Genomic DNA, 144,179 nt, shown 5'->3' with positions numbered 1-144,179 from the left:
AGCCTAAGGGACATCTTCACATTTTCTCTGCTGTTACAAGAGACAGTTTAAGAGCAAAACAACGTGACAGCTTCTTTACAGAATCTCTGTTGCCTACCTGCTTGACATAGATGAGTCTTACTTCCTTATCTTTGTCAGGCACATTTAGAGATGAAGCTATTGAAAGGGAGCTCAGTTCAGCTTTTTATTTTTTATTTTTTCCCCACAGAACACAACACATGGATGTTCCTGGTAAATAAACCAAAACCCAAAGTTTCATGGCAAAGAGCTGTTGATTAAAGAAGCTTGAAGAGAGAGATATAAAGCAAGCAGCACAAAAGCTAGAATGGTCTGTAAATCTCTGCCAGGCACAACCTTAATTTTATTGAAACAACAATTAAGACAAGTTATTTAATGTAACCAATAGTAATAAACTCAAATTTAAATTCGTGACACTAATTTATGTTCCTTTCAAATTTAGTAATTACTCTTTTCCCACCCTACACATTTTCCTTTCCCCCCTTTTATTCTTTCACTGAATTTATTTATTTTTTTAATATTTTATTTATTTATTTGACAGAGAGATCACAAGTAGGCAGAGAGGCAAGCAGAGAGAGAGGAAGAGAAGCAGGCTCCCTGCTGAGCAGAGAGCCCTAAGTGGGGCTTGATCCCAGGACCCTGGGATCATGACCTGAGCTGAAGGCAGAGGCTTTAACCCACTGAGCCACCCAGGCGCCCCAACACTGAATTTATTTTTTAGATTTTTTTTTTTTTTTAAGTAATCTCTATACCCATCATGGGGCTTGAACTCCCAACCCTGAGATCAAGAGTTGCATGCTCTACCAACTACACCGGCCAGGTGATCCTCCCTGAATTTATATTACAAAGTAAACATAGTTAATGTGAATTTGATACTTGTGTTGTCTGTATAAACAGCAATCAATTTATAAGAAAATATTAGTTAATTATCCTCCTCTCTCTCTGCCTGCCTCTCTGCCTACTTGTGACCTCTCTGTCAAATAAATAAATAAAATCTTAAAAAAAAAAAAAAAAGGGGGGCGCCTGGGTGGCTCAGTGGATTAAGCCGCTGCCTTCGGCTCAGGTCATGATCTCAGGGTCCTGGGATCGAGCCCCGCATCGGGCTCTCTGCTCTGCAGGGAGCCTGCTTCCTCCTCTCTCTCTGCCTGCCTCTCTGCCTACTTGTGACCTCTCTCTCTGTCAAATAAATAAATAAAATCTTTAAAAAAAAAAAAAAAGAAAATATTAGTTAATTAATATGAAACACTTTTCCAGTTTATGTTTTCTTTTTTTTTTTTTACTTTAAACTCAATTAATTAACAAATAATGTATTATTTGTTTCAGGAGTACATGCCTGTGAATCATCAGTCTTATATAGTGCCCAGTGTTCATGACAACACATGCCATCCCCAATACCCATCACCCAATTACCCCATCCTCCAACCTTCCTCCCGTCCAGCAACCCTCAGTTTGTTTCCTAAAATTAAGGGTCTCTTATGGTTTGTCTCCCCCTCTAGTTTCGTCTTGTTTCATTTTTTCCAGATTGTGTTTCTTAGAAATAGACTCTGTGAGAGAAGTTAGCCTGTGATTCCATTAGGGAATGAGCACTCTTAAGACCAGTATCTGAGGGGCACCTGGGTGGCTCAGTGGATTAAGCCGCTGCCTTCGGCTCAGGTCATGATGTCAGGGTCCTGGGATCGAGCCCCGCATCGGGCTCTCTGCTCTGCAGGGAGCCTGCTTCCCCCTCTCTCTCTGCCTGCCTCTCTGCCTACTTGTGATCTCTCTCTCTGTCAAATAAATAAATAAATAAAATCTTTAAAAAAAAAAAAAAAAAGACCAGTATCTGAGGAAGAGGGGTGGAAGGCAGGATTAGGAAGTGGATTTGGGAGGCGGGCCCAACAAAGGACTCCCTAGCCTTACAAGGTTGTCCTATAGATGGAGAACTCTTCAGAATTGTCCTGAGTTGAGGAGAGGGAACCAGGCGTTTATAGCCTCACATTTGTTAGTCACTGGAAGCAAACTAGCCCTGAAGAGACAGGTGATCTTAGGTAAGAAATTTTCCTGAAACCCAGGCAACCACCAAAGAGAGCTGACGCCTGAGGGCTGACTCCTCGTAGCTGCTCCAGGCAGTTGCAGGGATCAGGTCTTCATTCCTGAAAGGGGACCTAGGTATTGTGTGACAACATCCAGCGCAGAAACTAGTTAAATGTAACTGCCTGTTTGGTTTTCAAACTCTAGGAAAAGTCACATCACTGAATCTCCTAAGTAACAACACATTTCACCAGTCAAATGCAGTCAGTTGTCCTTTTTCAACCATATGCTGAGACCACGGCAGAAGCAAAGATCCTGAGAAGAGACTCCATCAGGCAGCAGGAAACATACTTAAAACTATGTGTAGTACAAGAGCATTCTGCGAAGAGCCAAAGCACAGGCAAGGCAAAGTGCTTCTGAGAACACAAGGGGAAAGATGGATTCTGACTAGAATTCTGACTACAGTTCCAGGAGAGGGAACTAAGTAATCAAAGCACAAGGGGAATATGAGGGCACAGAAAGGGGATGGATTATAGTTGGGCACTTCTGGCTCTATCATCAAAGAACATGGAGCGATTGAGTTCAGTTAGCATGTGGTGGACTGAAGTGGAAAAGAGGTTATAAGATAGGACATAGGCCTGATCATGGAAGCTGTAGATATCTATAACTGGGTAACAGGCATGAATCTCAGTCCACAGACTCACATCTGAAAGATACGTTACAACCAGTTACTCCTTATGAATAAGTTTGATTATTTCTTTGAGTCCTATCCTGCTGGGTTGATAAGAAATGAATCTCAGGGGCACCTGGGTGGCTCAGTGAGTTAAGGCTTCTGCCTTCGGCTCAGGTCATGATCCCAGGGTCCTGGGTCCTGGGATCGAGCCCCGAGTCGGGCTCTCTGCTCAGCAGGGAGCCTGTTTCCTCCCCTCTCCCTCTGCCTGTCTCTCTGCCTACTTGTGATCGCTGTCTGTCAAATGAATAAATAAAATCTTAAAAAAAAAAAAAAAAAGAAAGAAAGAAATGAATCTCAGGGATGCCTGGGTGGCTCAGTTGGTTAAGCGACTGCCTTCGGCTTGGGTCATGATCCCAACATCCTGGAATCAAGTCCCACATCCGGCTCCTTGCTCAACAGGGAGCCTGCTTCTCCCTCTGCCTGCCATTCTCCCTGCCTATGCTCTCTCTCTCTCTCTCTGACAAATAAATAAAAATAAAATCTTAAAAAAAAATGAATCTCATTCACTCTTTATGTTTCCCCTCAGGATATGCCAGAAAGGGAGTTCTAACACAGTCAAAGAAGCAGAGGTGGGATAGGGTCCTCTGGTCATGTCCATCTCTGCAGGCGCTGGTGGAGCTGGCCCTTGCTTCTGTCCATATAACTCAATCCAGTCCAGTGATTCTGCAGTCACATCACACTCAAGACCTAGGACTTTGCAGATGTTTTTATTTTGGTCCACATAGTGGCATTCAGACATGTGAGTGAATTGCAACATGTAACATCAGGAGATTTATCCTACAACATACAGATTTATTTGTTTTTTAAAATGGAGAGATATGGTAACTCTAGGTCTACATTCTCTTCTGACATCTCTAGGCCAGAACTAAGTATTGAGTTTGCAATACCTGCCCTACACGTCCCATGCAGTTATTCCTCTTGGAGGGCTTGCTGCTTTTTCTGAGTACTATCTAGGTGCACCATGAGGCTCTCTACTGCTCAAAAATACCAGAGTTCTTAGGGCACCTGGGTGGCTCAGTAGGTTAGGTGTCTGCCTTCTGCTTGGGTCATGATCTCAGAGTCCTGGGATTGGGCCCCCTCGGGCTCCTTGCTCAGTAGAAAGCTTGCTTCTCCCTCTACCACTGCTTCCCCAGCTTGTGCTGTCTCTCTGTCTCTGTCTCTCTCAAATAAAGAAATAAAATCTTTTAAAATAAAAAAGTTTTAAAAAATGCTAGAGTTCTTCTATGGGATTGATTAAGCTTTTGGAGATAAAGACAGGAAGTCAGAAAAGCTTGTGTTTTTTGCACAGTTGCAGAGGCACAGAGCCAGCTACCTGCTTGAAGGAGGGAAGACCAAGTGGAAAACAAGGGTAGAAATTTGAAACTAATATTCAAATTATCATCAGCTGCATATATTAAAGAGTTTGGATATTTTTCTTTTGGGGATAAAGGTTTCTGTTCATGATCGGCACTCCTGCAACTTTTTTTGGATGATAAAAATGTTTAAAACTGTTAAGATGACCCCGATTTTGTTGGCAGCATCAAATCCCCACAGTTTAGTATATGCCTCCTGGGCTCCTTCAGGCCTGACATCAGCCACATCATGTCATGCAGCTTTTTCAGAGTGCTTGATCTGAGGATTGATGGCCTTGATATCTATAGTAAAAACCAATGTGCTGGGGCGCATGGGTGGCTCAGTGGGTTAAAGCCTCTGCTTTCCGCGCAGGTCATGATCCTAGGGTCCTGGGATCGAGCCCCGCTTCGGGCTCTCTGCCCAGCAGGGAGCTTGCTTCCCTTCCTCTCTCTCTGCCTGCCTCTCTGTCTACTTGTAATCTCTGTCTGTCAAATAAATAAATAAAATCTTAAAAAAAAAAAAAAAACCAATGTGCTGTTCTCCATCTTCTTTACAGTCAAGGAGAACTTGATGATGGCATTGTGATCTAATTTATTCTTGGATCCTTCGATTTCCTTTGGAAACACAGTGCGTAATACCATAGGAGGCAGGTAACTACTGGGCCTTTTGGGAGCTGTAGTTGCCTTTCAGCATGGCCTTCTTAATCTTCAAAGCCTTTGCTCTTGCTCTGATATCATAAGGGACATGGTTCTCCTTTGCCTATGATGTCATCTCTGTATAAAGGTCAATACTCATTTTAATTTCCATTTATGATAACTGACAATCCTTGCTATGGTTATAAGATATGCTCAGGGAGGGGCCCCCTGGGTGGTGCAGTCAGTTAAGCATCCAACACTTGGTTTTAGCTCAGGTCATAATCTCAGGGTCTTAAGATCAAGCCCAGTCCTCAGGCTCCGAGCTCAGCAAGGAATCTGCTAAAGTTCCTCTCTCCCCTCTCTTTCTGCCCCTCCCCACACTCACTCATTCTTTCTCTGTCAAATAAATAAGCAAATCTTTAAAAGAGAAAGAAACAAACAAATGCCTAGTGAGAAAGAGACAAACCATGTGGAGAAGGGTGACAGAAAATAGCAGAATTTTACTGTGTTTACCACTATCTACAGTTGAGTCTCCAAGTTAAAAAACTCTACCAACCTAGAGAATCAGCATCTCATTGTCCACAAAATCAACAAGAAGCTTAAACCAGCATCCCAAAGGTATTAATTTATGATGAAAAATCTAACTGCAAAATGGAGAAGCCATTACTATTGTCCTGTCAGAGCATTCTGTCTCTTGAAAAAATAAACACATGGGTAAAACCAGAAGGTAACTGGCTAATGTGGAATTAGGACAGGGGAAATTAGATGGTTTTAATATCTATTGTCATTAAAATGACTGATATAGGGGCGCCTGGGTGGCTCAGCGGGTTAAAGCCTCTGCCTTCGGCTCAGGTCATGATCCCAGGGTCCTGGGATCGAGCCCCGCATCGGGCTCTCTGCTTGGCTGGGAGCCTGCTTACTCCTCTCTCTCTCTCTGCCTGCCTCTCTGCCTACTTGTAATCTCTATCTGTCAAAAAAATAAATCTTTAAAAAAAAAAAATGACTGATATACCTATCTATGTGAAAAAGATACCCTATGAAAGACAGACATACCTGGATATGAAAGATAGGTCCACCTGTCGACACTATGGGGATCCTCTCCGTGGCTAGCTAGTGCACCCTCTTTGCTGCTAAGATAGGGAGACATGGCATCAACTTTGGTCTGTGGGAAAGCAAAATAATGGCTCCCCAAAGATATCCACATCCCATCCCCTGGAACCTGTAATTACGTTATATTATTTGGAAAGGGGGAATTAAGGAAAACAGATTTTGGTTGTTAATGAACTGAACTTAAAATACAGAGATTATCCTGGATTATCTCAGTGGCCTCATGTTGTCATAATATACCACATTTTGTGGGGCGCCTGGGTGGCACAGTCGTTGAGCATCTGCCTTCGGGTAGGGTCATGGTCCAGGGGTCCTGTGAGCGAGTCCAGCATCAGGCTCCCTGCTCAGTGGGAAGCCTGCTTCTCCCTCTCCCACTCCCCCTGCTTGTGTTCCCTTTCTCTCTGTGTCTCTTTCTCTGTCAACTAAATAAATAAAATCTTTTAAAAAATATATACCAGGGGTGCCTGGGTGGCTCAGTGGGTTAAGCCTCTGCCTTCGGCTTGGGTCATGATCTCAGGGTCCTGGGATCGAGCCCCACATTGGGCTCTCTGCTCAGCAGGGAGCCTGCTCCCCCCCCCCCCCCGGCTGACTCTCTGATCTCTCTCTCTGTCAAATAAACAAATAAAATCTTAAAAAATATATATATATACCACATTTTGTTTACCCACTCACTCACCTGATGATGGACACTTGGCTATAACCACCTTTGGCTATTGTGAATAATGCTGCCATGAACATGTGTGTAAAAATATCTTTCAAATTCCTGTTTTCAATTCTTAGGGGTATATAACCAGAAGCAGAATCACATGGTAATTCGATCTTCAATTTTTTGATGAACTACCATGTTGTTTTCCACAGTGGCTATACTTTACATTCTCACCAATGGTGCACAAAAATTCCAATTTCTCCACATCCTCACTAACACTTTTTTTCTGCTTTTCAGATAGTAGCCATCCTAATGGGCATGAAGTAATATCTCAATGTGGTTTTGGTTTCCATTTTCCTAACGGTTAGTCATGTTAAATATCTTTTCATGGGCTTATTGGCCATTTGTAGATCTTTGGAGAAATGTCTGTTCAAGTCCTTTACCCATTTTTAGATTGTTTTTATTGTTATTGTTGTTGTCATTGGTTATTGTTGAACTATAGAAGTTTATATATATATATATATATATATATATATATATATATTCTGGATATTAGTCCCTTACAGGATCTATGATTTGCAAATATTTTATTCCATCCCATAGGTTCCTGGGTTTTGTTTGTTTGATTGATTGTTTAAATTCAGCTTGATAGACATATTTATATCATCTGCCTGGTCCCTTTGGGCATTTTGGTTTCTGATCCCTAGCTGATACTCTCTTAGATGTAGCATTTAACATGCGTCCCTGAAGTTAACACAAGCCTCCTTGGTTAGATTTTAGATATTTTCCACATCTTCAGTTAGTATTTGAAGACAATTTCTTTTGTTGTATCATTTGTACAAGTGGTTGAACTCATCTGTTAAATTCTGAATCTACCTAATTTCATTTTTCATTAATTTTAATTTGGGAAGTACCTTGCTGTGATCCCTCTGCATGTGTGATTTAGCTTCACTGATCTTATCCTGTCAGTTCTTTTTACAGGTGGACCTTGAACAACATGGGTTTGAACTGCACCAGTCCACTTACACAGGGATTTTTTTCCCATAAATACAGTACAGTACTGTAAATAAATTTTCTTTTCTTTGTGATTTTCGAGTAACATTTTCTTTTCTCTAGCTTACTTTATTGTAAAATACAGTATATAATGCATATGACATATAACTGACTATTATCAGTAAGGCTTCTGGACAATAGGTTATTAATTGTTAAGTTTTGGGGAAGTCAAAGTTATACCTGGACTTCTTTTTTTTAAGATTTTTATTTATTTATTTTGAGAGAGAGAGAGACAGAGTGAGAGAGAGCATGATAGGGGAGGTCAGAGGGAGAAGCAGACTCCCCATGGAGCTGGGAGCCCGATGTGGGACTCAATCCCAGGACTCTGGGACCATGACCTGAGCTGAAGGCAGTTGCTTAACCAACTGAGCCAGCCAAGCACCCTATACCTGGACTTTTTAAAAAGATTTTATTTATTTACTTGACAGACAGAGATCACAAGTAGGTAGAGAGGCAGAGAGAGAGAGGGAAGCAGGTTCCCTGATGAGCAGAGAGCCTGGTGGGGGCACGATTCCAAGACCCTGAGATCATGACCTGAGCCGAAGGCAGAGTCTTTAACCCACTGAGCCACCCAGTTGCCCCTATACCTGGGTTTGTAACTGCACAGGGTGGAGAGAAGGGTATTGGTGTCTTTAACCTCTGCACTGTTCATGGTCAACTATTTTGCTCTGGTTTTTAACCACAGTACTTTCATTTTAATCTGTCTTTAAAAGAAAAAGAGAGAGAATTTTGAAATCTGCAATTTCAGTAATACCTGAAAACTGCTTAGTTAAATTTATTACTTTTCCACACTTTATAATTTATTTATTTATTCACTAAGATTTTTTTTTTTAAAGATTTTATTTATTTATTTGACAGAGGCATCACAAGTAGGCAGAGAGGCAGGCAGAGAGAGAGGAGGAAGCAGGCTCCCCGCGGAGCAGAGAGCCCGACGCAGGGCTCGATCCCAGGACCCTGAGATCATGACCTGAGCGGAAGGCAGCGGCTTAATCCACTGAGCCACCCAGGCGCCCCTATTCACTAAGATTTTATTTATTTATTTGTCAGAGAAAGAAAGAGAGAAAGCACAAGCAGGGGGAGCGGCAGGCAGAGGGAGAAGCAGGCTCCCCGCTTAGCAAGGAGCCCTATGTGGGGCTCCATCCCAGGACCCTGGGATCATGATCTGACCTGAAGACACACACTTAACTGACTGAGCCACCCAGGCATCTCTGCTTTTCCATATTTTTTTTTTAAGATTTTATTTATTTATTTGACAGAGAGAGATCACAAGTAGACAGAGAGGCAGGCAGAGAGAGAGAGAGGGAAGCAGGCTCGCTGCCGAGCAGAGAGCCCGATGTGGGACTCGATCCCAGGACCCTGAGATCATGACCTGAGCCAAAGGCAGCGGCTTAACCCACTGAGCCACCCACGCACCCTGCTTTTCCATATTTTAAAATTATAAGCAGTTACTTCTGGAAGCAAACTTAACTACTAGTGGGAAACCGAGGCCATGAATTGTGAGATGTTCATGATGTTATCATTTCTTCCTCTGAAGACATGTTTCTATGATACCTGTTTGTGGAAGGCACATTTACAGCTCATACAGCACCTAGACAAAAAGATACAGATTTTAAGAACTGGGTTGGAGGGGGGAGGGACGGCAGAAAAAACAATTAACATTAAGGAGGGCACAGGGTGTAATGAGCACTGGATTTTATGTAAGACTGACAAATCACTAACCTCTACCTCTGAAACTAATAATACACTCTAGTTAATTAGTTGAATTTAAATGAAAAAAGAAAAACGTAAACCAAGCAATAAAATTAAAAGAACATTGTTTTTGGATCTCATGAGAGATGATAGAGTGGTTCTTTTAATTGTCATAACTAAAGCAAACAAACCTCTTCAGTTGCCGAATTCAGTTTATAGAACTAAATTCTGTATCTAGGACCTCAAGCAGACCTATTTTTTTCCTTTAGAAAAGACCCTAAGGTGGGCACCTGGGTGGCTCAGTGGGTTAAGCCTTTGCCTTTGGCTCAGGTCATGATCTCAGGGTCCTGGGATTGAGCCCCGCATCAGGCTCTCTGCTCTGTGGGGAGCCTGCTTCCCCCTCTCTCTCTGTCTGACTCTCTGCCCACTTGTGATCTCTTTCTCTGTCAAATAAATAAATAAAATCTTTAAAACAAAGGTCTTGCAGACCCTAAAGATCAGGTCTCCAGTAAATACATGTTTTTTTCATTTACTTATTTATTATCTTTCATATCAGACCTCAGTTGTAGAAAATTTAGTTCATCATACCTCCCAATTCATTGCCTAATATTGAGACCAGATACGTAATGTTGATTACTGGTTTATTTAAGTTTCTTTTAACAGCTATCACTAAAAAACAAAACAAAACAACGAAAAAAACAACAGCAAAAACGTCTCCATTCCTAAACCCATTTTCCTTTCCCCCACTCTAATGTGTTTGGTACATGTTATAAAACATGCTAATGTTCTTATAAAATATGTAGTTTTGCACTGCATGTCTCTGAGTTTTAGTTTACATAAATGATATGTTATGTATTCTGCTCTATTCCTTTCTTTCCTCCTCAAGCATTGATTTTTATGATCCACCCATACTGCTGTGTGTGTGTGTTTGTGTCTTATGTGTGTATAAAACTGCTTATACCTGCATAGCATTCTGTATCCACCACATTTTATGTACCCATCCCTAATGTGCGTCTGGCTCAAAATTATCGAAAACACTGCAATGAAGATTATTGTATAACTAACTCTCCTTTAGATCCTGCAGGAATTTCTCTGATATACAGGCTTTGAGAGAAGTGAGTCTGAGACACACACTAATTCATTTTCACTGAATTCTGCCAGATTGCTTTCCAGAATACCTGTATCAGTTTATACTACTTCCCCATATTCTTGCCAAACTGATGTCTATCACCCATTCTAAATTTTGCCCATCTGATGGGTGTAAAATTGTGTATCATTTTTGCTTTAATGTTTTATTTATCTACTTACTGGTGAGGTTGAGTACCGCTTCATTATTTGTTAGCCCTCTGGTCTTCCCTTACTTCAAATTTCCTATTCATATCTTTTATTTAGTTTTCCATTTAGCTTTCAGTTTTATTCCTAGTGATTTGCAGGAGGCCTTTGTATATTCTAGCTTAAATGTCCTGTAAATTTGAATCATTGCTAATATCTTCTCCTAGTCACTCATCTGTCTCCTAAGTTTGTTCTTTACTGAACAAGAGTCCTTAAATATCATGCTGTCACAATAACCATTTTTCATCTCATGTTTGTATTTTTGGGTCTTGCCAAGCTTTCCATCTGGTTCATGAAGATAGTGTGTATTTTCTATTACCTTAGTAAACTGTAAAATTCATTTTGAATCCCCTTTGCATATGGTAACAGTGTAGTATCCAACTTGATTTTTCCCTATATACTGAGCCAGTTTTCTAATGCTATCTAAGAAATAATCCTTTCTGCGTTGCTTTGTGGTGCTGTCTTTATCGAATCTCAAGTTTCCACATATTTCTAAGTTCTCTATTCTGTTCCTTTGGTCTGTTTGTCTTCCTACATGAGCTCTATACTATTGTAACTATTATGACTTTGGATGAACATGACTGATTTTACATTTGTGTAGTACTGGTCAATTTTTTTTTAAATTTTAAAGCTGTTTATCTATTTATTTTGACAGAAAGAGTGAGAAAGCACAAGTAGGGGAAGTGGAGAAGAGAGAGGTCAAAGCAGGCTCCCCACTGAACAGGGAGTCTGACGTCGGGCTCAATCCCAGGATGCTGGGATCGTGACCTGAGCCAAGAGAGACACTTAACTGACTGAGCGATGCAGGCGCCCCCGTACTTGGTCAATTTTTAAACACATTTTCAATGAAGTTATTATACTATTATGTTTTCTTTTCCCTTGTAGAAACTGGTACAGTTTGTCTTACTGAAAGAGGCACATAGTGATAAGTGTGACTCCCTTAATAGTGACAGGAAGTAATAATATCTTGTATTCAATCACATTTGTTTCCCCCAAGAATGGAAAAATTAATTACACCGTGAGTGTCAGAGCATCTTTAGGTCCATGACTGATTAGCTAGAATGCTTATTTAAACCCTTTTCACATGGATTTTTCACATTTGGGGTTTCTCTTACCCATTCTTGAGGTCCCATATTCTTTGTAGATATGGGTGAGCTTTATCAGTCCCCTAGTAATTGCATGGAGTTAGTTGATTATCTTACTAGCCTCAGTGGGAGGTGGAAGAGGACTTGTTTCTACACTCCCACTGACTTGATTTATTTTGGATATAATTCTTAGTGTGCCCAGTTCCCTACAAACTGAATTCCTCTAGGTTTTGAGTTGACAGACTGAAACTGCCATGTTTACTGTAGATTCTTGTCCTCCAAACGTTAATCTCTTCCCTAGGATGTATGACTTCTCTACTATTTTGTTTTATTCCAGGTAGCTTCCTGCTAAATCTCCCTCACTCTTCCTGCCTTGTGCAAAGAAGATGTAAAAAATGAAATTTACAACAAACATGTCTTTATAAGGAGAATGGAACATGGTAAATAAAGTTTTTTTTGTTTTGTTTTGTTTTGTTTTTTTTTGTCCTGCTGAACATTTGGATGGGTTTGGATATGCAAAAGTGGGTCTGGACATTAGCATGGAAGTAGACACTATCAAGAACCACTGTGCTCTACATAAAGAACAGGAATTTGCATTAGGGGCTAGAGTCCAGGAAGGAGAGGGTGATAATGACCTAAGAGACTCAGGAGAGAACAAGCAGAGAAACAAGCCAGCTAGCATATTGCTGAGCTCCTATATGGGTGGGAACTGAGTAGAACAACTCCCGGGGAAAGGTCTTTTAAGAAATGCCTAATTTTGGGGGTGCCTGGCTGGCTCTGTTGGTGGACTGTGCGACTCTTGATCTCATTGTTGTGAGCTCAAGCTTACATTGGGCATAGAACTTACTTAAAATAAATAATTAATTAGTTAATTAAGTAATTAAAAAATAAAATCGAGCCTCGTGGAAGCATTAGTTCAGTCATTAAAAAAAAAGAAATGCCCAGTTTTCAAGTAGAATACAGTTACATTGTTGAACTATAAATATTCACAGCCCAGTTGTCTCCCCAAATTTTCACTGAATTCTGAGAAAAACAAAAATGTTTCATGTTAACAAATATACTCATCTGTGTGTATTGAGCAGAAGGAGGGGAGTGATGGTGTTATGAGTGCTCATCAATTGAGAAAGGGAATAGAAATGACAAACTGATTCACATGTGCGGAATGGGACAACCTGGGTAAGAAATAGTGAGATATTCCATTAACTGACCATGTTCAGTGGAAGCAGGAACTCAGAGCAGCGAGAAGTCATAACTGTAACAAAGAGAAGGAGGAGGAAGCAAAAGAGAAGAGAAAGAATTTTAGGAGAAAGTAGCACCTGACTGATGAGAGTATGGTTGTTGTCATTATTATTTTGTATAATCCCTTTGTGTTTGAGTCCTGATTTGAGGGGATTCATTTCTTAGGTAGCGCATTAAGAGATGTGAACCCAGAAATGTCCTGTGGGATAGTGTCATAGTCCCAAGTAGCACCTGGCTGATAGAGATGGTTGTTCTCATTACTGATGATTTTGTATCTTGCCATGGGTTGTCTAATAAACCTCTTGTATCCTTCTTGTGGGGAAAAAAAAATAAGCTAGAATGCTTATTTAAACCCTTTTCACATGGATTTTTCACATTTGGGGTTTCTCTTACCCATTCTTGAGGTCCCATATTCTTTGTAGATATGGGTGAGCTTTATCAGTCCCCTAGTAATTGCATGGAGTTAGTTGATTATCTTACTAGCCTCAGTGGGAGGTGGAAGAGGACTTGTTTCTACACTCCCACTGACTTGATTTATTTTGGATATAATTCTTAGTGTGCCCAGTTCCCTACAAACTGAATTCCTCTAGGTTTTGAGTTGACAGACTGAAACTGCCATGTTTACTGTAGATTCTTGTCCTCCAAACGTTAATCTCTTCCCTAGGATGTATGACTTCTCTACTATTTTGTTTTATTCCAGGTAGCTTCCTGCTAAATCTCCCTCACTCTTCCTGCCTTGTGCAAAGAAGATGTAAAAAATGAAATTTACAACAAACATGTCTTTATAAGGAGAATGGAACATGGTAAATAAAGTTTTTTTTGTTTTGTTTTGTTTTGTTTTTTTTTGTCCTGCTGAACATTTGGATGGGTTTGGATATGCAAAAGTGGGTCTGGACATTAGCATGGAAGTAGACACTATCAAGAACCACTGTGCTCTACATAAAGAACAGGAATTTGCATTAGGGGCTAGAGTCCAGGAAGGAGAGGGTGATAATGACCTAAGAGACTCAGGAGAGAACAAGCAGAGAAACAAGCCAGCTAGCATATTGCTGAGCTCCTATATGGGTGGGAACTGAGTAGAACAACTCCCGGGGAAAGGTCTTTTAAGAAATGCCTAATTTTGGGGGTGCCTGGCTGGCTCTGTTGGTGGACTGTGCGACTCTTGATCTCATTGTTGTGAGCTCAAGCTTACATTGGGCATAGAACTTACTTAAAATAAATAATTAATTAGTTAATTAAGTAATTAAAAAATAAAATCGAGCCTCGTGGAAGCATTAGTTCAGTCATTAAAAAAAAAGAAATGCCCAGTTTTCAAGTAGAATACAGTTACATTGTTGAACTATAAATATTCACAGCCCAGTTGTCTCCCCAAATTTTCACTGAATTCTGAGAAAAACAAAAATGTTTCATGTTAACAAATATACTCATCTGTGTGTATTGAGCAGAAGGAGGGGAGTGATGGTGTTATGAGTGCTCATCAATTGAGAAAGGGAATAGAAATGACAAACTGATTCACATGTGCGGAATGGGACAACCTGGGTAAGAAATAGTGAGATATTCCATTAACTGACCATGTTCAGTGGAAGCAGGAACTCAGAGCAGCGAGAAGTCATAACTGTAACAAAGAGAAGGAGGAGGAAGCAAAAGAGAAGAGAAAGAATTTTAGGAGAAAGTAGCACCTGACTGATGAGAGTATGGTTGTTGTCATTATTATTTTGTATAATCCCTTTGTGTTTGAGTCCTGATTTGAGGGGATTCATTTCTTAGGTAGCGCATTAAGAGATGTGAACCCAGAAATGTCCTGTGGGATAGTGTCATAGTCCCAAGTAGCACCTGGCTGATAGAGATGGTTGTTCTCATTACTGATGATTTTGTATCTTGCCATGGGTTGTCTAATAAACCTCTTGTATCCTTCTTGTGGGGAAAAAAAAATAAGCTAGAATGCTTATTTAAACCCTTTTCACATGGATTTTTCACATTTGGGGTTTCTCTTACCCATTCTTGAGGTCCCATATTCTTTGTAGATATGGGTGAGCTTTATCAGTCCCCTAGTAATTGCATGGAGTTAGCTGATTATCTTACTAGCCTCACTGGGAGGTGGAAGAGGACTTGTTTCTACATGGGTAGCACTTATAAAGTGTGCCAGGATTTGTTCTAAATGATTAGCTTTCGACAGGTAATGATGACCATGAGAACATAACACCCAACACCTGCCTCTCTTTCCCAGTGAGGCACAAAAATCTTAGAGAGGGCTTTAGACTTCTCACAGCAAGTAGTGAGCATTCAGGACAATCCTGTCTGGATCTCATGACACAGGAGACTTCAGGTAGCATCTGGAGAGCTTTTAAGCATTAGTTCTTATTCCTGAAAATACTCCAAAGGAAGCTTAAGACCTGGTGCAATGGTATATCACAACCCCCTTCTGGCTTTGAGCCCTGTTAGGGCCCCCAAACTAACTATTAAAACAAACTTTTTTGGAATTTCCAGTGTACCCTAATGATCACGAATATTTTTAAAGGAAAAATATTTTTGAAAAATAGAAAAAGCTTGCCAGCCAACCTCTTCCTTTCATGGATCTGGATCTTTCATCATCTCTTGTTCCTGACGTTGACACAGGCCAGCAACTTTCTGCTTTTCCTTAATCTCACTCTAGAGTACCTGAGCTGGTTCCTAGCCTCCTCTATTAACTTCTCTTCCTAGTCTAGTCAAGTTGGAGCTCAGCAAGCCCCCAACTAGTCTAATCTCTCTGGGAATTTCTACAAGGGATAAGAAACACTTTTATAATCACCCCTGAAGGTCTCGGCTGGTTCGCTCTGTAGTAGTTAAGGCAGCTCTTGGCTGCCCTCTTCTGGATCAGGTCCCTAAGCCAGTCACTGGTGTTGACCAGCAACCCTCTAAGCCCCAGCTTCCCATTTGAACTGGGATAGGTGGGGTAACCACAGGTGTGGCATCTGCAACTCTCTTCTGATTCCACAGAATCTTAGCAATGTTATTTTATCTACATATATATTTTTTCATTTAAGAATGAACAACAAGGAAGATTTTGTGGGGAAAAAATGCGAAGGCCTCTTATAGTAAAACATTAAGTAAATTCAATAAAAATAGAGACTATTATCTGGCACTATCTATTAAACCATCTCTTCCCAAAATGTCGCATATAGGTCGAACATCATAGCCATTTATAAATATCTCAAAATTTAAACAAAAATCATCTCTGACACTATTCTGGGACAGCTTGGTTTTAAAGAGTAAATTGAAATATGCAGAGTAAAAGAATAATGCTTAATGTTCCTAAAGTTCCCACTTTGCAGTTTGCCCCATGAATGATCTAAGAACATTCCCTTGGCACACACATGCATACACAAACACATTCATTTTCTTTGAAATATTATTAGGAATTAAATTGATTAGGACCTTCAAACTTTTAATTCTATGTTCTAGCTACGAACACAGTTCAACCCTAAATTAGGAGCCCTCTTCCAATTATATGGAAATGATTATGAGGCTGGAAAACAAGGGGGCAAAACAAAAAAGAAAAGAATTATCATACAATGCTGGTGGGTGTGTAAGTACTTAGGCAGACTGTGGCAATTTTTACTCAAGTAAAATATGATCTACCATTTCCACTCTTAAGTATTTACTCAAAAGAAATGAAAACAAATGTCCACATAAAAACTTGTATAAGAGTGTTCACAGCAGCTTAATTTATAATAGCTCCACCCTAGAAACAACTCAGATGTCCATTAGCATGTGAATGAATAAACATATTCCTTTTTTTTAATATTTTATTTATTTATTTGACAGAGATCACAAGTAGGCATAGAGGCAGTCAGAGAGAGGAGAAAGCAAGCTCCCTGCGGAGCAGAGAGCCTGATGTGGGGTTCGATCCCGGGACCCTGGGATCATGACCTGAGCCGAAGGCAGAGGCTTTAACCCACTGAGCCACCCATGTGCCCCTAAACATACTCTGATGCATTCGTATAATAGAATACCAGCAACACAAAAAGAAAAAAAAAAAAAAGAACAGCTGCAACCAGCATGGATAACACTCAGATATATATACTGTGCAGAGTAGACATAGAAGAATACACACGGTTTGAGTCCATATTTATGATGTTCCAGAAAAGACAACTAGGTGAAACTATTCTAGGGTAGCAGAAATCAGAATAGTGGCAAACCCTGGTGGGAGGTTGATGGTTACCAGGAATGGACACAAGAGAACTTTCTGTAGTGAAGAAATATTCCACATCATGCCTAGGTAGTAGTTACATGGGTGTAGACATAGGTGAAAAAGTCATTGAGCTATACATTCAAGATTTGGGCATTCCTAAATGTCAACTGTATCTCAGTTTAAACTAAACAGCATAGACAAAGAAAAAGAAATCAGAACATCAAACACTGACAGGGTTAGGAAAGAGAGATGCCAGTTAGAGAATGTCTACAGCAACTCATAATGCTATTAAATATCCCATCCAATTTAAAAATAGAATAATTTTAAAAATTTAATTTAACTGCACATGACATCCCAAATATTGCAGTAGTTTTCCAGGCTCTGCCTTTTCTCAGAGAAAAGGCATCTTCATCTTTTTAAATTATCCCTTACCTGTGATTTTGCTCTCTCTAGAGCAGCTGCGCTTGAGAAAATCCTATCTTATTTTTACACATTTAGTAATGACTTCTCTTTTAGGATTCCAGTATCAGTCTGCCTCTTTACACTCTACAAGATACTGTTTATAAGAAAAAGTGAAAAAAAAAAAAAAATGAGCAGCACAAAGAGATGAAGCTTAGGCTGAAAGGCCACAGAATAGATTTGAAGCTGTCCTGTAGGCAAACCTCATGCATCCCATTCTGTAACATATGCGAATTTTGTATTACTCTGTAAATTATAAACATTATAAATGAGCTCTAGGTTATGGGGATGCAAGTACCATGTTTTTGTCAGCCCTTATCTGTACTTTTAATAGCTCTCAAAGTTAAAAAAAGATAAAAACAGATGTTTGGGGGTGCCTGGGTGGCTCAGTCGGTAAGCGTCTGCCTTCGCCTCAGGTCATGATCCCAGGGTCCTAGGATCAAACCCTGCATCAGGCTCTCTGCTCGGCGGGAAGCCTGCTTCTCCCTCTCCGACTCCCTCTGCTGTGTTCCCTCTCTCGCTGTGTCTCTCTCTGTCAAATAAATAAATAAAATCTTAAAAAAAAAAAAAAACCAACAACAACAGATGTTTGTTGTTCAACATCTGGAAAATACAAAATAGCAAAACAATCACCCATAATTTAATAGCCTGGAAGTAATTACTCTGAAAATGTCAGTACCCATTTCTTAGCAAAGGGAAAAATGAACCAATCTTCCAGAGATTTTATAAAGGTTAAGGAGGTAGCATCGGAAACTAGAGGGAGCATTGCTCTTGAGAACAAGTGTTCTCAGGTCCTTCAAAATAAGCTGAGGGGCATAAAAGGATACTTGACACAAAGGCAGAAAGGTAACATTTTAAGACAATCAACATTACAACACAATGGTAATAATTTATGCAACACTTTTAATGTTATGCAAGCATGTTTCAGAACTTTGCTGTTCTAATTGGCACAACCATTCACTTATAAAATATCCACTCTCATAAAACAACTTTACTTTTCCTTTGGGTCTGCAGGTAGCAGAATGCTTTTGGTAAATTTATTTCTTCACCCAACTTATAAGTCATAAAGTTATCTCTACAGGAATTCCTGCTGGTTTGTTTATTCCCACTGACATAGGTGGACTTCTTGAGTGGTTAAAATTACACTTCTAGCTCTTTCTACATAGAGTCAATGGCATGGAGATTTCACCTGAAGGAAGGATTCTCAAATGGGGGTTTGAGGCTCTGGAGGTTATGCCCCTGAGGCAGGAACCCCACAAAGTCTCAGTCAGTGATCCCTTCCAGACCTGCCTAGTGTTTGCTCACAGCAACTGTCCTAATACAGGAAAGAGTCAGTTTGTGGTTTTCTGACTTTAAAGCATGACACCATTTTCCCTTTCCCCAGACTGCATCCCCTAGAGGCTAGACTCAGCTGGATTGGGGTTCATTTGCTCAGTAGTAAAAACTCTTTTCATTCAGCACTCCATCTCTGGTCTCTGTTATTCTTCCTCCTTAATGAGGTGCTAGGACACAGGCTGATACAGAAAGTTTTTTTGGCAAGTGAGAGAAGCAACTGAGTTTTTCAGGAGAGTGATGGATTGGTTAGAAGATCTGAAGAAAGGAGTAAGGAACCAGGGCTTAGCGAATTGGGAAAAGCTGGTCCCAGGAAAGCATACAGATCCATGAGAACTGAAATTAGATGTTTGTGAACTTGCAATAAATAGGGCCAATCAGGGGCGCCTGGGTGGCTCAGTGGGTTAAAGCCTCTGCCTTCGGCTCAGGTCATGGTCCCAGGGTCCTGGGATTGAGCCCCACATCGGGCTCTCTGTTCCACGGGGAGCCTGCTTCCTCCTCTCTCTCTGCCTGCCTCTCTGCCTAGTTGTGATTTCTCTCTGTCAAGTAAATAAAATATTAAAAAAAAAAATAGGGCCAATCAGCATGGTTCTATAGGAGAGTCCTCGAGTATAGAGAGATAATCCTCTGAAAACAAAACCCATATAAAGGAATGCACTCTTTTACAGTGATGAGTACGCAGTGACTTGGGGAGTATTAGAGCTTCCAAAATTCAAATTCAATCAAGATTTCTCTTTAGTTTGTGCCCACCCAGGATCTCTCTCTCTCTCTCTCACACATATCCCTTTATTAAGTAATCAGATTTAGCAATTTTCTCAATTCCTTAGCACTTCTAAAAGAAAAATACTGTAAAGAGATTTCCATCTAGTCCACGAATTTCCCTTCAGTGCCGGAAAGAAAGGAAGGTGGCATAGAACCAAGAAGGCCTCGGGGAAAGGTGGGGATGATGACCTTCATGGACCTGCTCAGTTCCTGAACACTGAATGGCAGGCTCGTGCCCTGAGGGTGACCTAGGAATCTGGTAGCATGTTTTTGTTTGTTAAAAAGATAGCACTTAGTAAACCTAAATTTTATCAATCTAACCTCTTTTTTTAAGGCTTTTATTTCTTTAAGAGAAAGAGCGTGAGGGGGGAAGCACAGAGGGCGAGGCAGAAGCAGGTTCCCCGCTGAGCTGGGAACCTGATGTGGGTGGGGCTCCATTCCAGGACCCTGAGACCCTGACCTGAGCCAAACGCAGACACTTAACTGACTGAGCCACCCAAGGGCCTCAGTCTAATTTCCTTTATAAAAGACTGAAACTAGGGGCGCCTGGATGACTCAGTGGGTTGAAGCCTCTGCCTTTGGCTCCGGTCATGATCCCAGAGTCCTGGGATCAAGCCCCGTTTTGGGCTCTTTTCTCAGCGGGGAGCCTGCTTCCACCTTTCTCTCTCTCTGCCTGCCTCTCTGCCTACTTGTGATCTCTGTCTGTCAAATAAATTTAAAAAAAAAATCTAAAAAAAAAAAAAAGACTGAAACTAGCCATTTCCTATGCAACTATAATGCACATTGAATAGAACTAACAAGTAAACTGAAGAAAACTGTACTTCCTTTCATGGAAAATCTTTACCAGGAAACATTCAGAACTTTAAGAAATAATACTACTAACAACACGTCAGCTAAAATTACTTAAGTCAATATAATACACTTGGTTTACACTGCATCTGTAGTTTTTGCAGTCAATGCTTCCACATGTGGGACTGTTAACAGATAAGCTTGGGGCATAGTAAAAATTTTAAGAGTTATCTGACCTAAAATTGATTCGAATTGGGCAGCATACCATTGAGCAGAGAGAACGGCTCCAAGGAGCTGTAGAAAATGAAGACTTGTACAGGCAAAAGGGAGTAGGAACAAGAAGTTATACTAGACAATAAAGGGGGTTGGTTATTGCAGGTTACTTGCCCTTAGGGGTTGGCAGGGGTGCATTACCTAACTAGTGCTCATTGGGCAACTCCTGAGTGACTGGTTTAAGATTCCATTTCTGGGAGAATCAAATGTAATCAAGTTAAGTCTCTGGTGAGGTGGGACTTAGGGTACCATTTGGGGCCTGTTTGTTGGTTTTTTTTGTTGTTGTTGCTGGTCTTTTTGTTTTCCTCTACAAACAGATGAGTACAACTTATGGGTATCCCATTATGCATTTCAGTGAAACTGGAACTAAGCATTTACACATTGAACTGCGTTTTATTCTAACTTACTTCCAGTTTATTACAGTAAAGGGGGCAACACAAAATATTTCTGATTAACAAAAGGAGAAGGATGTAGGTATGTGGAGCTGAGACCCAGTGGCCTAGTGTAAGAGCTTCCTGTTTTGGAATCAACAGACCCCTTTCAGAATATAATAGACACCAGGAAACCTCCCACCCATGCATAAGCATAAACATTTGCATAAGCACCCTGTGCTTCAGCACCCTTGCACCCTGTGCAAATAAATAGTCTCCCTTAGGGGAATATTTGGAAGGTGAAGTAGTAGAGAAGGGTTTGTAAATAGTTTAATAAATAAACTAGACTTGGTAGGGTGCAAACAGAAAACAGGAATAAAGTTTATTCCTGCTCAGGTTTCTGCATTTAAACCCTCTTTCCAGGGGTGCCTGGGTGGCTCAGTGGGTTAAAGCCTCTGCCTTTGGCTCAGGTCATGATCCCAGGGTCCTGGGATCGAGCCCCACGTCCGGCTCTCTACTCCGCAGGGAGCCTGCTTCCTCCTCTCTCTCTGCCTGCCTCTCTGCCTAGTTGTGATTTCTCTCTGTCAAATAAATAAAATATTAAAAAATAATAATAATAAATAAATAAACCCTCTTTCCAGAATGGTTCTTGTAGGGTGCGAACAGAAAACACCTTTATTCCTGCTCAGTGTTCTGCATTTAAACCCTCTCTCTAGAACAATTCTTGTTTTTCTCAGGACAAAATCTCGGCCATATTCCATACTATTTTCACCATCACTTTCAGATCATCTATATTCCAGGCTCTTACCAATTCATGTTTTTTTCTTCACTCAAATTTTAATCGTTTCAGATTTTAAACCTTCGGTGGGGGGAGGGGTGTGATCAGTGTTTCTCCTATTTCCCTGCCCTGAATTTCATTGCCTCCTCTTATTTCACTGAGACAGCGGATGGGGAGAGGAAACAAGGATGGGGGGCAGACACCTCTCACACAGTTGTAATCTGCTACTAGTGCCCTCTAGATGGACATATTCCAAATAATGATTCTCTTCCACAGAGTACTGGTCCAGACACTTAGAAAACCCTTCCTACTTTGAGAATTTCTAACTGTGTTTGTGGACTCCTACTGGCTCCTCTAACTGGCCACATGTGAGCCTTCCTTAGCTCCTGGTTTTGACAAAGAGTCTCTCCTTGACCAAACTCTGGCCAGGCTCCTCTGAGCCCCTGAGCCTGGAGAAAGTAGGCTTCAACCTTGGTCTATAAAGACTTGAACAAACATTGACAGTTGCTAACATTCCAAAGCTCCATTCTTAGGATAATAAAAGCTTCCCCCCTCCAACCCCTCACTCCCCTACCCCCCCAGCCCCGCCTCCCTGCTTAAAGCGCCTGCCTAAGAAAACTCAATGCTGCCAGAATTTACTATTTGTTCTAGCCAACACTTGAAGACAGAGACCCTGTGGAAAAGTACAACTCTAACTTTGATAAGGGCCAGTTAAGGAACTCAGATGTGTTTCACACAGACAAGCTACTCAGATGTGATTCACACAGTCAAGCTTTTTGTCAGTTTTCATTTCCCTGATTCTGTGGAGCCCCTGCTCTCCCTTGTCCCTATTCCTTTATCCTTCCTTTAAAATGCCACATTTAAAATTCCTTTTAAATGTTAACTGATGTTGAAGTCAGTTCACAGTGGGCTCTTTTCCTTACTGGGATAGTATATTACTGGTTAAAATTTGTCCTTACCATCTTAATCAGTGTCTGACTTTGTCTGTCTTTGATAGTTTCCAGTGACCCACATCTCTGCTGGAGTCACCACATCCTTCAAGGGGTCTCATTGGGTAAGACCAGCCTCCTTGGGCGCCTGGGTGGCTCAGTGGGTTAAGCCGCTGCCTTCGGCTCAGGTCATGATCCCAGGGTGCTGGGATCGAGTCCCGCATCGGGCTCTCTGCTCAGCAGGGAGCCTGCTTCCCTCTCTCTCTCTCTCTGTCTGCCTCTCTGCCTACTTGTGATCTCTCTCTCTGTCAAATAAATAAATAAAATCTTTAAAAAAAAAAAAAAAAAAAAGACCAGCCTCCTTCACTGAGTCCATACTGGCTCATGGGTAACTCATGCATCCTCTACCCCACCAAACTTTGGATGCGGCTCTTTCCCAACAATCCCCTTGCTTAGCTCTGTTGTCATAAAAGCCGGTCATCACAGTCTTGAGAATCAGGCCTGAGTTAGGTGTCCTGCGTCTTCCAGTCTTCCCTCCTCATGGGCTTAAGGATATACAAGCACCCTTCTCCCTTTGCCCATTGCCCAGGGTGTTTGGGGATCTTAGAGACATCACTATGATAATTAAAGTGGGTGTTTGAGATCCCTTTCCTTTCCTTCCTAGAATCAAATTTTGACTCTTATAAACATAGATAGACTCTATAGGAATCTTCCTCTTTGTTGCATCCTCAGCATTTACCTGGTGCCTAGGTCAGAGGAGACTTTGTATCTATTTGGTTAATGGATGAACGACCATGTCATTGGAAAGCACACTCATGTAAGTTAAAGGAAAGAACAACAAAGAAAATACTGAGTAAGGTTATTTTCCAGTTTTAGTTTTCTTTCTTAGCCAATTTTACTTTCTCGTTGAATTTCTACTTTTCTTTCACTCTTTGAGTCACCAGTATTTTTCCCCACAAAGTGATTGCCTTTCTTCACTGCCTATCCATTTTGCACTTCTAGAAGTTTGGGTGAATTCATCCTTTGCAGTAGAAAAATTTAAAAAGGTTCGCTGTAAGGAGACTTCCCAGAGTCTTTCTCAGATTCCCTTTTCATTCTGCTAAAGTGAAGAGAGCATCTGCCCTGGATGATAGAGGAAAATTGGATAGGATAACTTGTTTCCTTTTCAATTTGTTTTCCACAAAAGGAATCCTGCTTTCAAGAGAAACTTATTTATAGACAGAATAAGTGGATTTGATTCTTCTTTGGGCTAGTCATAGTGTTGATACAAAAGGAGAGAAAAACACCAGAATTGTTATACTTACCTCATTCGTTGTTTCAAATGGCCAGTTCCTTCACCAGAAATGGAAAGTCTTTCACAAATGACTTGAATATCATGGCTGAAAGAAAACATTGCATAGTATCAGTCACCTTACAGGACAATGATGTTAAATTCACAAGTACTCCTTAGACTGAAACGGACAGAAACCCAACACAAACTAGGAAAGCAATAAAGGGAATTCATTTGCTTACATTACTGTGAAGTCCAGAGACCATCACTGCTTCAGGGAGGACTAGATTCAAGGATTAAAAGGATGTTGTTAAGGCTGGGATTATGTTTGTCTCTGAAAACTACCTGGCTTCCTGATATCCTCTGCAGAAAACTCTCAGAGGTTTTTGTTTTTTCATTTTTTTATTAATTATTTTTATTAACATATAATGTATTATTTGCCCCAGGGGTACAGGTCTGTGAACCATCATGCTTATACACTTCACGGCACTCACCATAGCACATACACTCCCCAATGTCCATAACCCAACCACTCTATCCCTACCTGCCCCAAGCAACCCTCAGTTTGTTCTGTGATATTGAGTCTCTTATGGATTATCTCCATCCTGATCCCATCTTGTTTCATTTTTTTCCTTCCCTACCCCCCAAACACCCCACTATGCCTCTCAAATTTCTAATATCAGGGGAATCATATGATAATTATCTTTCTCTGATTGACTTATTTCACTCAGCATAATACCCTCTAGTTCCATCCACCACATCATTGCAAATGGCAAGATTTCATTTTTTTTTTGATGGCATAGTATTCCACTGTATATATATACCCCACTCTTCTTTATCTATTCAGCTGTTGATGGGCATCCAGGTTCTTTCCATAGTTTGCTATTGTTGATATTGCTGCTATGAACATTTGAGTGCGTGTGCCCCTTTGGATCACTACATTTGTATCTTTAGAGTAAATACCAATAATGCAATTGCTAGGTCATAGTGTAGCTCAATTTGCAACTTTTTGAGGAACCTCCAAACATAGTTTTCCAGAGTGGCTGCACAACCTTGCATTCCCACCAACAGTGTAGGAGGGTTCCCCTTTCTCTGCATCTTTGCCAACACCTATCGTTTCCTGACTTGTTAATTTTAGCCATTCTGACTGATGTGAGGTGGTATCTCACTGTGGTTTTTTTTTTTTTTTTTTAAGATTTTATTTATTTATTTGACAGAGAGAGATCACAAGTAGGCAGAGAGGCAGGCAGAGAGAGAGGAGGAAGCAGGCTCCCCACGGAGCAGAGAGCCCGATGTGGGGCTCGATCCCAGGACCCTGAGATCATGACCTGAGCCGAAGGCAGCGGCTTAATCCACTGAGCCACCCAGGCGCCCCTCACTGTGGTTTTTGATTTGTATTTTCCTGATGCCGAATTATGTGGAACACTTTTTCATGGGTCTGTTGGCCATTTGGAGGTCTTCTTTGCAGAAATGTCCATTCATGTCTTCTGCCTATTTCTTGACTGGACTATTTGTTCTTTGGGTGTTGAGTTTGCTGAGCCCTTTATAGATTTTGGGTATTAGCCCTTTATCTGATATGTCATTTGCAAATATCTTCTCCCATTCGGTCAGTTGTCTTTTGGTTTTGTTGACTGTTTCCTTTGTTGTGCAAAAACTTTTGATCTTGATGACTTCCCAATAGTTCATTTTTGCCCTTGCTTCCCTTGCCTTTGGCGATGTTTCTAGGAAGAAGTTGCTGTGGCTGAGGTCAAAAAGGTTGCTGCCTCTGTTCTCCTCAAGGATTTGGGTGGATTCCTGTCTCACATTGAGGTCTTTCATCCATTTTGAGTTTATTTTTGTGTGTGGTCTAAGAAAATGGTCCAGTTTCACTCTTCTGCATGTGGCTGTCCAATTTTCCCAACACCATTTATTGAAGAGGCTGTCTTTTTTCCACTGGACATTCTTTCTTGCTTTGTCGAAGATTAGTTGACCATAGAGTTGAGGGTCGATTTCTGGGCTCTCTGTTCTGTTCCATTGATCTATGTGTCTGTTTTTGTGCGAGTACCATGCTGTCTTGATGATGACAGCTTTGTAATAGAGCTTGAAGTCCGGAATTGTGATGCCACCAACTTTGGCTTTCTTTTTCAATATTCCTTTGGCTATTCGACGTCTTTTCTGGTTCCATATAAATTTTAGGATTATTTGTTCCACTTCTTTGAAAAAAATTGATGGTATTTTGATAGGGATTGCATTAAATGTGTAGATTGCTTTAGGTAGCATAGACATTTTCGCAATATTTGTTCTTCCAATCCATGAGCATGGAACATTTTTCCATTTCTTTGTGTCTTCTCATTTTCTTTCATGAGCACTTTATAGTTTTCTGAGAACAGATTCTTTGCCTCATTGGTTAGGTTTATTCCTAGACATCTTATGGTTTTTGGTGCAATTGTAAATGGGAACTCTAGTTCTGACATATTACCAATGTCTGTATTGCTTAGATCCTTAGCCGTTGGTATTGCCTCTTGTTCTTTTTTTTTTTTTTTTGTGGTGAGTTTTTCTGCCTTGTTATTTTATCCAGTTAAGAATAGAAGAATGAGGGGCACCTGGGTGGCCAGTGGGTTAAAGCCTCTGCCTTCGGCTCAGGTCATGATCCCAGGGTCCTGGGATCGAGCCCCACATCGGGCTCTCTGCTCAGCAGGGAGCCTGCTTCCCTTCCTCTCTCTCTGCCTGCCTCTCTGCTTACTTGTGATCTCTGTCTGTCAAATAAATGGAATCTTTAAAAAGAAGAAAGAAGAATAGAAGAATGAGAGAACAAAATACTAAAAGGGTAGCAACAACCCCAGAAAAATATACACTAACCAAATCAGAAGAGTCCTGAAACCAGAGAGAGAAGAAAAGGGGAAATAAAGAAAAAAAGAATATATATTAGACTGGTGAATAGAACAGAACCACACACTTGATTTGGGGTATATTTCAGTCTGTTAGAAGAAACTATCTCCCAAAATTTTAAAGAAAGATATATATATATTCACACACACAGAGAAATAAGGGTTAACACAATGAAGGGATGAAATATGACTATAAAGATGAAAATTTTAAAAGATTCTAAAAAAGGAATTGATAAGATTAGAAGTTGGTTGAAAAAAAGAAAAAAAGGAGGAAAGAATGTGATCAGGCTGGAGACTAGAACAAAGCCATGTGTTAGATTTAGGATATATTTTGATCTGTTGGTGAAATTGTATCCCAAAATTTTAAAGAAAAAAAAACCTATATGCATACAAGAAATAAGGTTAAACACAATTAAGGAATAAAATATGACTACAACAGGGCGCCTGGGCAGATCAGTTGGTTGAGCAACTGCCTTCGGCTCAGGTCATGATCCCGAGTCCTGGGGTCCAGTCCTGCAGCAGGCTCTCTGCTCCACAGGGAGTCTGCTTCTCCCTCTGACCTTCTCCCCTCTTATGCTCTTTCACACTGTCTCTCTCTCAAATAAATAAAATCTTTAAAATATGACTATAACAATGAATATTTTAAAAGATTTTTAAAAAAGGTATTGATAAGATAGTTAAAAATGTTAAAATAGGAAAGAGGAAAATAAAAAATAGAATGAGAAAAAAATAAAGTTAAAAAATTTAACTTTGAAAGACTAAAGGATCATGGGGGGAAAAGCCATGAATTCTATGTGTTGCTTTCACGTAGCTCTGAGTTCTGCAGTTCTCATTGATAGGTAAACTTGGTCTTGGCTAGATATCCTTGCTGATCTTCTCAGAAGGGGCCTGTTGCTATGATTCCCAAATGTCTTTGCCAGAGGCGAAATTGTACCGCCCTTGCCAGGGGCCCAGCTAAGTAATCTGCTCGAGTTTGCTCTCGGGAGCTTTTGTTCCCTGAACGCTGTCCATACTGCTTTGGAGGACGGGAATGAAGATGGTGGCCTCCCAGTCTCCGCCCAGAGGAGCCGAGAGCTCAGGGTCCCCTTCTTCAGTGCACCCTCAGAGAAAAGCAGTCCCTTCCCTCTCCCTGGACTCCCACCACACTCCAAGCTCACCTGGCCTGTGACCAAGCATTTCTATCTCTGGTGCATGGCGCCATTAAAATCTCCAAACCCAGGCAATTCCTGAAGCACACTCCCACGCCTCCCAGAGGAGGAAGGAGGGGGTCTCTCTGGATCTGCCACCTGTGAGGTCCCTGCCCAAAGAGCAGTGGCCTGTATCTCAGATCACAGTTTAAGGTAATCCTGAGCTGAGAGACCCCTCCTCAGCTCTGTCTCTGTAGCTGGCTTCCCCACTCCCATTCTGGGAGCTCTTCCACATTGAGGCACTCCCGGTCTTTCTGTGACCACGCGGATCCTGAGACCACACTGTCCCTGCGAGGGCTCCGTCCCCTGCTTAGCCTCTGGGGAGAAGTCCCTCAGCGGGGCAGACTTTTAAACGTTTTGACTTTGTTCTGGGCAGCTCCATTGCTTGTTGGGAGCCGGCCCCTCCTCCCATGGTATATCTTCCCGTGGCTTCCGATTCACTTCTCCACACGTCCTACCTTTCAGAAAGTGGGCGATTTTCTGTTCCCAGAATTGCTGTTCTTCTCTTCTATCTCCTGTTGAGTTTGTAGGTGTTCGGAATGGTTTGATACCTGTGTAGCTGAACTCCTGGTATCTGAGGTCATTTCAGTCAGCTACTCCTCCGCCATCTTGCCTCTCTCTCTCTCAGAGGTTTTGTTGTAACTGGTTTGAGTCAGGTGCCTCAAATCAATACTATGGCCATGGAGATAGTATTCTAGTTAGGCAGGTCTAGGACACATGTCCACACCTGGAACTGAGTTCAGGGGTGAGGGACTGTCAATCCCACTTATACTACACAAAATGGGTTCACTCAAAACACTGGCATTCTGTTATCAGAAGAAGAAGAAAAGAATTATTGGCTAGATATTTCCCTTGTCGATATATGTGGGTGTGTATAAGTATACGTAAATGTATATATAAGAATGTATATACACACACAGATATATATATATACACATATATGTATGAATATAATGCATATATATAATTTTTTTTTGTTTTACAAAAGGTCTCTTTAAACTCTCTCCAAGTGTGAGGATTTAAAACATGGCAATTTCTTACACTTCTCTGTTATCCATTCCAATATTTAATAAATTTCTTGCTTTCAGAAATATCTCCTTATTTCTAATAAAAATCATTCATGTTTTGATTTATAAGCACATTTACTTCGTCATAATCATTTTTTTTTCAAGATTTTATTTTTTTGACAGAGAGATCACAAGTAGGCAGAGAGGCAGGCAGAGAGAGAGGGGGAAGCAGGCTCCCTGCTGAGCAGAGAGCCCGATATGGGGCTCGATCCCAGGACTCTGAGATCATGAACTGAGCCACCCAGGTGTCCCTGTCATAATCATTTTTGAAAAGATTTTTATTTATTTATTTGAGACAGACAGAGAGCACTAGTAGACAGAGAGGCAGGCAGAGAGAGAGGGGAAGCAGGCTCTTCGTTGAGCAGAGAGCCCGATTCGGGGCTTGATCCCAGGACCCTGAGACCATGACCTGAGCTGAAGGCAGAGGCTTAACCCACAGAGCCACCCAGGCGCCCCTACTTTTGTCATAATCTTTTTTTTTTTTTTTTTAATTTATTTGACAGAGAGAAATCACAACTAGGTAGAGAGGCAGGAAGAGAGAGAGGAGGAAGCAGGCTCCCTGTGGAGCAGAGGCTTTAATCCACTGAGCCACCCAGGTGCCCCTGTGATAATCTTGATAGAGAAGTCAAACAGCAGTGACAAACTTTGCTTTGATAACTTTATAACTTGGAAAAAGAGAAAACTAGAAAGAAAAAGAAAAGAAAATCAAGAAGGAAAAGCACAAATACAAAAGATGCAAAGTAACACCAAGAGTAGAGAAACATGATTCTAAGATAATCAATAACCGTAGTTATCACTGGAGTGAGTGCTGGAGATGACTGAGGCTAACACTGGGATATAGAGCTCATTATGGAAATTTTGCCAAGTTTTATTTCTTGTCCAGCTGAGTTTGTGGTTTGAGAATTTTACCCACCACATATCCCAAACTGAGCTCATGATTTCCATTGTCACCTAACCAATTTCTCTGCCTTGGTCTCCTAACTCAGGGAATGTGACCAGCATCATCCCAAGTAACTAAACTAGAAAATATGTTTAATACAATTAATTAATTGACTTTCTTCTTGTCTTATCTTCACAAACATTTATTTTTTTTTTATAAAGATTTTTTTTTTTTTAATTTATTTGACAGAGAGAGAGATCACCAGTAGGCAGAGAGGCAGGCAGAGAGAGAGGAGGAAGCAGGCTCCCTGCAGAGCAGAGAGCCCGATGCGGGGCTTGATCCCAGGACCCTGAGATCATGACCTGAGCCGAAGGCAGCGGCTTAATCCACTGAGCCACCCAGGCGCCCCTATTTTTTTTTTTTTTAAAGATTTTATTTATTTATTTGACAGAGAGAGATCACAAGTAGACAGAGAGAGAGAGAGAGAGAGAGAGAGAAGCAGTCTCTCCGCTGAGCAGAGAGCCCGATGCAGGACTCGATCCCAGGACCCTGAGATCATGACCTGAGCTGAAGGCAGCGGCTTAACCCACTGAGCCACCCAGGCGCCCTTCACAAACATTTAAACATAACAATGTCTATATCCACTTTTGAATCTGTTCACATCTCTCCCGGCCCATTCACTTACATATTCCTCATGAAATCTAGAGTCCAGGGGGTGAGATATATCCAACGAATAATCATGTGAATAACTGTTTAATTTATAACTATTTTCAGTGCTATAAGGAAGAGTACAAGGGGAGCAGGGTGTCAGAGAAGGCTGCCTAAGGAAGTGACATTCAGGCTGAGACTTTAAAGCTTGTAAGAACTGGTGGCAAAAAGTGGGAGACCACATGTGTTCCAGCCAGAAAGACCAGTTTGTATGATGACCCATCACACGGTTGCATGTGTTAGAAGAAAAATGGACAGGGATTATGATGTGTAGGAGAAACCGATACCTTTCATTTGGATTACTGCAATAGCCTCTTAGCTTCTTTGTCTTCCTGGAGTTTCATTTTCCTAATGTTGTTTTCAGAAGATCATAAGCAGACTCTTCCTGAAGTATGAATCCAATCATGCCTCTCTTCCTTAAAATATATTAGTCTCTCCTTACCTAGAGGCAATATGTTCCAAGAACCCCAGTGGATACCTGAAAACAAGGGTAGTACCAAACCCTATTTATATTTTTTTTCCTATACATACATACCCATGATAAAGTTTAATTTTCTTTAAGTTTAATTTATAAATTAGTCATAATAGGAAATTAATAACAATAACTCGTAATAAAATGGAGCAATTATAACAATATAGTTAGTCCTTAAACAACACGGGGGTTCAGGTTGCTGACCAAGCAGTCAAAAATCTGCATATAACTTTTGTCTCCTCCCGGGGCGCCTGGGTGGCTCAGTGGGTTAAGCTGCTGCCTTCAGCTCAGGTCATGATCTCAGGGTCCTGGGATCGAGTCCCGCATCGGGCTCTCTGCTCAGCGGCGAGCCTGCTTCCCTCTCTCTCTCTCTGCCTGCCTCTCTGTCTGCTTGTGATCTCTCTCTGTCAAGTAAATAAATAAAATCTTAAAAAAAATAAATAAAAAATTAAAAAAAAAATTAACTTTTGTCTCCTCCCAATTTAAGTAGTACTATTGACCAGAACCTTACCTACCAAGAACATAAACGGCTGTTTACAGATATTTGTATATGTGTTACCATATTCCTACAACAAAATAAGCTGGAGAAAAGAAAATGTTAAGAAAATCATAAGGAGGGGCGCCTGGGTGGCTCAGTGGGTTATGCCGCTGCCTTCGGCTCAGGTCATGATCTCGGGGTCCTGGGATCGAGTCCCGCGTCGGGCTCTCTGCTCGGCAGGGAGCCTGCCTCCCTCTCTTTCTCTCTCTCTCTGCCTGCCTCTCTATCTACTTGTGGTCTCTCTCTGTCAAATAAATAAAATAAAATCTTAAAAAAAAAAAAAGAAAATCATAAGGAAGAGAAAATGCGTTTATGGGGCTGTATTTATCAAAAACAAAAGAAAACACCCGTGTACAAGTGGACCTGCACAGTTCAAATCTGTGTTGTTCAAGTGTCAACTATATACTATAATAAAAGTTATGGGGCGCCTGGGTGGTTCAGTGGGTTGAGCCTCTGCCTTCGGCTCAGGTCATGATCTCAGGGTCCTTGGATCGAGTCCCACATGGGGCTGTCTGCTCAGCGGGGAGCCTGCTTCCCATTCTCTCTCTCTCTGCCTCTCTACTTGTGATCTCTGTCAAATAAATAAATAAAATCTTTTTTTAAAAAAAAGTTATGGGCACCTGGGTGGGTCAGTAGGTTAAGCCTCTGCCTTCTGCTTGGGTCATGATCTTGGGGTCCTGGGATTGAGTCCCGCATCAGGCTCTCTACTCAGCGGGCAGCCTGCCTCTCCCCACACCCACCTGCCTCTCTGCTTACTTGTGATCTCTCTGAATCAAATAACTAAATAAAAAAAAAAAAGTTATGTGAAACTGGTCTCTTTCTCAAAATATCCTATTGTACCGTGTTCACCCTTCTTGTGGTGATGTCAGATGATAAAATGCCTCTGTGACGAGATGAACTGAGGTGAATGAGGTGGGCATTGTGAAGTCAGGCTACGACAGACCTTCTATGATACAGAGGATCATCTACTTCTGGGTCCTGATTTACTGTGGGTAACTGAAACCTTGGAGAGGCGCTGGGTGGCGGCTCAGTCAGTTAAGCGACTGACTTTTGATTTTGGCTCAGGTCATGATCTCACGGGTCTTGAGATCAAACCCTGTTTTGGGATTAGCTAGGAGTCAGTTTGGGATTCTATCTTCTTCCTCTGCCCCTTTCCCTGCTTGCTCACTCTCTCTATCTCTCAAAATGAATAAACAAATCTTAATTAAAAGAAAAAAAAAAGAAAGAAAAGAAACCTTGGAAAGCAGAACTGCAGATGAAGGGGGACAAACTAAGAGACTCCAAACCTTCAGGATAAATATGTGATCTCCCTAGCACAGGGTTAAAGCCCTTTTGATGTGGTCTCTGTGTAGTTCTCCAGCCCTCTCTCATGGTTTCCAGTAGCCTGTAAGGTGGCAGTTGCTTCTCTTTGCATCTTTGTAAACGTCTCATTCTGGCTTATTTTCATCCTTGCATTTTCTTTTTTCTTTTTAAGATTGATTTATTTATTTGACAGGTAGAGATCACAAGTAGGCAGAGCGGTAGGCGGGGAGGGGGGGGTTGGAAACAGGTTCCCTGCCGAGCAGAGAGCCAGATGCGGGGCTCCATCCTAAGACCCTGGTATCATGACCCAAGCCGAAGGCAGAGGCTTTAACCCACTGAGCCACCCAAGCGCCCCTGTCCTTGCATTTTCGATTGTGCAACAGCTTCTAATTGGAAAGTCCTTTACTCCTGGAATTCTGTTCAGTTCTTCAGATTCAGGCTTTTTGGTGTGTTTTTGTTTTCTTTTGTTTTTAAAGTAATCTCCACACCCAACATGGGGCTCAAACTCATGACCCCGAGACCCTGAACTCAAGGGCCGCATGCTTTACTGACTAAGCCCAACCAGGGACCACCATCAGACTCAGTTTTTAAGGCTTCTTGGAAAGTCATGTTACAGCACTCTGTGCATGCCTCTTACATAGTCCTTGGCACAGTCTTGAAGTTCATTCACTCTGCAAAGAATAATATTGAGTAGCTACACTATTACTAGGCCCTGCCCTAGACACTGGAGAAACAGCACTCAGCGTAATAGATATTATGTCACCTTCATCCCTCATGCTATAAGAATCCGGAGGACAGATTGTGTGTTAATTATTCCTGTATCCTCAACAGATAGGAGAGCAGCAGTGCCTAATAAAATAAATCTGAACTGAACTGAGGTAGGTTTCAAGCCCAGGCCAAACTCCAAAGCCCATGCTATTTCCGGTACCATGTGGAATCCAGATCAATCTGAGTCTATTAAAATAAAAATAGTAGGAGTATTAAGAAAAATGGCAGCATGGATCACAACTAACTGGGACCTTGTTCATCATAATGTTAAGTAAATGGTGTTATTTTGCCAAATCTTCCTTGAAACTATCATCCTTGGCTTAATGATTTACCCACCAGCATATTACCATAATTTTTTCACCACTTCCTTCTACTTCCTTTCCAAACACACTCAAAAACAATTACTACTATATGGTTTACAGGAGGAAAAATTAGATGCAACCTAAATGTCTTTCCAGAAGGCATTGGTTAGATAAGATAAATTCTTTCTTTCTTTTAAAGATTTTATTTATTCATTTGACAGAGAGAGAGATCACAAGTAGGCAGAGAGGCAGGCAGAGAGAGAGGAGGAAGCAGGCTCCCCGTGGAGCAGAGAGCCCGATGTGGGGCTCGATCCCAGGACCCTGAGATCATGACCTGAGCCGAAGGCAGAGGCTTTAACCCACTGAGCCACCCAGGCGCCCCATTTCTTTCTTTCTTTTTTTTTTTTTTTAAAGATTTTATTTATTTATTTGACAGAGAGAAGACACAGCAAGAGAGGGAACACAAGCAGGGGGAGCGGGAGAGGGAGAAGCAGGCCTCCTGCGGAGCGGGGAGACAGATGCAGGGTCTGATCCCAGGACCCTGGATCACGACCCAAGCTGAAGGCAGACGCCTAACGACTGAGCCACCCAGGAGCCTCAAGGTAAATTCTTTCAAAGGGTTATTTACATTTTAAATTTTAATTTTACATAATTCTTTAAAATTTTAAATTTTTTACATAATCTTTAAATTTTTACATAATTCTTTTTTTAAAAAAGATTTTATTTATTTATTTGACAGACAGAGATCACAAGTAGGCAGATAGGCAGGCAAAGAGGCGGGTGGGGAAGCAGGCTTCCCACTCAGCAGAGAGACGGATTTGGGGCTCGATCCCAGGACCCTGAGATCATGACCTGAGCCGAAGGCAGAGGCCCAACCCACTGAGCCACCCAGGCGCCCCTTTACATAATTCTTAAAAATAAGTTAGTATTAAGTGTACTGACATGGAAAGATGTCCATATATCACTAAGTGGAAGAAACAAATTATAGAATAGTATGTATAGATCAATTGTATTAAAATATATATGTGTATGACATGCATAGGAAAAAACCTAGAAGGATTACAAAAACTTCACTAAAGTTTCACTCTAGAGGTATACTAGGACTTTACTTCTAATTTACATATTTTTGTATTGTTTGTATATTTTATAACAAGCTTGTATTATTTTCATAATTAAAAAGAGAAAAAGGTGAAAATATAATCAAAGATGTGCTCATAAACCATTACTATTTAAATTCCTATGAATTTTAATTAGTCAGTGTGAACACAGTTTCTAGTCTTAGTAAAGTTGGAGTGATCTAGGATTACTCTGATCCTGAAATTTATTTATTTATTTAAAAGATTTTATTTATTTATTTGACAGACAGAGATCACAAGTAGGCAGAGAGGCAGGCAGAGAGAGAGACGGGGAAGCAGGCTCTCCGCCGAGCAGAGAGCCTGACACGGGGCTTGATCCCAGGACACGGGGCTCGATCCCAGGACCCTGGAACCACAACCCGAGCGGAAGGCAGAGGCTTTAACCCACTGAGCCACCCAGGTGCCCCTCTAATCCCAAAATTTAAAGGCTTAATGGTAGGTGACAGAAGGAGAAATTTTCAGATTTTACTTCCATCTCTAATTTCCTTTGATTAGGTTTTGATCATGGCATTTTGCTCTGTCTCTATCTCTGTATGCTAATTAGGTAATTAGGCTCAGTGTTATGGGAATCATTAATGCATTTAAGTAGAATGATTTGGGAGGGGTGCCACTCGGTTGCACTTGGGAAGCTACTGACTGATCTAGTAAAGTTTCTTATGGATATGGAGGATTTCTTGTTATTAAGTGGGTGTGCAGAGTCAGACATGGAAGATGGTATCCAAAAATGAACTTGAAAACCTAAGAGGATAAACACCTGGGTAATTGAACCACAGAAAATATTCCCAAGCAGTATCATGCATGTTTATTGTACCTAGAATCAAGAGGTAGCAAAGTAACCCAGTATGAATTCAGTTTCTCTACATAGTATACAGTCTGTGATAAGGTACAGGGGATGGGGTCAACTACAACTCCAGGGTTCATTGTATTTCATTTCTAGATATGATAAAGGATACAGCATATTGAAATAGACCACAAATCTTATTAAAATATTGTAGAATGTGATTTTCACCTTATCTACAACAATTTACATGCTTATAGTCCGGCTGTAGGTTTAAAATTATAAAAGCTGTGTAAGAAGAGGTTGTGTTTTGGAGGTCAAATACAGGTAAAGAACACTTAAACATTTTTGCCAATAATTTGTGTTCATGCTAATGGTGTCCCTCCATACCTCCTTGTACAGAGGGAGGAGCATAGAAGTAGACATGCCAATTAGGGAAATTGAGCCATATATAACTGAAGCCTGGAGGAGTATTTGTCAACCTATGTATCTGTTTTGTTTAAAGGAGTAAGTGGTCAATTTTCCAGGGTTAGTCCTATGTGAAATTTATTTTTTTTTCTTTTTAAGATTTTTTAAATTTATTTATTTGACAGAGAGAGATCACAAGTAGGCAGAGAGGCAGGCAGAGAGAGAGGAAGAAGCAGGCTCGCCACTGAGCAGAGAGCCCGATGCAGGGCTCAATCCCAGGACCCTGGGATCATGACCCGAGCTGAAGGCAGAGGCTTTAACCCACTGAGCCACCCAGGTGCCCCTGAAATTTATTTTTTTAAAGATTATTTATTTGAGAGAGAGAGAGCAAGCATGTGAGCATGAGGGGGGAGGGGAGGAGGTTGGAGGGAGGGGAAAGAGAAAATCTCAAACATACTCCTTGCTTAGTGGGGAGCCCGACATGGGGCTGGATCCCAGGAGATCATGACCTGAGATGAAGCTAAGAGTCAGACATCCAACACACAAAGCTACCCAGGTGCCCCAGTCCTATATGAAATTTAAAAACTGCTCAAAGAGAGAAAATCTTAATAAATTTAAATTTATAATTGTGGATTAAACTGAGGAAACCTTAATATAATCAGGAAACTTTTCTACTGGAAAGGTTAGAAAAGAAGCTCAAAAATAGTAATCATCCTTATTAGCTTCAAATAAAGAGATAATAGGACTCGTATAAAATGTTTTATTTTATTTTAAGATTTTATTTATTTATTTGACAGAGAGAGATCACAAGTAGGCATAGAGGCAGGTAGAGAGAGAGAGGAGGAAGCAGGCTCCTCGCTAAGCAGACAGCCCCATGAGCCCTGGGATCATGACCTGAGCCGAAGGCAGAGGCTTTAACCCACTAAGCCACCCAGGCGCCCTGTATAAAATGTTTTAAATTAAGAAATCAAATCTTGGGGCACCTGGGTGACTCAGCCATTAAGTGTTGGCCTTTGGCTCAGGTCATGATCCCACGGTCCTGGGATCTAGCCCCGCATCAGGCTCCCTGCTTGGTAGGAAACCTGTGTCTCCCTCTCCCACTCCCCCTGCTGTGGTCCTTTCTCGCTGTGTCTCTCTGTCAAATAAATAAATAAAATCTTTTAAAAAAAGAGAAATCACTGCATTCCTAAACGCTCTTGGTGGCCTCCCTGCACAGGCTTCCAGGATATGAGAGAATGCTACAGAGACTGCAGGGAGTCCGAAGGGCTGCGCTCCTGCGGTGGCTCAGTCTTATTTCATACCTGCGACATCTTTCTTTCTTTCTTTTTTTTTTTAAGATTTTATTTATTTACTGGACAGGAAGAGATCAGAAGTAGGCAGAGAAGCAGGCAGAGAGAGAGAGGGAAGCAGGCCCCCTGCTGAGCAGAGAGCTCGATGTGGGACTCCATCCCAGGACCCTGAGATCATGACCTGAGCGGAAGGCAGCGGCTTAACCCACTGAGCTACCCAGGCGCCCCCCTGCGACATCTTTCTAAGAGTGGTTCCCGCGAGCGAGATCGTGTCCCCAGACCGTCGTGATTTTTGAGTTTCGGAGGCCGCCTTACTCGCAGCAGCGGAGGGAACCTGCTGCGATGAGTGTTTTTGTACCCATCTGGGTTGCTCAGTCAAAATGATTTCTAAAATTAAAATGCGGGGGCATCCGGGTGGCTCATTTGGTTCAGCGTCCGACTTGGTTTCCGCTCAGGTCACCAGATCAGGGTCGTGAGCTCGAGGCCGCTGGGACTCCCTGCCCAGCGGGGAGTCTGCTCACCTCCCCCCACTTGTGCACGTTCTTTAAAATAAAAAAAAAAAATCTTAAAAAAAATTTAAAAAAAAGGAGAAATCAAATCTTAAGTTAATCTTTAAAATGAAACATAGATAAAATGAAGACTTTTTAAAAAAAAAGATTTTTATTTATTTATTTGAGAGAGGGACAGTGAGAGAGAGCATGAGACGGGAGAAGGTCAGAGGGAGAAGCAGACTCCCTGTGGAGCTGGGAGCCTGATGCGGGACTCGATCATGACCTGAGCCAAAGGCAGTTGCCCAACCAACTGAGCCACTCAGGTGCCCAAAATGAAGACTTTTTAAAATATGAGGTATTTTAGAACATATGAAATAATAAATGAATATAAAACTATATATACACTATGACACAAAGATATAACATGCAAAGAACAAATGCTTGATAGATATACATTAGTATTTAAGGCTCATTATTTCTGGGGGGTGGATTACAGGTGATTTTCATTTGTTTATATCTTTGGTGTCTGCCAAGCTTTCTATAATACATACTATTTTTATATTTAAAAAATTGAGATGACTGAACACCAAATTTGTTGATCTAATTTGTCATTACATGTCATCATAATTAAGGATGAGATTATTTCAAAGTTAAAATTATAATCTATCATTTTTCATCTGTTACATAACTTCTTAATTAAAAAAAACTATTTCTTATAGAGCAGGGTTGTTTCTGAAATATTCCTCTTAAAAATGTTTTTATTTTCATAAATCAGTTCTTCCTTCATACAGGTAGTATTTATGGAGTACTTAGTGCCCAGCCTTGTGCCAGGTACTGGGGATACAGCAAGGAAAAAATGGGCATGGGCTCCTCTCTCTGAGGAGAGAGACTCCTTAAATGGATCCGCGCGAAACTGTGAAACTTGCTAGGAAGGAAGAGGAGCATGAAAGTTTTTTGTTTTGTTTTGTTTTGTTTTAATACCAAAGAGAATGCCTTTGTGAGTTTCTGATTTTTTCCAAGTTAGGTAGTTGAGCCTCAACTCCTACTGTCTATGAACCACCAGAATGCAATAGCAGGACCACTTACAAGTGGTAGTCAACAGAGAACAAGAAAGGACCTCTGCACCTAAGCAGTGACGTGAAACAGGTAAGAGGGTTATGCATGCTTCAGTCATCTGTCCTGCTGAAGTTATGTTTAATGAGGATGTTCTATGGGTTGAGCATTGTTTCAAGGAAAGGGGATGAGTGCAATAGTGTCCATGACAAGGGTCACACCACCTAGAAAGGGGGACATACAGGAAAACGAATGCTGGTACAAGTGACATGTGAGAGTCCAGAGAAGGGAGTTCTGAGCTTTACCTGATTGTGTTTTACCTGAGTGTTATTTGAACAGCGTCTTCAGGGACAAGAAATAAGAATTTGTAAAGCAGAAAGTGGGGAGGAGAAAGGCAATCTAGTTAAAGGGAATAATATTTGCATAAAATGTTAAAGAACAAGAGAAATTCTGAGAACAGCAGTTAGTATGGGGCTAAAACAAAGACTAAATGTGGAGAAGTGATGCATTTAACAAAAATTGGAGAATTTATATCATGGCTGAAACTTTGCTAGTTGGTATGAACAAATAAGAAAAAGGCATGGTTGCTGCTTTCAAGGATATTTAAGCAGTGGTAGAAATAGGAAATAGAAATAGGAATAAAATCAGCAATTAACAATCTAGTAAGTGTAAGAGAAATGATAGGGAAGGTCCTGGACACCTCTTCAGGATCAAGGTAGAACTAGGAATGGGTAGATGATTAATTAAAGTGGTAAGCATAGGATTGTACAATGGAAACACAGAAAAGGGACACTGGATACAGTTTTGAAGAACTCAAGGTTGCCAACACAAGTATTTTATTATGTTCCTCAGCTGTTGCCGAGTTTTGGGTAATTAAGTTTTAAACATTAACTTATTATAATATAGTATATTCAGATAGCATAGCAGTGAATAAAACAAAAAATCCTAATTTAAAGAACATTAAAGAGTTATTCCTTAAGCAACATGATGATGATGGATTCATCATACATATAGATACACACAGTTGCGGTACACTTTTCTCTCTCAGTATTTTTTTTTAAGTAGGCTCCATGCCCAGTGTGGAGCCCAATGTGGAGCTTGAACTCATGACCCTGAGATCAAGACCTGAGCTGAGATCAGGAGTTGGAAGCTTAGGCAACCAAGCCCCCTAGGCGCTCCACTACCCTTTTATCTCTTAACAAAATATTTTGAACATTTTTCCACATCAATTTATACCAGTCCACCATATTCTTTTTTAAGAGTTGTATGGTATTCTGTTGTATGGATGTACCTTAGTTTTTTTAACCAGTACTCTGTTGATAGATAATTTAAGTTTTCTAGTTTTCTCTATTATACCTATTTTGGAAATGAATACCTTTGTTTATACATCACTGCATACTTGGACTAACATTACTTTGGAGCAAATTACTTAATCTCTTTGTGGTTGATATCTACAAAATTATTGAGAGAATTATCAAACTAATTTACTTATCTTTTTTTATCTTTTTAATCTTAAAAAAATTTTTTTTTGACAGAGAGAGACATAGCGAGAGAGGGAACAGAAGCAGGGGGAGTGGGAGAGGGAGAAGCAGGCTTCTGGCTGAGCAGGGAGCCTGATGCAGGGCTTGATCCCAGGACTCTGGGATCATGACCTGAGCCAAAGGCAGACATTTAATGACTGAGCCACCCAGGCGCCCCTAATTTACTTATTTAATTAAAAATTTCTTGCATAGAGCTTGGCTAAAGAGATGTTCTCTTAAACTACTATAATGTTATGTTCATTAATAAATTAAAAAAATTATATGATAAATCCTTTAGTTTTCACTATATGAATAAAATAATAGAAAACATGCTGGTTGGAGATAGGTTCTTATATTTAATTGTTCAGTTTGCTTTTATTTTTTATGTTTTTATTATTTAAAAAAATATTTTATTTATGTATTTGTCAGAGAAAGAGCCAGCAATCACAAGCAGAGAAAGCAGCACAAGCAGGGGAAGTGGCAGGCAGAGGGAGAAGCAGGCTCTCTGCTGAGCAATGGAGAGAGCAATGGAGTCCCACGTGGGACTCCATCCCAGAACCCTGGGATCATGACCTGAGCTGAAGGCAGATGCTAGATGACTGATCCACCCAGGCATCCCCTGTTCAGTTTGCTTTTTATTTTATTTCATTTTTTAAAAAGATTTATTTATTTATTTGATGGAGAAAGAGATCACAAGTAGGCAGAGAGGCAGGCAGAAGTAGGGGGGAAGCAGGCTCCCTGCTGAGCAGAGCTTTTTTTTTTTTTTTTTTTAAATATTTTATTTATTTGACAGAGAGAAATCACAAGTAGGCAGAGAGGCAGGCAGAGAGAGGAGGAAGCAGGCTCCCCGCGGAGCAGAGAGCCCGATGTGGGGCTCGATCCCAGGACCCTGAGATCATGACCCGAGCTGAAGGCAGAGGCTTTAACCTACTGAGCCACCCAGGCGCCCCCTGAGCAGAGCTTTGATGGGGGCTCGATGTAGGGCTTGATGTGGGGCTTGATGCCAGGACCCTGATCATGACCTGAGCTGAAGGCCGAGGCTTACTCCACTGAGCCACCCAGGTGCCCCTGTTTTCTTTTTAAGAAATGATAGTAAAGTAACAAAGTTGGGTGTCTGGGTGGCTCAGTTGGTTAAGAGCCTGCCTTTGGCTCAGCTCATGATCCCAGGGTCCTGGGATTGAACCCTATGTTGGGGCTCCCTGCTCAGTGGAGGGTCTGCTGCTCCTTCTCTCCCACTCATGCTCTCTCAAATAAATAAATAAAATCTTTAAAGAAAATGAAAAGTAACATAGTCTCTTATGAAGTATAAAGAATAAAGATCCTCTATTATCCTGCCACCTAGAAATAAGCATGGTTAACATTTTCGTTAACTATTCAGTTAGATTTTTGTCCTTTGATTCATACTTTAACCAAAAATAGAACATTAGGTATTTTTATAACGTTTTACTTTTCTTATTTGTATGCTGTGAAACTTATTTCATGTGATTTTTTTTTTTAAGATCTTATTTATCTGTCAGATAGAGAGCACAAGCAGGGGGAGCAACCCGCAGAGGGAGAAGCAGGCTCCCCAAGGAGCAAGGAGCTTGATGAGGGACTCCATTCCAGGACCCTGGAACCATGACCAGAGCTGAAGGTAAACACTCAACCAACTGAGTCACCCAGGCTTTCCAGCCATTTTCTTTCTTTCTTTCTTTCTTTTTTTTTTTAAGATTTTATTTTTATTTGTTTGACAGACAGAAATCACAAGCAGGCAGAGAGGCAGGCAGAGAGGCATGTAGAGAGAGAGGGGGAAGGCAGGCTCCCTGCTGAGCAGATAGCCGGATGTGGGGCTCATCCCAGGACCCTGAGATCATGACCTGAGCTGAAGGCAGAGGCTTTAACCCACTGAGCCACCCAGGTGCCCCTCCAGCCATTTTCTTTTAACAAGAAGTACATCATGATATTTATTAATTTATACATAATCTCTACTTTTCAACATGGGGCTTGAGCTAGTGGCCCTGAGATCCAGTCACATGCTCTACCAACTGAGTGGTTCAGGTAGCCCTACATCATCATCATTTTTTTTTTTTAAAGATTTTATTTATTTAACAGAGAGATACATAGCATACACGCAGGGGGAGTGGGAGAGGGAGAAGCAGGCTTTCCACTGAGCAGGGAGCCCCATGTGGGGCTTGATCCCAAGACCCTGGGATCATGCCCTGAGCCAAAGGCAGACACTTAATGACTGAGCCACCTAGGCACCCCATACATCATCATTTTTATTTTTATTTTTATTTTTTTTTAAGATTTTATTTATTTATTTGACAGACACAGATCACAAGTAGGCAGAGAGGCAGGCAGAGAGGCAGGCAGAGAGAGAGAGGGAAGCAGGCTCCCCGCCGAGCAGAGAGCCCGATGCGGGACTCGATCCCAGGACCCCGAGACCATGACCTGAGCCGAAGGCAGCGGCCCAACCCACTGAGCCACCCAGGCGCCCCTACATCATCATTTTTAATGGCTTTGTATTTACATATGGATGTGCTGTACCATAATTTATTTACTCAGTCTCTTCATTTATAGGAATTCAGGTTGTTGTCAATTCTTTTTGGCAGTTATAAGCAATATATCAATGAATGTCTTTAAAATTGTTGGACACCTTTTCCACTATTTTATTAAAATTAATTCTAAGATGTAGAATAGATAGGCAAAGGGTATCTTTTTTTTTTTTTTTTAAGATTTTATTTATTTGTCAGAGAGAGAGAGTACAGGCAGGCAGAGCAGCAGGCAGAGGAAGAGGTAGAAACAGACTCCCTATGGAGCAAGGAGCCGGATGCAGGACTCAATCCCAGGACGCCGGGACCACAACCCTAGCTGAAGGCAGCCACCCAACCGACTGAGCCACCCAGGAATCCCAGGCAAACGGTATCTTAAAGAACTTTTCTTTTAAACGAAAGCCAAACTATCTTCCAGAAACGCTGCATGGATTTTGAGTCTTGATATGGTTATGCAAACACTTATTCATTCTACCCTCATCTAGGTTCTTTTAAAATCTTTGCCAGTCTAATAGGGGAAAAGTAGTATCTCATCAATAGTTTTATTTTCATTTCTAAAAAAAATTATCTATTGAGGTATAACATCTTTTCGTATAATTTCTGACATACACATGACTAGCTTTTTTTTTGTCCTCTGACTTTCTAAGACATAGTATAACTTTCTTTCTTTCATGATTTGTTAGAGCTCTTGATATATTTATTATGTAAATTGAACATTATTAGATATTAAGAGTAATAGCTGAGTACGTATAATTAAATATTAAGCAGTTTGTCGTAAATGTTACAATTTTCTCCATTTTGTTTTTTGACTTGTCTTGTGGAATTGGAAAGGCACAATTTGCGTGCATACTCAAATTACACATTTTTTGTTTCTTGAATGCACATCATGCTTAGAAATAGAGGGGAAGCAGGTCCTGTCCCAACACATAAATTATTTATACTGAAGCACTGTGGTGTGGTGGAAAGAATGTGGATTAAGACCCCAGCACATTTGAGATGGACAGCCAAGCTTCCATATCACACAACCTTACGTACATTACTTAATCTGAACCAGTTTCCCCGTCTGCAAAATGCGACAAATAACACCCACTTCCTAGGTTGGTATAAAGACAAAATGTCTAGCACAGACAAGGCATCCAGCTTGTGTTAATACTCTTTTCTTTGCTCTCGGCGAGGTATTAATTGCCAGAAGTGTCTATCTCTTTGATGCGGACTAAACTAAAAAGGTTGGGAGGTATAATTTTTGTTGAGTTTACATTCAAACATTCTATCAGGGAGCTTTTGGAATCAGTCCATTAAACTACAAACCCCACAATGCATATAAAAGGACCATAAAGTTTCTGTGTATGAAGCCTTTGTGACTTGGGGGAGTGCGGAGAGCCACGGACATATTATTTACTGGATTTTCTCTCGTTGAGACACCTCCTTCCATTTTCCCCTAAGCACATGTGGTTACTTTTCTTCCTCTTAGAAAGCTAACTTCACAGGTTTCAAAGTGAGCCTTCAGTTACAAAGCGAAAAACGATCGCAATTAGAGAACTGTGAATATCGTGAAATTCATTAAAAAAAAAAAAACCACCAAAACTGTGTGGAGTGCGTGGGCCAGAGACACGGTTGAAATAATTCTCACCTCCTGTAGACTTAGACTTAGCAGGAAGAAAAACGATTGGCATGATCACATCTAGTAGCCATTTTTACCCTTTGAGAATCTGGGCTTAGTTGCCAGCGAGTTAGTCTCCTCGCTACCCGCCTCGCGTAGAATTATTTACTTCCGACACGCTCGTATTTGCATACGATGTGAATCCCACTGCTTCTTGGCGCCCAGTTCGCTACGCGCCGGCACCGCCAGCGCTCCCGCCGCGTAGAGAAGTGTACTGGCGAGCATGTGATCTCCCTTCCGCCCAGGCCCCAAGCGCGGTACCCAGTGAGTAGAGCGCGCCGCGGCGACTCGGAGCGTCCAGCCAGGGAAGACGCCGCAGCGCGCGCTACTCTAGCTCGCGCGGCTGTCTCCCGGCTCAGACTTCCTCTCTCACCCTCCCAGAGGCCCCACCATCCCAGGCTCCCGGGCGGCCCCGGGCGGGGGAGGGGCAGGAGGAGGGGCTCCTCAGGGAGCGGCGGGGAATTCCCTCTTCCACCGAACGTTCCCGATTGTTCACCGTCCTCACGTCAGCAGCAGGGGGTAATCCCCGACTCCAGCTGCTCCTGACGTCACTGCACGGAGCCACCGCCCCCCACGCGCCCCTACCTCCGGGGCTTCCTCGACGCTCCGCCCCTAGACGTAGCCACGCCCTATTCCCCTCCCCCCAGCCGCCCGACGTAGAGGGCGGAGCTTTTTCGGCCGCGGCGTGAGCGACTGCTTGGGCCAGAAGGTTCTCTGGTGGAGGCGCTCCTCCTGCTGCCCCGCCCAGTAGGTTCGTTCGCACCGCTTCTTCCACACCCTTTCTCCCTCCTCCTTCTCCTCGCCCCGCCTTTCCCCTCCCTTCTCCTCAACCCCTCTAGTTCCTTCCCCGCCTCGCCACCTTCCACGATCTCGCGAGACTTGACCCAGAACATTGCGGATCGGGTCGGCGCCATTTTGGGACTGAGACTGGTTGTGGGGGAGGGAAAAGCGGCAAAAGGGGATTATTCAAAGTACCGAAAACCTCCTCCCGGGATCGAGCGCAGCGGCACCCCCAGGCCAGGGGCACCTCTGGTGTGGCAGAAGGTAACACCGTTCTCTCTGCTCCCCGCTGGAGTCTGGGGAAAGAAGGGGGGCGCCCCTGTCGGCGTTGGGGTTTGAGGGGTCGGGAGCGGCGTTGGCGGCGCGAGGTGTGAGGCTGCCCGCGGACGCGGTGTGTGTGTGGGGGGGTGGCGGAGAGCAAGGAGAGAAACGGAAGGACGGCGCTGAGAGAGGCCCCTTTAGTTATTTACTCGGCCGCGGTGGAGTGGGGGTGGCGGTTGTGGGGAGGGGGTGGATGGCTTAGGCTTGGTGGCTGGGGGATGTTTGGCGGAGGCTGAGAACGGATCCGACGCCTTCCGTGCTGGGTCTTCCTTCCTCCGGCCTCTCGCACACGCCCGCCTCCTTTGGCACTACTGCTCCTCTCAGAGGGCCGAGGGAGTCGAGGCCGAGTTGTGGCCTTCGCTTGTTTCTTCAGTAGCGCGCCCGCTCTTTCCTTTCCCGGGTCCCTGGTCCTTGCTGTGTATTGAGTCTAATGCTACCATGTACCCCGGAGTCCTGTGGGGCCTGAAGGGACCTATTCTGGTTTTGGAGAGAACCACTCTAGATGGGATTTACGAGAACGGTTTGGAAGGTACCTTCCACCCCCTCAGTGTTGGGAGAAACCTGTTTTCTTAATTCAAGGAAATGGGGACCGACACCTTTATCCCACAGAAGCCGGGAAGTCTCACCCTCGGGCAAGTTTAAGGAATGTTCTTACCCCATTTCTTACCTCCCTACTTTCTACCCTTCGTGGGGATAATGTGTCTTTTCATTTAGACATTCTAATTTGGAGAGAGCGTCTTTTTCTTTATATCCCCTTTTCCCCCCAAGTTGTATTTACTAATGCTCCATGGCACCAAACCGGCCTGTTCTTTTCTTTGGGCCCAGTGAACTGAAAATAGAGAAAATCTTTTTTAAGGTTGTGGGGCAGTTTCATAGTTTTTAATTTTTACGAGAGAAGTGTAGGAAGTTTATGTAATTCCCCTGTATTATATGCGCACCCCCTTCCCAATTGAAATCACTCCTTGTTCTTCGTAACATTATCTCCCACCTTTTCCTCTTTTATTCTGAAGTCTTTTTCATCCAGTAGTCTGTTTTGGGGCGCTTGCTTGGGCTGAGCCTTTTTTCAGACCCCAGTAGGATTTCGTAGAAGTGAGTTTCTCTCCAGAAGTTCACTCTTCAAGATGGGGGTTAATTTTTAGCTCAGAATTAAAATTCAGTGTGTAATTTAAGTTTATTTATTTATTTATTTATTTTTATAACTTTTACAGGTGATTGAATTACTCATATATGAAGATCATCTTCTAGATTTTGTGTAAAAGGCCCCGGATATTTGAAGTGGCCATTTTGGGATTACAATGTTTTTGGATAATTTTGCCCCAGAAGTTTATTAAAAGTGGCAAGAATCATCTCTGAAGTGAATTTATAGTAGTGAACAATTCTACAAGCTGCTTTAAGAGACCCAGGCATTTCTTCAGTATTTTGGTTCAAACGGATTATATAACTGGTTAAATTATTTCAGCTGGTGGTATTTTTGTCTCTTCCCCCTTCCCCTATCCCTCTCCTTTAGTTGTTTTTCAACCAAAACTATAAGATATGTTTGATTTGTGTACTGAATAGTTTTGGCAGTTTCAAATTACTGTTTAAATATTGCTGAAGTTTCTTGGCAGTTTATTTTTACCTTTATTAAAAATTTTAGGAATTTTTGACCTCAGTCCTTTTCATGTCACAATGGGACAGCTTTTCTAAATGAAGACATTGAAAGAATACAGAGTTTTTTCCGTTTTATCTTTTATTTACGTGGAAATTTAAGATGTTGCAGTTTTCCAGCAGCATGGTAGTGTTGAGATAGCTGTGTGTGTCTATATGCTGATGTTTAGGAATGCTCTTCAGATGTGAAATTTTCTTTTTGTTTTTGCTTTTTTGCTCATAAATTGGATATTTCATCTGGAGTGGATAAGTACAACAGTGACAAGTACATGGAATAATAAAGAAGACTTTAAAATCTTAAATCCAAGGAACTTGGCTAATTCTGGAGATAGCCATATGAAAACTTTAAAACAGAAGTATGGGTAGCTGACTTGAAGTAACTCTATGTCAAATAGTCATAGGTTAAGTATCTTCAAAGAACTTGGATATTATTTCAGAGGATACAAAATAAAAAAACAAACTGGAAAACATAAAGATTACAGAGAAAAACCCAACACCTTCCTGTGCAGTCCTGTTGGAATTTGTAAGTATTATATGGTGAGCAAATCATACATTCATTTTGTAACTAATGAGAGTCAAGTTTATTCTGTTTGGAAGCCTTTCAGTTGTTTGGAATAAAACTGGCTTCAATTTCCTGGACAGTCTGAAGAGTACCATTAAGTAAATTGAAATGCAGAAAGAGTTAAAATTTAAGAATATTTCAGATCACACAGTACTTTTTTTATGTTTTTGTGCTTATGAAGTGAAAATCCTTGTGAGTATTCATCTTAATTTTTATGGATTCATAGATTGGTAAAAAGGTTAGGAAAAAACAAATATTTCATGTGTCTTGCTAGCTAGTTTACTTTCTAAATGTGAGTTGAGACTGCTTTCTAAAAAGTTGAGTTTAGAGTTGCTGTTTAGTTCGGTAGTTTGGAATAAATTATAATGTATGACTTGGTTTTTAAGCCTGATTTCATAATAATTCATTATTCTTTTAAATAACTTGATATATTTTCTTTTTGGAAGGTTATGCTGATCAAGTTTATAAACAAAACTTTTAAAAAGTTGGAAGTATTTCTGTAATAGCTGTAATAGATCCTTTGAAAAACAAGGATTATGTTTTAATAATACTTAAATTTTTCAGTATTGAATAGTAGTGTCTTTAGTTACCCTTTGTTATTATATAGTTTTTCAGTGATTCCTAGGCATAAGAATGTTTGTTACTAAAAAAAAAAAACAGTAAAATTTATTTTTTAGACACTATTAGTAAATATATCAATGTAGCTAAAATTAGTTTATTTCATTTAATTATCTTTATTGGATAAAAGATTATAATTTTGAACATCTTACAAAGATGGCTTTATAACTTGTCAGTTGCTCCCTTTATTCCAAAACAGAACTTTTTTTTTCTATGCTATTGAATCCTTTTATTTCACTTAGAGCAGAAGATTGTAGGTATTCTGTATTTATTTTCTTTCTAAAATTGAGATTAGAATTAAGTAATTCCCTCTGTTAAAATAGACTGGGTTATTTGTGTTTTGTCTGTCAGAGCTGTGTGTAGTACTTCTCATCGAGCGTCCACCTTGATTTATATAAAAAAAAATGGCGAGACTGTTCTCCACCTTTTTGCTTCAGAGAGACTATTATATGCATTTCTGAATTTATTTATTTATTTTTTTGCATTTCTGAATTTAATGGCTTCAAGTTACTTGTCTAGGAATATGCCTCTTAAATGTGATTAAAAAAAAGTTGAAGTGGAAATAAATTGTCTTTTTTCATATAAAAGAACATTATTTATGATTATTTTCCTTTAAATTATTCCTACTGATGTTACCCAAAACCATGATACCAGGATCAAGGTAATTCCAGAGATGGGGTTTTTAGGAATTAACTTTAATCTTTGAATAGTCTAACATTAGTGAACTTTGCTTACAGCAATTGTTCATGGACAGATTTACTTACTTGAATGTTTTGATAAATATTTTATTATATTCTTGGCATCAAAATAGACAGCAGTAATAATTGGAACAGTTACTAGGCTGCTTCTCCCCAACCTCTCCTGCACCTTTTTTACTCCTATTTACCCTACTCCTTTTTTTTTTTTAATCTCCTGTGCCTAGACTGTAGGTCTAAACATAATAATCATGGTAATTAACATTTATAGATGATTGTGTCATGTATTTTACTGTGAACTTTACATAGTATACTTTAGCTCTTAGAATAATTCTGTGAAGAAAGTGCTATTATAGTTACGGTTGTGCAGGTAAGAGAATTAAGATTTGGGGAGATTGAGTCTGTGAGAAAGTAATTTGGTTAGGACCAGGTTAGGTAGAAGTCTTGACCAAATCTCCAACTCTGACTGGAGGGCTCCATACTCTTAATCACTGTGCTATATTGCTTTCTTGTGAATTGTACTTCGGTAACTCCTATTTGAGCATTATCTCTGATATTTTTGTTTTTTCTTCTATATACTGCTTCTTTTTGGTTAATATTGATTACTAGTGGAACTTGAAGTTAAGCTAAATCCTCTTTGCACAGGTATGAAGCTGAATGCCTGTTAGCTTTTACTTTTTCTCTGAGATGAGTCCATAGATTTTTGTGATTAAAGGTCCTGACATTTGAGAATGGAGGAAGGGAGGAATAGTAAGGCAATAACAGGAATGAGCAGAAGAAGAAAGAAAAATGAAATTTAGAGAGTTACAGAGGGAATAAGTATGGGAACTTCTAGTCTGAGAATAAAGTTAGCAAGTGAGGAAACCCAGGCCAGATTGTCTTTGACGTAACCACCTTTTTTCTGTTTAATTTTTGATAAAAATTTTTAGATAACAATTTAGATCCAGGTAAGGGTAGCAATGTAGAAAAAGGGAAATGTCTGGGAGTCAGAAGGGAGATTTTTTGGTTTAGTGTTTGGAAGATCTAGAAAGGAGCCTATGTGACCTTGTGTATTTACCTAATCTCTTTGGTCTTGGCTTTTCCAGAAAACTGATGGAAATAATTTATATGAAGGCTTTTGGTTAATTGTGAAGTGTAATATATGTGTAATGTTTTATTTTGATTTCCAGTATTTTGAGATTCTGATATATACATGTCAGGTCAGTATTTATTATAGTCTGAAGTTGTTTCTTCCATTCATGCCCTGTCCTTCCCCACTTCCAGTTTCATTTATTATCCTAGCTTGGTCCTAGATCAGGAAAGTACTGAACTAACTCATCCCTTTGCCTTTTAGTGCCGTTCTCTTTTTTTCTGCATAGTCTCTCATGTGGCCAGAGAAATCTATCTAAAGTATAGCTCTTGGGTTTCAATACTTCAGCAGCATTTACTTAGGGTGGTAGATTTGGTGTATTTAGGGAGAGAGGATTGGAAAGAGATGTATTCCCTGTACCCTTCTCCCCCTTTTTAAATGTTTTATATGTTAGGGTTTCCTGACGTTTTCTTGGGCTACATAGGTGGGTGTGGGAGACTGGTTTGAAAATTCTCCAAAATCCATCGTTTTGGGGGTGCTTATATACTTTTCTGGGGAGCAGGTCCATTATTTTGCACAGGAGGCACAGGAGCCTCATGAGAAACAAAATGCTAGAATTACTGATAAACCATTTGTGGTTGGATGTTTTTCAGTTTTACCTGCTTGCTTTTCCCCTTTTTTGTTAGCTGCCACACCCACAAGAATAGTTACAGGCTTTTGCTCTATATCCTTTCAAGTAATTGCTAGTTTTTGCATCTTTTTATACAAGGTATCCCACTCATTTTCTTGTTCTTGAGTCATCTTTCTGTTCAGAGCTTGGTGAGTACGATGTTTTGGTGTTTAAATTTTCTGCCCTTTAATTCAGTTTACAGATTATATTTTTTGAAACCTTTTAAAAAGGTTTTACCATACTTATTTTTAGCAAGAACAAGTTTTCAGATTGTTAAATATGTCGTGTTTCCTTTGAAACTCAGAACTTGCAAATAGACTTTAAGAATTTCTTAAACTGAGGAACGCCTGGATGACTCAGTCTGTATAAGTGTACGACTCTTGATCACACTTCGGGTTTTTTTTTTTTTTGTTTTTTTTTTAATATTTCATTTGTTTATTTGACAGAGAGCTAGAGAGAGAGCACAAGTAAGCAGAGGGGCAGGGACGGGGGGAGAGAAGCAGGCTCTCCGCCAAGCAGGATGGGATGCTGGGCTGGATCCCAGGACCCTGGAATCATGACCTGAGTGGAAGGCAGCCACTTAACCAACTGAGCCACCCGGGCACCCCCTCTTTTTTTTTTTTTTTTTTAAAGGCAAGAGCGAGACAGCGAGAAGAGGGGAGGGGGTGCAGAGAGACTTTTTTTTTTTTTTTTTTTTTAAGATTTTTATTTATTTGAGAGAGAGAGAGAGAGCCAGAGCATACAAGCATAGAGTGGCAGAGGGAGAGGGAGAAGCAGGCTCCCTGCTGAGTAGGGAGCCAGCTGCGGTGCCAGATACCAGTACCCTAAGATCTTGACTTGAGCCGAAGGCAGTTGTTTAACCAACTGAGCCACACAGTTGTCCCAAGGGAGAGAGAGACTTTATTTTATTTATTTATATTTTTAAAAAGATTTTTAAAAATTTATTTGTCAGAGATCACAAGTAGGCAGAGAGGCAGGCAGAGAGAAAGGGGGAAGCAGGCTCCCTGCTGAACAGAGAGCCCCATGTGGGGCTTGATCCCAGGACCCTGGGATCATGACCTGAGCCAAAGGCAGGTGAGAGAGCCACTGAACCACCCAGGCACCCCGTGAGAGAGACTTTAAAGCAGGCTCCTTGCTGGGCTCCAACTCAAGCCCTCCTGAGATTATAACCTGAACCAAAATGAGGAGTCTGATGCTTAACTGAAAGAGCCACTCAGGCACTCAGCTCAGGTCTTGATCTCACTCAGGGTGTTGAGTTCAAGGCCCTGTGTTGGGCTCCACATGGAGCCTACTTAAAAAAAAAAAATTCTTAAACTGAAAAATTGTCTTTACAAATGCATACTAGTTAAAGAAATTAGTTTGCTTTTCAGTGAGTATAAATACTCTCTTAATGAGCGAGTTTAAAAAAAGTAATAGTTATTATCTCACGTGATATCTGTGGATTAGAAGTTTGGCAACAGTTTACCAGAGTGGTTTTAGCTCCCTCTAGGTCTTCATTAAAGGCTCTGATACGGTTATCAGAGCTACTGATATTTGAAGGCTTGATTGGGGCTGGAGGATCTTTTTCTAAGAGTGTACTACTCATTGGCCTGGAAGCAGTTGATGCTGCCCGTCTGGAGGACAAAGTTCCTTACCACATGTGGATCTCCTTTCAACTCTTTGGGTATTGTTTGTTTGTTTGTTTGTTTTAGTACTCTGTACACTCAGCTTGGGGCTCGAACACAAAACCCCAAGATCAGGAGTTGCATTCACTGAGCCAGCCAGGCACCCTCCTTGAGTTTCTTTAAAATGTGGCAGCTGCAGTTCCTAGAGCAAATGATCTCAGAGATAGGTAGAAGCCAGTATATCTGTTATGACCTGTTCCAGAAGTCATTTCTGCCACATTCTTTTTGTTCCAAGCAAGTCATTAGGTGTAGCCCGAAACCAAGGGAGTATAGTTAGGTTTTGTCTTTTCTCAAAAGAATTTGTGGACATGTTCACAAAAAACCACAGTAGGAAATCTTTCCCAACCGGTAATTGTCAGCATAATTAGAATTAGCCAGTATTCACTCTACAGTTAGTAGGTTGTGCTGTTACAACTTTAGAGAAGAAAGTATATTCTAAATTTTATATGAATTCAGATTTAAATCTTTGTACATTTATAGTCACAGTCTGAGCTTTGGAGATAAGGTTTGTTTCTGCTTTCATACTAATCTTCCAATCACTGTAATGCGGGAAATTTATCATGGCAGGAAAAAACCCATAAAATTGACCATTTTAGCCATTTTTGAGTGTATATTTAAGTGGTGTTGAGTACATTCACATTGTTGTGCATTCATCACTACCTTTCAATTCCAGAACTTTTCATCTTCCCAAATTGAAACTGTTTACCCATTAACCATTAACTTTACATTTCCGGCCTCCCTCACCCCTGGCAATCACTATTCTACTTTGTATTTCTATGAATTTCTGATGTAGGTACTTAGTATAAGTGGAATTGTGCAGTATTAGTGGTTTCGTAACTGGTTTATTTCAGCTTGCATAGTATCTTTGAGGTTCATCCATGTTGTAGTATGTGGTAGAATCAGTTTCCTTCCTTTTTAAGATAAAAGAATAATCCATTGTGTGTATGTATCACAAGTTGTTTATCCATTTATCTGTAAACTGACATTTTGGTTATATCTACCTTTCTGAGATGACTAATGCTGCTGTGAACATGGGTGTACAAATACTTGTTTGGATTCCTGCCCTTTTTTTTTTTTTAATTCCTGCTTTTAGTTCTTTTGGGTATATACTAGAAGTAGAATTGCTGGTTCATATGGTAATTCTATTTTTAATTCCTTGAGGAACCACCATACTGTTTTCTGTCAAGGCTGCACTATTTTTTATTCCTACCAGCAGTGCACATGGGTTCCATTTTCTCCATATTCTTTCTGACATTTGTTTTCGATGTTTTTGGTAGTGGCCATACTAGTGGTTATGAAGTGGTATCTCATTGTGGGTTTGATTTGCGTTTCTCTAATGATTATTGATGTCTTCTTATTTGTTTATTGGCCATTTTTTTCCTCTTTGAAGAAAGGTGTATATAAGGTCTTGTACTGTTAATAAATTTGAGCTTTAGGAGTTCTTGATATATTCTGGAAATCAGCACCTGTCACGATGACTCGATTTTGATAACTTATTTATCAACGTTTACCACATTGCTGGCTGTTTAAGCCCTTTAAGTGAATTAACTGCCTTTTTTTTTTTTTTAAAGATTTTATTTATTTGACAGAGAGCACAAGTGGGGGGGAGGGGGTGGAGGGAGGAAGCAGGCTCCCTCCTGAGCAGAGAGGCCCATGTGGGGCTGGATCTCAGGACCCTGGGATCATGACCTGAGCTGAAGGCAGAGGCTTTAACCCACTGAGCTACCCAGGTGCCCCTGAATTAACTATTTTAATCCTGATAGTTTGTGTGGGTGGGAATGTCTTATTCTTATTTTACAAATAAGAAGATGAATGCACAGAGATTTAAGTCACCAAGGTCACACAATCAGTAAGTGGTATTTCTGAACCTACATATTCTTATATCTAGAGCCTAGACTTCCAACTATGATAGCTCATAGTTAAAGTTTTTATGAGGAAAGTGTAGAGAAAGCATACTCTGTTTCAGGACTGAGAAGGTAACTTATTCTCAGCTAGCTACTAAATTTTTCTTTTCCTTAGTGAGATACAGTTGTGACTTTTTAAAAAAATAATATATTGTTGGGCACCTGGGTGGCTCAGTGGGTTAAGCCGCTGCCTTTGGCTCAGGTCATGATCTCAGGGTCCTGGGATTGAGTCCCGCATCGGGCTCTCTGCTCAGCAGCGAGCCTGCTTCCCTCCCTCTCTCTCTGCCTGCCTCTCTGTCTACTTGTGATCTCTCTCTGTCAAATAAATAAATAAAATCTTTTTTTTTTTTTTAAAGATTTTATTTATTTATTTGACAGAGAGAGATCACAAGTCGGGAGAGAGGCAGGCAGAGAGAGAGAGAGGAGGAAGCAGGCTCCCTGCCAAGCAGAGAGCCTGAAGCGGGGCTGGATCCCAGGACCCTGGGATCCTGACCTGAGTGAAAGGCAGAGGCTTTAACCCACTGAGCCACCCAGGTGCCCCAAATAAATAAAATCTTTAAAAAAAAAAATATATATATATATTGTTAACATGGGTTTATTCCCATTCAGGAATATCTTTCTTTGGATCATTTAATAACCAGTGTTCACAGTATTTTAGATTAGGAATTGCTTTTCCCAGTTGCCATGTGAAATAAGTGCTATTTCTATTTAGTGATTTTAAGAAACTTGGAGATTAATTTACCTAAGGTATCAGTAAGTAACAGAGTTGGGATTTGTTTTTTTTTTTTGTTGTTGTTTTTTTAAGATTTTATTTATTTATTTGACAGACAGAGATCACAAGTAGGCAGAGAGGCAGGCAGAGGGAGAGAGAGAAGCAGGCTCCCCACTGAGCAGAGAGCCCGATGCGGGGCTCGATCCCAGGACCCTGAGATCATGACCTGAGCTGAAGGCAGAGGCCTTAACCCACTGAGCCACCCAGGCGCCCCCAGAGTTGGGATTTGAATTTTGCTTATCTGTGTTCTTTATTTACAGTTAATTTTTTTTTTTTTTTTTAAAGATTTTATTTTATTTATTTGACAGAGAGAGAGAGATCACAAGTAGGCAGAGAGGCAGGCAGAGAGAGAGGAGGAAGCAGGCTCCCTGCGGAGCAGAGAGCCCGACGTGGGACTCGATCCCAGGATCCTGAGATCATGACCTGAGCCGAAGGCAGCAGCTTAATCCACTGAGCCACCCAGGCGCCCCTATTTACAGTTAATTTTTAGTAGATTTTACTCTGGTGTAGCACTGTCCAATTGAACTTTGTGAAATGAGGGAAGCATTCTATGTTTTCACTGTTCAGTATGGTAATTGCTAGACATATGCCCTTATTTGAAGTGTGGCTAGTGCAGATGAAGAAGTGAATTTTAAGTTAAATTTTAATGCAAATTTAAACAATAGCATGTGGCTACTAGCTGCCATATTAGACAGCATAGTTCTGTAGACAGTGATAAAGAATCCAATCAGATCCGTAGAACTTTTATAACAAGTACTTTTAAAAGTCCCCTTTATTAACCTGACATAAAATTTTATGCACATAAGATCATATTAATACACTTCTAAAGTGAAAAAGATACTATGGTTAAAATAATGAATTTTAATATGTAGTAGCACAGATGTGACAGTTCTAGAATACTAATATTTCCAAAACATTCTCACACATTTCCAAAACACTCTCCATTTGGCCTTCTTAAAAGAAACAACTGACTGGTGTTCGGAAGTATTTCTGTCCTTTTAGGAAGAAAAGTCTGTCAGATGGATTAATAATATATTGGTTAGAGTATGTTTCATTTATCTTTCTAATACTGCCATTTCAGTTGAATGGGCAGTTAGCCAACATTAAAGCTATCATATAATGCAGTGACAGTATTTGGTACTTGTAGAAATGATCAAAAGAAAAATAATTATCAGTTTTTCTCTACCACGAATTGAAGGTATCAGGCTCTCTGCTTGGTGGGGAGCCTGCTTCCCTCTCCCTCTCTCTGTCTGCCTCTCTGCCTACCTGTGATCTCTGTCTGTCAAATAAATAAAGTCTTTAAAAAAATTAACATTTTGGTAGTTGGTTTCTATGGAAGAATGTGTGCCTATTAATTTTTTAATGGAATGCAAACCCATTTTTAAACTAGGTATATTGAGGTATAATTTACATACCGTAAATTCACTCTCAAAGTGTACAGTTTGAAGGTTTTTTAAAAACATATCAGTTGTGTAATCCCACCACCTGAGAATGTGGAACGTTTACATCACCCAGAAAGTACCCTGTTGTCCTTTACAGACGGTCCTTTTCCCTCACCCCTATTCTGTAGAAACCACATTTGTTTTTCTTGTTTTTTGTGTTGCAAATTGTTTTCCAGAATTTCATATAGAGAGACCAAACACTGTATACTTTTGTTTCTGACTTTTCATGCATGTTATTGCATGTATTATAATCCATATATATTTTTAAAGATTTTATTTATTTATTTGACAGACAGATCAGAAGTAGGCAGAGAGGCAGGCGAGAGGAAGGGGAAGCAGTGCTCCATCCCAGGACCCTGGGATCATGACCTGAGCCGAAGGCAGAGGCTTTAACCCACTGAGCCACCCAGGTGCCCTATATGGCTAAGTGGTATTTTCTTGTGTGGATACACAATAAATGTTTATCCATTCTCTGGTTGCTAGACATTTGGATTGTTTCCAGTGTTTGACTGTTGTGAATAGGGTTTGTTTGAACATTTGCATATTGGATTTGGTGAGGAGAAGGGTTTTCCTTTCTGTTGGGAAAATTAACCAACAACATGATTGCAGGGTCATATGAATTTTGTGTATTTGACTGCTAAAAACTTGCCAGTGTCTGTTAACAGAGTGCTAAACCATTTGCATTTGCACAGCAATATATGTTACATAGTTCTGCATTCTTGCCAGTATTTGATGTCTTTCAGTTTTATCTGTGGAGTGAGTATATGGTTTGAATTTGCGTTGTGGGCTTTTTTTTGTTTGTTTTTTAAAAGATTTTATTTATTTATTTGACAGAGCCCAAGTAGGCACAGAGGCAGGGGCGGGGGGGGGGGGGGAGCAGGCTCCCTGCTGAGCAGAGAGCCCGATGTGGGGCTGGATCCCAGGACCTAGGATCATGACCTGAGCTGAAGGCAGAGACTTTAACCCACTGATCCACCCAGTCACCCCTGCATTGTGGTTTTAGTTTATTTCCCTAATGATGTGTTTTGGTGGTGTCCAGATCTTTTGCCCATTTAAAAACGATGAGATTGTCTTGTTGAATTGTAAGAATTATTTATGTATTTTGGATACATGTATATGAGATACATGTTTTGCACATAATTTCCCTTAGTCTGTGTTTTGCCATCATTTTCTTTCTTAAGTCTTAAAATTTTATTTAAGAGAGCATGCACTAGCATGGGGGAAAGGGAGAGGGAGCCGAAAGACCCCCTGCTGAGCAGGAAACCAGAACCTGGACTTGATTTGATGGGAAGACTCTGGAATCAAGCCCTGAGCAGAAGGCAGCTGCTTAACTGACTGAGACACCCAGGCGCCCTGCCATCATTTTAATAGTGTGTTTTGAAGAATAGGTAAAGTTTGAAGTAAAATTGGTTTTTTTGTGTGTGTCCTAAGAAATCTTTCCTTGACCCGAGGTCACAAGATTTTCTCCTCCTTTCCAATAGAAATTTTGTAGTTTAGCTTATACTTTTGGGTCTGTGATGTGTTTTGAATGATTTTTTTTTTTTTTTTTTGGGTGTGTGGTGTGAGCAAAGGTTTTCATTTTCATTTTCTTTTTTTTTTTTTAATATTGTTGACAATATTCAGTTGTCCCAATTATTGTTGAGAAAGCTTTGTTACCCCTTCAGTCACTTCAAAATAACGTCTGTTAAAAATCAGTTGCCTGTATGTGTGGAACTACTGGTGTACTTACTGTCATTGCTATATATTTTAAGTCTGTAGTTGATAAATATGGATGCAAGCATTTGACTTTTTCTGCTTTATTTTAGAATCCTGATGACCTCTTTCATTTTTTAACAAATCTTTTATAGGAAATGTGGACTAAAAGAAATTGTTTTTATGGGCCAGTGAAGTAACACCTGTTGCAAAATAATGCCATCTTGAATTGATAGGGCAGTCTGTGTGGCTTGAGGTGTTAGGTATTACGTAATTTATACTTGAACATATTTTGAAATAAATGACAGTATTTCTGTGTCGGAGGTGAGAAAGGAGGTTGCAGACTATCAACTTAATTGACCTTTAAAACTTCGATTCACCAGAAGTTCTGGGATTTCTTGAGTGTTAGTCTGCTGGAGAAGATGTTCATTGCCTCAGTAGATGTTTTCATACCTACTGTATGCCTGCTGTTTCATTTGTGCTGAGCATTTAGTAGCAAATGAGGCAAAAATGTAAGATTCCTGAACTCTATTTGGTTTGCTCTGTTCTGTGAATGCAGAGTAAAAAGAGTCTTTAAATTTGAATTGTGGTTACATCCCTTCTATAAATAATAGCTATTTGATGATGGCCAGGGCAGCCTTTATAAGACTCTCATTTCCTGCCCTAGTAAAACTGGTTCTTTTCTTGCTTCACAAGGTTATGAGTAGACTCAAGTTAAATAACAAGTGCTGAATGCTTTGAAATTGTAAAATGATACAGACTTTATTTAGCAGTATTGTTACTGCCTCCCATAGATAGTAGTTGAGGGCCATTATGATCAGCCAGGACGGATAAGACTGGCGTGAGAGCATAGGTAAATTTTAAATTGAAAGGATAGAACTAAACAAATCAGTTTTATTTATTTATTATTCTTAAAAAGATTTATTTATTAGAGAGAGAGAATGAAGGGGGATGGGAAAGACAGGAGGAGAAGCAGATATGTAACCTGGGAAATGGTACCATGGTTTATTATATGCAGATGATCTCAAATTTAAATCTGTAGTCCACATCTCTTTCCCATATTCTACTCTTGTAATTTAACGGCCTTCTTGGCCTCTTCACTTATTTTACAAATTTAATATATCCCAAACTGCACTTTTTGAGTCTTTTAGCTCCATACTGTCTCCATTCTTTCCTTGTTCAGTAAATGGCAACACAGTTCATCTGTTCAAGCTGAAAAACTTGGAAATCACCTTTGATTTCTACTTTTCCTCCTGTCTAAACATTAAGCAAATCTATTTGAAATAAGTCCTTTTTTATTCAACTGCCATTGTACTTGTTCAAGCCACCATCTTCTCTATTGCTGTAGCCTTATAACTTTGTTTCTCTGCCATTCTTGCACCCCTGTAGTTTATTATTCACAGAGCAGGGTGTTCCCACTGGACCTAAGAATAACATGCAGACTCTACCCTGTAAGAATTATTTGTTCCCTCCATTTCTTCTTAGACCATTTGCCTTTTAGGGCCCTCTTTCTCTTCCTTCAACACACTGGCCATTTTACTTCCTGTCTTAGGGCCTTTATGCTTACTTATTCTTTCCCTTTGTTGGCTTAGTTTTACTTTATGTATTAGATTCTAAGTGACTCTCTAACCATTCTGTGTAAAGTGGGCAGCCCTCCTTCCTATACCCTTTGGTTTCTCTTAACGGATTATCATATTTATTTCTTTCAGTGCACAGTCTCTTTCTGGCTTACTTTCACTCATACTTACACATACTTTTCTGAGGGCAGGGGACCTTGTCTCATTTATTTGTTATATCTTAGCACGCTTACTTGCAGAGTAAAAGAATTAACATCTTAGATAATTTAGGTTGACTTATTTTTTCCCCAGAATTGAGTATGTGTAGTTGGTATTTTTAAAATTTTTATTTATTAGAGAGAGAGAGATCACAAGTAGACAGAGAGGCAGGCAGAGAGAGAGGGGGAAGCAGGCTCCCTGCTAAGCAGAGAGCCCTCTGTGGAGCTCGATCCCAGGACCCTGAGATCATGACCTGAGCCCAAGGCAGAGGCTTTAACCCACTGAGCCACCCAGGCGCCCCTGCAGTTGGTATTTTTATTACAGAACTGCAGTTTAAGTGTTTGGGGACTAGGAGAAATTTGTTAGGGGATTATTTATAGCCTAGTTGATTCGTTGTCACATTATTTAGAAGCTGTTTTATCTGCCTAGACTTAAATATTTGTTGTATGAGCTTCTAGTCTGGTTGCTAGATTATAAAGACTGGTTTTGGATTTGCTGTAAGCATCCTGAAGGGACTGATAAGGGCTTATTCATTATGACCTTGCCTTTAAAAATGTTCCCTAGGGGGGCGCCTGGGTGGCTTAGTCATTAGGCATCTGCCTTTAGCTCTGCTGGGGTCATGATCCCGGAGTTCTGGGATGGAGCCCCAAATCTGGCTGCCTGCTCAGCAGAAAGCCTGCTTCTCCCTCTCCCACTCCCCTTGCTTGTGTTCCCTCTCATCGCTGTGTCTCTCTTTGTCAAATAAATGAATAAAATCTTGAAAAAAAAAATTCCCTAGGGGTACCTGGCTGGCTCAGTCAGTAGGGAGTGTTGACTGTTGATTTTAGGGTTGTGAGATTGAGCCCCATGTTGGATGTGGAGATTATTAAAAAAAAAAAAAAATCTTAGGGGCACCTGGGTAGCTCAGTGGGTTAAGCCTCTCCTGCCTTTGGCTCAGGTCATGATCCCAGGGTCCTGGGATCAAGCCCTGCATCTGGCTCTCTGCTCAGCAGGGAGCCTGTTTTCCACTCTCCCTGCCTGCCTCTCTGCCTACTTCTGATCTCTGTCAAGTAAATAAATAAAATCTTTAAAAAAAAAATCTTAAATAAAAATGCTTCCTAGTTTGAACTGTTGAGTTGGAGGGATTAAAACCTAGTGAAATTGCCCTCTCAGGTTTAAAAAGATGAAACACACTTTAGGTTTCAAGAAGTAACTTTGAAATAAGTGAGCGAAAGGATTTTTGGCTTCTCTTTTTCAGAAATGAGAAAGGCCATGAGAATTCATTTATATTAACTAATTTTTTTTTTGAACAGGAGACATAATCGTTACTCCTCAAATATACAAAAGAGATTTGTGCCCACAGAGTTTCAATTATTTTTGATATTACAAATTTTCTCAGTGTGATCTCAGTGTGATCTTGATTTGGTTCTTTTTAAGAAGAGCATGTTAAAGGTTTCTTACAAGGGGCCTTATTTCCTAAAGCTCTACAAGAATGCTAAACTTGAGGCTGTTACAGTGAGTGATGAAAAATTGTTTCATGGAAACAACCTACTAGCTAGGTTGAAAACTACTTGAAAAATGCATAGTGAGATATCTTAAGGACTTTCCATATGTAACTTAGTTGCTTTGTTTTTCTCTCTAAGTTAACTGGTAGTTTTTCAGATTTTTCACATGAATTACTCTTTGGTCTCTTCCATTAAAATGAGTTCTTATAGGGACATTGTGGAAATGGGAAAATGTGAGTGAAAAACGTTTTTAACTTAGTCCTTTAAATTAGGACCTTCAAGGACAGTTTGATGAGAGGGCAGAGTCTTTTGGGGACAGAGTTGGCTTAGGTTAGTAGAAAGCAAGTTATGATTGCACTGGTAGCTCAAACTGTTTGGGAGAACGTGTTTCTTCTGTGTTTGAGAGATTAAGATCTGTATTTTGTGTAAGGTGTGTTATAGCTGTAGGTCAGGGCAGTGCCTAACATGTGAAACTAAAACAGACTCAAAATTTAGAGAATTACCGGCGTACCTGGGTGGCTCAGTTGGTGAAGCAACTGTCTTCCGCTCAGGTCAGGATCCCGGAGTCCCAGGATGGAGTCCTGCATTGGGCTCCCAGCTCCATGGGGAGTCTGCTTCTCCCTCTGACCTTCTCACCTCTCATGCTCTCTCTTACTGTTTGTCTGTCAAATAAATAAATAAAATCTTAAGAAAAAGAAGAATTTAGAGAATTACCTAAATAGCTGTTATTGAGGCTAAAATTTTGTGTAAGGTAAGATATCTACCCTAACGTATTCTCCGTTAGTTTACAGTAATTGTGTATGTGTTTAGTGGTTTAGAGCTTCACTTAACACTGATGAGTGCTCTGACATTGGGAACTTTAAAATGTGTTTCACATCTATATAAAAACCGTTTTTTTTTTTTTTTTAAGATTTTTAAAAATTTGAGAGAGAGCACACATGTGTGCATGCGCGTGAGGGGTGGGGGGGGCAGAGTGAGAGGGAGAAGGCAGACTCCCCCACTGAGTTGGGGACCTGATGCGGGGCTTGATCCCAAGACCTGAGAGATCATGACCTGAGCCAAAGTCAAACACTTAACCAACTGAATGAACCACCTAGGTGCCCCTGTATAAAAACCTGGTGTTCTGTTTTGTTTTTTGATGAGAAGATTATGCCAAAGCCCTAAACAAATTCCCTGGTTAATAGCATGTATGTGTTTGTGTATGCATGTTTATGTATTCAGTATATATTTTAGGCTTTTGTCTTCATAATCAAAAAGTTAAGGTACTTGAATTTCCAAAGTTTTCATTTCAAATCAAGGATTCTGTCTCTGAACTGTTTGTGAAATGACTAGTTCATAGTGTTAGGCACATTTTCTAAATTCATTTGTTGAAGCTTGTTTGCTGCCTTTGGGATGCTGCCTTTTAGTCTTACTTCAGAAAAAGATTGGTAATGTTAGAGGATTCAAGAAATGATAAAGTTGAGTCAGAGTAAAGAGTATTTAAAATTACTTTGAATACATGTACCCAGTGCAAATTACAAGAAGTACAGGGTTTTTAGAAAATAATTACCCCCTCATGCCTATTTCCCAGCTGTAGTTCTTAGCTGAAGAAATCACTCTTAAGTTTATGTATTTTTCTGGAGAGACCTTATGTGTATATAAGCACATTTTATTCTTTTTAATAGAGGTAGTAACATGAGGTCCACCTTGCTCTATAGCTTTTTTACTTACGGACATATCTTGGAAGGTTATTCCATATTTATATATGTAAAGCTTCCCTATTCTTTTTTTTTTTTTTTTTAAAGATTTTATTTATTTATTTGACAGACAGAGATCACAGGTAGGCAGAGAGGCAGGCAGAGAGAGTGAGAGGGAAGCAGGCTCCCTTCAGAGCAGAGAGCCTGACGTGGGACTCGATCCCAGGACCCTGAGATCATGACCTGAGCGGAAGGCAGCGGCTTAAACCACTGAGCCACCCAGGCGCCCCCCCCATTCTTTTTATATTGGTGGCTTACTGTCTAATTAACCAGATCTCTTTTGCCGTGCTTTGTTTCTTTTCTTAACTGTTCGAAACAGTGCTAGTATCCTTGTAAATGTGGGGTACATTCTCTCTTTTTTTTTTTTTTAAAGATTTTATTTATTTGACAGAAATCACAAGAGAGGCAGGCAGAGAGAGAGGAAGGGAAGCAGGCTCTCCGCTGAGCAGAGAGCCCGATGCGGGACTCGATCCCAGGATCCTGAGATCATGACCTGAGCCGAAGGCAGCGGCTTAACCCACTGAGCCACCCAGGCGCCTCCCATTCTCTTTTTTGTTTTTAAGAGATTTATTTGCTTATTTGTGTGAGAGAGAGAGAGAGAGAAAGAGAGAGGCGCCAGCACAAGCAGAGGGAGAAGCAGGCTCTCTCTGAGTGAGGAGCCAGATGTGGGATTCTATTCCAGGACTCGGGGATCATGACTTGAGCCAAAGGCAGGTGCTTAACTGACTGAGCCACCTAGACCTCCCTGGGGTACATTCTTCCAAGTGGAATTTCTGAGTGTAATTTTGAGAGCTATGCTAAATTGCTTTCCATAGAGGTAATACCAACTTAACAGTTTAGCATTAATGTGGTTATCAGACTTTTTTGTGGGGCATTTTGCCTTTTTCTTTTGAATTAGAATGAAAATATTCATATGTAAGATCCTTTTCTGTCAACTCTATATAATTTTTTTTTTTTAAAGATTTTATTTATTTATTTCACAGACAGAGATCACAAGTCAGACAGAGATCACAAGTAGGCAGAGGCAGGCAGAGAGAGGGGGAAGCGGGCTCGGCTCCCTGCTGAGCAGAGAGTCCGATGCGGGGCTCGATCCCAGGACCCTGGGATCATGACCTGAGCCGAAGGCAGAGGCTTTAACCCACTGAGCCACCCAGGCGCCCCAACTCTATATAATTTTTTAAAATTCTTTGTTTTTTTGATATGTTAGGAACATTTGATATATGAAGGGAGGTCAATCCTTTGTATGTGCTGTTTGTGATAAGCATTTATCTCATGTTGTTTTCTTTGACCTTGGTTGTGAATTTTGTCATGTAGAGTGCTTTTTGTGTTTGTGCTTACAATTACGATATAAATATATTTTTATCGTGTGTTTTGTGTGTCGACTTAGAAAGGCCTTCCTTCCCCCTTCTGTGGTAATAAAATTTTCCCCCCATTTTCTCTTTCTTACAATTAACTTTTGTTAGTGATTTTCTGTTCCTTTCAGTCCTCACATTCAGGATTTCCCCTGTTCTTTGTAAATAAATCTAATGTGGAGTTTCAGCACACTGTAACCAATTATGGAATTATTTGATATTGTCATAATTCAGTCTGCCGCATTTCACATTTTAGTAGTTTGAGGATAATCCTTACCATTAATTGCGGCTCTTTTTTTTTTTTTTTTTTTTTTTACACCTGTAGTTGCCACTTCTGGTACCAGGAAAAATTAGCTAATCGTGCTACTTTCTTCAGTTTCTTCCTCCCTCTGTTCCTTCATAATAGTATACATTCTTGTGGAGGAGAATTGAAGTGCTGGCTTAGAGTAGGTGCTCCATAAATGTTTGTTGATGAATTCTGTCATTCAGTAAACAAATATACCAGAAATGTTTCTTTATGGGAAGGAGAATCTTCCTAAGTTTATAAAGTAAAATGAAACTTGAAGATAAGTTACTTTGGTTACTTCCTGAAATATATTTGGGGGGGGTGATGGGGTTTGGAGGTGGGAGCAAGGCAGAGCAGGAGAATGAATTCAGTAATTTGTGTGGGAGTATATGAAAGATACTGATAGTGAACAGAAGAACATGGCTTTTGAGGCAGAAGGATCTAGCTTTCTGCCCAGGTCTTGGCATTACTGGCTGTGTAGCTTAGGGGTAAATTACTTAGCTCTGGTGAATCTGCCCCCTTTTCAGACAACATGTTTAAGCTGATCCCAGTATATCTTTTGTTCTTTTTTTAAGTGTATCTGTTTACTTCTTTTGAACCCTTGTAACTTTGGTATTTTTCTCTTGGTAAATACTTCAGGTAAATAATTTGCTTATCCCTCAACTTTCCTGATAATGGATTTGAGGGTGCACCTTTTTTTCTTTTTCTTTTTAACAATTATTTTTTTTTCCCATTTTATTTATTTTTTCAGCGTAACAGTATTCATTCTTTTTGCACAACACCCAGTGCTCCATGCAAAACGTGCCCTCCCCATTACCCACCACCTGTTCCCCCAACCTCCCACCCCTGACCCTTCAAAACCCTCAGGTTGTTTTTCAGAGTCCATAGTCTCTTATGGTTCGCCTCCCCTTCCAAATTTTTTTTTTTTTTTAATAAACATATAATGTATTTTTATCCCCAGGGCTACAGGTCTGTGAATCGCCAGGTTTACACACTTCACAGCACTCACGATAGCACTTACCCTCCCCAATGTCCATAGCCCCCTCCCCCTCTCCCAATCCCACCTCCCCCCAGCAACCCGCAGTTTGTTTTGTGAGATTAAGAGTCATTTATGGTTTGTCTCCCTCCCAATCCCATCTTGTTTCATTTATTCTTCTCCTATCCCCCTACCCCCCCATGTTGCTTCTCCATGTCCTCATATCAGGGAGATCATATGATAGTTGTCTTTCTCCGATTGACTTATTTCACTAAGCATGATACGCTCTAGTTCCATCCATGTCGTCGCAAATGGCATGATTTCATTTCTTTTGATGGCTGCATAGTATTCCATTGTGTATATATACCACATCTTCTTTATCCATTCATCTGTTGATGGACATCTAGGTTCTTTCCATAGTTTGGCTATTGTAGACATTGCTGCTATAAACATTCGGGTACACGTGCCCCTTCGGATCACTATGTTTGTATCTTTAGGGTAAATACCCAGTAGTGCAATTGCTGGGTCATAGGGTAGTTCTATTTTCAACATTTTGAGGAGCCTCCATGCTGTTTTCCAGAGTGGTTGCACCAGCTTGCATTCCCACCAACAGTGTAGGAGGGTTCCCCTCTCTTCGCATCCTCGCCAGCATCTGTCATTTCCTGACTTGTTAATTTTAGCCATTCTGACTGGTGTGAGGTGATATCTCATTGTGGTTTTGATTTGTATTTCCCTGATGCCGAGTGACGTGGAGCACTTTTTCATGTGTCTGTTGGCCATCTGGATGTCTTCTTTGCAGAAATGTCTGTTCATGTCCTCTGCCCATTTCTTGATTGGATTGTTTGTTCTTTGGGTGTTGAGTTTGCTAAGTTCCTTATAGATTTTGGATACTAGCCCTTTATCTGATATGTCGTTTGCAAATATCTTCTCCCATTCTGTCAGTTGTCTTTTGGTTTTGTTAACTGTTTCCTTTGCTGTGCAAAAGCTTTTGATCTTGATGAAATCCCAATAGTTCATTTTTGCCCTTGCTTCCCTTGCCTTTGCCGTTGTTCCTAGGAAGATGTTGCTACGGCTGAGGTCGAAGAGGTTGCTGCCTGCATTCTCCTCAAGGATTTTGATGGATTCCTTTCTCACATTGAGGTCCTTCATCCATTTGGAGTCTATTTTCGTGTGTGGTGTAAGGAAGTGGTCCAATTTCATTTTTCTGCATGTGGCTATCCAATTTTCCCAGCACCATTTATTGAAGAGGCTGTCTTTTTTCCATTGGACATTCTTTCCTGCTTTGTCGAAGATTAGTTGACCATAGAGTTGAGGGTCGATTTCTGGGCTCTCTCTTCTGTTCCACTGATCTATGTGTCTGTTTTTGTGCCAGTACCATGCTGTCTTGATGATGACAGCTTTGTAATAGAGCTTGAAGTCCGGAATTGTGATGCCACCAACGTTGGCTTTCTTTTTCAATATTCCTTTGGCTATTCGAGGTCTTTTCTGGTTCCATATAAATTTTAGGATTATTTGTTCCATTTCTTTGAAAAAAAAATGGATGGTATTTTGATAGGGATTGCATTAAATGTGTAGATTGCTTTAGGTAGCATAGACATTTTCACAATATTTATTCTTCCAATCCAGGAGCATGGAACATTTTTCCATTTTTTTGTGTCTTCCTCAATTTCTTTCATGAGTACTTTATAATTTTCTGTGTATAGATTCTTAGTCTCTTTGGTTAGGTTTATTCCTAGGTATATTATAGTTTTGGGTACAATTGTAAATGGGATTGACTCCTTAATTTCTCTTTCTTCAGTCTTGTTGTTGGTGTACAGAAATGCAGCTGATTTCTGTGCATTGATTTTTTTTTTTTTTTAAAGATTTTATTTATTTATTTGACAGAGAGAGATCACAAGTAGGCAGAGAGGCAGGCAGAGAGAGAGAGAGGAGGAAGCAGGCTCCCTGCTGAGCAGAGAGGCCGATGCAGGGCTCGATCCCAGGACCCTGAGATTATGACCTGAGCCGAAGGCAGCGGCTTAACCCACTGAGCCACCCAGGTGCCCCTGTGCATTGATTTTATATCCTGACACTTTACTGAATTCCTGTACAAGTTCTAGCAGTTTTGGAGTGGAGTCTTTTGGGTTTTCCACATATAGTATCATATCATCTGCGAAGAGTGATAGTTTGACTTCTTCTTTACCAGTTTGGATGCCTTTAATTTCTTTTTGTTGTCTGATTGCTGAGGCTAGGACTTCTAGTACTATGTTGAATACCAGTGGTGATAATGGACATCCCTGCCGTGTTCCTGACCTTAACGGAAAAGCTTTCAGTTTTTCTCCATTGAGAATGATATTTGCGGTGGGTTTTTCATAGATGGCTTTGATAATATTGAGGTATGTGCCCTCTATCCCCACACTTTGAAGAGTTTTGATCAGGAAGGGATGCTGTACTTTGTCAAATGCTTTTTCAGCATCTATTGAGAGTATCATATGGTTCTTGTTCTTTCTTTTATTAGTGTGTTCTATCACATTGATTGATTTGCGGATGTTGAACCAACCCTGCAGCCCTGGAATAAATCCCACTTGATCGTGGTGAATAATCCTTTTAATGTACTGTTGAATCCTATTGGCTAGTATTTTGGCGAGAATTTTTGCGTCTGTGTTCATCAAGGATATTGGTCTGTAGTTCTCTTTTTTGGTGGGATCGTTGTCTGGTTTTGGGATCAAGGTGATGCTGGCCTCATAAAATGAGTTTGGAAGTTTTCCTTCCATTTCTATTTTTTGGAACAGTTTCAGGAGAATAGGAATTAGTTCTTTAAATGTTTGGTAGACGGGACGCCTGGGTGGCTCCATTGGTTAAGCCGCTGCCTTCGGCTCAGGTCATGATCCTGGGGCCCTGGGATCGAGTCCCGCATCCGGCTCCTTGCTCGGCAGGGAGCCTGCTTCCTCCTCTCTCTCTGCCTGCTTGTGTGTACTCTCTCTCTGACAAATAAATAAAATCTTTAAAAAAAAAAAAATGTTTGGTAGAATTCCCCTGGGAAGCCGTCTGGCCCTGGGCTTTTGTTTGTTTGGAGATTTTTGATGACTGTTTCAATCTCCTTACTGGTTATGGGCCTGTTCAGGTTTTCTATTTCTTCCTGGTTCAGTTGTGGTAGTTTCTATGTCTCTAGGAATGCATCCATTTCTTCCAGATTGTCCAATTTGTTGGCGTAGAGTTGCTCATAGTATGTTCTTATAATTGTCTGTATTTCTTTGGTGTTAGTTGTGATCTCTCCTCTTTCATTCATGATTTTATTTATTTGGGTCCTTTCTCTTTTCTTTTTGATGAGTCTGGCCAGGGGTTTATCAATCTTATTGATTCTTTCAAAGAACCAGCTCCTAGTTTCATTGATTTTTTTCTATTGTTTTTTTGGTTTCTATTTCATTGATTTCTGCTCTGATCTTTATGATTTCTCTTCTCCTGCTGGGTTTAGGGTTTCTTTCTTGTTCTTTCTCCAGCTCCTTTACGTGTAGGGTTAGGTTGTGTACTTGAGACCTTTCTTGTTTCTTGAGAAAGGCTTGTACCGCTATATATTTTCCTCTCAGGACTGCCTTTGCTGTGTCCCACAGATTTTGAACTGTTGTGTTTTCAGTATCATTTGTTTCCATGAATTTTTTCAATTCTTCTTTAATTTCCTGGTTAACCCATTCATTCTTTAGAAGGATGCTGTTTAGTCTCCATGTATTTGGGTTCTTTCCAGCTTTCCTCTTGTGATTGAGTTCTAGCTTCAGAGCATTGTGGTCTGAAAATATGCAGGGAATAATCCTAATCTTTTGATACCGGTTGAGACCTGATTTGTGACCCAGGATGTGATCTATTCTGGAGAAGGTTCCATGTGCACTAGAGAAGAGAAGAATGTGTTCTTTTTTTAACAATTATTAACTCCCTTAGAATGTTCCTAGGGGGACTGCCCTCTTGAGCCTTTTTTTTTAAAGATTTTACTTATTTATTTGACACAGAGAGAAATCACAAGTAGGCAGAGAGGCAGGCAGAGAGAGAGAGGGAAGCAGGCTCTCCGCTGAGCAAAGAACCCAATGCGGGACTCGATCCCAGGACCCCAGGACCATGACCTGAGCCAAAGGCAGAGGCTTAACCCACTGAGCCACCCAGGCGCCCCCTCTTGAGCCTTTTAAGAATCTTCACTGTTTAGCACTTTGTTTTGACCACATCGGCTGTTGACTAAATGTATTTATTTGAATTCCGTTTTATTCCAATTGAGCCCAATTTGTTTGCAGTATAATTCTTAATTAAAATGTACCGTTACCAACCCTTGTAAGAAAAAGGGTCTCTTATAAGCTGAATTAGAAAAAATTTCAGGGATGACTTAACCTAGTTCAGTCTTACGAGGAAAGAGAAGCTCATTGAGTAAGAATTTGTTTATAGAGTAGGGTTTATATTTTTTGGTAGTGAATTTTATATGAAAATTAAGTCTGTTCATTTTAAGTTTCACAGCTCTTGAGTTACCTTGTGTATTTTACATTTTACTTTAGTAGTCTAGAAACTTGAGAATTAAAAGCATCTTTTTTCCAGTAATGCTTTTTTTCTCCTTAAAATTCATTTTGGAGGGTGAACATAGCAATTTTTATATGCAACAGTTTAACGATCACAGTTCTCTTTTTTTTGGTAAGCAAAGCATGGACAGACTTTGACCAATTTTAAGAGGTAAACTGAGGGGGTGCCTGTGTGACTCAGTTGTTTAAGCACCCCACTCTTGATTTTGGCTCAGGTCATGATCTTAGGGTCCTGGGATTGAGCCTCTTGTCAGGTTCTGCGCTCAGCTGGGATCTCTCCCTCTGCCCCTCCCCTGATTGCTCTTGCACTTGCTCTCATGGTTTATCTCTCAAATAAATACATATTTCTTAAAGATCCTATTTATTTATTAGACACACATAGAGAGGGAGAGACAGCTAGAGAGGGAGCACAGGCAGGGGGAGTGGTAGAGGGAGTAACAGGCTTCCTGCTGAGCAGGGAGCAGGATGTGGGGCTTGATCCATGACCTGAGCTGAAGGCAGATGCTTAATGACTGAACTACCTACGTGCCCCATAAATAAATATTTTTTTAAAAAGGGTAAACTGAGGAGGAAAATAGTCTAAGAAAATTCCAGGTTAAACATGAAGATGAAACTTCTTAAAGGATAGAGATTTGTAATATTCTTGATTTCTTACAAAATTTATTAGTGTTATATATATATTTAAAAGATTTTATTTATTTATTTGACAGAGAGAGACACAGTGAGAGAGGGGACACAAGCAGAGGGAGAGGGAGAAGCAGGCTTCCCGCTGGGCAGGGAGCCGGTTTGGGGGCTCAATCCCAGGACTCCAGGATCATGATCTGAGCAGAAGGCAGATGGGTATCGACTGAGCCACCTAGGCGCCCCAGTGTTATATTTGTCTAATCTATAATTTCAAGTATATTGATAACAGAAGATACTGGACCTTGTTTCATGGTCCAAACTGTAAACAGTTAGCCAAGCAATAGAATATTTTCCTTTAAAAAAAAAGGGGGCGCCTGGGTGGCTCAGTGGATTAAGCCGCTGCCTTCGGCTCAGGTCATGATCTCAGGGTCCTGGGATCGAGCCCCGCATGCGGCTCTCTGCTCCGCAGGGAGCCTGCTTCCTCCTCTCTCTCTGCCTGCCTCTCTGCCCACTTGTGATCTCTCTCTGTCAAATAAATAAATAAAATCTTTAAAAAAAAAAAAAGAATATTTTCCTTTAGAGGCCATGTTCCTTAGGCAAGGATTTTTTTTATTGATGTTTATTGCAGTATTTACCATCCTTTCCTGGTGATCATCACTTTAAATGCTGGTTTAAAACAATTGTAGGGGCACCTGAGTGGCTCAAGTCATTAAGCGTCTGCCTTCTGCTCAGGTCATGATCCTAGGGTCCTGGGATGGAGCCCCGCATCGGGCTCCCTGCCCAGCAGAAGCCTGCTTCTCCCTCTCCCCCTCTCCGTCCGCCTGCTTGTGTTCCCACCTCACTGTGTCTCTATCAAATAAATAAATAAAATAAAAAAAAAAAACAACAGAATTTTAGGTCCTGTTTAAGAACTGTGGAATCAGAATCTATAGGGGATGGGCCTCTTTTACTTTTTATTAGGAAGGTCTGTAAATCCCTTAGCAGTTAATATGTGTTTACTAAATACTCTTTTTTATTTTATTTATTTATTTATTTATTTATTTATAAAGATTTTATTTTATTTATTTGACAGAGAGAGAGATCACAAGTAGGCAGAGAGGCAGGCAGAGAGAGAGGAGGAAGCAGGCTCCCTGCGGAGCAGAGAGCCCGATGCGGGGCTCGATCCCAGGACCCTGATATCATGACCTGAGCCGAAGGCAGCGGCTTAATCCACTGAGCCACCCAGGCGCCCCTAAATACTCTTTTTTAAAGGTTTTTTATTTATTTATTTGACACAGACACAGCAAGAGAGGGAACACAAGCTGGGGGAGTGGGGGAGGGAGGAGCAGGCTTCCTGCTGGGCAGGCAGCCTGATGTGGGGCTTGATCCCAAGATCCTGGGATCATGACCTGAGCCAAAGGCAGATGCCTAACAACAGCCACACAGGTGCCCCCGTGTCTACTAAATATTAATAGAGGCTCATTATGATATTACAGCAATGAAAATAAAATTCAGTGGAACAAAATGGCATATAGTTTTCAAAAGATAAAATGTGACTCACAGAAGGTTTAGGATGAGCATGTGTTACACACTGATCATTTTTTAAAATTGACTTTCCCTTTATAACCTGATGCATGAAGATTATGGGCCAGTTATTGTGGTATAATGTCTCTCTAGTTGGCATTTCTTAAGTTCAGACAGACTGTGCTGCTTTGGGTTATGCATCTTTGGCTAGAATATTACGGAAGTAAAGCAGTGCTCTCTTTGCTCATTGCGTTCTGTCATTTGGCACATGATTTCAGTTTGTTTTATAACTAATGATGTTCAGTTTCATTTGTTCATTACGGATTTCCCAGGGTATTTGCTTGGCTATTTCACTGCAAAATTGTAATAAGTGGTTTTCTTTTTATCTTGGGGGTGTAGGAGGTACTTAGAAATTGTATAAATAACCACCTCTTCCTTTAACTTTTCCTTGTATGTATGCTTTTGTATCTGGATTCTGGGGGTTGTAATGCAGCACTCTTAATTTTTATTGAAATGAAAGTCATATTACATGAAGTTAACCATTTTAAAACATACAATTCAGTGGCATTTAGTACATTCACACTGGTGTCAAGCCACCTTTATTAAATTCCAGTACATTTTGTCACCCAAAAAGAAAAATCTGTATCCATTTAGCAGAACTCCCCATTCCTCTCTCCTCGCTCTCCTTAGCAAACACCAGTCTGCTTTTCATCTCTCTGGATTTACTCATGGATATTTCATATAACTGGAATTGTGCAATACGTGATCTTTGGTCTGGTTTCTTTCCTTTAGCATGTTTTTGAGGTTAACCCTTTACCATTCCTTTTTAGTGAATATACCTATACCACATTTTATTTGTTGATGTATTGATGGCCATTTGGTATACTTCTTCCTCTTGGTTATTGTGAATAGATCTGGTATTGAACACTGGTATTGAACAAATACTTGAATACCCATTTTCACTTCCTTTGGGCATATATCCATGTATGTATATTGATGGTATTGCTGGGTCATATGGTTTATATTTAACTTTTTAAGTAGTTAACTGAACTTTTCCAAAGTGTGTGTGCACCAATTTACCTTCCCACTAACAGTGTACAAGCGTACCAATTTCTCGCATAATTTCATCAGTATTTGCTATATATTATTTTTTTTCCTTGTTCTTTTTGTGGTGGCCGGGGGTGGGGTGCGGGTGCAGGAGATGTCTGTCAACGTCCTTTGCCCATTTTAAAATTTGGATGTTTGTCTTTGTTGTTGAGTTGTAAGAGTTCTTTATATATTCTTGGTACTAGACCCTTACAGATATGATATGCAAATACTTTACACCGTTCTTTTCATTCATTAATTTATCTGTCTTTTCAGTTTCTGGATAATATCCTTTGCCACAGAAGTTTATATTTATATGAAGGCCATTTTTTCTATTAAATAAAAATTTTTTATTGTGTCATATATAAAAATCTGTTGTTCAGTCCAAGAAAATGAAGCTTTGCCTCCATGTTTTCTTCTGGTAACTTTGTAGTTTAAGTTTTTATAGTTAGGTCTTTGATTCATTTTGAAGTTTATTTTCGTGTCTGTTCTGGATGGGAGTCATTGAATATCCATTTGTCTCAGTACCATTTGTTGAAAAGACCATTCTTTCCCCCATTAAATGATCTTAGTGCTTTGGTAGAAAATTAACTGACCATACATGTATGACTTTGTTTCTGGACTCTTAGTTCCATCCCATTGGTTTATGTATCTGTCCTTATGCCATTGTGATTTTCTTTTTGTAGCTTTATAATAAGTTTTGAAACAGAGATGTGAGTCTTGTAACTTTATTTTCCTTAGTATTGTTTTGGATGTTTGAGATCCCTTGCAGTTGCAAATGAATTTGAGAATGACTTCTCTATGCAAAAAAGGATGTTGGGATTTTAATAGGTAGTATGTATATGTTATATACTTTCACATGTGTATGTTGGTATGCTTGATGATGTCCCACAGGTCTTTTTGTAGCGGGGGTGCAGAGGTGCAAGAACATCTGTTTTTGGGGGTCCCAAGCAGACTAGTTTCACCTAGTTGCTGCAGAATCCAAAGGCAGATATGAATAGTGATGAAACGAAGGAATTTATTTCAGTGAGGCCAATACCAGGAAGACTGTGGACTAGCGACTCAAAGACTGTCTCCAAAAAGCCAAAAATACTTCCAGGTTTATAGAAGAAAAATGTGCAGCAAAGATGAGTGGGTACGTGCAGGTAGGCAGTGAAGGTCAAATTGGTCACTATCTGGCAGTCATTCACTGACAGAGCTGTCTTGCTAGCTCAGAATAGTCCTTATTGCCTGAGAGGGTAGTTTCTGTTCCCTTCTGGGTATGCTTTGCCCTCAGGGTCTTTCACCTGAGCCAAGAGACAAGCTGGAAAGAAGAATCCAACTAGGTTTGAGGTCAAAATTGAGGTTTGACTCTGTAGTTTTTTTACCCCTTCCTGCCCCAGGCTGATAACTTTAATTGACCTATCTTCTACTTAATGTGATTCTTCCTTCTGTTGGCTCAGGGTCTTCCACTATAGCTGTCTAGTGAAATTTTTATTTCACTTATTATACTTTTTTTGGTGCAAGAATTTGTTTGGTTCCTTTCTATCTTTATTTATATTCTGTTTTCTGAGACATTGCTCTCTGTTCCTTTAGCTCATTGTATTTAGGACAGTTGATGTCTGTGTTTCATTAGAGAGACTGTTTCGTAATTTCAACCCCCCCCCACCCGTTAGTGGGTCATACTTTCATATTTCTTTGAATGCTTTGTAATTTTTTTGTAGAAAATTGGGCATTTTTAAATATTGTAATTTAGAGACTGTGGGAACCGAATGTTTTCCCCCTATCCTCAGGGTTTGCTTCCTGTGGGTTTGTAGTTGCATGTTTGTTCAGTGACTTTTTGAAACTATTTTTGTAAAGTCTGTGTTCTTTGTCGTGGGTAGTCTTTGAAGTCCCTGTCCCTTAGCTTGTAGTCCCTTAGCTTAGTGTTTTTTTTGTTGGGTTTTTCAGATAATATTTTAGTAAAATTTAAAAGTTAATGTAAAAATCCATGATGAACAAATTATAAAAGTTTATCACCAGGATCAGTATGTTGTCTAAAGATGACAGATCTTTTCACACATGGGTCAAACAAGGAACCAACTCTTAGTTTAGTCCTCACAGCACAGCTGAGACAGGTTGCAGTCTTTTATAAGGCTTGACTGAAGGTTCATAAATGTTACAGAAAGTAATTTCAATGCAGTACAATAGCAGTTTTATTCTGTTGTCTGTGGATACTGCTACTCTGAGAGCTCTTCAAACAAGATCCCACTTTTACCTTTACCATGTTCCTCTAGTGTTTTTTTTTTTTTTTAAGATTTTATTTATTTATTTGATATAGAGAGATCACAAGTAGGCAGAGAGAGAGAGAAGCAGGCTCCCTGCCAAGCAGAGAGCCTGATGTGGGACTCGATCCCAGGACCCTGAGATCATGACCTGAGCCGAAGGCAGTGGCTTAACCCACTGAGCCACCCAGGCGCCCCTCCTCTAGTGTTTTGTTGCCCATGCATGCCTGGAGCCAAGAAGGAATAGAAAGTTAAAATGTAACTCTCCCTGTCTTTGCCCATTAGGTCTGTGTTAGGGCATTTCTTCAGTGATGAGCCACAGTGTTTATAATGGTCTTAGTCTTCATTTCCTGTTTTCTTTGATTCTTGAGATCAGTCTGAGGTGAAAGTAGAGGGTCTTCTCAGGGTTTTTTTTGTTTGTTTTTAGCATGTGTCTTGTTCTGGGCATATGTGTGGTTTTCTAAGCCTCCTGTTAGAAGGGAGTTCTTTGCAGTGTCTTAATTTCCCAAAGAAAATTGTCTCTTGGCCTTTCTTTCCATGCTTCGGGTGTGCTCTTATTTACTCAGTTATAAACCTTTGTCCCAGGGAGAAGGAGGAGGTTCATGCACCTTAGACTGTTTTGGAGGAAAATGCCCTTAGCATAGCAGCTTTTCCTTCCATGTTAGGTAAAACAGTACCTCTTGCCGTTCCTTAGGTAGCCCCCAGACAGGTTTTATACAGACAAACATAATTCTGTGAGAATAAGTTCTACAGGGCTCACTCCAGAACCAGAGACCCGGGTCCCACACTGACTTTTTGGAACCTCCACTCTGCCCAGGAGAGAGAGGGCTCAAGGGCAAGTAAAAGTGCTACAAAGCTTTCCTACCATTTTAAAGTTTTGTTTTCTGGGTTTGTTGTGCTTGATTGCTGTAAGCCTTTGTTTCAGAGTTCTGACAGAACTAATTCTGACAGATTCTGCTTGAGTTTTGCTGTTACTGTGAAGGGGTAGGCTCTTTGGATTTCCTTCTTTCACTATATTGTGTTAATGGCCTAAACATGTGTTTTCTCATTTTTAATGCTTAGATTGTGCTTGATTTGGTCAGTGGGCAACTCATTTAGGCTGGTTTCTATGCCCTTTTGATACCTCTTAATCATTATTTGGACATTTCCTTGCTTTTAGCTAAGATAAAATATTCTAGGCTTATTTGCATTTTTCAAAGCCCTGATTTTGGTTAGTGGAAATCTGTTTTTCAAAGTCAATATCCGAGGGGCTCCTGCTTGGCTCAAGTCAATTAAGTGTCTGCCTTCAGCTCTGGTCATGATCCCAGGGTCCTGGGATGGAGCCCCTCATCAGGCTCCCTTCTCATCGGAGATTCCTGCTTCTCTCCCTCTGCCTGCCACTCCCCCTGTTTGTGTGTGTGCATTTGCTCTCTAAAATAAATAAAATCTTAAAAAAAAAAAAAGCCAAGATTCTGTGTTAAGTATGCTTATTTATTGGAGTCACTATGCTCATACCCCCTCAGTACAGAGTTGGGAGAGGTATATATACATAAATAAATACTACCTTTTTGTGGTATATGTGAATGTAAGTATTTTAATATTATTAATATATGATTGTGAATTAATCATTAATCTTACTGATAGAGTACAATACCACAAAATTTGCTCTGGTTTTTACCCTTTTTGTTCCTACTGTGTTCTTTGACAGAATGAAACTTAGCTTTCATTATTCTAAGTACTTATTTGATTATTTCCCCTGTATATAATCGATGTTCTGTTGTAGCCACTGCCACCACCACATATGGACACCCATCTCTCCCTGCTTAGCATCTTGACTCTTCTCACTGGTTCCCCCTATCCCCCCCGTGGATGCCTTTCTCACTCTTTTGGGCTCAGTGCCCCCATCCCTGACTGTCTCTCTGCCTGAATACCCTTCCTCACCCTGCTTTGACGCTGGCATCTTGTGCTGGGCCACTCCCAGATGTTGATACCCTTTCATCCTTGCTCTGACTCTTAACAGTCTGGAACCCTCTCGTGTTTCCTCATGTAAATGGCTTTAGTCCTGAATCAGAAAGAGGAAGACCCACTTTTTAAATGAAATCTCTATATATTTTATTTATTTATTTATTTGAGAGAGAGAGAGAGAGATCACAAGTAGAGCAGCAGGCAGAGAGAGAGGGGGAAGCAGGCTCCCTATTAATATATTAAACTACGCTTATGTGAAAGGAGCATTTCACAGGCTTATTTTCAAGAGAACTAAAGTTGAATTTGAATAGTTGTCTTCTGGTTCTTACTTATGAAGGATTTTGAGCAGTTTGGCTAAATGAAAAACAACCTTTTTAAAGGATTTTTTGTAGATAGTCTGGCAAGCAAGGGTAGTTGTCTTTTTAGAACTTTAATAGTTTTCAAGTTGCAAGGTAAGTAGTAGTTTCTAAATTTTAGTGAAGAGAAGAGAGTCTGATGTTAACTTGTCAAAGTCATCCAACCTAGTAACTGGTTGAGTTGGTTTGAATCCAGGACCATTGGACTGTGAAGCCTGTTCTTTCGTAAAAATCTCCCTTAATTAGTTAAAATGCCTTAACCTGTTGGTTGATGATGTATGTTTTTGACGGGCTTTGCGATTTTTTTAAAGTTTTTGGTATCTGAATTGTAAACCATTATAAATATAATGTTTGATGTTCATTCTGATGAAGTTTGAGTTTCTCATTGAAAACATTTGGCACAAACTTCGTGGCTTCAGAAGTAAAAACATTATAGGAAATAAGAAATACCTTACTGTTCGTGTACTTTTTGCCAAAGTGCATTTTTCAATCTGAAGAACTCTGTTTTGGATTTTTAGTTAACCAGTGATTTTTTTTTTTTTTAAGTGAGGCACATGCACTTGTACAGTGCATATGTACAGTATTTTTCAGAACCAGTTTTCCCCTTAGGAATTTTCTTATAGTTGATGTTTTAGACTTCAAGCATTTATTCATGAATGGGTTGTAAATCGATTGAGATTGAAATTGGGATTTTCTTTTCTTTTTTTAAAATATTTTATTTATTTATTTATTTGACAGATCACAAGTAGGCAGAGAGGCGGGGGGGGGGGGGGGGCGGGGGGGGAGCAGGCTCTCCACTGAGCAGAGAGCCCGACGTGGGGCCGGATCCCAGGACCCTGGGATCACAACCTGAGCTGAAGACAGAGGCTTAACCCACTGAACCACCCAGGTGCCCCCAAATTAGGATTTTCATGCCATCAGCACTTAAAATCTTCATTGTTTATGTCCATATGGTACCATCAGATCTTATAACAGAATCTGGTGGAAGATTCCTAATAACCTGAAGTTACCGTTAATAGGACTGCTAATTTGCACCCCCCTTCCTGGCAGTCTCCTGTAAGTCCCCTTTGATACATACAAATTTTTTTGATACATACAAATTTTTGATGAGTGTATTTCTAATATTCTTGTTTGTATTAGTTCATGTTAAAAAAACAATTCATCAGAGTAAATTTAAAGGTCAAATTAATTTTATTCAATGTTTCATGAATGGGGCAGCATCCTGTCTGTCAAGTAGAAAGGAGCTCCAAGGAGCTGTACACATGGGAAGCTTTTATAGGCAGAAGGGGCCAGGGACAAGGAAGAAGAAGTGGATTGATTACCTCATCTTTCATTGGGAAATGGTGGAGGGGGTCTATTAGGTGATTACCTCACTACCGCTGACCAGGAAATTACAGACTGACCAGTTAAGATTTCATTTCTGGGAGGGTTGTGGGTATTTTTTTTTTTTTAAGATTTTATTTATTTATTTGACAGACAGAGATCACAAGTAGGCAGAGAGGCAGGCAGAGAGAGAGAGAGAGGAGGAAGCAGGCTTCCTGCTAAGCAGAGAGCCCGATGTGGGACTCGATCCCTGGACTCTAGGATCATGACCTGAGCCGAAGGCAGAGGCTTTAACCCACTGAGCCAGCCAGGTGCCCCCCCCCCTTTTTTAATTTATTTGAGAGAGAGCTTGGTGTGAGGGAGTGGGTGGAGAGGGGCAGAGGGAGAGGAAGAAGCATTAGACTCCCTGCTGAGCAGGGAGCTGGGCTCCAGTCTGCATCAGAGGACCCTGGGATCATGGTCTTAGCGTCTTAGCGGAAGGCAGATGCTTAACCATCTGAGCCACTCATGTGCCTCTTTTTCTGGGAGTGTCTTAAAGTGTAATCAGATTAGGTATTAAGTCCTGGTTTGTTGATGCGGGGTTTAGGAGAGGTCACACAGTTTTGGGCCTTCTGTTTTGTTTTAACATTTGCTAGGGAAGCTGTAAGAAAATACTGCAAACTGAGTGGGTTAAGTAGATTGGTTTTGTCTTAGTTTTGGAAGCTCAAATTCTGAGATCAAGATGACAGCATGGTTGGCTTCCTCTGAGACCTCTCTCCTTAGCTTGCAGATGGCCACCTACTTGCTGCCGTCCTGGTGTCTCAGTGTGTCCCAATTTCCTCCTCCTACAAGGACTCAGGATTGGAATGGGACCCTCCCTGACAACATTTAAGTTAATCATCTCATTAAAGCCTTTATCTCCAAATATGGTTCTGTTCAGAGGTGGGGAAGGTTGCCACCTGGATGTATGAATTTGTGTGTTGGGGGGGCACAGTTCCTCTCCTAATATTAGACAGAGAAAGGAAGATAGAATATGGTTGGCACCAAGTGTAGTTAAAGGAAAGGGATTGGGTGGCACTTTTCAAACTTTAACTTGGCTTTAACAGGTAAGGGGTAAAATTTCTTCTATCCTTCTAGGTTCCCTGGCTTGGGGCCCTGTAAATTACACTGACAAAAGAAAGATTAAACAAGAAAAAACAAATAGAAGTTTATTAGAGTGTGCTCCTACCTCCCAGTAACCCAGGGGTGGTTAGAATTTGCCAACTCTTTACCTAATGACATGGGGGGCAGGGAAGGGCACTTCATGGAAAAACAGATGACTTTTTGGAAAGATATAGGTAAATGGGCCCTTAGAAGAATTGATGGGAGAAATTATAGTTTGTGGCAATGTCTGGGTGTGGTGCTGATTGTGTGTGTGTGTGTGTGTGTGTGTGTGTGTGTGTATCGGTAGGGAGGAGTTGCTTCAGGGGAGGAGACTGATAAATTCTTTCTGGAGGCTCTGCTAGAGAAGAGTTACTTCAGGGGAGGAGACTGATAAATTCTTTTTGGAGGCTCTGCTTTTCAATAGATAAGGAATTGCAGGAATTAAAATGCCTTCAGCTCAAAACTATTCTTACGTTAAAGTATCATATTTTGGGGTGCCCTATGGTGATTTCTTCACACTATAAATGCCTTAATATTAGCTAATGGCGTTCTTTACTTTTTTTCAGAACATGAAAACTTTTGCCATTAGCTATTCATACTTTATTTTTTCAAAATTAAATTTAAATTAAAAATTCTAAAGACGTTGCAGAAATGCATAGGTAGTATTAGTGATTTGACTCCTAGGGATTGTTTTTAGTTTATAAGTTTTCACTTGACTTTTGTTTAAAGTGATGAACTTTTAGAATCTCGTCAGTGTCTGTCTTTTTATTTCATACAAACTATAAAAACGGTTTTCCATTCCCATTTACTTATTGAAATATTGAAACTTATTTCAAGAGTTTCCAACAAAAACTTGAAGAGTGACATCCTATTACATACATCGCAAAGGAGCTTAGTACCTTCATGTCAAAAGATAATGAAAATCCTTTATTCATTCAGAAACATTTAGTTTCCATTTTTTTTAAAGATTTTATTTATTTATTTGACAGACAGATCAGAAGTAGGCAGAGAGGCAGGGAGAGGCAGGCAGAGAGGGGAGGGAGAGATGCAGGCTCCCTGCTGAGCAGAGAGCCCCATGCGGGACTCGATCCCAGGATCCTGGGATCATGACCTGAGCCGAAGGCAGTGGCTTAACCAACTGAGCCATCGAGGCGCCCTAGTTTCCATTTTAATTTCTGAAGACTTCAAAATGTAGTATAAGATGGTAGTAGAATTAGAACTTATAGAGTGCCTGAATTTTTACGTGGTTTATTTTAATTGGGTACACTCTTTTAACATTTGTCTCATAAATGTATTACTGGAATTGGTTGTGTCAGGTTACTCAGATTGTATCAAGGTTTTCCCACCTTCTGCTCATGGCTCATATAAGCTTATACACCATTTAAACATTTTCATTACCATGTTGAGTTAACCTTTTTATCTGGCCATTCTTTTAACCTTTTGTTAAATAGATCCCTGTGGTTTGGGGTAGTATAAATAGAATATTTCTATAATATTTGAGAATTTTTCTTGGAAGTATTTTAACAAGTTGGTAGGATATTAAAGGATTCTGTCATAGAAAATATTTGAGGGGCGCCTGGGTGGCTCAGTTGTTAAGCGTCTGCCTTGGGCTCAGATCATGATGCAGGGTCCTGGGATAGAGCCCCACATCGGGCTCCCTGCTTACCGGGAAGCCTGCTTCTCCCTCTCCTACTCCCCCTGCTTGTGTTCCCTCTCTCGCTGTGTCTCTCTCTGTCAAATAAATAAAATCTTTAAAATAAAATTATTTGAAAGAATTTGGAAAAGGGAAGATTAACAGTGGCATTATTTTGTTTTTTAAAATTTCACTTTTGAGATTATGCAGTTGTAAATATAAAACACTTGTTATTAATAAACTCAGACATTATGATGCACAGAAAATTTGATTCCTTCACTGACTTAAGCTTTGTATTGAAATGAATACTGTTGGAGCGCCTGGGTGGCTTAGTACTTAGGTGTCTGCCTCTTGCTCGGGTCTAGATCCCGGTTCTGGGATCGAGCCTCACATTGGGCTTCTTTCTCACTGGGAGCCTGCTTCCCCCTCTCCCTCAGCCAGCGCTCCACGTGGTTGTACTTTCTGTCTCTCTCAAATAAACAAAATCTTAAAAAAAAAAAAAATGAGTATAGTTGTTCAGTTGGCTTCTGCCTAATTTAAAGAAAAAAAAGAAGCAAAACAACTTCTATGAAGTTGCTGTATAAGATTGGGCTGGAAATTTGAAACTTACTGATGCAGTTGATAGAAGTTCCCAAAAAGTTAAATTTAGAATGCGGAAAAGCTCTAGCGCCTAAAATATTTGATACCCATTGTGATGACTATAATTAAAAAACAATAAACCTTTTCATTATGGAAATTTTCAGACATACATGTAACTAGAGAAAAGAGTATTTGTGCATCTCCTTGTACTATCATTTATAACATGTGCAGCCTTTTTTCTGTTATCCCTGTTTAGCATTATCTGGTTTGTAAAACAGATTCCAGATATGACAGTGTAATTTAATTGTAAAGGCTTCAGTCTTTTATTTACCACCATCACACTCCCATTGTTACATCTAAAATGAGTAATAATTTCTTAATGTCATTAAGTGTTCTGTTCATGTTTAAATTTTTGATTGTTTCCTAATTTTCATTTTTTAAAGGTTGGTTGATTGGAGTAAGGATCTCTATAAGGCCCACATGTGTTTGATCTGCGTATTGAAAGCCATTTATTTGTTGAGGGGAAAAAAAAACGATCATTTCATCGGTCAAGTATCCTCTGATACGGATTTGCTGGATTACTTCCCTCAGATTTCCTTTGTTTCTCTGTGTTGAACTTTGTGAAAGTTAGATCAGATTTCAGGTTCCATCTGGGGTGGGGATGAGGATACATTAGAGATGGTGTAATGTGCTTCCTAATTTGTCACATCTAGAGACACTTGATGTCTCTATTTGTGATGAAACCGTTGTAATTTAAAAAAATAAGGCTGGGGCGCCTGGGTGGCTCAGTGGGTCTGAAAGCCTCTGCCTTCAGTCGGGCTCTCTGCTCAGTGGGGAACCTGCTTCCTTTCTCTGCGTGACTACTTGTGATCTCTATCAAATAAATAAATAAAATCTTAAAAAAATAAGGCTTACTGAGACTATTTGTAGTGAAATTAACCAATACTAAGTATGCAATTTTGATCTTTTTAAAAAAAGATTTTAGTTATGTATTTGACAGAGAGATCACAAGTAGGCAGAGAGACAGGCAGATGGGGGGGAAGCAGGCTCCCTGCTGAGCAGAGAGCCTGACATGGGGCTCAATCCCAGGACCCTGAGATCATGACCTGAGCCAAAGGCAGAGGCTTAACCCACTGAGCCTCCCAGGCACCCCAGCAATTTGATTTTTGACAGATGTGTACATTTTTATAACCATAATCAAGATAAAACCCCATTACCTCAAGAATAACCTTCCCTTTGCCGTCATACTGTTGTTACCCCACAGGCCCTCTCCCCTCCTTGTGTGCTCCAGTGATTTAATTTTTGCTCTGTTTTTGCCTATTTTAGAATTTCATTATAATTGGAATCTTAGAGTAGTAAAATCATTGTCACTTAGAAGAGATAGAGCATGAGAAGATAATTTGGGAAAGAACCCAAGGTCTAATTTCTTTACATTTTTGTATGACAGGGACTTGCCATGAGGTGTTGAAGCCTTGTTTCACTGAGTTGGAGAGACTGGACCTAAATGGCGCAGCATGACTTTGCTCCAGCCTGGCTTAATTTTCCTACTCCACCATCGTCAACAAAGGTACTCTTTCTTGAATTTTTGTCTTTGTGTCTGCTTCTCATTTGTTCTTGTACACAAATGTAGTTGAAACATGAAGCCTTAATATTTTTGTGGAGAAATTTTTTTTGTATTATCGTCTAAGTTATTTAAGTTATTATAAAAGTGACTTCTTCCATCACCATACTGTACCATTTATTTCAGTTGTCTTTTGTACTAACCGAGTTCCACATATTTTAATGCAAAACCAATGCAAACCTGTTAGATACATTGCTTCTTAACTTTATACCATTTTTTAGATAATAACTTGGTTTACTTCCTGTTCTGTAGGTAATACATGAAAAGAAAATTCCAAGGGTTTGTGAGGTCTTTGCTTCTACCCAGATTTCTTTTTCAGACAAATAAGACATCGAATGGCACATCACTAAAATTTCAGGAGTGATGAAAACTTTGCAACGTTGTTATAAATAAGTCCTCAGTAATTAATAAATGTTCCTTTTACTTGAAAATCAAAGCAGTAGTTTGTGTAAGACTTGCTAAGCATTGCAGTTATCTTCCACTTAAAGACTTGCTAAGACAGACCTTGAATTGGTTAGACTCAATCTAACTGGCTTAATAGCTGTCTTTGACTTTGTTTTTTTCCATAGTGCAGAGGAATCAAGGGAGAGTCTTGATTATCTGTTTGCCTTTTTTTTTTTTTTTAAAGACTTTATTTATTTATTTCTCAGAGAGGGAGAGAGAACGAGCGAGTATGCAAGCAGGCAGGGTGGCAGGCAGAGGCAGAGAGAGAAGCAGGTTCCCCACTGAACAAGGAGCCCTATGCTGGACTTGATCCCAGGGTTCTCTGATCATGACCTGAGCTGAAGGCAGCAGTTTAACTGACTGAGTCACCCAGGCGTCCTAATCTGTTTGCCTGTTAATTATGCTCTACCATGCTGAAGAGTTCATTTAGGACCTTTTGGGGGTATAGGCAGTTCTTAGAGAAAAAGCTTGTTAAATGCAACTCTTAAGGGAACAGTTTTTATAATTTGGAAAGTCCTTGCCCAGTACGGACTTGTCAGATCATAATAAATTGGCCCAAGTTTTGGCCCATAATTTTGTATAGTTGGATTCTCTGGAAGGTTAATTGACTTGCCTGTTTTTCATAGAATTACTGTGAGCCTAAACTAGAATCCAGGATGCATTTCTTATTCTGTACTCTTTACATAGAACTCATTTTGGAATGCTGTCAGATGATTAAATATCTTGTTTCATAGCTTGTGCAGTGGGATTTGAAATTGTTAGAAAATGGAGACTTATATTGATTAAGCTACTGGTGTCACTGCTTAGTTAGAGTTTGTCTGGTTGCCCCCTTTCCCCTTAGGTGTAGGTCTCTACAATTTACTTCCCCTTCCTGATTTCCTTGTAAACTAAGCTGCTCTAATCTAGCCCTATAGCAGGCTTATTTTTTTTTTTCCAGGCCTACTTAAGAGCTTGACTTACATGAGTTTCCTGCTACCCACCTTTCTTTCTTTTTTTCTGTGTACTTTATCTGAAATAGGTATAAGACTTGTTTTCATTTTCAAGTGGATTGATAAAAAATTAGCAATACATGGAAAGTTGGTTACAAAACATAAGATTGAGGATAATTTTTGTCTTCATTCAGATGTTAATCTGAGGTTGATTAAGATGTACTGTTGATTTAAGAGTAACTGTTTCTTTATGTGATGAAATCTTATTTCCAGAATGTGACCCTTGATCTGGATGTAGGTCTTCATGAATGATGATTTTGAGAATTGGGATTGCCACCTCTAAATCTGTTCTGATCTGTTCTAAATTACCTATAGGAAATGGTATTTATTTGAACTTGAAATTATTTCTTTGGACCTTACCTAATGTAATTTTGACAATACAGACCTTTTACTTAATAATTTCTTACACCTTCCTTCTTAACCTTTCATGTCTCCAAATTACTATTCAGAGGTTCTCATTCATAAGTAACCTCTTGTTTTCTGTCAGGGCCCTTTTAGTCTTACCCTGAATAAATGGAACAGACATTAATTTACCGTGGAGTTCTCTGTTTCAACGTAATGGAAATCTTTATTTATTGTTCGAAGATATGAGGACTTTAAATAAAAAGTAAAAACACTTTTAGAAGTGCACTTTAGTAGTTTTCTGAGGTGTGTAGAATTTTAGCCCCATCATGTGGTGAAATTTTAAACTGCATGTGGTTGATTATATGCGGCATAGGGCATTGATATTTGAGCTGTTACCTAATAAAAGTAAATTTTAGGGGCGCCTGGGTAGCTTAGTGGGTTAAGCTTCTGCCTTCAGCTCAGGTCATGATCTCAGGGTCCTGGGATTGAGCCCCACATCGGGCGCTCTGCTCAGCAGGGGACCTGCTTCTCCCGCTCTCTCTGCCTACATGTAATCTCTGTCAAATAAATAAAATCTTTTTTTTTTAAAGTAAACTTTACATAATATTTTGTATACACATGGGTATCTGATATTTTCTTGTGTGGTCTTCTGTTTAAATCTAGTAGAGGGGCGCCTGCGTGGCTCAGTGAGTAAAGCCTTTGGCTCTGGTCATGATCTCAGAGTCCTGGGACCAAGCCCTGATGGGCTCTCTGCTCAGCAGGGAGCCTGCTTCCCCCCTCTCTCTGCCTACCTCTGCCTACTTGTGATTTTTCTCTCTCTCAAGTAAATAAATAAAATACATATTTATTAATTTATTTTTAAAAATAAAATCTTCAAAAAAAAATCTATTAGCAAATGTAAATTGCTACTGATACTATCATCCTTTGATAGTTCCTGAGTTGCATTTTGGATAATAGCATTTTTATTATTGAAGCAATACTGAACTGAAATGGTTGTAGGTACTGGAAAAGTTTAGATGCCTCTTTGTTTTAGATGTTTCTCCTTCTGGCCATCTTACCCTCTGAAGGGTGATAAATCGATTCTTGTAATTGGGTTGAGGTATCAGGTTGAGGTATCCTTTCATAGTATTGTTAGAAGAAGGAAGATTCCTGGGACACCTGCAGCTTATTTGGAAAAGCTTGTAACTCTTGGTCTTAAGGTGGTGAACTCAAGTCCCAATCACGTTGGTTGTGTGGAGCCTACTTAGAAAAAAAAGGGAGGGGGGAGGTGGTTGATTCCAGGGGTGTGATACTAAAAGAGCAAATATGTGGTATGACATAGAAGATACAGAAATTTTTATTCTTTTTAAGTACAAAGTAATACAGACCTGTTATGATGACATTCCACTACAGTAAATTCATACTCATATTCAATATTCTGTAATTACTTCTGTGGCCAGAGTGTAGCATTAGTGCATTACGGATTCTTTAAAGATAACATCTAAAAATGGTAATTAATATTTTACCAAATTTTTAAGAATAATGCTTAAACAGTGTTGGCTTGTTTTGAAAAAGTATATTTAAAGTTCAGGATAAGAGAAGATCTGAAAAATCAGTCAGCAGTGGTAGTGGAGTTCATTGAAATTTCTTGTTTACTACACATAGAGTTTTTGTTAACTAGAGATTCATACTGGGAGCATCCAAGAAAAAAAATGCTTAATTATTTTTTAAAGGAATCCAGAAAAAGATTTGAAGTATGTAAAGGGATAAAGATGATAAAGGGATAGAGAGGGTCTCTTTCTTGCTTATGGTGGTAATCTGTTTTTTTTGAGTCATCATGTACCAATGATTGTATAAAACAGTTCATGTGCATGCTAACAAAAAACACAAGAGGTAAATTCTTTGTTTTCTGTCTCCCATATACAAAGGTGGGAACTGAGGTTGAGAGAGGTAAGTAATGTGCTCCAAAGTGCTGGAGCTAGGATAGGAATCCATGTGTGCCTGACATTAATGTTTATCAATTTAATAAATTTTTTTTCTCAACTGTTAGGTAGTAGATTGATTTTCAGAAGTGAATATTAGGATGCTTTTATGCATACAAAAGAATGTATTTTTATCCTGGTTTGGATAAATGAAATTTTTTTTCACTTTAGATATGGCATCTCCAATATCTATCATCACTGCATACAGATCTAACTTTTCAGCATGTGTAATCTTTTATTGAGTGGATCTACATGGGTTATTTAGTTTACCAGTTAATGGACTAAGCTGCAGGATTGTCCATTCATCTCTTGAATACTTTCGTAGGATAAATTCTTAGAATCAGTGGATCTGAGCATTTGTACATTTTGGTAGGTAATGTCTAATAGCTCTCAGAAAGGTTGTATTGGGGTGCCTGGGTAGTTTAGTCGATTAAGTGTCCTACTCTAGATTTCAGTTCAGGTCTTGATCTCCAGGTCCTGAGTTCATGCTTTGTGTTGGGCTCCTACTTTAAAAAAAAAAAAAAGTTACACATATTTATAATCCCATCAGAATTTTAGGAGGGGGCTCATGTTCTCAGTTTTGGCAATACTGGATGTTTTCACATTTTTTCATCTATGCAGTTAGATGACAAATGGTACTTGATTATTTTGCATTTTTAAATAATGGTTGAGTATATTTTGGTGTTAGGTTTCTTAAGAACTGCTTGTCATGTAATCTGTTTCTTAGTGATTTCATAATAGCTTTTTTCACATTGGGAAATTTGTTTGCTACGTATGTTGCAAATATATTTGCTTTGGTAATTTGTAATTTGCTTATTTGTTTTGGTAATTTTTTTTTTAAGTTTTTGATTCCTACTCCAGTATAGTTAATATACAGTGTTACATTAGTTTCAGGTGTACAGTGTAGTGATTCAGCAGTTCTTTACATGTTTTGATGATTCTTTACAAAACCTTGTTGAAAGTTTTAATGAAACCTACAAAGAAGGATAGATTATAATTAAGTGAATGCTTATTAAACATCGAGATAGTCCTATCTTAACATTCTTCTATATTAGCTTTTATTTCTTCTGGAAGTAAAACATTATGTATATATTGAAGTCTAGTGTCTTATTTCTTCACAGTCCTTTCTCTCCATTTTTCCCCGGAGGTATTCTCAGGGTATGTGTTCTTATAACTACATTTGTGAATGTTAAATAGTAATGTTACGTATGTTTTATCTTTTATATTCATTGTGTCTTTGAGATTTTCTTGCCCCATGTTGATATCCACAAATGTAAACTCTGTAACCATCTTAAAACTCTGTGTGGTAAAAACAAAAACAAAAACAAAAAACCTCTGTGGTATCCTGTTTTGTTTATCTGTACTACATTTTATTTGTTCATTTAAGTTTAGATCGTTTATAATATTAAAGTCTTGGCTACTATAGAGAAATTTTGCATTGAATATTCTTATGATATATCTCCCTGTACACATGGGTAAGAATTTTTTAGGCCACTGCTCCTCACACTTTAATGGATAAGAAAATAATCTGGGAATTTTATTAAAGTGCAGATTCTCATTTCATTAGTTTTGGAGAGGGCCCAAGTTATAACAGTCTTCAAAGTGATGTTGATTTTGCTTGTTTGTAGACAGCAGTTTCAGCAGAAGTCCCCAATGTAGATTGAGAAAAAAAAAATTGCTGGGACTTCATTAGATATTGCCAAATTCCTCATCTGCATGGTGTACTGACTTATACTCCTGAATGCTCTATATAACTATTCTCTTTACTTTAAATGCTTGCCAAAACTTTGTTAAATTATCACAGTTAACTTTTTTGCCAATCTTTGTCATAAAGTGCATTTTTACTCTTTCTTGAACATCAAGTTACATTTCTGTGAAACGCCACTTTGCATCTTTGTTACTTCTTTTGGATTCCTTTTCTTTTCACATCAGGACAATATACCTCTCTATACATGTATATATGTATTACATATATGTATGCACATACATCATTTTTAACATCTTTAAAGTTACGGTGTTTTTGGTCTTGCATATATATTTCATTGGGTGTATTCAAGTATTTTGTAGTACTTGTTGTCTGTTTTAAATGATACTTAATTTATTTTTTATTAAGTAAACTTTATGTCCAGCATGGGTCTTAAGCTCCAACCAATGAGCCAGCCAAGTGCCTCTAAGTGATAACTTTATTACTGGGGTGTGTGGCTGGCTCAGTTGGTAGAGCATGGGACTCTTAATCTTAGGATTGTGAGTTCAAGCCCCATATGGGGCATAGCGTTTACGTAAAAAAATAATAAGCTTTATTATTAAGTCTTTGTTACAGATCTACCTTTTTAGCCTTATTTCTTCTATTTCTTATTCTTACGTTATTGTGTATATGTCAATCTCTGAAGGGTCTGGGTTTTATCTTACTACTAAGCTAACATAGATGTTGGCGAGAGACATGAGACTCCTGGATCAAGGGTCAAGAACTTCATTACTTAATAGCATGACAAGCAGAATAAGCATGATGTTGGTTTTTCATGCCCCCCAAACCTTTGGTAGTTGACATGGAAGGGTCCAGGTGGATGCCGCCCTTGGTGCTGCATGGGGAATCTACTGCATTTGTAGTAAGCCTCCTTTTTGTCCCAGAGAAGGATATTACCTGTAGTCCTTCAAACAGTGCTCACTGCAGACATAAACTTGAGAAATGGGCCATACAAAGAGCAGTGAAGGCCTTACATTCTTGGCATACAGGAAGACTGGAAGGAAATACTCAGGGCCCCTGATGGTTTGCCTGTCCCAACAATGAACCCATCAGCCCTACATCTTCTTGGCCAAACTTGGATTTTCATATGATGATACCACTCTGTCAGCCACTTTGATTATTCTGACCAAGGCTAAAACCAAATCCATTTAATTGTTTGATTGTTTGATTATTCTAACCAAGGCTAAAACCAAATGCAATTAATTGTTTCATATAGCATTTAATTAAGGCTTCTGTTAACATCCCAAATAGCAGGGTAAGGTCAGGATCTAACTGGTCGTGAGGAGATCCTAGAGGGGACGGGTAGATGTTTCTTTATTTTGTTTTGTTTTTTTCTTTCAGCCAGCCAGTGTGTGGTCTAAGGCTTCTCTGTTACCAATTGAAATCCACTCAAGAGAGTTTAAACTGACCTGATTTTTGGTATCATTAACCTATAATTATAAGGACAATAGATGGGCCAAAACCCAGCTCTCAACCTCCTAGAAGCTAGCCTGTGGCTTATTTTCCCCTCACATAAAAACATTGCACCTGAAGGGGCACAGCTTATTTTAATTAGGGATTTGTTGTTAAACGTGATTTGGATTACTATTACATTAGTTTGGTTAAGAATCATGGACATTGTCACCATTACTTGCAGCATCATTTGCCATATATAGCATAACTAGACCAGTCAGGTGTTAGGAGAATCATGAATTTTTATCATTCAGAATGCAGTCAGGTTGTGCTGGTTTGTTTGGTTTTGCATTTTTAAAGATTTTATTTATTTATTTGACAGAGAGTACAAGCAAGGGGAGTGGCAGGCGGAGGGTGAGGGAGAGGCAGGCTCCCTGTTGAACAGAGAGCCTGATGCAGGGCTCAGTCCCAGGACCCTGGGATCATGACCTGAGCTGAAGGAAGATGCTTGACTGACTAAGCCACCCAGGTTCCCCCAGGTTGTGCTGGTTTAGGTGTTTTTGCACATTCACATTTGTTAGGAGCTGCTCTGGACATCAAGCACAGGAGAATAGTTAGGGACTGTTTATGGTCACATGAATTTTTCTGATTTCAGAGTATATGAGGATGGCACATTTAGCAGTGGATCAGTGTTTTCTCCAGCTTCTGTATGATTCAGGCAGTGGTGCTGGTTCTAGGAGATAGAGCATTAATTGTTCTCTTTACTTCCTGTACTTTCTGGAGTCAAAGATGTTCCCTCTACAGATGCTAGAGTTTTTTCTTTCTGTACCCATGAAATTAGTGTATTTTATTTGGATAGCTGACTTCACTTAAAGAAAAATTCCTCCTCACACCCAGATTTTTTTATCTGGAAGAGTTGGATCCAAGTGGGATAAGGACATTTTTACATAACTGCAGCGACCAATTTTAATACTCACCATAGTTCACATTGGACACTGCACTGAGTACTTGGTGAGAAGTATACTGAAACAAATGGTCACTATTTTCCTATATAGGACCATGTCCCACCAAAAAGCGAATCCAGGTGCCCAAACCAGATTGTTTGAATTCATTAGGTTTCTTTTTGACCAGACCATCACTTTGAGAGGTAGCTTGGCCTGCAGTTTCTCTAGGGGAAGAAACATCATGTCAAGAGATAAGGCAAAATCCTGGTATTTCAAAAATAGCTCCGTATAATTCACAACTTTACTTTTGAAAAAATTTTTTTTTATCCTAATTACTACCTAAGAAGTGGCTAAGAAGAGATGATCTCTTTTTGGGTATGCTGCATTCGTTGACCAGCGTGTCTCATTAAAATGTGTGAAGAGGGGTGCCTGGGTAGCTCGGTCATTAAGTGCCTGCCTTCAGCTCAGGTCATGATCCCACGGTCCTGGGATCAAGCCCTGTATCCAGGCACCCTGCTCAATGGGAAGCCTGCTTCCCCCTCTCCCACTCCCCCTACTTGTGTTCCCTCTCTTGCTGTGTCCCTGTCAAATAAATAAATAAAATATTTTTAAAAAATAAAGTGAAGAGTTAAGGAATGTAGAGTTACAGGTTGTTCTGAATTGAGTGTTGAGGAGACCATTCCTATTGTTCGGATAGTAGGAGGTGTAGAGTGTTGAATAGTAGTACTTGAATATTGACCCATTACAGGTTGACCTTCATGACAAAAGATGAACTATTAGTGGAATATTGATGGTCCCAAAAAATGACATGGATTAATTTCAGGGATCACAGTCATGTGACCAAAGTTAGCCAGTCAGCTTGCAATAGCAACACTGTAACCTGAAAAAATTTCAACAGTGATGAAACACTATTGATAGCTTCAAGAAGCGATCAAAGGTTTGATGTGTATTGTATAATGTGGCCTCCTTCACAGTGGGACAAATGGACCAACTTTTGGCAGGCTCACAGGTTAGCATGCAGGGAAGGCTTATGCATCAGTAAGAATAAGTGGTCTATTTTGTGACCAGTCTACATGTCTGGTGTGATGATTGATTTAGGTAGCATGCTACGGACTTAAGCAATATTCTAATTTTAGTTGTTCTCTATGCCAGCATATCTTACTGTAAGCATCTGAGTGATTCAGATTCTCTGATCAGCAGCAGCAGGTTCAAAGTTTATAATCCCAAAGAATTACTTTTATTATGCTAGTCTCTAGTTTTCAGGTGATCTACCAGATGACTAAGGACATTGGCAACAGTCCAAGAGGCAGAAAAAACATAAAACGTCTGTCTGGTGCTTAAGACTTAACCTAAGGCCAGTGTTGTATTTTTCATTTTAGCCCATTGTGCCAAATGACGCTGATCCACTTGGTCTTCCAGTTGTTGAGGCCTGATGGTTGCTGCCACCCAGTGGACACTGTCCTCTTTCCTGTTTTAATGCAGTTGAATCAGCAGTGAACCAGACCTAGGCATTTAGGGGACTATGATTTGAGAGCATTATTGAACCAGGAGCTTGTTATACTGTCAGGGAGGGGAATAAGGTTTACCCCCAAAAGGGTAGTTGCCACTTCATGCAAAACAGATGTCCCAGTGGCCAGGTCAGCTGCATGCTCAAATACTTTCCATTTGATCAAGAGCTCTAATGGGCCCCCTTTTCTATTCTTAGTTTGAGTTCACTTTCATTTAAGAGCTCAATAGGGCAGGAACCATATACCCTTTAAAAAAGGAGTGTATGTGGCAGGCACATGGCACTGCTGTACTGGGAAATAGCCTCTCTGAACGTTCCACTACTCATCAAATTTTCCATCTACTTTCTTCCTTCTGGGAGTCTATAGTGTTTCTGCTAGACTACCTGGAGGGGGACAGGAATCACCTGTCATCCTGTGGTATTTCCTGAATGGAAGAATTTTGAGCATTTTCAGTATAAGTATGTAACAGTTAGTACAAGGTTAAAACACAAAAACAATAGTACATTGAATTGCCCTAAAAGCCTCACCTGCAAGATCACTTAAATTTGTCTTTCCGATTGCTGAATTTTCTTCAAAAATGGAGGCACCTTTTCTCACTACTGTAAGAGGCACAGACTAAGAAGTTTTGTACAAGCACTTCAGGGTTAAAATTCAAGCTTTTGGGAGATGACATGATTTCTTCATCTGTGAATGTGGGAAAGTACAGGGTGGAGAAGATAACTCCTTTGGGGATTGCATGCATGGTTTATAGGCTTATTGTTTCTCTTCTGATTCTTCAACCCATGGTTGATGTTGTTTCTTCTGTGTACCTTCTGGCTTCAGCACAGAAGGGCCTTTCCTGCCCTCATGTACCATGCTGACATATCTTTTCCCATATTCCTCAATATTTTCAGGCACCACATGCTTAGTACTGTCTCATTCCTCATGGGAGTGGGTAGATGATGACTTGAGCGTGTGTTTCTCACAGAGTTATAAAAGTTTGTCCGTTTCCTTAAATATCAGCATACTTGACATTCTTTTTTTTTTTTTTTTTAAAGATTCATTTATTTGACAGATAGAGACCACAAGCAGGCAGAGAGGCAGGCAGAGAGAGAGAGAGGGAGAGGAGGAAGCAGGCTCCCCGCCAAGCAGAGAGCCCGATGCGGGGCTCGATCCCAGGACCCTGAGATCATGACCTGAGCTGAAGGCAGAGGCTTTAACCCGCTGAGCCACCCAGGCGCCCCCATACTTGACATTCTTGTCAAAGCTGCTAAGGTTGATACAGTGGGGAAGGGAGGGATCAGGGAGTATGAAGGGCACAAAACACTTCCACTCCAGAAGCTAGGTTCTGCATTTATGTTGTTTCCAGGTAGGCCGTAGCCTTAACAAATTTTCTTCTGATGACTTTTTAATCTTTCTAAAACTCTGTAGCCTCATTGCTGTCCTCTATTTAATCTTTGGAGTTGTCTTGGCTTAGCAGCCACAACCATGTTGCCTTTCAGATGGGACCCCCATTGTCATAATAAAAAATCCTGGTGTTTTACTTGGGAGAATTACCAAACCTAAAGCACTTTTGGACACCTTGTTTCAGTTAACTCTTTGCCAGTTGAGTAGACCCTTACTTTGAGGGAGCCTTACTTTCATTCATGGCTTGGATGACAGCAGTTGCTCCCACAGTCTTGAGAGTCTTTGCTTACACCCTAATACAGCCCGAGACCCTTGTATTTATTTTTCCCAGAAAATTAAGCTCTGTTAGCATTACATCCTCACCACCCAGACTGTTAGGGGTCTGAATGGTTTGCATTTTACCCTACTTGAAGGCATACCATAGTAACCTGTTACTGTTTCATGGATACTGGATGAAGATATGAGATAATCAAGGGGACTTTATCTTTCATGGCACAATAAACAGCATGAGGATGAGGTTGGGGGCAGTACGGGAGCAGCACCAATAGTTCCCACAGTGTCAGTGTGGAGGAGCCAGTGGATGACATGGGTATGTGCAGTGGGTTTACATTGCAACGGAGAGACTCTGCTCATTGTCCTGGAGATAGTTGTAAGTCCAGCCCAGAGTCAGGGCACTTTAAGAAAAGGTTTGAAGTTTTGATTATGATCTTACCAGATTAATGGGTTAATACTGAGAAAGGGCAGCAACCTTTATAAAAAGTTGTTATAAAAACTTTCACGGTTTTTATAGATTGCTAATTTTTAAAGAGTTCTTTATGTACTTATTTTATTAAAAGGTTTTATTTAGGGACACCTGGGTGGCTCAGTCTGTTAATAAGTGTCTGCCTTCAGCTCGGATTATGATTCCAGGGTCTGGAATTGAGCCCCGTGTGGTTGCGCTGCTTGCCTATCAAGGAGCCTTCTTCTCCCTCTCCCTCTGCCTGCCGCTTCCCTAGTTGGTGTGTGCGTGCAGGCTCCCTTGCTTGCTCTCCTCTCTCTGACAAATACATAAAATCTTAAAAAGAAAAAAAAAGATTATTTGAGTGAGTGAGCATGAGCAAGGGCCGGGGGGAGAGGCAGTGGGAGAAGCAGACAGATAACCCTGCTGAGCAGGGGCCCCACACAATGGTAGGGCTTGATCCCAGGACCCTGAGATCATGACCTGAGCTGAAGGCAGACGCTTAACCAACTGAGCCATCTAGGGGCCCCTAAAAATAGTTTTTATATATTATTATTATTATTTTTTAAAGATTTTATTCATAAGTAATCCCTCCATCCAGCCTGGGACTCAAACTTAGATCCCTGAGATCAAGAGTTGCCTGCTCTCTTGCTGACTGAGCCTGACTGACTGAGCCTGCTAGGTGCCTCCATATATTATTTTGATAATTTTTAAAAACCATTTGTTTTGGGGAAGAGGAGTTTGGAAATAAATCTGAAGAACTTAGAATTTTAGCTTCATTTGCCGTAACTTTCTGATACTACAGAAAACCTTGAGCTATTTAAATCAACGGAGTTTTTACATTTTGTTATGTAAGAGAAGCACACTATGTTTGCCTTGTTTCCCTTACAGTGGCATTTTACTTTTAAAGTTTTTGGGTAAGTAGATGTCGTTAAGCTCATTCAGAATGATTTCCATTAGACAAAATAAACCAGCAGTGGAATTTATCTTAATAAGTTACCAGTTATCAAATGCATTGAAAGTAACTACAGAATGTTCTTAATCATTCAGAATTTTGGAAATAAATTAAGCCAGGTTCTATATGTATGTTCACCTGTGGGCTTACTTTGTTTCAGTCATCAATAAATTTTGAGAAGCATTCTGAAAACTTCTCATGGACAGAAAATCGTTATGATGTGAATCGTCGACGACACAACTCTTCAGATGGCTTTGATTCTGGTATTGGACGTCCTAATGGAGGTAAAATTTGCTAAGAAATAAAAGTTTAAGGATAATTTTGTTCTTTTAAGAATGTTGATATTGATTCAGTATTTAAGCAAAACCATCTTTGAATTTGTAATACTTTACCATTATTAAATAAAGGTAATTTTGGAAGGAAAGAAAAAAATGGATGGCGGATGCATGGAAGAAATGGTACTGAAAACATAAATCATCGAGGGGGATACCATGGTGGAAGTTCCCGTTCTCGTAGCAGTATTTTCCATTCTGGAAAAAGCCAAGGACTACATGAGAACAGCATACCTGACAATGAAACTGGGCGGAAAGAAGACAAAAGAGAACGCAAACAGTTTGAGGCTGAGGATTTTGTAAGTTTCTTGTAGTTTTAATACAAATGAGGTTTCCGCAAGTGCCATTTTAGTATCAAGGCTTTCTCATGAGATTTTGTCATTATGGTTTGTTCTTCATAGAAATTACACCAGACAAGTTCAATTATTTTTTTAAATTGTTTATTTTTATTTTATTTATTTTTTTAAATTTTATTTTTATTTATTTATTTGACAGACAGAGATCACAACTAGGCAGAGAGGCAGGCAGAGAGAGAGAGAGGAGGGAAGCAGTCTCCCTGCTGAGCAGAAACCCTGATGCGGGGCTCTATCCAAGGACACTGAGATCATGACCTGAGCCAAAGGCAGAGGCTTTAACCCACTGAGCCACGCAGGCGCCCCTATTTTTTTTTTTATTTTTTAAATTTTTATTTATTTTTTAAAGATTTATTTATTTTAGAGTGAGTGTGTGCATGCATGCTTGAGTAGGAGCAGGCGAAGAAGGGCTGAGGGGAGAAAATCTCAAGTGGATTCCCTGTAGACTGTGAGTCTGATGGGGGGCTGGATCTCATATCCCTGGGATAAATTATCTGAGCTGAAATCGAGAGTCAGATACTCAACTGACAGAGCCTCCCAGCCTGCGCCGCCCCCCCGCCCCCCCCCCGTTCAATTATTTTTAATCCTTACTTTTGTGACGCTCTTTGTTTATATAATTTTCCCCTCTCCTCCTACTTTCCTGTGTTGTATCTTATGGTAAGATCTTTTAAAAACTTTCATTCTAAAAAGCTTTTGGAAAGAATTTTTTTCTTTTTTTTAAAGATTTTATTTATTTGACAGAGATCACAAGTAGGCAGAGAGGAGGAGGAAGGGAAGCAGGCTCCCTGCTGAGCAGAGAGCCTGATGCCGGCTTCGATCCCAGGACCCTGGGATCATGACCTGAGCCGAAGGCAGAGGCTTTAACCCACTGAGCCACCCGGGGGCCCTGGAAAGAATATTTTACCAGTATGTTTTGTTTAGACTCTCTCTTTTTAAATACTTGATTATTCATACATTACTGCTAACCTAATTCCCGACAACTCTCCTTATCTTTCAAGTACTTTATTCCAAAGTTTCTTAATAGTCAGAGAAGGCAAACTAATTGTTGGCCTAGGTTCGATATAATTAGAAATGTTAACGCTACTCTTGGGGTGCCTGGGTGGCTCAGTTGATTGAGGTTGAGCGGTTGAGCGTCTGTTTTCGGCCTGGGTCATAGTCCCAGGGTCCTGGAATTGAGACCCACGTTGGTGTGATTGCTTAGTGGCGACTGTGCTTTTCTCTCTCCCTCTCCCTCTGCCTGTGCTCTCTCTAAAATTTTGAAAACAAAAAACAAAACAAACCGTAAGAAATGTTAATTCCACTCTCAAAAACAAGTATGAACTGGATGCCTGGGTGACTTAACAGACTTGTTAAGCATCTGTCTTTGGTGCAGGTCCATGATCCCAGAGTCCTGGGATCAAGTCCCACTTTGGGTTCCCTGCTTAGTGGGGAGCCTGTTTCTCTGCCCCTCCCCTGGCTTAGTGCTGTCTCTCTTTCTCTCAAATAAATAAATAAAATCTTTTAAAAAAGTATAAACTAGTCAAACAGAATTTTCTTAATATTTCCTTATTCTTAAGTCTCACTGTGTGGCTATCTAAACACTGTACTTTCCAGTTGCATAAAAAATTGATCTAGTGTAAAATCTTATTTATCTAGTATTTTTTTGATTCATCCCTGGTAATTTATTTTTCTGTATATACACTCATTTTTCATTCTCTATCTATTTGAGTGGCTCTGTGAATCCAGCTGTCAGTATATGGAACAAGGTAGCAAGGTGCTTGCTTAATCTCACTGAATTTCTATTCTATTAGATATGTTCATGACATTAAAAGAAGTAATTAGTATTTTGCAGAGAATTTAGATAAGAAGTGACTAGGTGGCTACTTTGGGAGGTCAGGAGAGGTTTCTCTAGGGAAGTAACATTTAACCTGGGATCTTATTAAGGAGTGAGCTTTGTTTAAAACTGGAAGGAAGAGGAAGAATTAGTGCAAAGGCCTAACTAAGGTTGGGAGCGAGCTTGTAATGTTTAATGGATAAAAGTTAAGTCAGTAATGGATCGTGATTATTAAACCAGGTTAGAGAGGTAGCAAGAGGTTTTGATTTATTAGGACTTTGGCAGATAAAGGTAAGGACTTTCAGTTTAATTACAGATGCAGTAGGAGGAAGCCCTTTTGGAAAAATCATTTGATCTCATTTTAATTTTTTAGAAGACTGTTTCATTATTGGATCTTGAATGGATTACAGGGAGAGCAGGGAGACCAGTTAGGAAGTGGTTGAGATGGCTTGACTTGGGTAGCTGTGATTAAGGAAAATAATGTTTTGGTTATGTTTTGATGGTAGTTTGGGTGGAGGGTAGAAGGGAGTCAAAGAATTTGATAGATTGGATTTGGGCAGGGGAGTGGTCAGAGAAAGAGAACAACAAAATAATATTCAGAGGTCCTATAATGAAGTAACTTTGGAATTGCTATGCCTTCCCATTTTGGTGGTTCATTTTTTCCATAAGATAGAATTTTTATAATATAAATAAACAAGGAGGGATCACAGTATGCTCTCAGTGTTACGAAGGTTAAATGAATAATGCAGTAAATCAAAACAGGGTTGTGACACACAGCATGCACTCAGTGAAACCTTGTTGCTGCCATTACTGTCTCACCCCCCACTTCGGAGATGGTGATCCTAGCCCTTAAGATAGATAGACTTACAGTGTAATTTCTGATGCTGTATTTTCTAGAAATCACCTATAGTTTCCACCAAAGTCTTCTGATAACCTTATTTAGTTTGTATCAAGAAATCATACTGGTGTGCATGCATACTCTTTTGGGACTTTACAGTAATGTCAACAGTGTTAATAGTTCACTTTTGTGGGTAAGTAAAACACATTAGGATTCCTTTTATTCAGCATGTTAAGTACCTTTAAGGCAGCCTGTGTTCCTAGGTAATATGGAAAATATCTGACTGGAAATTTAGGATTATAAAATTAGTTTTAGAGAGCACATTCAGTGCTCAACTCAGTTTTTTAATACTCTGTGAATTACTTGTCGAAATAAAAATTTGTGCTTTGAGTGTGTTAACTAATGCATCCAGCAATGAGAACCTAACAAGTATTGGGGAGTAGTATGAGTTTTCTCTTCCTTGCTCTTAACCTTAGGCTGAGAGGATGATTTTTCTAGTTGGTGCAAAGACCACATTGTCTTATGTTTGCTCTGTTTTTTTTTTTTTTTTTTTTTTTTTTTTATTCACACATTCTTTTCAGATAGTTGAGGATAAGAATATTTATGTATTTATTTTTAAAAATACTTTGAGAGAGAGAACAAGCCAGAGGGAAGAGGGAGCAGCAGGGAGCCCAATTCGGGGCTTGACCTCAGGACCCTGGGATCATGACCCAAACAGAAGGTAGCCGCTTAACTGACTGAGCCACCCAGGTGCCCCAAGGATAAGAATATTAAAGATTACTTCTTTGTTTTCCCTCTAGAAGTGAGGATAGTAACATTCTGATGGTTAACAGAGTAAGCTGGAAGTAAGGTTTATGAATAGTCTTTAATAGCTAAGTGTTGATTGTGCATACCAGTTTTTTGTTTTTGTTTTTAATTAATTTATGTGAGAGAATGTGCTGAGTGTGTGCCTGAGGGGAGAGTGACTGGGGCGGGTAGAATCTCAGGCAGACTTCCTTGCTAAGTAAGTGCTAGGGCCCTCGTGGGGCTCCATCCTGGGACCCATGAGATCATGACCTAAGTTGAAACTGAGTTGGTTGCTCAACCAACAAAGCCACCCAGGTGCCCCTTCAGTATGGTTTTGAGATTACTTTTATAAGGTTTATATATTTATTTATTTTTAAAGATTTATTTATTTGGCAGAGTGTGCGTGCCCAAGCTGGGGATGGCAGGCTCCCTGCGGGATCCTAACATAGGTCTGGATCCCAGAACCCTGGGATCATAACCTGAGCCCAGCGCAGATGTTTAACCAGCTAAGCCACCCAGGTGCCCCTAAAAGGTTTAATTTTAAAATATGTGGGCAGAGGGGAGCTTGGGTGGCTCAGTCTGTAAGTGTCTTCAGTGTCGTGCTCAGCAGGAAGCCTGCTTCTCCCTCTCTCAATTCCCCTGCTTGTGTTTCCTCTCTCGCTGTGTCTCTGTCAAATAAATAAATAAAATCTTTAGGAAAAAAAATGTGGGCATTGTGACTATTTGTTTTATTCTTTTTATTCTGATTCCTTTCAGCCATCTTTAAATCCTGAATATGAGAGAGAACCAAATCAGAATAAATCTTTAGCTGCGGGTGTATGGGGTAAGTGATTTTTAATCTATCTTTGAGGGGTATAAAATGTTACTTGCAGGTTTTCCTTTTTTGTGTTTTAAAAATATATAGGCCAGAATTAAGTTACTCTTTTAAATATGTTTTTGAGTGCTCAGCTACATAAAAAGGTAGCACTTAATCTTTTACAAACAAGATACTGAGATAGAAAGAGTTTGATTTGAAATACTTGATTTGCACATATTAGTACCATGAAGTATACTCGTGAGTTTAGTTTTTCTTTTTAAGGGTTGTAAGTTAATGTAATCAATGTCATTTCAAGAGCAGCCTGATAATCTAAGGAAACAAAAAACTTAGTTTAAATTAATTTTTAGTTTTTCACAGTTGAAAACTTACTTAACTGGAAAGATAAGTACTTCTAATCGTGTGACATAAAATTAATCTTTTTACTTAAGAAAATGGTTATACATAGAGAGTATTAAATAATTGTATAAATTTGCCTATGGAACTAATCTGTTTGAAATTATTTGCCTTTTTGATTGTCAAAGCTTAATGACATTTTTTGGGTAATAACTCCCTTTTCATTAAAACTGATGAGTTTAATTTGATAGCATCTTAAAGAAGATTAAACTGCACTCATAGTATAAATCAGACAGCTTTTTAAAGTTTCAAGTGAAGTTTAAAATAATGGAAAAATTTTAAATATGAAGATTTGATCTGAAAAATTAATTATTTGATGCCAAATTCAAAGGTGATGAATCCACTTTGGAACTTATACACATGTTCATTTGTATTTTCCTATTGAAAATTATCAACTTACCAAAACAAAAGGATTGTGGCTTGTGATAGCATACTAGTCCTAATGACGAAGGCATTATTTTAAACTTTGCCACTTCCTCTGCTGTTCTTTATTGTATTTATGGGGTTATACTCTGGGGAGTTACTTTGTTTTCTTTTAATCTCCCGATTTATTTAAGGGCTTTTTGAGGGTGGGGGTGGGGGTGGCAGGACACTTTTGTTAGAACCATGTGAATGGCATTGTTTTTTCTGTATTGCAAATTAGTATTTCTACCACTCTCCCCAGGCCTACACGCCCAGACACACACATACCCAACCAAAAAAATCTCCCAAGCTCCTCTCTTAGGTATGTTTCCTTATTATTCAGTTTTTCTGGGAACAGCTGATTGCTTAAGAATATAGAACCACCTGGAAGGTGTTAAATAGAATCTCTAAGAAATTAGGAATAATTTGGATTTGATTAGAATGAAAGTAAATAAAAAATCAATGTCAGTGAGCATTTGTCATATAAAACTACCTGTAGATAACGATTGGTACTGATCCTTGGTTAATTTAATAATTTAGAAATGATTTAAAGGCAAATACATCTTTGAAAATATTGAGAATAAAATGTATTAATATAAAGATTTTGGTTCTACTGTTTCAGGGTTTGTTCTAAGGATTTTGAGCACTAGTTGAAAAGATGTTTAAAAGGAAGATGTACTCTTTACTGTGCCTTAGGTAAACTAAGAAGTGTGTCTGCATTAGAAAAAAGAAAATGGTTAATTGTGGCTTGATCAACTGTTAAATTCCCAGTACTTCCCATAGAATACAATGATGTTTTCATTGTATTACACTTGACTACTCCTTTCTCACTTCCCCCCTGGGTTCCCCAATACTGTTTCCCCATTGCAACATTTAAAATAACAATGTTCCTGAGGAAGACATGAGAGAATTTTAGGAAAGACTTCAATAGAACTTTTCTAGTGCTACTTCCTTCCAGGTAAGTAAAAATTTAATAACGGAATGTAATATGTAATAAAAAAACAAACTAGTTTGTCCCTGAAACTGTCCTTTCGTAGATCAGAAATTGCAAGAGTAAACAGTATCCCAACTGGGGAAAAAAAAAATCCACCTTGAGGGAAAGTAATTATCTTGCTTAAAATACAGTTACATAAGTTTAATTCTACTTAGAAATTAATTAGCTTTTTTGGAAACACCTTCATGTAGCTTTTATCTGTGACTTTATTGTTTTGATCTTAATTAGGATCACCGTTGTTAGGTGCCTAAGATTAATGCTTACTAAATTAATCTATCTCTAGGTTCTTATTAATTTAAAACTAAAAGAAAAAGGTACTTGAGTGTGCCTGTGACAATTTTAAAAAATTAAGTTGTGTGACTGATTTATTTGGGAGGTGAGAAAGAGAAAAAATGATGTGTATTTGTGTGCTGTTTGAGACACAATTTGTGACTGTTGATTTGTGTGTTTTCAGAGGTCCTACTGGCTATTTTTGTGTTGATGAGTTATGTCAGCAATATATTACTGGCAGAGGCTAACATTTAGTACTTAGTTACTAAATAATGAAAAATTTCATTCACTAGTAATTTACTGAAGCATAGTCTTGTTTCCGCCCAGCGTTTATTTTTGTATCTGTTCCTTGGTAACTTGATCTTTCCTGAATTTTGCTCATATTTGTTAACGCTACTTAAGAGTACCAAGGTTCATTTTTAAGCATTTTTATTTGCTTAGCTTTCTAAAAGCAAATTAGTGACTATTTCTTAAGACAGGTTATTTTCTATATAATAAGTATAAAAATCTGTGATGGAATTTTAGAGAATTCCAGTGATATTAGCCGAAAGCATCAGATTGGGTGACATGATTATATTGAGTTAGATCATGATGACCACCAGTAAGTTTTCTTTTTCTTTCTTTCTTTTTTTTTTTTTTTAAAGATTTTATTTATTTATTTGACAGAGATCACAGAGAAGCAGGCAGAGAGAGAGGAGGAAGCAGGCTCCCCGCTGAGCAGAGAGCCCGATACAGGGCTAGATCCCAGGACCCTGGGATCATGACCTGGGCCGAAGGCAGAGGCTTTAACCCACTGAGCCACCCAGGCGCCCCTATTTTTCTTTTTAATGAACTTTGTAAATAGAATTAAGAGAAAGGAATAATCCTTCTTGAATTTCTTTGTAAAAGCATTTTGTTGGTAGTTTCTGTGTGGAAATGGCTCCACTTTTCCAGTAATATTTTATATGAGAATAGTTGTTAAACTGTAACAGCAAGAAGAAAAAGGTATTGCAATGTATGTTCAAGGTTGAGAAGGGAAAATTAGTAAGATTTTATTAGACATTTTGACAGAAATAAATTTCATTGGGTCAGAGTTAGAAATACTCTTTTGAGAATTGTGAGTAATGTAGGGGACCTTGTTAAGGTAAAACACCATACCCCTACTCTTGGCATAAATTATAAGTTAATGAATCTCATTTGTTCGAAACTCACATTACTATAAATCAAATCAGATACGTACATTAAATTTTTTTTTTTAAAGATTTTATTTATTTATTTGACAGAGATCACAAGTGGGGAGAGAGGCAGGCAGAGAGAGAGGAGGAAGCAGGCTCCCTGCCAAGCAGAGAGCCCGAATCCTAGCTCAATCCTAGAACCCTGGGATCATGACCTGAGCGAAAGGCAGAGGCTTTAACCCACTGAGCCACCCAGGCGCCCCTGTACATTAAATTTAAAAAAATTGAAAATCAAAAAGATTTAAAATAGCATCAATTTATATAAGTCAGAAACAGATTTTTCTGCATTAAAATTAGTGTTCACAATAGGAATTTGTCTTAATTGGCTGTGGTACAGATTGAGTTTGATATTTGTGTATTATTGTGCCTTATGTGACTAAATTTCCTCTTCAGATTAGTGTGAAAATTTAATTCTCATGTAATTCACCCATTTGGCTCTTTTGCTTGTCCAAATTGCCTCTTCTCTTAGATCAAGATAAGAAGGAACCTAAATCAGTAACTTGGCATCAGGAAACAGTGGACTTTGACCTCATTTGGTAGTATGCACTTAAAACAGGCTTCTCATTCTGAACATTTAGTTATAGGCCTATTTGTAGTATTTTTAGTTGGGGATGGTAAACATTTTGAAGTATTTGGCCTAGTCGTACTTTAATTTCTATTCTCTCCACTAGATTTGCTTTTGAATCAGATAGACCTGCATCCAAACATTAGGTCTTTTACCTAATGGTTATTTAGACTTTGGGCAGATGACTTAATCTGAGTGAATTTTCTGTGAGATGAGGATGATCACAATAATTTGTAATGAAAAAAGCATTGTTATTATTGGATAAAATATTTAAACTGTGTAAAATCAATCTATTGTATAAAATCCTTGATCACATTATACGTGTAATGACTATTAGCTAAGTAATGTTCAGATCTAGTAAGCAGTGCGTATTCCAATAGATTTATTAAAAAGCAAAAGGAATTTTTAAAAAAATATTTTATTTATTCATTTGACAGAGACCACGAGTAGGCAGAGCAACAGACAGACAGAGGGGGAAGGAAGCAGGCTCCCCCGATGAGCAGAGAGCCCGATGCGGGGCTCCATCCCCGGACCCTGGGGTCATGACCTGAGCCCAAGGCAGAGGCTCAACCCACTGAACCACCCAGGCACCCCGCCAAGAGGAATTTCTAAGTGAGAGATCAAAGAATAGACTGAATCAGAAAATCTATACAAGATACCTACATGGAGAGTAGTGAAAGAGGATGAAAAATTGAGATGTCCTCTCTTAACTGTACACGTTTCCAAATTATTTTGTCCTACAGATAGCACTTTTTTTTTTTTTAAAGATTTTATTTATGTGACAGAGAGAGATCACAAGTAGGCAGAGAGGCAGGCAGAGAGAGAGAGAGAGGGAAGCAGGCTCCCTGCTGAGCAGAGAGCCCGATGTGGGACTCGATCCCAGGACCCTGAGATCATGACCTGAGCCGAAGGCAGCGGCTTAACCCACTGAGCCACCCAGGCGCCCCAGATAGCACTATTTTAATTATAACTCTTTCTCCAAAGAATTGAGCTAGTCCTCCTCCCACCATTGACTTTGTATTTAAGGAAAAAGACTATTATACTCATAGATCTTGGGAGAGCATAAATAACAAGATAATAAAAGGATATTTAAGGTCCGTTTTTGTCAGATTACAGTTTGTGAGGATAGTGGAAAATGATGGTATGAAAATCTTAAGCCAATATTTGTTGTATTGTATTCAGGTGTTTTTTATTTTTATTTATTTATTTATTTTAAAGATTTTATTTATTTGAGAGAAGGGGGAGAGAGCAAGAGAGAAGGGTGAGGGACAGAGGGAGATGCAGACTCCCTGCTGAGCAGGAAGTCTGCCTTGGGGTTCTATCCTAGGACTCCAGCATCATGACCTGAACTAAAGGTGGATGACTAACGACTGAGCCACCCACTAGCTCTGCCTCCAGGTGTTTTAAACTTATATTTAAAAGAGAATACCTGCTTATATGAGCTTGAGATAATAAGGTCATGTAGAAGAAAGTCCCTGAGATGACTTACTTTCTAGTTTTGGTTTTTTTTTTAAGTGCTAAAGTCTTTCACCAGTACGTAAGTTTTGTCTTTTAAATAATAAGCAGTTTGGGTTTTTTCATATAGTTTACCAGTTGACAAAGTAAATGAAGAAAGTATAGAAGGAAACATTGGATACTGTTTGAATCCAACAGCTTCAGTACTTGGAAGATGTATATCAGGAGAATTTGTAGAGAGAATCTGAACAGATGAACATTTGACCTTTGAACAGTGCAAGAGTTGGGGGCCTTGATGCCCCCTCCCCCCTCAGTTGAAAATCCATGTATAACTTTTAACCCCCCCCCCCAAACTTCTAATAGTTAATTGTTGTTTGGAAGCCTTATACTCTTAGCACGGTCGATTAACACATATTTTGTATATTACATGTATTATAAATCCTTTTTTTTTTTTAAATTTTATTCACTTATTTTAGAGAGTGAAAGAGAGAGAGCACGAGAGGGGGGAGGGTCAGAGGGAGAAGCAGACTCCCTGCTGAGCAGGGAGCCCAGTGTGGGACTCCATCTCAGAACCCTGGGATCATGACCTGAGCCGAACGCAGGTGCCAACCGACTCTAAGCCACCCAGGCACCCACATGTATTATATATTCTTTAAGTTCGTTGGAGAAAAGAAAACATTAAGAAAACCTGCATATAGGTGGACATATAGGTGCAGTTCAGACCTTGTTATTCAAGGGTCAACTGTAATACAAAGTGAATATAAATGACTGGAATTAAGTTTGGCAGTTAGTGCTGTCATCACCCTTCACATTACTTTTATGATATGATTGCTATTAACATGTTCTCATTTTTATTTTTATTTATTTATTTTGAGAGAGAGCCTGTAGGTGGGGAGAAGGAGAGAATCTCAAGCAGACTTGAAGCCTGATGAGGGGCTCTGTCTCAGGACCCTGAGATCATGACCTGAACTGAAATCAAGGGTTGGGTGCTTAACTGACTGAGCCACCCAGGCGCCCCAACTTTCTTGTTTTTAAATGTCGGGCTCTCTTTATTCAGGACCGTTGCATAGGACACAAGTTAGTCTGTATTATGTTTATTTCTGTCACAGTTTTTCTCCATAATGTTAAATCAGTCTGAAATTTGATACAGTATTGAAATGTAATTGGAAGCGTATTGTAATGGGGATAGCATTTGACTTTTTAGGACATTTTTTCTAGTATTTTTGTAAAAACTTCACAGTAACTCTATGACAGGAACTGTTTTTCATTTTATAGATGAGAGAGTTCATAAGATTGGAGCAAGATTCTATAAATTTGGTACAAAGTATGTGTTCTTAACCTGTACTATAATAATTGAATGAGAACGTCCAATCAGTGCATTAACAATGTGTCTATTTCTTTTCCCTCCCAAACCCTATCATCTTACTTCAGGTACCTTTATCATCTTTTACTTTGTTACTTGGCCTTCTGTGATTTATTTCTTAGGCTTCACTTTTCTTCTCCTTTCCCCTTTTCCCCCTTAAATAGGCTTCACACCTGATGTGGGGCTTGAACTCAGGACTCTGAGATCAAGAGTTGCGAGCTCTACTATCTAAGCCAGTCAGGCATCCCTTCACGTTTTTTTTTTAATAGTGTATTCTACCTTTGGACCGAAGGCCTTTTCGAGGAGGAATCCAGAATATTTCCTGCTCTAGATGTGTAAGAATCTAAGTTTAGGGAAGTGAATTTTGTAGTCAGGAACTACGTTGAGGCTTAAAGATAATATACCTGTTTGCTTATCTATTCTCTTTCTCTTTGACCTTTTAATTTTGATTGTTTATGCACAAATTTTTTTTTCCCCTTGAACATTCAGCCTTCCATGTGGGATCATTTTCCTTCTGCCTGTGGTATATTGTTTAGGTTTTCCTTAGTAGGGATCTTTTCTTAGTGATTGATCTTTGAACATATTTTCACTTCTGCCCTCTGCCATGATGGTTTTTTCAAGTCCTGTTTATAATCCAAGATTTTGTAAGGTTGCTTAGTCCCATCTTCAGTATTTAGGTTCTGTTGTGGATACTCTAAAGTTTTTTTCTTTACTTATTTCTGTGGAAGTGTGGGTTGACATCACCCCTTGCAGATGACCCTTTTCCTGTTGTATTTGTTTTCTTCCTTCATTATAGTAATTTTAACATAAGGACCTGCTTATAAGGTAAAGATAAATGTGTGCTTAATGGGGCCTATTGAACTGGAAAGTGCTTTTCAGCATGTTTGAATTTTTTTATTTGCAGTGTACTGATAGAAGTGTCCTTTGCTTCAACACTTGAATTTCTCTAAGATCTTGGAAACTTTCATACCTTTTGCATTTTCTAGCACCATTCATTCCTGATTCCGAGTTTTATTTATTTATTTATTTAAAGATTTTATTTGTTTATTTGACAGACAGAGATCACAAGTAGGCAGAGAGGCAGGCGGGGTGGGAAGCAGGATCCCTGCTGAGCAACGAGCCCGATGTGGGGTTCGATGTGGGGTTCGATCCCAGGATCCTGGGATTATAACCTGGGCCAAAGGCAGAGGCTTAACCCACTGAGCCACTGAGGCGCCCCCCCAAGTTTAATTTAATTTAGAGTTTGAGTACCAGGCTGTTAAGAATTTCTCCTAAATTTGAATTTTAGGTTTTGCTAATCTTTTTTTTTTTTTTTTAACAGTTTAATTCACACTGTCATCATGTATTTACTGGAAGCAGTAATTGCAAAATTTAAATTATTTAGTGTTATTTTTAGCATTCTGGATTCACCTGTTTGAGATCTTTATTCTTAATTTGTTTTGTTGCTTTAATTGCGTATGTTCTTTAGAAAAGCTGTATATTGCTAAGTTAATTTCTATGTTGTGTGCCTGAAGATTTCTTTCTTAGCCTTTATTTCTTAGGCCTTTTAAGGCCTCCAGGAAGTTGGAATGTTTGCCTTAGTAGGTGAGCCATGTGTTTTACCTATGGGAAGATTTGCTCTTTGCTCTTGTCCTTGTTCTTTTATATTTAACCATTAAAATAAATGAAGTATCATACCAGCTGTATATTTTGAGGATTTTGAAGCCTCAGATGAGCTTTGAAGTACCTTCGTGTCCTTACTAATCCCTGTGTAGTTTAATTTTTGAGGTAATTTAGTAGGAAGTTTGGTTTAGTTTGAGGTTGGGTATCCTCACAAACATGTAGGCAACTCAACATCTCACAGGATCTGTCTTACTTAATATATTATGGTAATTTTGATTTAGATTTTCTTAACTTTCTCCCCTTAAGTTCATTCTTTTACTCTAAGCTCTCCAACTATGAAACTGATACTTTGAGAATTTTTCTAAGGGAGGAAAGACATACTTCACCACAGTAATTGTGAACATGCTCACATGTAACACCTACACTAACTGAACTCTAGGGGTATGTATAAACTAAACTTTGTGGGCAGTTTTTCATATTTTAACAGCTGCAGTTTTCTTGAGAAAAAGCTTTGAGTTAGCAGCTATTTTCCCTAGTACTAGCTTCAGAAGGATTGAATTCATTGCCCTGTAACTTTTGCATAATACTTTCATTGTAGTTAGGTGGCCAATAAATATTTGAAGGACTTGGTATTGTGAAAATAGAATTCTGTTTTCTGTTAGTCATAACATTAGTAGAAATTTAGAAATAGAGGGACTATAGTTCCTTGTTTATTGATAATGACTATATGAGTGAGATAAGAATGAGAAAGAATTAGGAAAAATGTCTTTTTAAAATAGAGAAGGCAAAATATAATATACTTTATCTCCCAAGTCTTAGGTGCAACTAGGGTGAAATTTGCATTTAAAAAAATTTAAAATATGTTAGAGTGTACATTAATTTTGTTTTAGTCATAGTTAACATATGAGGCCACTCTTGAGCTGAAATCATCTGTTACTTGACATTGCTCAATTCTTGCTATATTCTGTTTGATTATGTTATAGCTTTATTTCTGAAACAGGAATATAGCTCATACTTATTTAGCTTAATTATTTTACCCAGGCAGCAGCTATTATTTTTAAACATAATCAAGGTTTTTGGAATATGTTGTTTTTTTTGGTGGTTTAATTTTATGTGTGTAACTCTTGCTCGTGCTTTATTTATGCAGAATATCCTCCGAATCCTAAATCTAGAGCGCCAAGGATGCTGGTCATTAAGAAAGGTAATACAAAAGACTTACAGCTATCTGGATTCCCAGTGGTAGGAAATCTTCAGTCACAACCAGTTAAGAACGGGACTGGTCCAAGTGTTTATAAAGGCTTAGTCCCTAAACCTGCTGCTCCACCTACAAAAGTAAGTTCTGAATTGTTAAAAATGCAAGTTTTAAGTTGGTACCAGTTGAGTTACTTTAGGAAAAGGATGTTAAAAATTTTACACCAAAGTGAGGGGGTTGTTGGTGGGGTACTTACTTCAAGTGAAAAGAGTTGGCTCATTGTGTGTCATTAATTTTAGTTACCTTTTAAATGATGTGTGTGTTTGTCCATGTATATGTTTCTTGTTTCACTAGTAGTAAATGAAATCTAAAATTTTGTGTTGCCAGATAAATCTATGATATATGTACTTAATAATATATAGTGCTGTTTCCTTGGTGTTTAGTTTTAGGTTTTTTTGTGCTCCCACTTGTGTTTTACTGATAACAGACAAAGCAAACCTAACTTTAGGTTAATAAAACTTTGAAAAAGTAGCAGTGCAGCCAGATGTTTTTATCTCAATGCCAGGCTTTGATTTTATTTGTAGAAAAAGATAAAAAGAGAAATATGTAGGAATGATTAAGATGTAATACAAAAATTGTTTTATGAGTTGCATGTAGTCTTTTTTTTAATAGGGTTCACTTTGTTATTTTCCGTATAAGCTGTTTTTGAAACACATTAATGTTTGTATGTTTTTCTTTAGCCTACACAATGGAAAAGCCAAACTAAAGAAAATAAAGTTGGGACTTCTTACCCTCATGAGTCTACATACGGCGTTGGCAACTTCAATGCTTTTAAATCAGCTGCCAAGAATTTTAGTCCATCAACAACTTCAGTGAAAGAGGTATGTCATCTGAAATTATTCCCGAGGAATGCAGCATACTTTAATCATGATAATTAAATTAACAGTGGACAGAAGGTATAGATTCATTAAATAAATACATTAAAATGAGATTTTTCCGTTCTTTCAGAAGACTTGGTTCAGATACTTTGCTCTCTGCTAATCGTTTTTGCACTTTAAGTACGAATAATTCAAATATTTTAAAACAAAATTCACAGGTATCCTAAAATGTAGGGAAAATAATACAATGAAATGCCCACTTAACAATCAGCCACAAGCACAGATTTTTAAAATAATCACGACAATTTGAATTTTGACATCTGTGATAGTTAATGCTATGCTGTAAGATTGAATCTTGACTGAAAATGAGGATTTGTATCATACAATCTTTTGGGGATGATGGACATTTTATTAATGTTAACACTCAAGGGACCAGAGAGAAGAGGAAGGGAAAGATGCATATTTTATGGACTTTGAATGCCAGGTAGCTTAAGTATCTCTTTGTCATTTGACGAAGTTTCTGAAGCTTCTAGACCAGGGACTTCCCCAGTTAGTTCAGGGTCAAAAGACATTTGTTTCTATGTTGATCCACTGTAAATTGCTCTGTGTACTGTATTGGAACATCGAAGCCTCTCATTTACTGGTTTTTAGTAAACCAGTAAATTTAGAAAATTAGAACTGGGATGAGAGGACCAGCTTTCTCAGCTGGTAATAGATTCCTTATGGTCTGTGGACATTATTGCCAACACACATTATGGTAGTTTTCCTTGGCTAAAAATCTCTGTGACAAAGATTTTAACATTCTGTTTTCTGTTGTATTCCACTATTAAAACAAAACACCAAAAACAAAGAACTCCAGTACATGTCCCTCCCCATCTCCCTCCTGCCCTACCACCATCATTTTCCTTGGTGAAATCCTACCTGATAAACTCTCTGTGTATCTCTTTATAAATAATTATAAAATAGATTTTATTGGAGTTATTAGAACCTTAGAACTCTGTGGAACACAGATTTAAAAACCACTCATGTATTATGGGCATATTTAAATAGGTTTGGGTTTTGTTTTATTAAAATTATATTTAAGCTTTTAATTTAGAATAATAGTTGTTAATAATATCAAACCTTAATTGTTTTATGGGATAAGAAAAAGAATTTTTTTAAAGAAAATTCTTTGGGGGCGCCTGGGTAGGCTCGGTGGGTTAAAGCCTCTGCCTTTAGCTCGGGTCATGATCCCAGGGTCCTGGGATCGAGCCTCACATCAGGTTCCCTGCTCAGTGGGGAGCCTGCTTCCTCCTCTCTTTCTGCCTGCCTCTCTGCCTACTTTGATCTCTGTCTGTCAAATAAATAAACAAAATCCTTTTTTTTTTTTTTTTTTAATTTTTTATTTCTTTGACAGAAATCACAACTAGGCAGAGAGGCAGGCAGAGAGAGAGGAGGAAGCAGGCTCCCTGCCAAGCAGAGAGCCCGATGCGGGGCTCCATCCCAGGACCCTGGGACCATGACCTGAGCTGAAGGCAGAGGCTTTAACCCACTGAGCCACCCAGGCGCCCCATAAATAAACAAAATCTTCAAAAAAAAAAATACTTTTGTTTACTCATTCAGTAGGATAAATAAAACGGATAGAGAAAAGTAGACTTTAAATCAATTTTGTAGTGTGAATAGGGTGAAATAGGAAATTGTGGTCGTTATTGATATTGTCTATATATTTATGAATATTTCTGTATTTTTTTCTTAGTGTAATCGCTCAAATTCCTCTTCACCTGTTGACAAACTTAATCAGCAGCCTCGTCTAACCAAACTGACACGTATGCGCACTGATAAGAAGAGTGAATTTTTGAAAGCATTGAAAAGGGACAGAGTAGAAGAGGAGCATGAAGATGAAAGTCATGCTGGCTCAGAGAAGGTAATTGAACTACCAGTAACTCTCGGTTTGACATTAACATGTCATTGAAATATTTGGGTGGATACCATTGAAGAACTTCGAACAAACTTTAATCAAAATGGTCATCTCCCTGAAAGCAAGGCTAGTTTACTATTTATATAAAGAATGAGTTCTTTGGGGCGCTTGGGTGGCTCAGTGGGTTAAGCCTCTGCCTTTGGCTTGGGTCATGAGCTCAGGGTCCTGGGATAGAGCCCCACAGTGGGCTCTCTGCTCAGTTGGGGAGCCTGCTTCCCTGTCTCTCTCTGCCTGCTGCTCAGCCTACCTGTGATCTCTCTGTCAAATAAATAAATAAAATCTTAAAAAAAAAGAATAACTTCTTTTCTGAAGCAGAAAAGATTCATTCTGTTCTGTGCAAAAATGTTTTCTTTGTTGTCCGTCTTGCCTACTTTCATCCTTCTGATTTGCCTTTGTTGAATAAAGTGAAGACATAGAGTCAGAAAACTGTGGGTATCCTTCACAGCTTAGTTTTGTATATTCTGAGAAGTTCTCCTAAATTTAATGATTATAATACTTATGTATTATATCTGGAAATCTAACCAAAATCTATTGAAGTTTTCAACAGCTGTATTTTCTAACTCATTTTTTTTAACTCCCTAAAAATCAGGATGATGATTCATTTAATTTGCCTAATAGCAATAGTACTCACCAAGAAAGGGACATAAATCGAAACTTTGATGAAAATGAAATTCCACAGGAGAATGGCAATGCCTCAGTAATTTCCCAGCAGATCATTCGGTCTTCAACCTTCCCACAAACTGATGTTCTTTCCAGTTCACTTGAGGCAGAACACAGGTTAGTATTCATTTTTACTTTTTTCTCTGCATGTTTTACATCCAGGATTTTGAGATTAGTATAGAAATGTTGTAATTTATTTAACAGTTTTATTGGGCTATTTACCACAAATTTCCCCCATTTTAAGTGTACATTTACGATTTTTGGTGTATTCAAAGCTGTGGAACTGTCATCACATTCTGATTTTATATTTCTGTCTCCCCTAAAAGAAAAACCTGTGCTCATTTGCATTTCTCCCTTTTCCTGTATGACCTAGGCAACTACTAGTCTATTTTCTTTATAGATTTGCCTTTGCTGGATATTTTCTATAAATAGAATCATATATTTGGTGTTTTATGTCTGGCTTCTTTCATTCACTTAGCATAATGCTTTCAAATTCATGTTGTAGCATGTGTCACTACCTTATGTGTCTTTATTATCAGTACACTGTATGGCTGTATGACCTTTTCTTCAGTTTTGATGGGTATTGAGCTGTTTGTATTTGATGAGTATTCTGGATAATGCTACTGTAGGGTCATTCATGTACATCTTTTTGTTTGGACATGTTTTTGGTTCTTTGGGTGGGTGGATATCAGGAGTAGAATTGCTAGGACATAAGCTTAACATTTTGAGACTCCCAAGCTATTTTACAAAATGGCTGTACCATTTTACATTCTCATCAACAATATATGAAGGTTCCAGTTCCTGCATATTTTGACCAACACCTGTTACCATCTGTCTTGATTAAGCCATTCTAATGGATATGAAGTGGTATCTTTTTGTGGTTTTTAATAATGCATTTCCCTTAAAAATTAGTGTTGACTGTTGAGTATATTTTCAAGTTCTTGTTAGCCAATTGTATATATCTGTGAAGATATATCTGTTGAAATTCTTTGCCCATTATTAAATTGTATTATATGTCTTATTATTGATTTGTGTAAAAGTTCTGTGTATATTTTGAATACAAGTCCTTAATCTCATATAATTTGCAGATTTTTACCCATTTTCAGTTGTTTTTTCACTTTTTCAGTGGTGCCTTTTGAAATGCAAAAACTTTTAACTTGATGAATCATTTTTATCAGTTTTTCCCCTTTTATGCCTTTCTGCATGTTTTGTGCATGATGTGAGGTATAGGGGTCCAAATTAAACTTTTTCCATGTGCATATTCAATTGTCTCAATATGTGATTTATTTTTTATTGCAAACTTTCAGGAGCACTTTGTGCTTCTGTTATTATAGTCTTAAAACAATTTTTAAATGGGGAACTCTTAAGCGAGTTAGTCTAAGAATTGAAGAGTATTGAAGTCTAGAGTGCACTTTTATGTTTTTTTCTCTCCCATGATTCTAAAATTAAGAGCGTTTTTTTTGGTAGAAATGATTTACTCTTCATGTGGTCTTGAAATAAACCTTTGGCTCAGGTCATGAACCCAGGGTCTTGGGATTGAGTCGCATGTCGGACTCCTTGCTGAGAGGGGAACCTGCTTCTCCCTTTGCCTGCCGCTCCCCATTTTTGTTCTCGGTCTCTGACAAGTAAATAAGTAGAATCTTTAAAAAGGTTTGTTTGTTTGTTTGTTTGTTTGTTTTTTTAAATGTTCTTTAGGACCAGGCTCAGTGTGGAGTGATACTTCTTAACAGCCTCTGTGGTTGATTTGACTTTCTGTTTAGTTCAGTGCCATTTCTTTTAGAACGTCTTTTAATTCTAAGACAGTGGGGATGTAGGCTATACCTACTATGGAATAACTTAAAAAAATTTTATATTAAAGACCCCTTTATATCTTTGTCTTTCTGGCCCAATTCATATATTATTCTTAATTTCTATGATGGTTTTTGTTCCCCTTTACCAGATTATGTCTTGCTCTTTTTAGATGTGGCTATAACTATAGTGTATGAGAATACAGGCATTTGTTTTTAATTTTGTAATCCTCCTGTACTAACTTGGGCTTCCTTTTCCCTAAAATAATTTACTGGGTGTATGATAAACGTGAATGCCCATTTGGTGAGAGTTAATTTAACTAGATTAGTTTTAAGCTAACGTAACTAGGTAGTATCTTTAAATTTACTTGTTTGGGCAACTATGTTATTATGCATTTAGTATGAATGGATCGGTAACCATACTTTTTATTTCTGCCCAAAGGGTAGAATTCCTTTACCTCATGATATGGTTTATGATTTGTGACTCTTACTGTAGGCGGAACATTGGCTGCAGTGTCGTATGTGCAAAAACTAGTAAACATTAATTCCTTTTTAAAAAGATAGGCATAGGGGTGCCTGGGAGGCTCAGTGGGTTAAAGCCTCTGCCTTCGGCTCAGGTCATGATCCCAGGGTCCTGGGATCGAGCCCCGAATTGGGCTCTCTGCTCCGTGGAGAGCCTGCTTCCCTTCCTCTCTCTCTGCCTGCTTGTGATCTCTGCCTGTCAAATAAATAAATTAAAAAAAAAAAACAACAAAAAAAGATAGGCATAAATAGACATTTCAGTATTTTTTCCCATTATTCTAAAAGAAATATTGTATACCTCCTTTGAAGCTGCTGTTCTGTAGTATGGATATAATTCATGAAACTATTTATCTACTGACCAGGGATCCTTCCCCGTGTCTCTTTTTTACAAGTAGTACTTGTGTGAGCCACCTGGGTGCCTCAGTTGGTTCAGTGTCCCAACTCTTGATTTTGGCTCAGGTCATGATTTCAGGGTGGTGAGATCAAGACCCTTGTTGATTTCTGTGGTGAGCAAGGAGTTTGTTTGAGATTCTCTCTCCCTCTGCCCCTTTGCCTGCGTGTACTCTTTTTCTCTCTCAAAATAAATAAAATCTTAAAAAAAAAATAGTACCCATATGAACATCCTTGTATTTATATCCTTAAATATTTATGTAAGTGTGTTTTTAAAACAGACTACTAGGAATGAAGTTGATTGGTCAAATGGCACACATAATTAAAATGATCAGATTCTGCCATGCTAGTACCCAAAGATATGTTTTTCCAGTTCCCATTCTCACCAGTAGTCATTTAAATATTTCTAGTCAGACAGTTGATAGAAGAGAACAAGTCTTATGCAGAGAAGAAGTGTACAAACCAGATGTTCTAATGATAGTAAAAGATGAGTTCTCTTTTAGGGAGATACAGCATAGGCAGTAAAAGAATAAAGATAAATTGCCTACTTGTAGAAACTGTTGAAGCTGTAATAAAAGTTGAAACTTAATAGTAAAGTTGAAACTTAGTACCTTTTTGTTTCATATTTGCCTTCAGTATTTTGTAGCAAAAGAAGGTTGAGTCACAGTTACTTAGAAAGTATTCTTATGACCCCAATACTGATAATGAATGATTTAGTGTTGTTATTTCTTCATCTGCAGACGTAGTGTGAAAAGTATTTTGGTGGTTTCTTCTTTGGTTCATGGAGATACAGGGAGGACAAACTTGTCAGTTCCATACCTCGACAGATTTTGGTCCTCTGGACTACTAACGGGAGAAAATGGAAAGAATAAGATTTAGGAACTAAGCCAAATATTGAGCCAAGAAGAGGAGATCTAAAATTGGAGTAAACTCTAGGGGGGTTGGGGAGGAACGCATGCTACATGAAGAGATTATCAGTGTTGACTACCTGAATGAATATTTCATTATATATATTTATATATATCTTTTTTTAACTTTAATATTGCACATGCTAAAAAGGATTCCAAGTCAATAAAAAGAGGACATAACCATTTTATATTTTATTATTTTATTTTTTAAAGGATTTTATTTATTTATTTGACAGAGAGAGATCACAAGTAGAGAGACAGGCAGAGGGGTGGGGGGGAAGCAGGCTCCTGGGTGAGCAGAGAGCCCTGTGCGGGTCTCGATCCCAGGATCCTGAGATCATGACCCGAGTGGAAGGCAGAGGCTTAACCCACTGAGCCACCCAGGCGCCCCAGGACATAACCATTTTAATTTAAATTTCTTAGCTTGAGTTTTCTTTCTGCTTTGTATAGTGTATGTAAGTGTTCTACAGATACACATTAATTTTTTTTCTGAGGTAGCAAAGGTAATGCCTTCTTTTAGATTTTGGGTTTTATTTCTCTGAAAATGGAGTGGTGTTTTTTCTCTGTGGCTTCAGATTTCCTATAAACTTTGTGATTCTTAAGTTATCTGCATATTAAGTACTTAACATTGGTTGAATTTAATGTAGCAGGTGTCAGTGATACAGTTCTCAAGGATGACAGTTCATATGTGTAAGCTAAAATATAAAATGAAAAATACATGAAACATAAAATATTAAAAACACATATATTCTTAGTTTTGTTGCCAAGTTTCAGTATATCATCACCATAGGATAGGTTGAACGTTAAGGGTGGGGGATAGTTGTTGAAAGCATCAAATGAGTGCCAAAGAAATTCAAGGGAGTTTGGGATGATCTGAGAGCTAAATCTTTAAAGGTGAGACATTATCAGGACAAGAAGGGGGTGTGAAATGGATATTTAGAATTAAATACATAGCTGGTTTGTTTAGGGCCAGTGAGTGAGGTATCTTGAGGGAGTGTGTAGTCCTTGATGGAATTGGAATGAAATTGGAGAGCCAGGGCCTTTGAGATCTATTTACGCTTCTTCATTGCTTGAGATGAAGAAATAGCTCAAAGAAGTGGCTTCTGTACCTGTTTGTCATAGAGTAGGAATTGTGACCCAAGTCCTCTACTTCTAAACCTATGCTTTTTCGAATATAAGAAATGTGAATTTGTGGTCATTGGTCTTAATGAGTTTGTTCTTTAGGAAGTGGGAAGCAATTAGAAACACTCAGCAGAGTATTGTGAAAGTGTAAGGTGGTGTATGGGTGACTTGGTAATAGTTGAAAAAGCAAAGGTGTCCAGATCACTGTCACAGTATATTACTAACTGTGGAGCAAAGTATTTGTTTTGAAAGCTATTCCAGAAAGTTAACAGTTATACCCACTGGAAGGAAGGGGAAGTGTGTGAGATTGGACATTTAGGAATACTTGTCTTTTATACAATTTGAAATAATTTGTTTTATTTGCATTATTGTTTAGTTAACTTGCAGTTAACTAAAGCATCTAGCAAAAGCAGTTAAAGATTGTTTTACCTGTCTAAATCTGTAGGCTCTGAACTAGGTGGCATTGGGAATGGAAATGCCATTCCATAAGAAGCCGTCTGAGTTGAAGAGTGAAGACACTGTTGGAAAAAAAGTGTTAAGTGATTAAAAGGAATGAGGGAAATAGTAATTGATAGTGATTTGTGACATTTTGGTCTAGAGGGTTTGGTGCAATATAAACTAACTTGGAAGGAGGAAACCAGAATTCTCTTTGCTTCTTTGCCATCAAATAGGCCAGTTATTTTACTTATATTGTCTTGATTCTTTATATGTAAAATATGGGTGTTATGTTAAATTTTATTCAGATTCTCTGAGCACTTGATATTCTGTGAGATTATTTGAAAAGGTACAAGACCTTTGTTGCAGGCTCAGGTTGAAAGATGAGTAGGTATGAATAGAATAACAAAGATGTAAAAGAGATAATTATTTTTTTAAAGATTTGATTTATTTATTTGACACAGAGAGTGATGTCACAAGTAGGCAGAGAGGCAGGCAGTCGGGGGATGGGGTGGGGGAGAAGCAGAGAGCCAGATGTGAGGCTCTATCCCAGGACCCTGAGATCATGACCTAAGCCAATGGCAGAAGCTTAACCCACTGAGCCACCCAGGCATCCCTTAAAGATTTTATTTATTTGAAGAGAGATAATTATTAAAAAATTAGTACAGACAGACCAGTACAACATATATAGCTGTATAAGAAACAAACTTTGAAATAGTTAAGTCAAATGCATCAGCTATGACTGTGATTTTCATATTTGTCTGACTGGAGAAAAGTCATTGGTCCCTGCTAATGATTTTTTTTTTTAAACTCTCTGTGCCTAAGATGGAGGTATTCTCGTAAAAATTGGAGAGAAGGGCGCCTGGGTGGCTCAGTGGGTTAAGCCTCTGCCTTCAGCTCAGGTCATGATCTCAGGGTCCTGGGATGGAGTCCCACATCGGGCTCTCTGCTCGGCAGGGAGCCTGCTTCCTCCTCTCTCTCTCTCTGCTTGCCTCTCTGCCTACTTGTGATCTCTGTCAAATAAATAAAATCTTAAAAAAAAAATCGGAGAGAAAACAGAATAGCCATATTATTTATTTCATTTACTTAGATCCTATTTAAGAGCTTTTAAAAAAGTGGTCTTTCTGTTACTGTAGAACACAGTGCCCCTTTCACATTGAAATACGTGTTGAGGTTGATGACTGGCATATACCTGAGAGGTAATATCAACAGGTAAATACACTGTAAAATGTAAGGTGGGGAATAAGATAGCTCAGTTGTTCAAAGCAAATAACGTAATGTGGGGGCACCTGGGAGGCTGAGTGGGTTAAAGCTTCTGCCTTCAGCTCAGGTCATGATCCCAGGGGCCTGGAATTGAGGGCTCTCTGCTCAGCAGGGAGCCTGCTTCCCCTCTCTCTACTTGCCTCTGTCTACTTGTGATCTCTGTCTGTCAAATAAATAAATAAAATCTTAAAAAAAAAATAATGTGTAGCTAAGAATATGATAGACTGTGGGGATATTAAAGAAAACCAGGAGGAATATTGCTTTTACTTTTAGTTTACGTTTTTAGTAGTTTTTTTAGTTTCTGAGCTAGAGATCCTTCTGCAAATTTCCAGCCTGGAGAACCTCTGACAAAGTTTAAAGCAGTTGCACAGTTCATTCTAAATCTTAACTAACACGGTTTGTTGGGCTTTAATCTTACTTGCTCATTTTCAAAAAGATTGAAAGCATAGAGTAAAAAAGTTTTTTTTATGTGTCTTGAGGACTTTTTGTAATGGATGTGGATGGTGTTTTCTTGCACACATTGTAAATGGTATTATCCTACTTGGGTGAAGCTCTAAATTAAATTTACCCATTTCCCTATCTTTTCAGATTGTTAAAGGAGATGGGCTGGCAAGAAGACAGTGAGAATGATGAAACATGTGCTCCCTTAACTGAGGATGAAATGAGAGAATTCCAAGTTATTAGTGAACAGGTGAGAAGACCCGTATCATACAAGTTCAATACAAGTTCACTTTACATTGCCTTTCCTTAATCAGAACAACATATTAAGCATTTTTTTAAGGGAAGGGAGGTTTTATACCTTTCTATTTGGGAATTTATTAGACACCACAGTATATGTCAGAATTGCCTTTGTTTTAAACCAGTCTTCAGTGCTTAGGAATTAGTATAAATACTATGTCTGTGATTTGTCATGTTTCTGACTTTTTTTTTTCTCAAGTTCTGAAACATCTTGTTTTTTGTTTCCATAGTCTCCTTTTTGAAAGAGTATTAGGAAATGTTTGATAGAATTGAAATTGCTGGATCATATGGTCATCTGTGTTAAACTTTTTGAGGAACCACCCATAACCATTTTTCGACAGAAGCTGCACCATTTTATATTCCCACCAGTGATGCTCAAGAACATCTCATCTCATCTCATTTCACCTCATCTTATCTTATCTTATCTTATCTTATCTTATCTTATCTATTGATAGCTGTACTAAGGATTGTGAAGTAGGTCTCTCTCCGGGGTTTTAATTTGCACTTCAGTATTGGTTAATAGTGATGTTGAGAATCTTTGCTTGTACATTTGTGTACCAATTGTGTACCAATTTTGGAGAAATATTTATGCAAGTACTTTGACCATTTTTAATCAGGTTCTTGTGGAGTTGTGGTATTTCTTTCTTTCTTTTTTTTTTAAATATTTTATTTATTTATCTGACAGAGAGAGAGGTCACAAGTAGGCAGAGAGGCAGGCAGAGAGAGAGGGAGAAACAGGCTCCCCACTGAGCAGAGAGCCCGATGCAGGCTCGATCCCAGGACCCTGAGATCATGACCTGAGCGGAAGGCAGAGGCTTAAACCACTGAGCCACCCAGGCGCCCCAGTTGTGGTATTTCTTTATATATTGTGGATTTTAACTCCCTTTTCTACATGATTTACAAATATTTTCTCACATAACATAGATAGTCTTTTTACTCTTTTGATTATATTCTTTGATGCATAAAAGTTTTAAATTTTTGTTGGGGTCCTGATTACCGGTTTTCTTCCTTAGTTCCCCCTACTTTTACTGTCATGTTCCAGAAATCCTTACCAAACTGAATCTCCTGAAGCTTTTCCCCCGTGTTTTCTTAAATCTGTGATCGATAGTTTTGATTCTTAGGTTTAAGTCTTTGATCCATTTGTGTTAGTTTTGTTTGTGTTGTAAGGACCTGCCTTCATTCTTGTGGATATATCTGTCAAAATTTTGTCAAAAATCATTTGAGTATGCAGTTTCTCCTTGAAGAACACAGATTTCAATTGCATGAGTCTACTTAGATGCCGATATTTTATAATACTGTACATGTATTTTTCTCTTATGATTGTCTTAATATTTTCACTTTTTACCTTTAAGAATGCTGTATATAATAAATATAACATAGAAAATACATATTAATTGCTTTCTGTTATCTATAAGGCTTCCTAGTCAACAGTAGGCTGTTAGTAGTTAAGTTTTGGGGAAGTCAAAAGTAATGTAAGGACTTTTGACTGCATGGAGTGGAGGGGGCATGTTGGTGCCCCTAACCCTTGTATTGTTCAGGGATCAACCATATATGAAAGGGTTTATTTCTGGGCTTTGTATTCCATTGGTCTTTTCTGTGTGATTTTTTTTTTTCTTTTTGCCAGTACCTCATTGTCTTGATGACTTCAACTCTGAAATAAGTTTAGAAACCAGGAAGCATGAAAGTTCCAACTTAGTCGTTGTTTTTAAAGATTATTTTGGCTATTTGGAAACCCTTGAAATTCCATATGAATTTTAGGATTGGTTTTCCTACTTCTGCAGAAAATACGTTTGAGATTTTGGTAGGGATTACATTTATTCTGTGGATTTCTTTGGTTGTAATAGTCACAGTCCAGGAGTATGGACTGTCTTTACATACGTTGGTGTTCCTTAAATATTTGCAGCAGTGATTTATAGTTTGAATTGTAGAAATTTTTGGTTGTTTATTCCTTATATTTATTTCTTAGTGTTTATTCTTTTTAATACAGTGGTAAATAGAATTGTTTTCTTACTTCCTTTTCGAATTATTCATTGTTAAGGAAGCACAACTGACTTTTGTGTGTTGATTGATCTTCAGTGTGCAACTTTGCTTTATTCTTAATTCTTGTGTGGAATCTTCAGGGTGTTCTGCATATTAAGGTCATGTCATCTGTGAACAGATAATTTTACTTCTTCAATTTCACATTTCTTCCTTCCCAGCTTAAATTTTTTATTCAGAAGTTCTTAGTGCTTCATGTTATTTTTCATAACATGGTTGTGAAGTTAATGATGTGTAGTAGTTTTAAGGTTTTGTTTTTGTTGGTTTTTTTTTTTTGGTCTTGTGTTTTATACTTAATATTTTACATAAAAACGTTGACTTTAAGTGCACAGTGGGATGAGTTGACAGATGACAGATGTATAACAATCATCCCCCTGGCATTCAATTCTTCTACTCCCAGCTATAGTTCTTGACAGACATTGATTTGTTTTTGTCACCATAATATGTCTCTGGAATGTTTAGTAATTGAACCAAGTACTGTGTAGTTTTAGATTTGGCTGCTTTTGTGCTTTTGAAACTCATCCATGTTTGGTGAATAGTAGTCCACTGTATGGATTTACCAGTTTGTGAATCTGTTCAAACAGTTCTGAATCTGGTGAAAGCCATCAAGAGAAAGCTACCAGGTAGTAGTTCTAAAGAACATAAATATTTATCTAAGAGAGTTGGCTTTCACCTTCACGATAACTAGGGAGGTAGATAAGATCCTACAGAGTGATACAAAAATTTTGTGCATTCTGTATGTTGGAGAGTAGTGGCATGTAAGTATAATGTCCAGATTATCCTAAAGTAATGACATGGATACGTTCATATTAACGAAGACATACCATTGGGCACAAGTACCTGAAAAATCATTAGGGCTTGATGCTATTTATTAAAGAATTTATATTTTAAATGATAACAGAGGAGACTCTGGGGGCGCCTGGGTGGCTCAGTGGGTTAAGCTTCTGCCTTCGGCTCGGGTCATGATCTCAGGATCCTGGGATCGAGCCCCACATCGGGCTCTCTGCTCGGCAGGGAGCTTGCTTCCTCCCCTCTCTGGCTGCTGTTCTGCCTATTTGTAATCTCTCTCTCTCTGTTAAATAAATAAATTAAATCTTAAAAAAACAAAACAAAACAGAGGAGACTCTGATTTCAAACTCCCATTTTTAAAATTTTGCCTAAGATATTATGGACTTTTACATAGATGAGGTCCTTTATAGAGTAACATTTTAATGTGGTTAGAGGGATTTCCATGTAAAGCAGAATGTGATTTCAAAATATTTAAGGTGAGGGCAGGAGAGAGAGTGAGTCAGTGTGTTGGAGGTATTTCTCTGTGTGTGTGTGTGTGTGTGTGTGTGTGTTTAAGGGATGTGAAACAGTCATTTGTACATAATGAAATAAAGGTATAGTATAAAGTATACATTGGAAGGGCAGTTTGGAAGACCAGAATCAGGATGATTAGTTGGGAATATAATAATTAGAGGAGGGAGAAATGATAGTAAAAAACGGCCGTGATGAGACTGAGATCTGAAATAGAATCAGTAGGATTTTGAAAATTTTAAGCTTTGAACTGCTCATTGTATCATTATAAACAAAAGTATAGGAGGAGCTAATTTTTAGGAGGCTTTTAAAAACAACATGCTAAGTTAGTATTTGTGGGGACAGTGCAGACATTTAGAGAAAAAATTTAGTTTTGTTTTTTTAAGATTTTATTTATTACAGAGTCCACATGATGGGGGGAGAGGGAAAGAGACAAGCAGACTCCGTGCTGCACATGGAGCCATATAGGGGGTTCCATCCCAGGACCTCGAGATCATAACCTGAGCTGAAGTCAGACTCTTAACTGACTGAACACCCAGGTGCCACCTCCCCCTTCTTTAAAATCAGTAAGTTCTCCAGCTGATTTCAGGCTGTGGAAAGATGAGACAGCATTGATAAGTATGTGAAAAGCAAGGATAGAACTTTAGGGGGTGGTAAAGGTGTACCTTTAAGAAAAGGTCAAGTTGTGTTTGTACTCATGACAGTGGCTGAGAACACCAGGGGATGCATACATGTGCTTTGGTTTTTCTTAGTGAAGGTGTATGAGGTCATTTATTCAAAGTGAAGGGGAGGTAGCTTAAACTGTATAATTTAGAAAAGGAAATCTGCTATGGAAAATAGAGAAACAGGAAGGGCAAAAGGAAAATTGAGGGCTAAGACTCTAGACTTGTTATTTCTTGTTTGTGAAAGTCTGTAACAAAATTAACTGTGATGTAAGCAGCTTTTGTCGTTTGGATCATATCCTCTAACACTCAAGATTTAATGATTTTTAAAAAAAAAAAGGAGAGAAAACCCTCTAGAATGTGAAGCTTCTAGACAGGTCCAAATAGTAATATAGGGGTGGATTTGGTCTTATAGAAGGTTGTATTTAGAGATTTTGGTATAAATTACTAGAGACTCATTTTTCATGAAAGAAACTCAAAAGACCACAGTTATTAGAGTATAATGTTACCATTATTAATGTAGCTTAGTTTTGTGTCTTTAAATTGTTTCTAATTTGGATCAGTACCCTCCCCCTCAATTTGTGATCTTTGGGCCCAGTTCTTATTTACTACCATCTAACCCCGTTAGTTCTGATTTCTCATTTTCAGAAACCAAAGACTATTTTTTCCCCAGTATTAGAATCTCTGCCGTCAAGCAAAGGCTGTATTTGATCTTATTTTGTGGACATAACTTGAATACTTGCCTACTGGAATGGTTTGTATTCTACTTACTCTGCAGTGTGTGAATAAAGCAGTTTGTGGGGTGTGTTAATAGTTCAGTTTGGTCAGAATAATAAAAATAACAGCTGAAGCTTAATGGCTGCTAATTTTATTCTTGTTAGCACTGAAGGTAGTTGGTACAACTTTGACTTAAATGAAAATTTGGAAAGGATTATTTAGTACCTTAAGAAGTGATAGGGTTATGTCCACACCTGCTCTGTATGGATTGACAATTTATGCTCTTTTCACTATGCTAATAATAAATATTAATTTTATTTATCTACTTTCTGGTTTGGTAGATGTTAATTGTGGTTCTCTAAAAGGTAAGGATTTATTCCTAGGGAATAATTTGTTAGAACAGTTGAATCAATTACTGTATTTAACTAGTTTTCCAGAAATGATACCATCTGGAATTTTCAGGGTAGAAAACAATTTTTTTAATGTAGTCATGGTTACATTGAATTATTACAGTATTCTTAATTTATAAGTAGCCCCTGGAGGAGGATAGATGATGTATTTAATATATTTATTTTTGATCTTTTAGTTACAGAAGAATGGTCTGAGGAAAAATGGTATTTTGAAAAATGGCCTGATCTGTGACTTCAAGTTTGGACCCTGGAAAAACAGCACTTTCAAACCCACTATTGAGAATGATGACACAGAGACAAGTAGCAGTGACACATCAGATGATGATGATGTGTGAAGGATTTCCTAACAGCTTTAGAAATTTTAGTGTGATACATCTCTCATACAGTTTGGGGTGAATTGTAAAAATGAAGAACTATAATTTATGTAGTAAAATACCCCATTAGAAGATGATTTTTTTGAGGGACTTCACTATGAAGAAAACCAAGAATGTTGTGTTGGGCTGTGTTGAACATTATTTCTTTGTAAATGAATGTTGTAGAAATGAGGACTTTGGTTGATCCAACATTGACTTTCTTCATCACTGCAGCATTTCTCTGACTAGCAATGTGACGATGTAACAAATGAGATTTTCTCATTTAATAATAAAAAATTGTGTAATGTTTTGCAAAGCTTCTGTCTTAAAATGTCCAGGTCTTAAGAAAAAAGGCAGCTTACACTGTTTTGCTTGCAGAGTCATATCTCTTTCGTACAATGGAAATCCTCAAATCCACTTTGTGCCCCCGGCCCCCAAAAGGACAATGTAGCATGTTGGCTAAAACTGGAGCAAAGTGCACTAAAACATTAATTTCCTGAACTCAAGTGTTGTACTAGTCACCTTTTAAAACATAAATTGCTCTTTAGCCATGTGTAGTTCGGTAAACGTTACAGGAAAGACTTGACACACTTTCTTCCAAATTTTAAGACGTGATTTTCAAGAACTTTATTTGGGTATGTTTTCAGACCAGGACTTTCAGAGATGATGGAAGAATCTTGTGGGAATACTTATTTTGATAAATTATTACACATGCAGAAAAACTGATCACACTGACTGGATCTGTCCACACATGGAAAATAAACTGGATTTTCAGAATATTGTTGTTCTCTCTAGTGTTCGAGGTTTTGGTTTCTAAACACAAAATGCTTTATTTACTTATTAAAACAAAGTTATACTTTCTTTATTAAAGATAGTGATTACTTTTTTAGTTTACAAAAAGAAAGTTATGGAAAATATCCTTTTTATTATCAAATGCTTAACAAGTTTATTAAATGAATGAATGTTGTTAATAGTCACTTTATTTTTCACTTGCATATTTTAGAATCATTACTGTTTCATTGCTGACTGGAAGAGTAATTTAGCTCTGTATATTTGTATTTTGCTGTTTCTTGTTTTGTTTACCTGCATTTGCTTATAGCTTTCCTCATCCCGTTTCCGTCCATGTTTAAATATATGCTGATTGTAAAGGGTATAATCTCAGCAAGAATGTAGGTTTTCCATTAGATTAAGCTGATCATCAGTTTTTTCTTCTTTTAAATTGTATTTTCTCAGAAGGCTGCAGTGGTTTTGCTGTTTTCTACCTCAAGGTCCTGCCCAAACTCCCCAACTTTCAAGAGAAGCCAGATTTTTTGTTCACACTGAGACTGGTGGTGATGGGGAAATTAAAAACAAACAAAAACCAAAAGCACAGTTTTATCACCACAAAACTAAGATGAGCTAGAGTGGAACAAAGTATTAAATAGATCTTAAAGTTATCTTTTTAAATAGATTCTTAAAATACACCACAATGCAATCTAATCACCTAGCCCTAAATGTACTACCACATCCCAAGTATGCTTTGACAAAGCTCTGTCAGTATCACATAACGAAATGTTTGGAGGACTCTTAGGTTGCACTGTTTGGTTAACAGATTAATGAAATCTATCAGATGTAAAACATATTTGGTAACATAAGCTAGAAAGGGACCTGAGAAATGTGGTTTACGTTAAAAATCTAACGTTTCTACTGAAGAGCTTTCAGAAAAGATTTCTTAAAGATTTTTCTGGCATCTTTTGCTTTATATTCAGATAATTTTTTTATCTTAATTCTTATCAGTTAAGTAATGTTTATTGTGCATTTATGGCATTGATACGGACTGTTTTAGTTTACCTTTTATAAGCATGGTAAGGTACACTGGTGTGGTTTATTCTCCTTATTAAATGATAGTATCAAGTTTGGTTACTGAGTGGGTGGATCCATACAAAGTATTTCAATAGAACCATTACATCTTAGCATAATTTTAACTTGCTCTCTGAATAATGGGTAGCTGGTAAAGAGTTTGGACCATATTGTTTGAAAGGGAGCTCTTAAGTACTAGTTAAATTGGACATCTAGTGAGGAATTGTTGAACTCAAAAATAGGCCATGATAGAGGTCTGAAAAAAAAGTACTTTCGGCTGCTTCATAGTCAGTTTCTCCACAGCAGGATTTTTTTTTTTTTTTTACAGTCCACTTTACTAAAGTATAAATTAACATAAACTACACATTTAAAGCTATCATTTGATAAACTTTGATTTGTGAAACCATCACTGCAATCAAGGTAATGAACAATACCTGTCACCCCCAGAAGTTTTTTGGTTTCTCCTCCTTTGTAATCCTTCACTCTTATTACTACCTCCCTCCTCTCAGCACTTCCTCCCCCCTTTTTGGTATGAAATGTAATAAATGAGCAAAAATCTTACGGTAATGGGTTTAAAATAGTATTTCAAAAATTGTATCTTAATTTGCTTTATATTAAGATAAGGATTAGAATTATTTATATTTCCATAAATCTATTTCTATTAAAGTTGAGATAAATGTAGAAGTGTTAACCTGAAAATAATCAGATTGATTTGATAACACCAGATTTATATTAACTATTAAAAATTCAGTGTCTTGAAGGGCCTGATTCCTATAAACAAAAACTTTAAATTCCTTTTGTTAGTGTTTATTTTGTACTGTTGTTAGAATATGGTTATATGAACATATCTTAAACTTAGGAATATGTCATAAATGACTTGCTTTTGATTCAAAAAAAGCCATTAACTTGACATCACATTGTTTGGATGCTCCATAATCTACTCATAACTTTATAAAAGATGTTTTATTAAGTGCTTTTATTTGAATCTTCTCATTTGTGTTGTGCCAACAATAATAGGGACCATTAATTCTGAGAAAGAGCCTGCTTGTGGTGGAAACTAGAACTTTTCTCTAAAGTACTGGAGAAGTATTTGGTAAAGAGTGTTATCTCTTTGTTCTGAATGTGAATTGAGTGAGAACCAAAAGCATCTCTTTACCAGCAACAGGACATAAAATGGAACCAGAGCCTTAAAATGAGTGTCCAAGGTTTGGTATTGCAAGTTGCTTTTCCAAGGCCTCAGGTCCCCATCAGAATTTTGAAGTCTGATGGGTGCCAGCAATACAAAGCCCAGATAATAGCTCAGGTAACAAAAAGCAACAAGTGGTGAAGTTAAATCTCTCAGTAGTGCGTACTTCAGGCTAAGTAGGCACAGAGAAGAGGGCATTACTGAAATTATGTTCTGGAGTGGAGATGAGGGAAGGATCGCGTGTCTGATTGGGGAAAGCGGTAAAATCAGTGTACTAAATCTGAACCCAGAAACACCTTTCAGCTAGTGAAGCTGCAAGGTGATAATGCAGTTAACGCACACCAGAGGTGCCACATGGCCTGTAAATCCATAGAATTAGGAATAAGTTGCTGTGGTTAGGACTGAGAACTCTACCTAATGAGAGGCAGGGCTAAACCGCTTCTAACTGGATCCGAAATTCAAAATGCCTGCTTTATCCAGCCTGGGTAAGAAGGAATCTGATTGAAGGTGGAGAATAAGTTGTACATATGAAACCTACACTAGTTTACATTTTAAATATGACCAATGATTAAATAGTATTTCTTGAATCTGTGACTTCTCAGGTTAAATCATAAATAGACTAAAATGACCTGCTAGGCCAGGCTCTCTGCTGAAAATACAAAGAATAAAAACTCCTGCTGAAGTTGATCACAGCCTGGTAGGAAAACTATGGCAAATTAGTTTTCAAGTATATGTGATGTATAGGGTAGTGTAGGGCAGGGTCAGAGGGCTAAGTAAGATAGGCTTTCCAGAGGACATCATAGCTTTTCTTTTTTTTTATTTTAAAGATTTTATTTATTTGACAGAGATCACAAGTTGGCAGAGAGGCAGGCAGAGGAGAGAGGAGGAAGCAAGCTCTCCACGGAGCAGAGAGCCCAATTCAGGGCTCGATCCCAGGACCTTGGGATCATGACCTGAGCCGAAGGCAGAGGCTTTAACCCACTGAGCCACCCAGGCACCCCTCATAGCTTGGTTTTAACGAATGAAGAACAGTTTACTAAGGCACAGAGGGCAGAAGGAAATTTTAGGCAAAGGAATTGGCCTGTGTAAGGGCATCCTACTGCCAAAGACGTTCAGGAAACTTTAAGGATTAAGTGTAAGTATACGAGTAGGAGAAGGAGGTAAGGCTGCAGGGACCAGATCACCAAGAACCTAGTTGACTATGTTGACCAAACTTTGATTTTACCCTGCAGCCAGGTGGGGAACTTCAAAGACATTGAAACTGGACCACCAGACTCAGTGTTCCTTCTGTTTAGCTTTAAAAATGCTTGAACATGATTGCTTAAAACTGCAGGGACAGGGGGCGTCTGGCTGGCTTAGTTGGAGGAGTATGCATCTCTTGATCTTGGGGTCTTGAGTTCGGGTCCCACATTGGGTATAAAGATAGTATACTAATAGAAATAATAAAACCCCACAGGGACAGATGGAAGTATTAACTTGTGAATGCCTCATTCCTGGTGTGAGTTTAGTTGAAGAGTTGTCTAGGTAAAGGAGTGTGTGTTAGCAATGAAAGAGGCAAACTGTTGCTTCCATGTTGGGGGAAAGTGGCCTGCCTTAGAGAAATTCCCCAAGGCAGTCCATCAGTAACACCTTTCATAATGACTTAAGAAAAATGAGGTTCTAAGAAGTAATTTTTCTCTTATAAGTAAGCCTTTTTTTCTGTGTCCAAAGTAAATCTGAAAGTTTACTAAAAATAATTTTGGGGGGGCGCCTGGGTGGCTCAGTGGGTTAAGCCGCTGCCTTCAGCTCGGGTCATGATCTCAGGGTCCTGGGATCGAGTCCCGCGTCGGGCTCTCTGCTCAGCAGGGAGCCTGCTTCCCTCTCTCTCTCTGCCTGCCTCTCTGCCTGCTTGTGATCTCTCTCTCTGTCAAATAAATAAAATCTTTAAAAAAAATAATTTTGGGTAATTGTCATAAACATAATGTAGTGTTAGTGAATGAGGAAACCTGAAGATAAAAAGGTTTGGCCCTTCCTCAAGAAAGATCATTATTTAACCTATATATGTTTGTATAACATTCCAGGGAAAGTAAGTCTTGGATTCTTTGCACAGATAGCTAGGAACATTCCAGAATACCTGAAAAAAAATGTATTTTTCAAAAGTTTGTTTGAATAGGCATTTCTAAAAATACACTGAATTTACATTTAAAATGTATTTAAACTCTTCATGGTTTATGCACTTTTGTATGCTTTATTTCACAATTGAGAGGAAGAAGGGATTCTACAACTTTTTAAACAGTCACCTCAAAGGCTAAGAGGAGCTACTGTCAAAGATAATTAAACATATATCTTGACTTGGGAGGACCAAAAGTATTCTAAAAATGCTTTAAGCAATGGCAGCATCACCAAAATCATTCACACATTGAGCACCTGCCTACTCTGTGCCTAGCATTGTCCTGCATGTTGGTGAATACAGAGTCTACCAATGTGACTACTCTGAAGGGAACATTAGTCTTTTGGATGGTATAGTTCCACTGTGTGTGTCTGCTAAAACATAAAAATCACACTTCTTTTTCTAAGATGTGACATTAGTGAAAAACAGTAGTATCTATTGTTTGCCTTGAGTTTTAGCTATTGATTTGGTAGAGAAGAGATCTACTGGAATTACATTTGCTAACTGACAAATTTTCAAGCTGTTCTTTTTGACTTGGAGATAATTATGAAGAGAGGTTAGATTCTTCTGGAATGTCTCTCATTGCCCGCTGAGTGGCTGCTCAGGGGTATTTGTCTTGCTCTAGATTAGCATAGGCGTTCCTGGATCTCAGAAGGTCTGCTGATCAATTGCTTTGAATCCAGGATTCTGGACCAGCTTTCTGGCCAGGCTATTCTGAGAAATGGATTTTTGTGTGTGTGTGCAAGACTGCCCAAAAGATAAGGCAAGTAGAGAGCAGGTAGGAAAGCTGTTTTCAAGTATTTAAAGTATTAGGAAAAGAGATTAATTGGTTAGTTTTTGTGTGATGTTGGTTGGATTACTTAACTTGTATGTGCTTCAATTTCCTTAAGTGTAAAATGGAATAGTATTTGGAATAATCTCAAAAAAGTACATGTAAAGCCTTTATGGGAGCTTGACACGCAGTCCACTCAGCAATATTAGCTTTTGTTATTTTGTGTGTGTGTGTATGTCAATGGAAAGAACTCTAGCAAGATAATTTTCTAAATGTGTACTTCATGGATAAACATATATTTACCAAGAAGTTTTAAACATATTCTTATAGAACCTTAGACCATTTGCTGGAGTGAAGTGAAAGCATGAGTACTCCCCATTTGTACAAGCTGAAACTCAAGAAGGTAGTAATGCCCAAAGTCTTCCTCTGAGTATGTGAGTGCACTGGTACTTGAATGAGGTCTAAGTTCCTAAGTCGATGTGCTTTTTACTATATCAGGCTACCCTAATAAGGAAACTAGGGCCAATCCAAGGGTGTTGGGGGATGCAGAGTTCAGTCACTGAATGAAAAATCTGTTACTAGAGTTCTTCTTACAAAATGGCTTGTAAGTGGAAGTGAGCAGTAGCAGTATTCAAACAAGAGCTTGGTGGCCAGTTTTCATAGATACTGTGAAGGACTTCTTGCATTTGGGAGAATCTTGCCCTTGATGATTGTATGGTCTTAATTAAATTCGTTAGTTAATACTTTTAAAAACTTTAACTATTTTTCATTGTGACTCATCTCAAAGTCATAAATAACGTAAGCTGCTCTGACTTAGAGGTTTTGTGTAATTTATTTGCCTTATATTTTCTGATAGCAAAAATCTCGGTAACATGACCTGGTATATTTAGCCTTGTCCCATTGCATCACAGACATTGCATGTCTGTTGAAAAGATATATACTCAAGGGTTGAAATCTAGTAGAATCAGTAACTTTTACTGCTTTAGCAGAACATTCTTAAGCGACTCTGTTGCTCCCCCTCCCCCTTACTGTTAGGTAAGGATTCTGGGCGAGCTTTCTGGCCAGGCTATTCTGAGCAATGGGATTTTAAAAATTGAGTAATTACTGGGATTTTAAAAATTGAATAATTTCTAATACTCTTTGATGTCACCATCTTGATTCATAGTGAAGTACCAGTAGTTTACCCATTTCTTTTGTACCATCAGTGCAAATGTTCAACACAATTGATGCAGTATAAACTCTGGGATTCAGAAAGTTATCCAGTGCTTTGACTGCTTCAGCATCACTTGTGTTTTTTGGCAGGTATTCACAAAAAGAAGATATTCTTTGATAATTAATTGGTACTAATTATCAGATGAATATAAGCAAAATAAGTTCACATCTATAGATTCATCCATCTGTAAGGCAAGTACAGTCTTTTAAAAAATATTTTATTTCTGGGGCGCCTGGGTGGCTCAGTGGATTAAGCCTCTGCCTTCAGCTCAGGTCATGATCTCAGGGTCCTGGGATCGAGCCCCGCATCAGGCTCTCTGCTCCGCAGGGAGCCTGCTTCCTCCTCTCTCTCTGCCTGCCTCTCTGCCAACTTGTGATCTCTCTCTCTGTCAAATAAATAAATAAAATCTTTAAAAAATATGTATTTTATTTCTAAGAGAGAGCAGGAGCAGGGGAAAAGGGAGAGGGAGAAGGAGAAGCAGACTCCCTGCTGAGCAGGGAGCCCAATGTGGGACCTGGGATCATGACCTGAGCTGAAGGCAGATGCTTAACCAACTGAGCCACTCAAGTGCCCCAGGCAAGTGCAGTTTTGAAGATGAGCTACTAATTCAGTCTTCACATTACAATTAAAATTTTAATTTGAGGGGCGCCTATAACTCCCTTCTGAACCTGCTTCTCCCTCTCCCTCTGCCTGTCTCTGTCAAATAAATAATTTTTTTAAAAGATTTTATTTTATTTATTTGACAGAGAGATCACAAGTAGGCAGAGAGGCAGGCAGAGAGAGGAGGAAGCAGGCTCCCTGCGGAGCAGAGAGCCCGACGCGGGGCTCTATCCCAGGACCCTGAGATCATGACCTGAGCCGAAGGCAGCAGCTTAATCCACTGAGCCACCCAGGTGTCCCAATAAATAATTTTTTTAACTTGATGAATTACTTTATCATTGGAAAATGGCACTCCTGTGACTTCTATACTGAATTTTTAGTTATTCAGCAGTGTCAGTTGTACCGGGGCTTTAAATTAGCCTCTTAGCCCGTCAGTGGTTTTCTCCAGGCAGCACAATATGAAATATCTGGAAGAAACTTCAGTGGCCTCCATATTTCTGGCTTGGGAAAACCAGGTACCAACATGTTTTGGCTTCTAAAGAACTCATGACTTCGGTGTTTAAAATATATGAGTTTCACAGGGCTGCCTAATAAAGTACCACAAACTATGCTTTGAACAACAGAAATTTTGTTATCTCACTTTTCAGGAGCCTATTAAGTCAATGTCTTGGCAGGGCCATGCCCTCTCTGAAGTCTCTGGGGAAGGATCCTTCCTTCAGTTTCCCTAGGTTTGGGTGGTTTCTAACAATCCTTAGCATCCCTTGGTTTGTGGCAATAAAACTCTAATTCCTACCTCAATCTTCACATGGGTGTTTCCCTGTGCTTGTCTGTATGTCTGCGTTCTTTTCTTCTGAGGACACTAGTCATCAGATTAGAGCCAAATCTAGTATGATCCATTTTAGCTGATTACATCTGCAAAGACTGTTTCCATAAAGGGATGTCCTCAGGTTCAGGGTGATCATGAATTTGGGGGCACACAATTCAACTCCGTACACTATTGCATTCCTTTTTCTTTAAACTCTTTAAACTTGGGTCCCAAACTGATGCCATTTTAACACTATAAAATTATTTGGAAGTGTTCTCTCTTTTTTAAAATTTTATTTATTTGACAGAGATCACAGGTAGGCAGAGAGGCAGGCAGACAGAGAGGAAGGGAAGCAGGCTCCCTGATGAGCAGAGAGCCCGATGTGGGGCTCAATCCCAGGACGCTGGGATCATGACCTGCGCCGAAGGCAGAGGCTTTAACCCACTGAGCCACCCAGGCGCCCCTGGAAGGGTTCTCTTGCATAAGGCACAATAAGTTAAGAACATGCATAAAGCCAAGGTGAAGATGTTTTCATCATACTTTCGTTTATTTACAGCTTTGTGCAGTTTCTTTGGAGTAGATTCCTTCCTTCCATGAGTTCATTACTTTCAACATCTTTATGTGTAGATGGTGCAGCCGTGGACTGTGAAAACCAGTTTCTTAATCTCCCTAAATTAAGACAACTACCCTTAGACAAAAGAAAAATACATAGTTAATTTTAGGATGAAATACTAAGTTACAAAATAATATTTTAGATACAAAATCTAGAAAAAGTTTCCAAGAATTTAAAAACATCATGAAATAAAATATCAGAATATATTATAGTAGTGGTGTTTCCACAGAGGTGTAAGAAAACCTTGTGGGCTCCAAAATCATGATTACTGCATACTGAGCAGAGACCATAGCAAGTAGAACTGAATATAGCCAGGAGCCCAGAGAACAGAGTTAACCTCTGAAAATGCACAAATTTATAGTCTAAAGCAGCTACTTTAGAATTTTTTTTGACCAAAGGACTCATTTATTCATTATCATACATTTTAACAATCTGTTTATTTATCCCTCCACAGACCCAAAACCTGGGGCCTAGAATCTGAAATCCAAGGCTCCCTCCGTAATTTTGTGGCTTAACCGGGTACATAGTCCAGGCAGAACAGGTGTCTCCTTTTGGATACCACAGAAGGAAGGGGGGAAGGGGGACATATGCACACCCATATATAAAGATGTCCACACCAGGAGGCAGGTCAGAAGACAGTCTCAGGATAAAGGCACCTTTACTTCAATAAGGGGCTGGGAGTCAGCCAGGAGTGTTACATGACTAAGAAGGAGTTATTTTCATGGAATTTTTTTTGTTTGTTTGGGCAGGCTACAGAGAGAAATGAAGGGAGCTCAACTGCGCTGTGCCATCTGCAAGGTCAGTGGGGGCTGACCCACTGGTCTCTATCTTGGTCTGTAGGTCACACATATTGATGGCAAAAAGATAGCGGCAAGGATCATCTCAACCACCGGCAGGGAGGAGGGTCCTGGTGTGGAGGTGCTGGAGCAGGTCAGAATCACCAGCCAAGATGTAATCTCAGCAAACTGAAGAACTTCTTTTCCGGTGTACGAAAAGGTGATGCAGGAGGAGGGGATGACACAGGGGTAGCTGCGGGGGGCTGAGAGGTGCTGGGAATGCATCATGTGGTGGGGCAGGGTCCCTAGGAGCACAGAGAATCTCCTCACTTGCTCGTGGATTCAGGGACGCTGCACACCCTGAGTTCGAATCACCTTGCTACCTTAGAAATTTCTTTAAAAACACGATATATACACACACATTTTATAAGTCAGCAGAGCAATAACATCATGTCATGAGTGGAAAACACTACAGATGCACGAGAAAATGAAATTGACGAAAGTGAAAACATGTTGGTGTTATAATGAAAATAATGTGAACTGAACCAACCCTGAAAGAGTCTCAGAGACTCTTAGCAATCTGAACTCTAATTAGAGAAGCAATGTCAAGGACAGACTGAATATGTTTATACCAAATGACAATAATTGTGGGCCCACCACACCAGATGACAGTAATTAACACGAAACATGACATTCTCCTTTGCAGCCTGCACTAAGGCCACTCCCACCCATTCAACAAGTATTTGATTTGTATTTGTGTTCTTACTACATCTTTTTATTCTTAAAATATGAACAATGCTCAACAAAGGTTCATTGAAAAAAATTGAATTTTTTATTTCAGCAGAAAACATGATGAAAATATTTTTAAGTCTTTGGTGCCCTCAGGTGGCACAATATTGCAAAGCAATTTAGAAAAATGCTGCATGTATTATTATTATTAGCGGCAGTAGTAGTATTTTTTTAATCTTGAGCCCAGTTTGAGTTTGAGTTTGAGTCCTCTATGTATTAATAAGTGTTTTCTTCCACTCCAAATTATCTTGCATAAGTCAAACAAATTATTTGGATATATTATTTGGATATATTATTTGGATATATTATTTGGATATATTCCATCCACACCTCCCATTTCATGTTGATGCAGTTTGAAATGTCAATATTCATTACTGAGTAGTTTCTCATTACAGTTATCCAGCTGACCAATCTACCATACCCCACCATTTCTTGCTCTCCTGTGGCCAAGAAAAATCGAGTGGTTCACATTAGAGAGGTGAGTTGTATATTTGAGTCCTTTCTTGGGGTCGTATTCTTTTTTTTCTTAATATTTTATTTACTTATTTAACAGAGAGATCACAAGTAGGCAGAGAGGCAGGCAGAGAGAGGGGGAAGCAGGCTCCCTGCTGAGCAGGGAGCCTGATATGGGGCTCGATCCCAGGACCCTGAGATCATGATCTGAGCTGAAGGCAGAGGTTTAACCCACCGAGCCACCCAGGTGCCCCGGGGTCATATTCTTATGCTACCTTTGTCTTTGATTCAATTCTTCACTGTTTAACCTTCATATGGCTGTGCATTTCTTTTGAGAGAGATATTTATTTCATATTAGGAATGTACAGAGTATTTTTGTATCTTCCTTTATATTTTTTCTTGTTATTGTCTCTTCCAAAACAGATGAAATTTTTACTTTGTAAATTTGTAGGTTCACATGTTTCTATCCAGAGTTGCCTATTCACAGGAAACTCTTAGATAAATAGAAAATGTGGGTGCACTTCCCAGTTACTATTAAGGAATTTGGCAAATCTGATGACATGACAATGAGGTGTATTGAGTTCCTTTTACTACTAAAATTGTTAAAAATTCTTTGAGATCATTCAATTACCTGATGGTTCGTGCAGTAGAAAGAACCAGGAGTGAAAAGAAACCTGAAGAGAGATACTTGCTTTAGGAATGCCCAGTCCAAGTTCGATTCATTGTGAAGAACCTGGAGTGTTTTTTGTGGTGTTGTTTTCTTTTTGGAGGTATTTATAAAATGATTAAAAGAAAGGTTGGAAGAATTAAAATTTTGCCTAGGGAAAACTCTAGGGGAGAGGCATACCCAAAGTACATTTACAATATGACTACTCTTCTTTATTTTATTTATTTATTTTAAAGATTTTTATTTATTTATTTGACAGACAGAGATCACAAGTAGACAGGCAGGCAGAGAGAGAGGGGGAAGCGGGCTCCCCTCTGTGCAGAGAGCCTGATGTGGGGCTTGATCCCAGGACCCTGAGATCACGACCTGAGCTGAAGGCAGAGGCTTAACCCATTGAGCCACCCAGGTGCCCCATGACTATTCTTCTTTAATTTAAATATGTTGTTTCGTGACATCAACAAGTACTTACGGAGAATTTAATACTTATCAGCCGCTGTCCCGGGCTCTGGGAATGCAGAAATTGAAAACGGAGTCTCATCCTTCATGAAGTTCTTCACCTAGTGAGGAGAGAGTGAAGTTAAAACCACGATAGCATTATGACCTGCATAAAGGCATTTCAGAAAATTCCCTGCAAATACGGAAAATTCTCCTCCTTATTTTGACAAGTAATTAAATGTTAGCTGGATGATAGAGGAAAAGGTGTTTCAACAGAGAGGCTAGTGTGTGATCAGGATTAGAGGAGAAATAAGTAAAGGCCACTGTAGGAGACGGAGATCCTGACAATCAAACTAAGTATCCGAGATGTTGTCCTGGAAGCAATGAGGAATTACTGAAGAGAAGTCATATGAGCAGATCTATATATTTCAGAAAGATCACTTTGGCCACAGTGTAAAGAAAAGCTGGGAAGTGGGTACACTGGGAAATAGGGAGACAGTTAAAACCGTTGCAATAATACTGGCAAAGAATGGAAGAGAATTGAACTAAGGGCAAGTGTCGTGGGAATGAAATTGAGGTATTAAAGGGAGAGAGCCGCTAGGATTTTTTTGGTAAGGGAGTCAAGAGGTCAAGGCTATCTGCTCTGCGCTTGGCTTCGATGGTTGTGTCATCCCTTAAGAAAAGAAATTGAGGGGGCGCCTGGCTAGCTCATTTGGAAGAACATGTGATGCTTGATTTTGGGATTGTGAATTTGAACCCCACAGTGGGTTTAGAGATTAAAAAATTTTTTAAAAAATAAACAATTAAATCTTTAATTAAAAAATAAAATATATAAAAAATCTTACAAAATAAAAGAAATTGAGAAGGAGGAGTGTATTTTGAGAGAAAAAGAATGTCCACCTTGGATGTTGAATTTGAGGAATTCAAATGGTAATGTCTAGAAAGCAGTTATTCATACAGATTTGGAGTTCAGAAAGGGTAACCAGAGAGAGACTAGCCAGCAAAATCTGGAGGGGGACTGATCTTGGAAGAAACTCAGTTTCCTGTTTTGATGCCTTCTAGCCTGAATCAGGACCTAGTTAGGAACAGTTGACCCACCAGTGGAAAACCTTTCTGGGTGAAGGACCATACGACAGAAAGTTAGGGGTGACTTCCAGAAGGAAATCACCCACAGAAGGAAAGCTCCAAAATCGGTCTATAAACTGTTGGACAGACTTAGGTTGGATCCATAGAGGCTGACCTGGGGTGGGGTACTTCAATCCATAAAGCCTTAGGTTCTTCATTTTTATCTTTATTTATTTATTTTTAAAGATTTATTTATTTATTTGAGAGAGAACATGAGCAGGCTGAGGGGCGGAGGGAGAGAGAGAGAGAATCCTCAAGTAGACTCCCCAGTGAGGACGGAGCCCAAATGGGGGCTTGATCCCAGAGTCCTGAGATCATCACCTGAGCCAAAACCAAGGGTCTGAAGCACCCAGGTGTCCCAGGTTCTTCATTTTTAAAATGCAAAAACTGATATTTTGCAATGTGGTTATGAGGAGTAGAAAAGTGCAAGTGTTTCACACAATGCCTTGCCATATAGTAGACTCTCAATAAATGACTGTTTCATTAATCAGGATTCTGCTAGTGGCAAGTGACAGAAACTGAATTCAAGCTTGTCAAGCAGAAAGGGAATTTGATCAACAGTGAGGAAGAACGAGAGTAATCAGCAGCCCATTGTCACCAGGACTTGTGAGGGCTCTCTCCCCTTCCTTCCCCTTCTTTCCCACACAAACCCTGCCTTGTCTCTTGAGGTTTACCCTTATTGTCCTGTTTGTTGATAGCTTCCTCCGTGGATGTGAAGGAGGTGCAGAGTGGTCCAGGCTTACACTCTCTGTGGTAACCTCAGAATACCTTCCGAAGATGTCCATGTTCCAATCCCACGAACCTGTAGCTATGTTACCTCACATAGCAAAGGGGAATTAAGACTGCAGTTGGGGCACATTTGAATTGCACCTTTTTTTTCTTAAGATTTTATTTGTCAGAGCGAGGGAGAGATCACAGGCAGCGGGAACAGCAGGCAACGGGAGAAGCAAGGAGCCCAACATGGGGCCTGATCCCAGGACCCTAGGAGCATGAACTGACCTGAAGGCAGACACTTTACTGGCTGAGCCACCCAGGCACCCAATTATAGACTATTATGTATAGTTTGATCCTATTTTGGAAAATTAAAAAAAGAAAAAGGTGCTTGTGCCTGTGTATTTGTATGTTTTTTGTATGAGCATAGAGAAAGTTATGGAAGGATTCTTTTTTTTTTTTTTAAAGATTTTATTTATTTATTTGACAGAGAGAGAGGAGGAAGCAGGCTCCCTGCTGAGCAGAAAGCCCGATGCGGGGCTTGATCCCAGGACCCTGAGATCATGACCTGAGCCGAAGGCAGAGGCTTTAACCCACTGAGCCACCCAGGCGCCCCTGGAAGGATTCTTAAGGTTGATTAGTTCTGGGTTGGTGGTATTGGATGGGGATGGAGAGAAGATTACCTTTACCTCAATTTTTAACTTCTCAAATAATTAACAAATCCATGTTTGTAAGCTGGCACCTTTGAATACCACTGTTGGCCCTCTTCCCTTCCTTCTCCCTTGTCATTTGTTTAGAATGTGGCCTTCCTGATATTTTCTGTGTATTTATATGGTTATATATATACATGGAGAGAATTTATAGTATTTGAAAAAACTCGTGACACCATGCCATATGGGTTCTTCTACAATATACTTTTTTCCCTTCACTGTATTTTTGGATATATAGATCCACACATTAGCACATGTAAACTATCTTATTCTTTTAAAATGCTGATTAGCTTAAGGAATCAACCATAGCACAGATAATCAACCATCTACTTAGCTATTCCCCTGCTGATGGGTAGTTAGATTGTTCTCCTTTTTTAGATATTACAAACAGAGCCACAGTCTCCACTCTTGTGTCCTGTATACATGTTCCTGTTTCTCTGGGAGAGTCACTAAGTAGTGAAATTGATGGGTCATAAGGTATGCAATAAAAAAAAAAGTTTCAAAATAGATTTATGGAATTTCCTTTATCTTTCTATTTTTTAATTTTTTAAAAGATTTTGTTTATTTATTTGACAGAGAGAGATCACAAGCAGGCAGAGAGGCAGGCAGAGAGAGAGGAGGAAGCAGGCTCCCCACTGAGCAAAGAGCCTGATGTGGGGCTTGATCCCAGGACCCTGAGTTCATGACCTGAGCTGAAGGCAGAGGCTTAACCCACTGAGCCACCAAGGCACCCCTGGAATTTCCTTTAAAATTTCTGACAATCTAAAGAAAGGCTTAATTTTTAAAGCCAGCATGTATTATTTAGATAATCAAAAATAAAGAAAATCCATAAAGGTATTTGCTAATTCTCTCTTGATATATGGATGAGATTAGGTGGACTTAACAGTGTCTGGGCGTTCTCCAGGGATTCCTCCTAGCTAAGGCAGGAAGTGGAGAAAGTCCCCACAGACAGCAAAAACTAATGAGCCTTCAGAGAACCTGTTTCTGTCCAGATGGCATCTGGAACTTAACTGCAAGTATGAAAAAATCTTTAAATTTACCATTTGGTATTCTCTTGCAGATCTAGCATGAGAAAGCATCTTTGAGCACCAGAAAAGATTTTATTTATTTAAAAAATTTTAAACTTTTTTTTTTAATTTTTAAAGATTTTATTTATTTATTTGACAGAGATCACAGGTAGGCAGGGAGACAGGCAGAGAGAGAGGAAGGGAAGCAGGCTCCCAGCTGAGCAGAGAGCTGATGCGGGGCTTGATCCCAGGACCCTCACTACCTGAGCCGAAGGCAGAGGCTTTAACCCACTGAGCCACCCAGGCGCCCCTTATTTAAAAATTTTTTAAAGTAAATTCCACCCCCAGTGTGGGACTTAAACTCATGATCCTGAGATCAAGAATTATATGCTCTACCCACTGAGCAGCCAGGCACCCTGAGATTTTGAGTATGTG

General features: G+C 39.2%; 1 protein-coding gene and 1 non-coding gene across 5 annotated transcripts; both read left to right on the top strand.

The window, feature by feature from the left end:
• Positions 1-37,604: 37,604 nt before the first annotated feature.
• LOC123939551 lies at positions 37,605-37,738 on the top strand. The gene has a single exon (XR_006817916.1). It is a non-coding gene; the product is annotated as a small nucleolar RNA SNORA14 (small nucleolar RNA).
• An 8,068-nt stretch (positions 37,739-45,806) lies between these two features.
• Positions 45,807-129,614, top strand: GPBP1 (GC-rich promoter binding protein 1). Of its 4 annotated transcripts, none has more exons than XM_045999103.1 (13): positions 45,807-46,014; positions 47,280-48,255; positions 84,808-84,927; positions 97,528-97,651; positions 97,775-97,998; positions 102,246-102,312; positions 103,364-103,423; positions 111,712-111,896; positions 112,497-112,637; positions 114,370-114,537; positions 115,181-115,368; positions 122,267-122,369; positions 127,718-129,614. In XM_045999103.1, exons 3-13 carry the CDS (start codon positions 84,865-84,867, stop codon positions 127,874-127,876), a joined length of 1,482 nt encoding a protein of 493 aa, XP_045855059.1. In that variant the 5' UTR covers positions 45,807-46,014; positions 47,280-48,255; positions 84,808-84,864; the 3' UTR covers positions 127,877-129,614. The 4 variants fall into 4 exon arrangements, with proteins under 4 accessions (XP_045855059.1, XP_045855058.1, XP_045855060.1 ...); XM_045999102.1 differs by having other exon boundaries at positions 45,808-46,014; positions 47,280-48,241; XM_045999104.1 differs by having other exon boundaries at positions 45,808-46,118; positions 47,280-48,241.
• The last annotated feature ends 14,565 nt before the right edge of the window (positions 129,615-144,179 follow it).

Source organism: Meles meles, chromosome 3, assembly GCF_922984935.1.
Source record: "Meles meles chromosome 3, mMelMel3.1 paternal haplotype, whole genome shotgun sequence".
In the NCBI taxonomy this organism is placed as follows: domain Eukaryota; kingdom Metazoa; phylum Chordata; class Mammalia; order Carnivora; family Mustelidae; genus Meles; species Meles meles.
This window is presented reverse-complemented; position numbering and strand designations above follow the sequence as displayed.

Coding starts and splice junctions, on each gene's coding strand:
- GPBP1 (XM_045999103.1), top strand. CDS start 84,865: ATGGCGCAGCATGACTTTGCTCCAGCCTGGCTTAATTTTCCTACTCCA. Junction 97,652..97,774: donor TATTGGACGTCCTAATGGAG/GTAAAATTTGCT, acceptor TATTAAATAAAG/GTAATTTTGGAAGGAAAGAA. Junction 122,370..127,717: donor TCCAAGTTATTAGTGAACAG/GTGAGAAGACCC, acceptor TTGATCTTTTAG/TTACAGAAGAATGGTCTGAG.